This window comes from Anguilla anguilla, chromosome 1 (genome assembly GCF_013347855.1).
Source record: "Anguilla anguilla isolate fAngAng1 chromosome 1, fAngAng1.pri, whole genome shotgun sequence".
In the NCBI taxonomy this organism is placed as follows: Eukaryota; Metazoa; Chordata; class Actinopteri; order Anguilliformes; family Anguillidae; genus Anguilla; species Anguilla anguilla.
Genome location: NC_049201.1, coordinates 13,886,578 through 14,029,386, shown reverse-complemented (window position 1 = coordinate 14,029,386; position 142,809 = coordinate 13,886,578). Strand labels below are relative to the sequence as shown.

The window sequence follows — 142,809 nt, the reverse complement described above, 5'->3', positions numbered from 1 at the left end:
ATTTTTTTGGTTTGCCTCTGTACTCCAGCACAATGGATTTGAAATAAAACAATGAATATGAGGTTAGTGCAGACTGTCTGTTTTAATTTGAGGGTATTTTCATATTGGGCGATCCATGTAGGAATTACAACCCTTTGTATACATTGCCGTGTCCCCCCCCCCCATTTTAGGGGAGCAAAAGCAATTGGACAAATTAGCATAATCTCATATAGTCATTGTATTTAGTATTTGGTTGGAAATCCTCTCCATTCAATGACTGTCTCAAGTCTGTGACCAATAGACATCACCAGACGCTGGGGATCTTCCCTGGTGATCCTCTGCTAGGCCTGTACTGCAGCCACCTCCAGTCCCTGTTTGATTCTGCGGCATTTAGCCTTCAGTCCTGTCTTCAGCAAGTCAAATGCATGTTCAATTGGTTCAATTCAGGACAGGTGATTGACTTGGCCAGTCAAGAACATTTCACTATTTTGCCTGGAAAAACTCTTTGATTGCTTTAGCAGTACGTTCAAGGACAAGGTGCTACAAGGTCAAGCACTATCCAATGAGTTTTGAGGCATTTGTTTGCATCTGAGCAGATGCTTCTCTACGCTTAACGACTCATCTTCCAGCTGCAATCAGCAGTCACATCATCAATAAAAACAAGTGAGCCAGTTCCAGTGGCAGCCATACATGCCCAAGCCATAACTGTACCTCTACTATGTTTCAGAGATGAGGCAGAGTGCTTTGGATCATGAGCAGTTCCTTTCTTTCTCCACACATTCCCCATTCCATCACTTTGGTAGAAATTAATATTAGTCTCATCTGTCCATAAGACTTTGTTCCAAAACTCTAGTTTTTTCAATATACTTTCTAGGAATCTCTGACCTGGCCCTTACCAGTGGTTGGCATCATGTGGCGAACTCACTACGGTTATGCTGGAGTAGTTTCTTTATGGTAGTCTTTGCCACATCTAGTCCTACATCCTGAAGAGTGTTCATGCTCTGACAGTTGAAAACGTGTTTTTCTTTAAAACTGAAAGTATTCTTTGGTCATCCACTATAGCGGTCCTTCATGGTGTCAGGTCGTTTACTGTTGCTGAGCTCACCAATGTGTTCTTGCTTCTGAACAATATAATCTGTGTATAAAAACGGCAGTAATTCCTACATGGAACACCCAATATGGACGTAAATACCCTCAAATGAAAAGCTGAGGGTCTGCCTCAGATTTATTTTTATTTCAGATCCAATGTGCTGGAGCGCAGAACCAAAACAACAAAAATTGTTTCACTGTCCCAGTACTTTTGCATTTAACTGTACGTTTTGCATTTTGCATTTAACTGTACGTTTTGCATTTAACTGTACATTTCCTGTGCAAGCTATTGATCAAGTTAATTGCTTGGATTGGATTTTGAAAACACAGCTGTATGCAAGGCTTTAAGAGTTAGTTACATGGGAAATCATTATTCTGAATTCTGTCATTTTACGTTGCTGACCCTGTACTCTGAAATGCAAACATTTTTCCACACCTTCCTACCACAAGATTAGATGAGATATGGTACCTGTATATGCACCTCGAAACACATCATCAATTTTGTCCAGTAGTCTTCAAAACTATGCTTCAAAACCCAAACACTGCAATATTGTAACCTCCATTTTCAAGTCTGCAATTCATATGGCAGAAAATACTGAATTTTTTTGAAGGAGCATAAAAATAAAAATAATTAAATTGCTGACAATTCTGCACTTTATCTAGTTCTTTTGAATTAAAATGTTATTACCCCTAAATAAATTTCACATTGTGAGCATTCAGCACAGCATCACTTGATTAGTAAATTGACCAGGAATTTTAACATTATAAAATCAAGATGGAAGATATAATTGAGAAATATTGCAAGACTGCGGCAAATATGCGGATCCTGCTATAACACACTCAAGGCCAGCATTTCAAGTCACACAGGTCTTTAAGCTGAACATAAAGTTGCCATTTTTCCTTGCATGATTAACATATTTTTCTACAGCGCTGCTCTGCTGAACCATATATAAAATAAATGAAAACTTCCCTTGAGTGGCTTACCTCTTCACAAGCAACAATGGTTTAATGGAGGAAAACCTATATGTTTAAACAGTTTCAATCAATGCCTTGCTCATATACAAGTCACAAAAGGCTTTGTGTTGACAGCTTTGTAATGTTGCAAGTTGTAATGAGTTTCCACCTCATTGTTCAGGGCCTATTTCACGTGCTTTAAGCAAGCAATGAGTGTAATTGCTGTCTCCAGATGTTTTCAAAATCTCTTTCAAAATCAAGACTCCAAGCCGAGACCAATTAAAGAGATTATGTCTCGAGCCCAGAGGAAAACTAAAGTGTTGTATATGAATGCAGTGATTGCATTTGACAAGGTCACCAGACACCATACAACAGTGCACGACCTTAACAGAAAATCTCTTTTAGTGCTCAAATGCCTATTAGACTAATATTGCTTTCTTACTATCCTTACCTTACTTCATACTTACTTACTTTTTGAACATTTTCTATAGTTTATCCTGCCATGCCACGCGCAACGCGTTGCTTGCCTTTTTGAAAATACAAAATTCAGGGCGGGGTCATGTTGAAATACAAGTTTGAATAAAACTGTGTTCATACCAGGCACATCGACCTTCCTCTTCTGGTGCGAACTAGAGTTCACGTTTTTTGATCAACGAGTAGTTGTATATTTTCCAGTTCAATAGTGAACGTATAAACTGGTATTTACAACAAAAACAAACAAACAAACAAACAAACAAACAAATAAATAAATAAATAATAAATAAATAAATAAATAAATAATAAAAAAGAACACATCTTAACTGTTATTGTGCCGTCATCAAAGCCAAAGTTATTAAGCACCTGCTCCGGGAATGGTAATTATATTATTAGCGTTGCTTTAGGGAAGCAACAAAGTATCAAGGTTGGGCGATGCAAAGCGTTCAATCCATCCGGTGGTGTGATGTTATGAACTTTGAAGTCGTGAACTTTTATGTCTTAAACATTTTCTGTTATTTAAAGTTTAAGTGCAAAACGTTCCAAAACTAACATTAAAGCTAACATAAAATAATTAACCCGTCTCTTTCAGAGAGCACGGCCAGGCTATTTTGCTCATAAGCGTGTGCGACGTAGGCTAGGCTACGCGACGTAGCCTATTCTGACGAGCTTTTTTGTGCAAACAGAACGTGACATGAGGCAGGTAGCCTGTGAAAACAACTGGATAGCCCAGATTTAAGTGTCGTGAACAAAGCGGTGTTTTAATAAGCACAGTTTCCAAGAAATTCTCCGTGAGAGACAAGTGGTTGTTTTCGGTCTGCACTGCATATTTACTTTGCCTCATTTTTTTTTTGCTAGGCCTACAGAAAAATTTAATTGCCAATTTGCATAAAAATAATTAGCATTAATATTCTGTCTTTTTCACCACTGGTAAACACACAGAGAAGTCGTGGCTGACTTCAACCCTGACAGGATTTGCTGGGTCACAGGCCTACAGCAGTCGCTCATGCCTTACCGCTTAAGGTAGGGTAACGTGCAGTTCAAGTCCATCGAAGGTGTCCAATGAAACCAAGTCACTCAATGCTATTATCTTTCAATGGGTCTGGGTGACGTTGTGAAAACATGCTCAAACCAAAGATGGAAACCCCCCGGTTAACGGACTGTTTTTGTGGCCAGGCGTTTGGAAAAATCAAACCTGAAAGCTATTTCCGTATCTGTGCCCAGGTCAGACTTTGCCACAATTACCGCAACACCTGTGAGTTAGCGGGAAGGCCGAAAGGCCTGCACTACTGTGGACAATAATTTGTAGCCTATTTCTGTAGCCTACGCAGTTGTATTAACGCCAGACCCACTGTGGACAATTTATTGTCCTGTCATATGTGCGTTCATAAAGCCTGGATTGGCAAAGGTGTAGGCTACTTGTGAAATATTCTCATGTTGTAGCCTACCATAAATATATAGCCTGCTAGTAACGTTTCTTTAAACATACAAAATCAGTGGGGTGTTGTCTGTGCGTAACCTACAAATTCAGTATAGCGCATAATTAAAATATATATAGCTAGCCTACATTTCGATTGTCCAAATGGACTCACAGAATCGGGATAAAACGGGATAAATAGTCCACAAAGTGTGCCAGAATTTTATGTCTGTTCTGGAAATCCCGTGTAGCCTACGTCTCATTCAGAGGAACTTTAAATATTCCGGTAAATCATTATACCTACAAGGAGCGTATTGCTTTATAAAATAGATTATGACTTACGGGCGAGGAGTAGGCCTAACCATAAATAGGTTTTCGCTTGGCTGCATAATTACATTTTAGCCAGAGCAATATAAAGAAATATCTTTTTTTAATAGTAGGCTTCATTGTTTTAACTATCACAGATATGTAGCCTAGTCGATAGATTTGCCAAATTCAGAGGGTTTATTCCATTGCAATTTGCGTGGCTGTCGGATGAGCATTACTACGGTTTTAATCAGCTAACAGGATAGTAAAATGATCGTGTAGTTTTCAATATAGACTGTACATCGACAAAACAAATTTAGGATTCGATTAAGCTATTAAAATGTGTTACGCAATGCGTATTTTTCAGCTAATTAGGCTGCTATTATTATACCGACGACTGTTTGCATGTTCGTTTTTTAATTAATCGCTTATTTTAAAAATGGTTTTCAAATAATAGGATATACACCGTCATTCCAAATATTTTTCGTCGCCATTATGTAACAGAATCAGCAATTAGTCCATGCGCATGTGCCATAATGGCATGTGAAAGTTGTTTGCGAGAGATTTGCTACGAACTTTTTGTAGCCAAATAGGCAACATTTAAACGACACTGATTTCTTCTTTAACAATTCTGTTTGCTACGCGAAAGTCGCCTAATCCTAGTTTTAAATCGTAACCCTAGAAGGGATCGCTTTTTTATCGGGCTAAGCGCACTAATGCTGCGGTTTTGGGGAGTTTTTGAATTAATCAACACGTTTCTTAAGTACTGAATCCAATAAAATATATCTAAGTCTCCAATAGTGAAACAGAATAGCTTTCTCAAAGTAGAAAATTACTATGACATTTTCAAAAACTTAATTTAAAATTGTTTTTACTGAAAATGTTAAAGAATATTAATGATTTACTTACCTCAGTCGCCTTATAGTATTCATTATACAGTATCGCATAAAATATGGGAAAGGAAACGTGCTTGCTTCCATCGAAGCAACCTTTTTTGTCCGTTTTAACGTTAATTGCAAGCGGTTGAACTGAGAGTCGTAAATCAAGCACTATCGAGTAGAGAAATGTCTATATAACTCATAATTAAGGGACCTTGTATTGTTGGCAACAGAGGCGGGTTAGACCACCCAAGTAACTATTTCCTCCGAGGTTTCTTGAAACAGACAATGAGGGACAACTTGAGGCTTGCCACGCTCTGAAGAACATGAATGAAAACTTTTAGAGGAACTCCCCCCCCAGAAAACTTGTCAAGAAAGAGAATGTGTACTAGGCATACCATCAACCTTTCTTAAGTTGTATTTTCCAGTAATGGTTCCAGGAAACATTATGTTCAATGTCCTTTAAATTTGTAAAAATGTACAGATAGAAAAACCTCCGTTAAAGATGACTTCAGAAAGCTACGCTCATAAACGTTTTTTAAAAACACGCACTTGAATATAGTCCGCACATAAAAGAAAGTTCTACAAGAAATGAAATTTTCACCTGTTTTTTAAATAGTTAAGCAGTCATTCAAATCAACAGACATGCAAGACTTCGGCCAGACTGACTACCACATTTGTTTAGGTAAATGGTGTTTAAGCTATATAATTAAGCTATTGGGGGGTTTCCTATTTACAAATAGGACAGTTCATGGAGTGTTTAATATCCATGTTTCTAAATGCTGCTGCTGTTATTTGTATTACTTTTTTATTAATTATTTGTATTACTTTTTTATTATTTGGTGAACATTAGATTTTGCTTAGTATGAATAGTATAGCCTGATAAGTCATGCCTGTCCTAATGTATGCACAGGTGCATTGACCTAGTATTAGAGTGTCCCTTCTGAAAATCTTTACCAAAAATAGGTATAATAGCCAGAGCACATGAATAACACAGCTACGGGGTGATATAATGCATGCAGCAAAAGCAGGCTGTGAAGGCATTTTTGATTCACTTAATTTTTCTCAATGGCATCCTGCCATTGTTAATTCCAGAAGATCAACCTGGTGGAATGTGAATGATAAAGAATCTGTAAGTTGCCAAAAGTCATTACACAGGGAAAGCTCTCTGAATTCTGTTGCAAGCGATGAATAGTTATTTAGGCACAATGCAAAACATAGTAACCTGTCCCATGCAAAGCATGCCTTAGGTGCAAAAGCATACACTTCAGAAGAAAAATATTGTATAAAATCTACTTCTACAACCCTCCCATAGTACAGTAAGTTTATTTGTAAACATACAACACAGGCAGGATGAAGATCCTTGTGAATGATATCCACTTGTGCAAAAACAAGTTTTATCATGGGCTCACGATAATTCATTATAGTAGCATGCTGACATTTTTTGTCCATTTAGGCAAAACATAATTTTTCTTGCTAGAGGACAACAAACTGTCTATTTGATTAATATCTATTACCTGTTACTGTTAGTACTGACTACAGTAAGAATCTCTATATTAGTGAGCTATAGATATTTGTATTTATCTAAAATGATCGAATACAGACTGCAGGCATAGCCTTGTTCTGTAACTACATTTAGCCAGCCAGCTATCTTGCGCATAGATGTTGCACACAGTTACATTAACTGGGTGCCTTGATAATAAGGATCCCAACATGATTCTATTTAAGGTTAAGGTTGTACGTAAAATGAATTTGAAATCGAATCAAAGGCCCACAAGGACGCGAAGGCTCTTTATGACACTTAAAGCAGCAGTCTGTTATTAATTTCTTTGTTGGGTCAACTTATATTTTTTCTTCAGTATCCGATATTCTATATTGCTAGTCTTCATGGCAACAAAAATAGAATGGATTTTAAAACCTGTTGTTTGTTCGAGAGGGACTGTTTCTGTCAATAAACCAACCTTTAAAAGATATTGTGTTGTTTATTTTGAATAAAAGATTTTTTGGGCAAATAAGCTACAATCTCTTTTCCCACTTTGTAAAGGTTACTGTAGATATTGTACATGGGTGGTAACTAATGCAAATATCTGATATTTGGTGGATAACAGAAATAGGACCTTAGTTACCATAATAACAGCCTCTACAAACTCTGAATGCTGTTGTCTAAAATGTACAGTAGTGTCAGGTATATCAGACCTGCATTGAACACAGTATACATGGCAGATTGTAAAAAATAAAATAAAGTAGTTGAGATTAAAATCCCCTTTGTTAAAGTCCTTACAAAACCAAAAAAAAGTTTACATGTAAAATTCAACAATACAATTAGAGTACCAACAATAGACTCATCTTAAGTATTACACAATGACATGAATCAGTCATTGACAGGTTAATATCTAACAAAAAAAGCAGGCATTACATTTATTTTTCTTGCTTTGAAATGATTATTAAAGGAAATCTACAGTTTCTTTGAAGCCAAAATATGCATCTAAAAAGTATACTTGACTTAAAAAAAAAGTATATTTGTGAAAGGATACTGTGAGGTGCTGCTGTTGTGAATATCAATATGATATATATTATATGAATAAAGATTAGGCTACAGTTCTTCTTTCAGAGTGCAATAGCAGTGTCCAACAAAAGAGGGTCTCACCTGTGTTTGGAATGAATTTCACTAAGAAAGAAAGATGTGGCATTCAAAATAAAAGGCAACCCTAAATTCAAGTTTAGAATAAGGCATCAAGGGCTTTCAGCAAAAAGCCATGTTTGGTGGAAAATCCTTTTGAAAACAGAGAAGCTATTTATATAATACGACATACTATATTACAAAATATGAATTGTGAAGTAATAAGGAGAATCTTCTAAGTCAATGGAAAATATCAGTTTTACATGAGAGTCACTTAAAGGTCATGTGCACTTCTTAATTATAATTCACACTTATATTATTATAAATGCTCTATTTTGAATGACAAAAAGGCATTTGATTATAAAGTGGAAAGTATGCAACATATCAATATCAAAGAGCTCCAGCCCAGAAATCTTTCACAATTATTTCCATGGTAACACGTTGACACAAATCCTTCTTAACCATATTTCACATGAAAACATGCATGCTGTGTATTTATTCAGGTTAGTGGAGAAGTAAATGTCACATTTGTCATTGGTTGTTCTGTCAAAGTTCCTCAGTCTGAAATTGTTGCATTGTTCACATTTCATCAGAGCAGTTTTGGATTCTGAAGTGATGGAATCATTGATCAACAATCTTACCAATGTTACGACTGCATTAATTTTATTTCCTTTGCCAGTTGAGAATTTCAGTGAAGACGAAGAATAACACATTCTGAGTACATATACAGACAAGTGTTTTCCTGTCTTTAACAAGTGACCCACTCCTCACTTCAAATTTAAAACGGAAATGTTCCTGTTGAGTCACTGAATGTCCCATTGAACAGGCCTTTGTTCTCAGTTCCTATGGCTTTTTAACCCACATCCTGGTGCTGGAAGGTGTTCTTTATTTGTCTCCTAGGCCTGGGTTTGTTCTGTAACTGGTTATGTCAAAGTTGAGAAAATGCACAATCAGTAGACCAAGTAGCCTTCCTCAAATTTGGGAGCTGGGGCTTTTCAGCAGTTTCTTCAGTCTATACATTATGGTATTTACACATCTTCAGCAAAAATGTTTGGCTGAATTATGACAAACACTTTTCCGTTAAATTATGATATTTGCATTTTATATGAATACGTCAAGCAGTTTCTGAAAAGTCTCTGACCACCCCCCACCCCTTCACATACATACACAAACACACAAACACACACACACACATACGCACGCACGCAAACACACACACAGCTTAACAGATAAAAAGTGGGATGTGTCCCCAAACAAGCATTTCTGCAATAACAGGTTACATAAGTTCTATGGGTGATTATCATCATCACTCTCAGTCAGTGCAAATCTCAAACTGATGTGGTCTAGCCTGACTCCAGGTAAGTTGGGCTGTTTTGTGACCCATACTTAATCAATTCAGTTTTGTCAGGAAGCTCCTTTTTTCATATGATTGGCAGTGTGCACAATTCCAAGTTAAATAATTAAGTAAGAACTGACAGACAACTTGGCCTCAAGTTGAATAAAAGTAGTAAACAGTTGAACCAAAATAAGCTATGTTGACTGGGTACTATACCAATACATTGTGGTTTTGTGCTTGGCTGTCATTCACCGATGAAGTCCACATTGGTGAGGCTGTTGGATTTGTAAATGGAAATGGACTGCATTTATATAGCACTTTTATCCAAAGCGCTTTACAACTGATGCCTCTCATTCACCAGAGCAGTTAGGGGTTAGGTGTTTTGCTCAGGGACACTTCAACACGCCCAGGTCGGGGATCGAACCGGCAACCCTCCGACTGCCAGACAACCGCTCTTACCTCCTGACCTATGTTGCCCCACCTGGGGTTGAGTGGATTTAAACCGGCCCAGGTTAGGTCAAAAAGGAAAATTGACATCTTTTTTAATTTGCCATTCAACCCAGGGCTGAGCATCTCCAATTCCCCCCAGAATTCGGAATAGCCAGTTGTCTGCAACCACAGCCACGTTCATGCTGTGAACCACACTGCCGATTTGGGAGATAACTGTCCACGGTTATCCTCCAAAATCACATGATGTCACCGACTGCTTATTTTCACACTGCAGACTACAGCTAAGCTCACACAGAGTGGAGTCAGAGGAAGACCTTCCATCTGCAGCTTTCGCATGCAGTCACAGGCACCCAGTCAGCTTAGATATTTAGCTATCAATGCGGAGCCCGAAACGACAGAACCCTCCTGTACTCAGGGTGAGGTAATCACCAGTTTTGTGTTACCCTATGGAGCTACTGGCCGCAGTCAGCACTGACATGGTCCAGATTTGAGGCTGTGAGGCTAATCACAGTGTGGTGCTTTAACTGAGTGGAAACTTGTCATCTTTGGGTGTCAGCAGAGCAGGTAAATACTGTATCTGTAGTATTTGCCTGAAAAGCAGACAGTGCATACAAATGTGTTCAAAGTTCACTAACTTATCCACTGATAATAAAATATGTGCCATTTGAGAGAAACTGCAAGAGACAGAGAATGTGTAACAGAAAGCAATTAAGAAAAGTAGCACATCTTTTCATTTGGATTTTATTTGAATAGTGACCGCATGTGTTGAGAAGACTGCAACATCACACAGAAAATGAATCTTTTGTTTATGGTTCTTAAAAGATGCTTTTCTGAGGACATCGCTGGACATCTTTGACAAAAATTCCCTCAGCTAATACACTACATTAAAATGAATTCTTAGAGCAACAGCACTTTTATTAAAGATTACATTAAAGTACTGTTCTGAGCAGTAATCAAATGCCTAACTTAGATTTCACAAATATGCAAAACAGTACAGGGACTGAGAAAAGGGCTGGCCTGGGGCACTTTGTGAACACTGGATTTTACCCCCATAGTATTCGATGCAATGTAAATACATGCCCCGAATATGTCCCAAGAGAACACTTAGATACAGTACATTTTAATACAGGAACCTGTTAGACCTTTAGGTGCTCCCCGTGGACTGTGGTAATGTCATACGACAGTAAGGTGTAGTTTGAGTCCCTATTTGTAGTCTGAGATTGCTGAGAGGGATGTTTTAATGTCACAACAGTAATGCACATCTCTCATTAGCACCATGAATTCATTTGGAATCCTTTTTAGAAGAAAGGTTGTTGTACTGAAGCTGTCCCGCCAGTTCATTTTGCTCTCCGCTGGATGAAAGTTAAGCTCTGTAGGTATTCTTCAGTCTGTTCCCCACCTCTACCAAAATTCATAATAGCTTTCATTTATTTAGCCATTTTTAAATGTCACATACTTTTTCCTTCATCCTGAAAAGGCACAACCCAAGTGGTGCAGTATACTATACCTGTCCTACAACGGCTCATTGTCAAACTGAGCAGAGGGCCGCCTGGCTCCTCTGTACCCTATAGTCTGGAACCTACAGTTACTTTCAAGTTTTTAAAAATTTTTATTTCCTTTTTGCACAAAATACACTAATTGTTTTGTATGTATATGGATACAGCTATGGATATATGCTGGATCATGGACCATTGGAAGTTGGGTTAGAGAAAAATTAGTCTGTGGGCAGTTCTGAAGTCCTAACTTTGGGATTAGGTACACAATTTATTTACAGCTGCCAACATGAGGAAAATGGTTGAGAATATGTTTACAGTGTATCTAATTCAACTGGAGTAGAATGGAAATTCCCTGCTTTAAATGCCAAAACCGCAGTAACAGCATGGGCAACTGTGGGCAGGCAGACCGGTGGGAAGTGAGGGGCCAGAGTAGAGTACCTGTGGTACAAAACGGAAAAGTGGTGCCCTCCAGGGTGCCCTCTGTAGGTACTTCACCACATAATGAGAACAGCAATACGCTGCAAAATTCAAATATTACACAAATTATGAATCATGTCACGTTCCATTGTGTTATTTTGCCATATTTTCCATACGAACACAATGCAGCGTTTTTAATTTCGCTTAATATCAGCCCAGCCCTAGCAAGTGTGTTTCCATAGTTTCCATAGTTACAGCTGATTGGAGCAATGGCTGTTATAGGGGGATAGTTTTGAATGAAAATTATATTAAATGTAATTTTTGAAGAATAGTCAGGTAATAAGCACATGTGCAACCTCTGGAGCCCTAATTTTGCTTTACAAGCTGCTATGGAGATATGTGAAGTGTATTTTCATTATTTAAACCACAAACTCCTGAATGTCCCTATACCAGCCATTTTAAATCCGGCACATTCTAAGTAACTAAAATATCCATCATTGCAAACAGAAACTGCCTGGGTCAATTTTTAACACACGCCAATACTGAAATAATTTTTTTTTTTCTAAAAACCCAGAAATTGACCTGTACATTTAAGTAGACTATTCATTAAATAGAATATTTCCATTAATCAAAATAAATAAAATACAATTAGTAAAGCTGAGAACGAAGCTGACTAACTACTTAAATAAAACTGAATGTCTAAAAAAAATTCACTATTTTCTTAGCCTTTTGTGATTTTGATGCTGCTAGTTCCCAAAATTGCCAGACCCCTGACACCTGCAGTAATAATGCTTAAGACTGCATTTAACAGCACCAGAATCATACAGATGCCAGCAGTATTAATTGGGGCTATCATCATTTGCCACCATTGTGTAGCGTACTGCTCAAACCCATTCTAGAGATGCATTTATACCTGAGATGCGGCAGTTATATTTATTTAGTGAAGAAGTGCTTAATGGTCTGAATTGGGGAGAGGGGAATCTGAATTGGAACAGAGAGGTGATAGGATCAGTCAGGAAAAAGATACTTTATGTACTTATCAGGGAATGTTGGTCTTGGATCATAAATGCCTTTCTTGTGTTCATAAACATTACAACCTACTTTACTCTAAAATTATGTTTGTTGTATCTGTTAGAGTACATCCATAGTATATCCAAAAATATCTTTACCCTCATAAGATGTCTTGGGAAAATAGGCTAGGCTATGGATATATGTGTGTGTCTGCGCCTGTGTGTGTGTGTGTGTGTGTGTGAAGAACTCAAATGACTGATGGCCATTTCCAAGTATCTACCTCATTGTCTACCATACAATACATTTAGCCTTTCGTCTCCTTAAATGCCATAATTCCCATGTGTGGTATTAACAACATAGCTAATTAAACTGCTCCCTCTTGCAACGAGCAAATCACTGTCCATCAGCGTGGGCTTCTGCATTAAGTGAACGATTACAACCAGCTCCACTGCTTTGTGTACTTCACATCAGATCAAAACAACGTGAATGGTCCAGTGTATCTGGTTTGTTTTTCGGTGTGTTTTGGTTAATTGTGTTGCCTCTCTAAAGTAAGCATGCAAACAATGACTCAGTGGAAAATAATCTGTACCTACTTGTGTGGATGATCACATTGTGGTCACACTTATGCACTCTTCGTACCAGCAGGGTCCATTGGGTTCATTATGGGTCAATGAGTTCCCTCCTAACTGTGTGCTTACGTCAACATAGGACCACTCATAGCACCACATTACTGACAACGAAAAACAAAGGAAAAGTAACGGCTGTGGATTTGTGGACGTCATCCCATTTGTTCCCATTTAGTTGAAACCACGGAAGAAGAGGATGATAGGGTCCTGGGGAAGAAAGCATCATTTCAGTGAAGACACGGAAGGATGACTGCATGCCGAGGGAGCCAAACCATTCCACTGCATCACACAGCATGAAGCCAGCAGGAAGACACCCATGGACGCTAGACAAAGAGTGACCAGCAACACTTGAGTTACCAGTGGGACACTCAATCTTACGTTGGGACCTCAGAGGAGACCCCACTGTGGTCCTGCAGCAAACACCAACAGCAAACCTCATCTGCCTCAGGCCTTGTCTCATGCAAGCAGCCACCAAATTCAAATGGGTTGGATATAGGCGTGTCCTGCGGTGGATAGGCGACCTGTCCAGGGTGCATTCCTGCCACTCACCCAATGCATGCTGGGATAGGCTCCAGCCCTCCCCGTGACCCTGATCGCTTATTCCTGGGTTAGATAATGGATGGATGAATGGACAGTAGTGTTATTTGCATTACGCGAGCACACGAAAAGTCGTTCACTGAAAGGAGCAGACTGAGCAACAACGAGGAAGCTACTGACTTCCTCATATAACCTTGCACCAGAGAAGGATAAATTGCTCAAAGCTACACATGGCGTGTTAAGTGCCCCTGAAATTAAGTCCAAAAAAACCATGCACAAACATGTAATGTTAGTTACAAGCAGCAAGACACAGGGTTACTAACCTAATCACATTAACCTGTTGAGGGCTTTTAAATGAATTGCTTTAGGTTGCTAACTGTTAAATAATGAGGCATTTCTGTATTATAAGTAAATACACACAGAGTATATGTGTGACAAAGGCTGCCAGTTTCCACAGGCTGGGCACCCTATGCCCTTGCTGACTGTCAACAATTAATGGCATAGTAGATCCTCCTTATTTAAGAGTGCTGTTTTCATTTAATCTTTTTTAGTATTTTTGTTTTGACAGCTCGCTTACTACCTAAAAAAGTATACACTTGCATGTGTTTTCACCTGCCATACGTTCTGCTGTATCGTGTGACCCTGCAAGCCTGTGGATAATGGGGAAAAAATGATTGCAATTTCAGATGGGTAAATCATCCAATCAGCACGGGTATTGGGTGCCTAACCACAGCCTTCATGAGAGAGAGAGTGAGAGAGAAGGAGGGAGGGAGAGAGAGGGAGAGAGAGAGAGAGAGAGAGAGAGACAGAACATGAAATATTCACCCGTACATAAACGGGCCAGGCTCACACCTGGATAAACAGCTATCATGACCCTTAAGTGAAAGCTTAACCCTGAAGCCTGAGATATTTAAATCAGTGAATAACACTGACCTGGACCCTGTGAGGAGAGGATGCCAGCACAAGGGCTAATGAGGAAAGGTGCTGACACTAATGAGCATTTCCCTCCGATTCGGCGCCTTCGTTTGCTGCGAGACGCTTCTCAGGGGTGCAGGATAATGAGCCGGGTGGGCTGCGGTGCCGGGGATTGTGTAACGCACACAGGGCACAGGCAGAAATGTGTCACACTCCCCTGAGAGGGAGGGGGGAGAGAGCATAGCTGGATGTCATCTCTGCCTGCTATGCCTCAGTTCTGTTGGCTCAATCCCATCATTGTGTCATTGTGAACGAGTGTGAAAAGCAGTGACAAACTAACCTCGGGCCACAAGAGAGGGGGAGGGAGGGAGCGAGGGAGGGAGGGATGGAAAAGGAGAATAGGGAATAAAAAAAAGCTTGTCCCTCAAAAGGTCGTATTTTCATACAACATGATATTTTCACAGAGAGAAAGCAATAGTTAGGGCTGACCTTGGTAAAAAAAAACAGCATCTTGGGCTTGTCGGCGGCGCATTTTGCATGAAAGAGCAGTCAGCTTTGGCTTCGCTGGACCGGGAGCGCTCACTGTGTTTGATAGCCGGCAGATTTGCCATGCCTTGCAGGACCCCCGGTAAAAATGATTTAATGCATCTGAAACTGTAAGTAAATTGGGAGAGAGCCCACTGACATCAGATACGGGGCCCCAGGGTGGTTCGCGGCTAACCGCTGCGTGGCCGCATTAGCCGGACATAATGGTTTCACCGAGAGAAACAGAGCATGACATGGACTCAACAATGCAGGCGGAAAGGGCGGCCGCGCCGCCGGCGCTGCTACCGCTCGCGGCGCGGAAGACAAAAAGACGTGTGTGTTGTGTTCCGCTGCGATCCAGCCGACTCGGGTGAGATTTTACCCAATATGCTCCTCTGGCCACATGAAGTTTCATTCTTTCGGACAAAACAGGCTTGTGGTGTTATTTGTGTAGCAGCATTGCAGTTCTGCATGGTTTTGCTTTCGTTTCATTTCACTGACTCACAACAAGGCCATGCATGAACAGTAATAAAGCAGAATGAACTGGAAGATAAGAGTTGTTCAAAAATGGTGAATTTTAGCAATCGGAACTATGTCCAGTCATATTAAACCATATTTATTGGGGGTCCAAGCACGCATATGCATGTGTTAGTGTTCTATTGGATTTATTTTTGAAAAATGACTATAAAACCCAGATGGCATATTAAAAACAAGATTATAAATATTTGATACTTCTTTTGAGTGTGTGTGTCCCCGAATCAACAATAACGATAATAATTAAAGGCACAGGTCATATGATTTATCAGCTATCTTTCTGACAAGTGCTTACATGAAACACCTCTAACTATTTGTGACTATGCCAATTGGAAACGAGAAATTGGTACGTCAGAAAACATTGCCACAAATCAGCTCTGTATATTCACTATTAATAACAAATTATCTGTCTCAATTACTAAGATGCAAAATGACATACAGATTTCAATATAAAAAATAAAGTCATGTGGTACATTTAGTATGTGATTTCTTATATTTGTTATATTTATGTTTTCTTTTCCCAAATCAATGTATCTTGCATAGCTAAAATCCACTCTTATTTTTTTGTGGACCCAAATTAAATATACTGATGTACAACAACCTGGATAAAACAATGCCTTTAAACCATTCATCTCCTTTACAATTTGTCTCCTTTATAATTGCCTGCAGTTGAATGTTTCAAACCATTAGCTATGCAGTGAGCGAAGTTATCATCATGTCCGATGTAATTTTCAGTTTTAGCAGGCAAGTTTTTTAGGCCTCATAACTGTAGCCAGCTATTTTTAAATTTCTCACCACTTGTCCCAGCAAACTTAACGGTGCCCTTAACTACACTGTCAGTGTCACATGGTACATTGTAAACTATGTGTGAATTATTATTTTTTGGTAACCCAAACTACATGCAATTCTTGCTTTGCTGAAAGACATGCATGTCATAGAAGGCATCATCTCCTCAGCTGGAACAGGGAGTTTTCTGTAGCCTTCAAAAAAAAAAAAAAAAAAAAAAAAAAAAAAACATAAATGTCCACATGTTAATGTGGATAATGGGCTGACTGAATCCCCGCACTGATGTTGCTTCTACTCAGAATTGAGGCATCAGTAATAATGCTGTTTGCAGCCAGCTTTCTGTGATGTGCACCACGGCGAAGACTACGGAAGCTAATATGCACAACACATTAACCAGCGGAACAAATGCATGGCATAATTAAAACACCACTTTACAGTGTTTGCTTCTGTGCGCCTCAAAAAAGATTATTAATTTAAATGTCCATTACGAGAAAAACCTGTAAAAAAACCTGGAAAGTTATCTAATTTGCTGAGAACATTTCCCCCTATTTGACATAAAGACAGAAAGGGAAAAATCCAATTAAATCGCACATGCAAATGGCCTTAGCCACCTCTCTTTCAAACATACAGAAACTCCAATTCCCCAACAGCTAAGACAAATTTTAGGGGGTTTTAACCAGTAAAATTCATACTTGCTTAAAGATTTGGATGGTCTAAAGATTGCTAGTTACAGGTATAGTATAGTTTTTGTTCTGTTGATACATTCATGCACCAGTAATATCCTAACAAATTCATTCTGACCATTCATGAGGCAAAACAAAAAGGCTATCAATTTAAAAATAATATATATATATATATAATTTTTATATATTCTTATAGTTTTGGGTATAGTGTTGCTGGGTTGGTTACAGAATGCAATGGGAGGAAAACTGAACCCTTTTAACAAGAGTGGTCCAAAAGCAGGCCAGTCTGTGGTAAAGATGAGCAGCCTTCATTTAGCCTGTATGGTGGGTGTAGGGAACCTCAGGCAAATCTGACCTAAATTCACATTGAGCTGTCTTCTCAAAAATGGCTCTCAAATTTCCTCACAGTTGATGGTAGTACTTAGACATATTTGGCTGAAAACATAAGATGGATGGTGCGGCACCACCGTATTGATAAAACAAGATAAAAGCGATAAGATGTGATCAGGAGAGGAGCATCACTCCTAGTTAACAGCTCTGGGCAAAATGGTACATTGGGCATAAGCGACATTCTGTAAAGCAATCACTCTGGCGCCCTCTAGCATAGCCCATGGCTACATTTGACATTCATGTGTTAGGTGTGTACCCAACGCTACTCTACTGTGGGGATTAGAGCACAATTTAGCCTACATCATGAGTCAGATCCTCCGGGATGTTAAGCAGCATTATTATATCCAAAATAAGAGGCTGTCCCAAAATGAAAACTAGCAGCACAACAATTGTTTTTACCTTAGAAAAGGCTGAACATTGATGTACTAATTTAGTAGACATATTGAAAAAAAGTGCTGTATTTCCTATCTGTACAATAGTAGTTTCAATGACTGAACTGTAATGAATGCAGCACTGGAGTTAATAGACTTTTAATTCACGCATAGAGATCATAACTTAACTAGTACTAAGGATGTTCAACGACAGCACTACCAAATACTGTGTAGTGCTGAGTAACACATTGCTACCTTGAACTTTGCGGATTTCACAGTATTTTATTTCCAGTATGACACTCAAAATACAGAGATCATTCTGGATTATTTTCAGCTTCTAAGCAGCACTTAATAGTGGCTTCAATCTTATGCTTTTTATACATATAATCTTTTATAGTGAAGCACGAGCAACATACTTCATCAAAGGATAGAAAAACCCCTCAGCCAGTACCATATATTTCAGTTTCCTTTGAGATTTGTTCTATCAAGGTTCAAGTTTGATAGAAATGGGAAAAAAAAAAAAATGAAAACCCTTGCATTGCAATCTAGGTTTTTAAAACACCTTGAAAGACAAAGCCCTCTCCCGGACTAGGTTATGCTAGCCTAGGCTATCTGAGGTGACCAGAACATTTGATAGCATCTCTTCAATACAGGCAATATAAACTGAGCACTGCTTTTTCACAAAAATGGCTTTCTGTTCAGCCTCATCCAGCAGGCCCAGCTTGTTTCGCGTCTCACAGCGCGATTCACAGGCTTTTGAAAAGCCGCTTCCGGACGACACTTCCGTGTCTCTCAGTTAGCGGAGCGCAACAGCGGAAATCATACCTGATTCATCAGCCGCCTGGCACCGCGCATCATTTGAACTTTCGACCTTCTCGCACAGCGCATGACATTATGCTGACATTTAAAGTAATCCCACCCACAGCCGATCATCGTCCCCGCGGTCGGCCAGCTGTGGGAGCGCCGGCGTAATTAATTTCTTAACGTCAGCCTCTCTGACATTCACGCCTCGGCCCGGAGCGGGCGGGGCTCCGCGTTCGCCATTACGGCTCTAACTCTCTCCCCCTCCCCCCCGGAACGCGCGTGTGTGTGTGTGTGTGTGTGTGTGTGTGTCAGACTGCGTACCCACAGAAACCCCTGGAAACGTCTTCCCAGGCTGTCTGCATGGCGCGCTCTGAAGAGCCCGGCGCTGCCTTCCCCTTCCCAGCCTGCACCGCGGGGCAGAACGTCCCAGGCCTCATGGCACTGCGTCAGGGACCATATGGCGGCAACATCCACTTCACAATTTGACATGCATGAGCGAGCGATACACTGCCCATGCACATGAGTATTACTGTAGTGAGTAATGCGGTTATTAAGGAGTCAAAGGTCAGCTGATCCGGTTACAACACCACTTCAGTACTGCGATGATCCAACAAATCATGTTATATGCTGTGCAGGTCTACACAATGCATTATATAAAACGAGCGTTTAGAATCTTTTTAGGTTTTTTCTTTTTCTTTAGTGGATGCTACACTATACCTGAACTGTGTCCAAACAGGCACACTTACTTAATGGCTCTTGTAATTTTCCAATAAATCAAGGATTGCAATTCAGCCAGATGACTTCTTCACGTGTCAGTGCCATTCTGTCAATTCCTTGCCCTTTTAAAATAATGTGTACCCATAATGACCTCTGTTCAAACAATGGGGGTCGTTTCAATGTTCACTATGGCCAGTCAGTGCATATAAATCCCTAAATCTATTGTCCACAGACAAATTTAACCAGGGGCAAATGCAGATTATTCTATATCATAACAAAATTATTGTATAAATCCAGATTTAAGTTTTTTTAATGCACTTAAAAACACAGGAAATATCTGCTTCATAGCAGAAATTACATTTTGAGAAGATATATTAAATGGTTCAGCAGGATTCTGTGTTTACGTGAAATGCAACAGAGAAGATACTAGTTGTCGCATAATTCTTAATGGAAAGACAGAACCTTTCAAAAGAACCTTGGCCAAAAGCATGCTTTTGGCTACAACACACAAGGCCAATCTCCTGTTTTAAAAAATTGCTGCAATTATATATAATAGCGGAAATATTTAGATGTTCAGTTGAATGTACACCGAATATTTTCATATAACAGCTTAGGTCTGCTTGTACTGCCTTTCCATCACACTTCTTGGAATCAATTAGTAAAAACTGAGGAGGAAGGCTATGGAGACTCATTTAGCAGCGAACTAAAATCACTTCTTGCAACTAAAAACCATCAAACCTAAACGAAAAACAGACAAATATCACAAAATAGAGCATGAGTGCATAAGCAAGGAATATATTCCCTTTACTTTGGAATTACAACAACACAAAAAATGTCATTTTTATATGCAATTATAATCGACTTTGTTTTGCCAACTGCAGAGATGAGTAGCAACAACAAATACAAACTCTACTTAACTATATCAATCAGAAAACAGGAAAGTCTTCCTCGTTATTGTGCTAATCTGATGGAGAATTAATCAACACGAGGGCCCTTTGAAATCTTTTAATTCATTTTGGCTGCCAGCCAAAGTCACGACTTCCACAAAGGTGTCGAGTGGCAGCAAAACTGGAATAAAGGATTTTGAAAGGATGTGTGTGCCGTCTTATTTTACTCATTTGCATATGCATGAATCAAGGCTATCCTCGCAATCTTAAACTGGCTGAATAATTTGAAAGGCACTACACCCTCTGAGGAGAAAGCAATAAACAGGAGTTCAGGCCTTAAGGAAGAGATTTAACCACAAACTTACAACGCTCCATTTTTTTCTCATTGAACATATACACACGTAAAAAAAGCATCCATATGGCTTGGGCAACTACTAACACCATGACCAACTTAGAGACTTCATACCATACATTAGATACATTCATACCATACACCCAGTTGTCCTGGTGTTGGAAGAGAAAAAGAAGAAAAATTAATTGTGTGTCAGTGAGCTAAAATTTAGCCTAAAGGGTTCTGGTCCTAAGCCATGTTACAGGCAGGTTCCCTGGTCGTTATTTCTCCTTGTAAGAGGTAAACAAGCTTGATCTCATGAATTTCTCAAGAATCCTGTTTCAATTTAAGGCAAAGGACCGTTTCTTTACGTTGCACAGTGCCAGTTACAATTCAAGCCAAGAGCTGCTTAGAATATATATTTTCCATTTTCTAGAAACATCGCCATATGAATTAATCCAGCAGAAAGAATATGGGACCGTTTCTTGGTAAAGGAAAACGTGGACAGAGTACTGTGAATTTGTGCACATGGTGTACCCGTAACAGCTCCCTATGGTTACACCCCAGCTGCAGCCTGTGATGGCCACCCATCCACTTTATTTCAGATCTTTGATTCACCATTTTTCATGTGTGCAGGGCTAACAATTTCTCCCAAATAAATGTGCATATACAGTCATGCCAGTTATTGTGCCCCTCTGTTCAACTTGAACAAGCACACTCCCCCTAAATAACAACTTCGATTTGCATGCAATTACTGAAGGGCACCAAGACAAAGGGTGCGCTGTCCTTCATACCTAGTCATCGAAAGGACAGCCAAGCAACACACAACCGATAAAAGTGCATAATTAGTTTTGTAGTTAATGGTCACGGGGACAACAAAGCTGAGTCACTGCCAGGAGAACGTATAAACTTGAGAACTGTACTCCCGTTTTTTTTATGGTCCTGTTTGATTACAATTTCTCTTTATAAAAACATACGCATCCAGCAATTTCACTTCACAAGGGTAGAGTGCTTTGGAGTTCAAATCCTATTAAAAACCAGATAAAGGTTTAAAGTGGCACTTTCGCCCACCAATGCTAGCGTAATAAAAGTACACAGAGCATGGGCACCACAACGCAACACTGGGTAAAGGGGGGGGGGGATTACAGAACAATGCTTCCTGGTTATTTCTTCATCCACATTGTAATGATACCGATATAAACATTTTGAAGGAAGATAAGACTTCCTGAAACATTCTTATATTTCATGTGAAAACATTTAATAACTCTAATATTAAACTACCAGCCTGTGATGTTTGTCAATTTAAATATTGTTGTTGGCAAGCTTGTGTAAATATTGAAACATTAATACAAATTTAACATGAATTATTTCACAGAAATACGTTTAGCTGCTGAGGAAGGCATACCCATGAAATAGTTTTTTTTTTTTGTTTTTTTTAAATCTTAATTCAATCTTTAAACAGAAGGTGGTCATCAAGTTCAAAATCAAAATTTTGATGCGTAGTGTAGTTAATGTAATATTGGTTCCCTTCACACAAAAAAGAATGATAGGGGAGAAACAGCAACATTTATTGTGATAAAATGCTGAAAAATACAAATTTTTCTCCATTTGATCAGATGGTTGACATCATGTTACTGAATTAAGGCTACATTAACTGCATGGTATGTACACACAAGGCAGGTCAAAGTCACAGTCATGGAAAAATGTCAGCACATCCTTAAAAGTCAAACTGAAAAATGTGGAGCACACAAGTCTGAGTTTACAAAGACATTGCGATGACAAAGAAACAATGAAAGTGATACAAGAAGAAAAAAGTAGGCTTTTATTAAACTGAATTGCATCTATTCTGGAAACAATTTATACACCAATTTATCTACCAATTGTAGGGGATTTTTCGGACCTTTATCTCCAACAGTACAAGTAAAAAAATATTAACAAGGAATTTACTCGATTCTTTGACAAGTTATTAAAGAAATGCTACTGGGCTTAAGTGTGTTTCTGGGTTAAATTTTGGAATTTATCTTTAATCTTCCATTAAACCTACCATGAACTCTTTAGTGTACCCACAATGCATTTTGTGCTGAACTTTGCAGAACCAATTCATGCAAGTGTTAGAACCTCATTTATTAAATACATTAGAAGCTTGATGGTCATAGAAATAAATGAAGAATTTGTACAAAAAAGCAACATGTTTTGAAGCAGACTCCAAAGGTTTAGAACAAAACACATTGTGGCTGGACTTGAATCTGGGCCTATTTTTTAAATTATTATTTTTAAAGCTCAGTTAAGAAGCAAAGAAATTTTGTGGCTTAGGGTTACATTATTAGATTGTCAGTTTTCAAAAAATTTCAAAACCCAGTACATTACCCTGTACGGATAATAACAAACAGGACTCTGGTCCAGAGGCGAACAAAACCCAAGCATATTCATCCAGGGTGCCTTTCCCTCTTCAGTGTTCCATTAACGTCCATTAAATACCCAAAAAAAATATGTAAAAGTAGTTTTGATCATCAGTGTCTTTATCTTTAGTAATATTATTTATTCTTTAAAAGTTTAGGTCAAAATCTTACATAGCATTTTCTTTTTTTTTTCCCCACAAAGCATTCTGAAAACATTAATGGCAGAAAATTAAAAAAAAAAAAAAAACCTCTCAAAAATATATCAAAGTGTTAAATATAGCTTTAGTCAGTGAACAAATAAAAAAAGAAAAAAGAAGACAGGGCAAAACTCAGCAAAGAGCAGTCATACAGTATAGCAGCAACTGCAGCCAGCCCCGGCTCCTGAGGCAGTGGGAAGTCTGCATTACAGTGTGTTGCACCACCGCAGGTGCTCTGGGTCAGCTCCTCACTGGTAGATTTGTTCTTAGTTATGGTTAAATGTTTTTATTTTTTTAAATTTTTGAAATCACCTTTAAGAAGCAGGCAAAACATGTGTCCAAAGGATTGGGTTGAGGAGGAGGAGGAGGAGGAGGAGGGTGGCTTTAAACACTTTGTTTTACGCCAGATGAATGACAGACTGCAGCAGCTAACGCAACCCGTTACTTGGGCGGGGAGGATTTGGATTCTAGCTTCCAATTCCGGCCTCTGATTGACGCTGCTGTATTTTGTGCTCGAGTCTTGCCCCCCCCCCCCCCCTTGAGTTACTCAGACCTCCTTTAAGAGGACCAATGAGGAACTGACAAGGTTCTTTGAGTATTGTACATGCACTCTCAATTCTCCTTGTATGAGACCAAAAACAGCAACCACAAAATAAAGTGAGAAAGAAGAAGTTAGTGTTGTCCTGGTAATGGCAGGATATGTTGATGAGGTGTGGGAGAGTGATGGTCAGTGTGCCTGCCCTCCCCCCCCCCCTCCTGTGACAGGCTCGTCCTTTGTACCACCACCCTGAAAATACTGACTCTGCTATACAAGAGTCCACATACGCACACACACAGACACGCACACACGTACGTGCACACACACACGCACACACACACACACAGACACACATGCATGCGTGCACACACACACAGACACACGCGCACACACACATACACACACGTACGCGTAAACACACACACACACACACACACAGGCACGCACATACGTATGTGCGCACACACACACACAAACACGCACACACACGCACAGCCAGGCCCAGTATACTGGGGAGAAAAACAGAAGATCTACAGTATTTCCCAGGTTTCCGGAGACGGAAACCAAAGCGGGAGGGCTGTGTCACACACGCTTAATCAACAGTGGGCGCACAAAAGAATGCAAAAAAATAAAAAATAAAAAACGCACAAACGACAGCAAAGAAAAATGCATATCATGATTTTGTTTGATTTACAAAGCTTACTCTGCTGTGAGCTTATAATTTACCCGTTTCTTTAAAGAGCACAAACTAAAAGGACAATACCAGGAGAGAAATCACTCAGAGGACTAACAGCAACATTCTCTGAACAGATGTGTGTTGCAGTCCAGAAGATCAGGAAAAAGGCAGATAGTGCATACAGGGTTATCTTTTTTTCTTTTCTTTTTTTTGTTTTTCTTTTTTTTTGCTTCAACTAAAGCTGCATTAAATACAGGCTTTTTTTTGTTTGTTTTTTGTTTTTTACAAAGACAATTGCACTTCACAAAAACAAAAATATACAAAAACACAAAGGGGGTGGGGAAAAAAAAATAAACTGGGTATCAAATTAATTACAGTCGTGAAGAATTTCAATGGATTAAAAAAAAAAAAAAAAAAAAAGGAAATAAAATGGTTTTAACCTGGCGGCAGGGGGCTGCGGCTTTGAGAAGAGGAAGCGGAGGAAGGGGGGGGGGGGGGCAAAGGGGGGAAAACAGCGAAAGGGGGAAAAAAGGACAGGAGCACTGGAAGCTTCCTGGGCAGATGGGTGCAGTACTGCAGGGTCGGGTCTCCAGCTCCCCTCCTCTCTTATTCCCTTCTTTAAAACCGAAGCGGAGGGACTGACGGCGTAAAGGGGGGGGGGGGGGCTGCTGAGCTCGGGGTCTTGGGCGGGCCGTTTGTAAACGCTGCGCTACGCAGGCTGTGTTACCACATGTCGTCGGCCGACGCAGAGTCCTTCACAGAGAAAGAGGAGGAAGAGGTCCTTTAGAGTCGTGGCGGCCCACAAACACAGCAAGCTCTACGCTACACAGCCCGGGCCGGCCGGTTTGCGTTCGCGTGACTGTGGTGAGAGCGCCCGCGCCGCAGGCTAGGTGTCCGGAAGCAAACTCACGCAGGCCCTCTGGGATGCATCGTTTTCCACAAACACTCCCTGGCTGCAACGCCATTTTTATCAGCCAGGGAGAATGCCTGACTATCAACTACTTGATTATTACTACAATATTTTCCACAGAACACCTATTGGATACTATATGTGAAATATTCATATAGTAAATAGTTTAGCCAGGTAATTCAGTGAAGGGGGATTGAGTGTCTAGTAAAAACAGGAGTTTGTATTTGCAGCCACATTTAAGTATTTTGTTGCAGTTGACGGATACCTTGCAATATGAATTACTATAAATTACTTGTACAAAATTTATATTACTTTTTTGACTTAGGAACAATAAAGAAAACAAACTTCTTCAGAAAAGCAGTCAACCCTTTCAAGTAAACACTTATGTACTTTCCACACAGTAACACTACCTCAGCAGACAATTTCATTAATATTAATTTTTGTAATAAAAGAAGAAGTCAGTTAACACATGAAGGCCACATTTTTCTTTCTTGGTGATACTATATTGCCGTTCACCCCAATTACTTAATCAAAGCAATAAGCACTGTATACAGTTACTGTACTTAAAACACTACTATACAACTACTCTGCATTGCTAGGGTCAGTTAAAGTTCATTTCGATTATTCATTCATCTTTTTCTTTTCCTTTTTTTTTTGTTGCAAATACCCTGCATTGTTTAATCACTCCGCAACATCGTAATTGCAATGGCAGAGTGATTAAACAATATGTTCAGCTCCTGGACATATCAGCAGTTATGTAAACCGATCGCTACGCTAAAAGGGCCTGTTTCGGTCCTGTGCCAAGCCATTCCGAATGCTTTCAGTTCATCTACCACTCACCCCCCAGGCCCGCTGATGCACACCAGGGGCCTTCTGTGAGCATGCTTCCCGGACAGCTAGTCTGCAGGACAGGACTACAGTCGACATTTCACTATGAGCTGAGCTTAAGCACACTGACTACGCACTGGGTTTAACCACACTGAGCACAGGGTGATGACTCAGATGGATGGGGAATGAGTGGGTGTGGGGTAGAGATGGTAATTTGATTAACACAGACTCAGAAAGGACGAGAAACGACGACGGAGACGTGAGCTTCATTAACACGGCGGCTGATACACACATTTTATCCATTGCCCACATCTGGGACAGAGAGGATACCCAATGTTGGATTTTGAAAGAAAGAATATTGTTTGTTTGATTTGCCAATGAAGGAAGATGCTGAAATACGAGCCCCAAAACACACGCATATACTCAAAGCCACCAACTGAAATTCCCACAGAAATCCTGACAGACGCATTGAACAAGTCCTGCTCAGAAAACTAAGACTTGCATAGCCCAAAAGCTGTGGGCTATGCAAGCAATGGACCCATGCGACACCTTCAGCACACTGATTTATGAGGTTTAAACCGCTGGTGTAACCATGCTGGTCGTGACTCGGCTGAGAGCAGATAAACGCCATTTGCTTGGGTTCAGTTTGCCCGGGTGAAAAGAACCGGCTGGGCCTTGCACGTAACCGTGACAACATTTAATTCCCCTCCCTCAGCGCCGGGCCGGTTTTTGCAGTCAGAACCCCGCCCCGGTCTGCAGCGGCCGCCCGTGGACCCGTGGCCCCCGGCCCAGCATGCCCGGCGCTCTGAAAATAGCCCCTGCCGCGCGAGCGCAGCTCCGCGCTCCGCCGCCGCGTTTGATGACTGATTCATGGGAGGTTATTTTCATCCGCGGCGCTGGACGCGGCCGCGGCGGGGGGGGGGCGCCCGGGGAGACCGCGGCAGACGCTTCGGCCCGAAAGGAAACGCCAACGACTCGTCTGAACGTCGATACTTCCCCTCGACGCCGATGGAACGACGGCTCGCCAATGTCATGGCAGTCGGGTGAAATTCAAATGAAAGGACGGGACCCCGTGAAATTAAAGGCGTTCTACTTAACCCTGACTTCAAAGGGAGTCCACCCCCCCCCCCCACCCCCCAACGCCCCCAACGCCCCCTACCCCATTAGTCATGAAGGGGAAATGAGATGTGTGTTATCACAGACACGTTCCACACATTTACCCACGGACGCAAGCACATCTCTCACCAAGTTCAGTTAATACCAATTAGTTAAATAAAGCTCGAAACCGTGTTCCTCCACTAGCATGCACACACAAGCGCTTAGATGGCAGGAGACTGAAATTAGATACTTACTGTGTCATCGCCCCTATACGGGTTGAGTCTGTTGTATACTGCTTCGACTACGCTCCGTCTAGAGTGGGCAGAAGACAAAGGTCAGTTTAATTCAAATTCTCGGTTTTGAGGAGTGTGCTGTTAACAATACACGTACACTTAAACAAGTAAAAGTGCTGGCGTAGCCTCACGTTCACGACTGTGTGACAGAGCTCATTCTATTGGACGTTTCCTTCCCAGAAAGGAATCGCTTTAAAACGAAGGGCTATGATTGTCCTTTTCTGTTCAAAGGCAGCCACCCAGCACAGCAAGGCTATAAGCCTGCACCTGCAGTACATTTCCTGCACTGTTTGGCCCTGGGAGCCAGCCTGAAAGAAAGAATAAACACTGCTTCTCTTTTCAGGAAGTCACACTGTTGGCTCTGTGTGCACATCGCTCCATGAGCAATACCGGTCCCCCACTGCAGGATCTAAAGCACGTTATAGCCGTGTAAAACTGCAAAAGTCTGCTAACAAGCAACGCAGGCCAATTCATGTGTTTGTTAATCACTAATGACCCTTCCATACGTCCAGGGCCTGATAGGAAAAAAAAATGTGGCTTGGGGATGCGGTGTACTTTTAAAACATTGATAAAGCATGGCAGAGAATGAGACAGCGGGTCATTTCCATTTAAAACATCCTCATCCTCAGTCATTCAGCAGCTTCAGGACAAGGTGTCCATAAAAGAAGAGCTGGGGCTGAAGCGGCTCCACACTAACTTATCATTTCTATTTTTTAAGCCATCAGCAAGCCTATGAACTGTGACTGTTGGCCACCACGCATATGCGAATATGCTGACCCAGGTCTCAACGCTAACGTTCTGCCAAACGCGCTAGTGCACGGTGGATACGAGCAGAGGCTTGGTTTCAGTGAGCATGTTCTCGTAGCTTTAGCAGCAGTGTATCTGTGTGTGTTTTAGCAGGACGCTCATGGGGTCACTCACTTGCTGGCCAGTTCTCCACCGGGCGGGAGATTTGGGATGCTCTCCGTTGCTAATGTACGCATCACATGGACTAAGTCGGGCACTCCTTCGTCTCCCTGCTTCTTAATGATCTCTGGGAATCACAAGGACTTCTTGGTAAGTGGGTTGTCTGGCAGAAGCATCAAATATTCATATCACTTCCTACGAGACTATCAGCAATAGAAATGTTCATACGGTTTGATATAACAAGGCTGTCTCGGTAACATGGGTCAGCACCTGATTGCTGGAAACATAACTTCTGGGTTTGCCTCTCTGACTCTCTGACAATTAAGAGGGTTCTTTGGCTTAAACACTGCATTGGTTGTCTGAAAAGTACTTTATCATATGTGTTACACAATTTGATGATATACACCATCGGGTATTGGTGTAATTTTTTATATGAAGATATGTCAGCATGCCAAGGCTGAGACTAAGTATTTTGTTAGTTGGTTGTACGTTTACACTATATTGAGAAACATGGTACTTTGTGCAACTATGCCTAAATACAGTCCTTGAATAAAAAAAGCCAAAGATCTCAGAATTGGTTCAGTAAATATCTTTATTAGAATCATTGTTAACATCTAAAATAACATCACAGTTACTCTCTACATATCTCATACTGAAGTTCTAACGTACAAAAATAAAAAAGTCTACCGATAACTTACCCCTATATATATATATATATATATAAGGCTAGAAAACACATTTTTTTTCAATCTTTGAAAATTCGAGCTTCAATACAGTTCAAACAAACCTGTCAATTGAACACAGACAACCTGCAGGTACAGGCTAGGGAACAGAATGCCCCTTCACTGGCTCCATTTCTCCTGCTAAATGACCTGTGTGAACACTGCTACTTGGGTCCATTTAGGTTTAAGCCAGTTTATATTTAGTGCTTCGGTGCGAATTATACTTCTTTGGACAAAATGACCGAAATGGTGGAACTCATCAGTTCTCAACATTTCTTGTTAAATTTGAATTTAATCATTTTAAATGTTAGAAATATTCCATTTAAAATAATTTAGTATCTTAATATTGCGGGGAATGGGTTGCCTGAATAACAGACAACTCTAGTGTTTTTACGAGTGCAAAAATGTTTAGTGCCAGTGAGGAGGTTAGTAATAATTTAATTTTTAATCAATGCAACAGAGAATCCAGCAGGTAACAAAAACATCCATGTACCAATTGAGTACAACTTCTAAATAAATAAAATAAATAACACAAACCTCTCAACTTTCTACAGAGTAAGCAAATCCCTCTCTGTAAAGACATTATAAACTCAGTTTACCATGTTCACACCCTAGCCTAACCATCGGCTCTTATTGGCTTATTGGATTCAGACAGGTCGCTTTTTGAGAATCTACGCTACACTGAACTGACAAATGGCTGTTACTAGCCTGAAGGGACCAGCCTGCTCCACTGCCACAGTACCCCATTCCCCCTTTCATTCCATCTGGGCACTTCCGTTTAAAGGCCAACAACAGGTAGAGGTAGAAGAGAATCAGTGAGAAGCTGGCACTGGTGGGGCACTGGCTCACACCCGCTCTTCTCGAACCTCCAGCCCGACTAGGCTACCACGTCCAAGGACAACTTTGGTGACACCAAAAATGGCACAAAAAAATACGATTTCTGGCACGGACCACCCTGACCTTTCTCTGAGGCTATTTCGAGGCTGACAGATTATGGCAACTCGGATTCAAACCAAAACCAAACCGCGAGCTTACGACTGCACACTTGAACATAGTTCAAACCGAAGTCGCAATTTTAACTCCGCAAACGACCCATCAATATCTGCAAACTGCAGAGAACGACACAACATAAAACATCAAACTACAATAAAAATGTAGGCTACCGCTTTTCAAATAGCAGAGTCAGTTTCATAACCAGCTAATACTGTGTGCTGCTAATAACTGAAAATGTACATCCATGGTAAATACCAAGAAACTCTAAAATTATCTGCTGCATCTAAAACAGCAGAACAGTCATGTTTTACGAAACTCATGATTTTAAAAATGGCCCAATTTTCTTTGTTAATAGTGTTCATATTTTCATTCCATGCAGCTAAAAAGTACAGGCAGGCACATAGTAGATACTGAAATGGTTTGAATGAATGTTTTTTTTTTTTTTTTTTTTTAAGCAAATCTCCACTACTACCTTGAGACATGGTGCTACTTCATTTAATAAAAGATTTAATCTGCATTTCATGCAGAAATAAATTACAGGCATGCGCATACTGTATGATATTGAAAAAGTGTCAATTCCTTCCCGCCAAAAAAAATGTCTCTGCTTTAGTTTTTTGGGTCTAAAATGTAGTCTAGATTTACCCGACTGTCGCTGTTGCTTTTGAAGACACATTCATCAAAACAAGAAGAAGCAGAGGCACATATTTGCTTCCCTCAAAAAAATTAGGACTTAACCTCTGGACCCGACACCACACATGACTTGGGCATTCGAGTAATATCAGGATTTGCTGTCTGGCGAGTGACTTCTTTCTCCATATCAATCTAGTGTGCTAAAATTTTCCGGACAAAAAGTGGTTAAAACGTGTGCAAACAAAGATCATTTGAAATGCATGCTTATGCTGGCAGATACAAATACAAGTGGTGCACTAAGGCAATGAGTTGACACTGAAATGGAAAGAAACAGTGCACTAGTGCACGACATACCTTCCTTGTATATAAAATGGCCCATCTGTTTTCATCCCTTAACTGTACAACAACAGTTACAAGTAGCAGCTTTCATGATAGACAGACATGTTGCGTTTGACAATTCAGTCTGGTGTGTTTCACACCACACGTATTCAAGAGTGGAAAAACCTAAAAACGTTCACAGAGGATCACACAACAGTTGGACAGCTAACGTTAGCCTGTTTAGAGGGAAGGCGTGTTTTTGTCATCGAGCAAGAATCTGTGCAACTGCAACGAGCTCTGTTTGTACAGAATTGTTTCAAGACGGAATGATCAATGCATTCCACCAGGGAATTAATTTCTAAATCAACATGGGTTTAATTTGTCTTCAAAACTACGACCCAGAAAAGTTCAGGACTACTACACCTGCAGCAAGTGATCTGTAAAGCCTTAACATTAAATGCTGGGATCCTAGAACACAATTAATTATGCTCAGCTGGTAACTGTACGTGTCATAAGCGTCATTCAGCATGAGGCTTTGTGCAACATAGCTATTTATTAGCCTTTTTAGATGCTCCACCTTCTACTCTGCTCTCCAGGTACTTATCCAGCTCCGCCTCTCTCTTCACAGCTTCTGGAGATACCTTGGGCGCTCCAGGAAAGCAGATCAACACCACGCTCATGTTGTCCCGGCTTCCCTATTCCAGAAGAAAGGGGATTTGGGGAGGGGGGGGGGACAACAACTGGGTCATTACTCAGTTCAAATGAAACAGGATTTTCCAACTGCCCACGCAAAACACCACAAAACACAGCAGGCAAAAAGTCTGCATTTCATGAAATGAAATCAATTAATATAAAACAGCCAAGAGGGCGCACACACAATTTTTCAGAACCACAACAAACACATGTTTGTGTGGTGATGCATATAATGCTATATATAACTGCTTCAGAATGTTTAAGAACAGGTCAATGATAAACACTTGCATTATCAATGTTGGACAGTCAATTCCATAGTGAATGTTATTGTGACTAACTTCTGGGTGTAATAATAGCCAATGTTGTCCGTTGAAAAAGAAAAAAAGTTAAATATTTAATTGACCTTACCTTGTACAAACAAGTGTCGACAATCTCATTGCAGACCTTCTCAAGATCATCCGTCACCTCTAGCCTGGACCTGACAAAGTCACAGAGTTCCTCGTTGGCCATTACATCCCAGATGCCATCGCAGGCCAGGACGATGAACTCGTCATCGGACTCTGACCTCTCGATCTCATACACCTCGGGCTCGGGCGAGACCAGCTGCTCCGTGGGGCCTTTCCCGTGCACGCATTTGTAATCAAAGTCGCCCAGGGCCCGGGACACGGCCAGCGAGCCGTTTACGCGCTGGATCATGACGGAGCCCCCGGCGTTCTGGATGCGCTCCTTCTCCAGCGGGTTGCTGGGCTTGTGGTCCTGCGTGAAGAAGTGCACCTTGCCGCCGCGGCTCAGCAGGCCGCGGGAGTCCCCGCAGTTGATGAAGTAGACGTGCTTGGGCGAGATCATCACCCCGACGGCCGTGGAGCCGCTCCGGTCCACGCCGTGCTTCTTCTCGGAGATGGCCCGCATGTGCTCGTCGATCTGCAGGAAGCCCGTGCGGATGCCGCTCTTCACGCTCTCCACCGACGGCTCCTGGTCGCCGCCCTTGAAGTCGGGGTTGTTGGTGATGTGCTCCAGCAGGTGCTCGCAGCAGTACTTGGCCACCTGCGAGCCGGCGTGCCCGTCGTACACGGCGAAGAAGGACCAGGGGTCGAGTCCGTTGGGGAGGCCGATGACGGCCGTGTGCGCGTCCTCCATCTCCACCCTCCAGCCCTGCATGCTGCTCAGGCCGTAGCGCAGGTCGTTTCCGTCCCCGTGCGCGTTATGCTTCTCCATCTTTGGCTTGTCCAAAAACGCACCCATTTTTACCTTCCGCTAGTCTAGGCAGGGAAAACAGTATTTACATTCATTAGTAACAATTCAGAATTTGTTCTAAGATCCAACAGGACAAAAACAGTTTGGCTTTAGAGAAACTTCACAACATAGGCATGCATGAGTACAGATACATTTTTATTTGTGTCTCTGAAGTGCCAAATTCACATAAAACTGGGGTTGTACACAACAGAATATTGCATCATGATATAATAAAAACACAGCAACCTTTACTGACAGATGTCATCATCTAAAATAACAGTAATATTTAAGGCCAAAAAATTTATAAAATGTATATGAGAAATCAAACTGACATGCACAAATCATATTAACGTTTTCTTAAGAAATAATTTGAATACCTTGTGACAAAAAAGGCACCTAGCCACAAGACAGAACATGCTTTCCTATTACAAAACATGAAAGACGGGCTAATATCGTGAAGCCAGCTAGCTGACTTTACCAACTGTTATGAACAAATATAGTCCGGGTTGCTAGCAGCCCCTATTTATGGCTATTTACAAGCGCTTAACTTCGTTACCCGTTCAGCTGAATTCACAGATAAGGTAGCTAGCGAACGGTACTCGGGTTTCAAGTGTCGTAAATGTCTAGAAAGCAACGTTCAATCGAAAAATTGCAACCCACGTATTAACTGTTCATAAGTTAACCGATAAGTTAACCAACTGACTAGTCTCGCTCGCTACTGTCACATCGGTCACACAGGGCAGCATTCAACATCGAGGCCCAATTCATCTGACTTAATTACATGTAATAAGACAGCTAAGCATAAAAAAACAATTTAACTTATCTGGCTCACTTAACTGTATGCAAGTTTTTAAATAATCACAACAAAATGGATCCCTAATCGAAACAGACAGCGATACACTACCGTTAACGCTACTGTAAATATTACCCTATAACGTTAGCCAACTAGCTTTAACGTCGATCACTAATGCTAGCGAGCTAGCAAAGAACAAGCTAGCGACTGGGTAAGCTTCCTCGCATCTCAGCAAGTAGGCAAGTTAGCGAATTAAAATGTATTATGGCTCAAACAATTCTCTATCGATCTAGTTAGCAGGCCAAGCTACAATACAGTGATACACAAACACTGCCTCGCCGAAGGCCTCGGTTTCGGACCTCCCGTCACCAAGGCCTAAGCGCCCCCTTATTTACACGGCCTAGCTAACCCCTTACATTACCAACTTTCCCTCCCAGTGCGACACCGCTCTTTATAAATGTGGATTGGGCAGAGCCCTTCGCAACTTACCAATATCCGTAATGAGCTGTGAGGTATGAAAAACACAAAGGCGGTCGGTAGCAGGAATAGCTAGCTAGCTACCGGGAACAGAAACACCGAAGAAGAGATGGCTAGCTAGCTCTAGCTAGCTAGAGGGATAGAGAAAGCGATAGTGAGGGGGGGAGAAACTGCTCTTCATTGCATTCAGACTGAAAAAGAGAGCAACTCCCCGTTCTGAGTGAACCAGGGATGCATTACTTCCATCTGTAAGACGAAGAAAAATATCTTTTTAAAGAACATTAATGTATCGTTGTTGTTAAACCAGCGTGTTTGGAGGAAAAGTCTCTAACGTCAGCGCTCCACCACAACCTCCCCGTGAGAGAGCCTGCACCTAACAACCTAATAACGACAGCTCAGGGACCCGGATGTACATACAGGTTGCCTACTTAAAAGAATTACATCATCACAACTGAATAGAAATGGTAGGTAGCTGCGCGGTCCGAAGAGCAACCCGTTGCGCACTGTCAGCAGAAGTGAAACATTAGCTAAAATGTAATATGCCAATGTGCAGTGCGCTTGTTGAAACTATGCGAAATGTAAAATGTAACCAATTGGCTCAAGAGTAAATGCAGGAAACTATGATTTTGTTCAATGGTATATTCAAACTTGTATTGCACAGTAGGCTAACCAATTAAAAGGTATTTCTTCCCAATAAAAAAAACTAATCAACACCAAGTAAACACGTCAATACGGCAACTGTAAGAGCACAAATTAGTATTTATACGTTGAAAAGCTACTTGTGCAGGATATAGCCGTTCCTATCATAATGTTGAGAGAGCGTTCAATGTTGTTGTAATGCCTACTGGAATGCATTTTAATAAACATTGTTCCTAGTTAAATGGTATCATTAATGTTATTTATTATCCCTCCAGTAGAGATGTTTTATTTGGTTTTTTGTTAGAAGGTTGTTTGTATATGGAATTATGGAAAGATACCAATTCTATGCTGAACAAGCAAATATTTAGTTTAGAACGCAAGACTCTGGATTTTTGAATGTGGACTCTCCAAAATAACCATAGGCCTTTTAGAGCATAATCAATTAGCGGTAAGCCAGAATTTCAATCAAGAAACAAAACCATGCATTCTCTAATATTAAGTAATTTGTTAAAAGCATCATAAACGAGTAAAGCAACATCCAACCAAAATTTTGAAGAGTGAGAACGCTTAAAAAAAACATGCAAAATCGTTTCCTCTTCTAAGCCACAAAACATATACTTTGTAGTAATGTCTTTCTAAAACTAAAGTGTGTTCTGTAATATCAGTGATAATATTTCTGAAGCACCTTTATATGACTTTTATTGACTTTACGGGGTATTAAAATTTTGTAAGATTCAGACCATATTTTTATTATTTGACAGACAATGTGAAGAGCAATCTCCATTTGAAAAAAGGCTTTATGAACACACCTCTTGGCTATTCCAAATTAGCCTAATTATATTCCTGATGTGCATTGCACTTGCGTTCAAGAGGCCTATGCCTCCAATTGCAAGTTTGGGGATTTTCCAGTTATTATGTAAAGATGCTTTCATTAGGTGAATTAACTTGTAAGATATACTTTAAAACACATTTTAAATTCTATCTTCATCAGGTCTGTACCAGTATTTGTAAAATCGTCATAACTGTCAAGTTCACTCCGCGTGTATAGCCTATTCATCAAATCTAAAATAAATATAATACCCTTGTCCATCCACTATTTCCAAATACATAGTCTTGCATCTAAGGAATATAGAACCACTGAACTGCATAAGAACCAATGGAAATAATTTTGAAAGCGTCATTGCAGGAAACACTTCTTGCGTGAATGTGGGTGTTGGCGGAAATGTAAGAAGTTGTTGACAAGTTCCGGGTCGTGTTCTCTGTGGCTTTACTCCTTTAAAATATTCGTGTGTGTCGTTTTAAGGTACTGTGCACCGGCAGATGCAGTAGTAAACTTTGTTGTGACACCAGCAATGCGAATTATTTATTGACAATCGATTTTCTAGATAGCCTTAACATTATCTTCAGGTTGCTGTTAAGCAGACTTTGCTTACATGAATCACTTTTCCATATACTTCCCGATGGTTTGCTGGCTAGCTATGTAGAATGGCTGTTGTCTGAAATATAGAACCAGTAAGCTGGCTAGTCATGTTATTTCTTTCCGTCTAAATCTGCAGTTAATTAATCTAAATTATCCCACTCGATAAGTCTGTAGTTTGAATTATTACTGTTTCTGGTCGGGATGGCGCGCAGATTCTACGATTGTATAATGTCTTATTATGATAAGTCCTTTCCATTTACATTTTTGTACATTCTGGGCAGGTGTGACTGCAAACGAATCTATCGCTGTTACCATCGCAGCATTTCCGACACAAGCAATGCCAGAGGCGCTGTCCTAAAAAATTTCTTACCGAAATAACAATTGATAGGGGAATAACATCATATATGGATGGCTCAGTAGGGAAGGTTGGAATTGCACAAGTGAAACCAGTACACGTTCTTATTTTTTGAAAATATGCTATTGTAGTGTGCTTATTATGCTTTGTAGAGTCCACCATGTCAAAGTTCCCTTCAGCCTAAAACTGGTTATTAGTATCATATATCATGAAAGACACCCCTGAAACAACCCATAATAAAATTCAGGGGAGAATCCACAGTGAGGACAAAGGAAAACTGAAGTGAGCCTCAGTAATGTTTTTGGCTTAATAAGACTGACTGCACAGGCAAACATGTTGATCAGTACCAATTGCCAATATAAATTTCAACTGATTAATGTTTACAACACAGGACAGACCCGCCATTCAATGGATTTAAGTGTGACGTCCTTGCTGTGCTTCGGCGCTTTGCTTTACGTCGTTGTGCAGCTGGTTCGTTTTGTCCGCGCGGATGCTGATTTCACCTTGCTATGGGCTGTCGCCTTTGGAAACAAACCGGGTAATGTCTCTTGCTCATGCATCAACTATGTACTGTCTTGCAGAAGCCATATGGACGCTGGAGATAGCGCAATACAATTATACATGTTAGAAACTATAAGCCTGTTGGTTAATGGCTTCCCCCAAGTTAGTACATGTTTAATCATATCCCTCCGATATAAGTAGAATATGTCTCTGTCAGACAGTGACACCGCTGACATGGAGCACCATTGCTTATTTTTACTCTAGAACACTTGGTGTCCTCAGTTGGTCCAAACACAGACTGGCTGGCTCAGGGAGGAAGAGCCCAGTGGGGAGTGGAAAACACATACTCTTAATCACACCAGGAAGCATCATGTTTACAATCAAACTAAGCTCAGGACTCAACTCGATGACAGCATCAAATCTAGACATTTTTGAAATCGTGCAAGGTTTTCAAGACTAGAACTATGTGTTTTGAATCAGCTTTAAGATTGTGTGCTCGAGTAGAACCACAGGCAACGTGTGTAAGCTAGTTAACTTATGAGGTTGCTCTTTACATTGTAATAAATGTGCACTACGAAGATAATGTAGCCTATGTTATATCCACATTAATGTCAACATGTGCAGCTTTAAAAAGTGTTGATTCAGGTGGAGGACATGGAGCAACCTGTATGTCAGTGCATTATGCTTCAGTTATATATCAGATTATTGGTCATGTGGTAACTATGAATACAGTGTCTGAAAAGTGAAGAACAGTTCATAGGCAATATTTACCAGCTGAGTCAAGCTGGTTGCCCAAATCCAGCAGTTTCTAAATGCGGTGGTTCCTCCGTGTTCTGTCTACTGTCTTGTGTGTTTACCAGAGACTAAACTACGAGGGAAGGTGGTGTGGATCACTGGGGCCTCCAGTGGTATTGGGGAGGAGCTGGCCTATCAACTGGCCAGACTGGGGGCTCGCCTGATCTTGTCAGCCCGCCGAGAGAAGGAGCTGGACAGGGTGAAGCACTGCTGTTTGTGTGGGTAGAAATTCACTCTTAAGAAAAAAAGCATAGAATAGTGCTTTAACTTGGCAAGATCTGAAAATGTCTATACTTTACATACTAAGCCAGGGGTGCACAACTCCGGTCTTGGAGGGCTGGTCTGCATTAACTTAAAAGAAAGGAAATGGGTTTTCTTTCCAGGTACGTTTTAGTTTTCTGACAACTATATAAACTATGCTGGTTCACTCCTGTGCTTGAGCACAGTAAAATCCTAAGGATACACTAGCAGTCTGGTTGAAGCTGGCGCTTATTCAAATGTCAGAGCAAGATAATTAAATCATTAAGAGTTCGCACAAAATCCTGGAATGGATCGGCCGTTTGTTGTGCACCCCTGTACTGGCCGGTCACTAGGCATTACTTCATTACCACCATTACCTGCTGTGCACCTCACACTTTACAACTTTTCTGTATGCTCTAAATTCTCTGTGTAAAGGCACCAGCTGTCTTTGTGCCTCCCCAGCTCACTGGGTTCATACAAATATACGGTTTACTCTCAGTGAATAAGCGCTTACTGTCAGCTCATAGTAAGTGCCGTGCGTCGGCTTCTCCAGTGTCTCATAGGGGAATGAGCAAAACACATTCTGCATCATTTTTGTAATTTAAAATGGGTTTCCCCACCTCTTCTTCATTGAGCTAAAAACAAAATTCTTCTTTTTGCTTCTAGCATGCAGCACCTTGCTAGAAGAGGATATACTTGTTCTTCCTCTTGATTTACTGGAAAGAGATTCCCATGAAGCGAAAATGAAAACCGCCATAGAGCACTTTGGCAACGTAAGGTTCAGGCTTTTGAAAATTAATGATCAGTCTCTACAAGGATTTAAGGAATTCATTTCATGTTTTTTTAAGACAAAGTATTTTACACTAATTTCCATTAGATTAGCTGTGCAATTAAAGTTGTGTTAATTGGAGAGAGTAATGCCAAACAGTGATAGGCTGTTACTGCCATTAGTTTTACCTGATATATCTGACTGATCCCCTTCTTCAGGAGAAATACCAAAGTTAAATATATTAATTTAAATATATTTACTTGAAATATAATTACATGCTTATAACATTCATTAAATAATCATTTTATTGGGAGATTTCACTGTCTGTCATCTATATACCTGTCAGCCATAAACACAAGAAAACAAACTAAAAGCAGAATGATGTTCATTTGTCATCTTTCTTCTTCTTGCCCGAGTCTTTATGCCTTAAGGCTATAGGCTACATATTTCTGTGGCCTCTGTTGAAGTCGGCAGTTGACTGACTTAATTGCAATGAATCAAAGAGTCGTGACTCTAATCAGGCTGTTTATGCGTAGATTGATGTCCTGATCAACAATGGAGGGCGCAGCCAGCGTTCCCTGTTCCTGGAAACCCGTTTGGAGGTTTACCAGGCGCTGATGGATCTCAACTACCTGGGCACAGTCTCACTCACCAAGCAGGTCCTGCCACACATGACGCAGCGCGGGACTGGTGCCGTGGTGACGGTCAGCAGCGTGGTGGGTCTGGCGGGGGCGCCACTGGCCACTGGATATTCTGCTAGTAAACATGCTTTGCAGGTGAGGCACGTGGACCAACAGCCAACTGAGATACTGACACACAAACACAGTGTGCTCTGCCGTACAAACGTTCAGTTCTGTAGAAGAACCAACAGCCACATCCAATGACACCTTGAGGAGCACATTTTTGTTTGAAGCCATTCACACATACAATAAGTGCTTACCATGTTTATGAGAGCCACATTTCCACGACCATGCCAGTACTACAGTTAAGGGTGCAGTTATAACAGATAGCTTGTCAAAATGAAGATGTATTGATGCTGATGGATATGATGTTGACATCACCACGGTCCAGTGGTGGACAGAAAAGCAGCTCAAGGCTTTCGGAGCCAAACTGCGCAAGCTCTTGGCTTGACTGTGGAAATGTGGCCATTGGTTGGATGTTTTATAACACTCATTAAAATGTAAACCAAGCTTTCAGGCACTGAACATGAGATGGGCCTCTGCGCTAAGAAGCTGGGGGCTGACGCATGTTAATGTCTCCTCTGCAGGGTTTCTTCAACTCCCTGCGCACAGAGCTGACCGACTACCCTGGGATCACCATCAGCACAGTGTGTCCAGGGCCAGTGCAGTCTCAAATCGTCCATAATGCATTCACAGAGCAAGTAGACAAGGTGCGACCTGCTCTTCATTTATAACACTTGGCTGCATTCAAAATATCACTTGCTAGCATCAAATCTGGACCATACTAGAGCATGGCTTGGGGACTGTGGCCAAGAGCCCCAGAGAGCAACATGCGGTGAAGCGGTGGCTGACATCACAAGCTTTGGAGGAGAGTGCATGCTAATTTTCACGCTCCAAAATTGACAGTGGAGGTTGCACTGATTAGTGCAATTGGACATTCCAGAATTGGGGAGTAAAAAAAGCAAGGGGGGTATCACTGGCTACGAGCTTTGGGACTCGGTGGCAATATTTCAGGGCAATGTAGCTCAAGCACCAGGGAAGATACACAAGAACAGTGGTGTGCTAGTGCACGTGTGTGTGTGAACCATCTTTTCTTGTTCTGTTCAGCCCGTGCCTGCAGCCGGGGACCAGATGCACAAGATGCCGACCGCTCGATGTGCCCATCTCATCTTGGTGGGCATCGCCAATCGGATCAAAGAAATGTGGATCGCCAATCAGCCCTTTCTTGCATTTTACTACGCGTGGCAGTATGCACCCACCTTGGCTTGGTACTTAACAGACCTTCTGGGCAGAAAGAGAGTGCAAAACTTCAAGGCAGGACTGGTGCGTACAAAATTTGTTGATTCATACGTTATCTTATTAGCGATTTTAATCGTAACACAAGCAGGAAAAATGTATTCAGTCCTGAAGAGAGTGGGGGGAAAAACAGTAACAAACGTCAGCAGCGACATGTCCATCTTACTGTTCTATATATATATGTGTGTACTACTGAGTTGTCTTTGTAATTCAGAGAATGTACTGTTAGAGGAGTGAGGGAGAACAGGCAGCTGCTCCCTTTAGAGAGACTGGTCATCATAAAGACCCTGTCCAAATGACCACGATCCAGCAGCTGGTCGCTTTTCTGGGGGCTACAGCGTCCCAAGTCCAAAATGACAGCTGTGAGGCACGTAGCTCACACAGTAGCCCCTGCAGTTCTTCTGCATAGCAGGCAGACAGAATTTACTTAACTTCAGTCTCCTACCCAAATTAAAGTCCACAGGACGACATTCCCAGTCGAGGGGCAACAATAGCCTGATACTCCTTGTGTGCCTTTCACACCAAAAACACCAGCACTACAATACAGAACAGTTTTGTGCCATTGGCCATAATTGATGCCAATGACCAATGCCACAGTATTCTATGAAACTTGTTGGTGTTGGCCATTCACAAAACAGTTTTTTCAGTTGAATATTCAAATTTTGATAAAAGGCAGAAACAGATGCTGCAGAGCATATAAAACACCTCACGTTTTTGTCAGATCCATTAATCTAACCAGCTCAAAATGCAGAATTGCCACTATACTAGTGCCGTTCACACCACAAGATGTTTGGTTTTCGATTAAAATTCATATCAAACTAATGCCAGGAAATTTGAGGAGAAAAGCCAGCATTTTGCCCTCAGCCAACGCAACCTGAAAAGGATGTCGGTCTGGTGGCCTAATTTGAAGCCCAGAGAGGTGGGTAGCATGAGCAGCCAGTCACATGAAACACTTGAGAAGGACACGTCAGCGCGTCAGACACTATTTAGGGCGGCTTCACAGCAGCTGGGCTTTCAGCTGTTCCTGACCTTGCACAGTCCTCAGAAAGGGGGAACCAGGACATGGCAGTGAGCGTGGCTGCTCCCTGGTGGCACTGTCCGCCATGTCTGGTCAGTGCTGGGTGGTGACAACTGAAACCATACGGACTAGCCATGTGCATTGTGGCCAGAAGGATGGAGTAAAGAGAATATCACAGTGCCACTCCCATGTAGATAGTGTATCAAGAACGCCTATAGAAGAGGATTTCTGGTATGGCTAACCAGAGAATACAGACACATCCTGTTTGTAAAAACCTCAAGTTGCCTTTAGTTGCCTTCAAGAATATATTAATGTTTCACTCAATGTTTCTTGAACCAAAAACTTACGCAAAACTTAATTTTCTTTTTTTGCAGGATGCAGACTCTGCTTACTTTTCAAAGCCAAAGACCTCCTGAAGTGTATTTTCTGAAAAATAAATGAAAAAGACTAATTTTTGCCCAATCTGTTCCATAAATGTACAATTCCCACCAGATCTGTAATACTTTCCTTTTCCTTGAAGTAATGGTAAATGGACTGCATTTATATAGCGCTTTTATCCAAAGCACTTTACAATTGATGCCTCTCATTCACCAGAGCAGTTAGGGGTTAGGTGTCTTGTGCAAGGACACTTCAACACGCCCAGGGCGGGGATCGAACTGGCAACCCTCCAACTGCCAGACAACTGCTCTTACCTCCTGAGCTATGTCGCCCCATTACCACTATTACCTCCTGAGTTAAGTCAGGGTAAAATAACAACCAACTTTCAAGGCTGATTCCATGTCACAGTTAATGGAACGAGTGAAACAGCAGCTCTGCAAGTGTAATGGAAGTGACTTTTTGTTCCCCCCTGCCTTCTCTCCGATGAACATTCAGCACTGGGCGCACACGGGGAAAAAGGAGAGGGATCAACATGCTGGGGATAATGCAGCGCCTGACGTTGGCTCATATGGTCCCTCATGCGGAGTTGGGATGGGTTTAAGGGAAGGGAGAGCACTAAGAGGTTCTGAGTGGGCACAACCACATTCTGTGGTATTAGTGCCTGAGTGTTCGTTTCTAGGACCTCTCCATTTCAGTGCAGCTGGGGTTTGTTTTACGGATCTGCACCCGGGCAGCCGGGCTTTCAGCAATTGCCCTACTGAATGATTCTGCTTGTCAAAACCGAAATTAAAAGCATTCTTCATTAAAGATGAATTGTGACCATGCAGTGAATTGAGCGTCTCCAACATTATGTTGTCTGCACTTGGCTTGTTCCTCTCTGCACTCCAGGACAGGTTCTGAAGTAAGAGGAATCTTGAGCCCATAGCTACGCTGTTGTGACAATATGCTATCTATCAGCACCACCATAGCAAAAGGATTTAGGCCACAGGGCACAAAAAGCATTTTGGCTTCCACTCCAGTTTCTTTTTTTTTTTTTCCTCAGCCAGTTTCTGAAAACCCTGAGTTCAGACCTGCGGTTATTACACTAGTAGACTCGTGGGCATTTTACTCATAAGGCCAGTCAAGAGGCAAGAGATTCAATGCACACATGACAGAAGCAGTATTTTGTGCAGCTGTTGGTGTGAAACTCGTTTCAACGAATAGTTCATTACCAGAGACATGATATTTCTGTTACTGTGCTGTACTTCATTATAGATTCAATCACAAATCAGAAAGAAAATTTGTATTTGGAAGAACCTGCTGCTCATTTGCAATTCTGCACAAATAAACAGAAAATTCTTGGTTATCGCTGTAAAATTATATAATTACATTTATGTACAAATACATACTGTACAATAACCACAGCTTAAAAATAAACATTTAAAACACATTTTTACAGGAAATCCACATCTGCAAACTGCACAGATCTGCAGTCATTTTTCTTGTCGAAGGAAGAATATTGTAAACTGGTCTACAAAATGATTACCGACCATATTACTGATTCCAGTAACAAAAAACAAGGCACATCCTTAATATAAGCGGTTTATAAAAAGTGATGCCTTTTTCCCTTTTGGTTTGAGAACACAAACTTCAATGGTCCAAGGGATCAAACATAAGTGCAGTAGAAAAAACAAGGAACTGGAAGCACTGTGCGGACTGTGTTGATATGAGATGGCCCCACGGCATATCATTTAGTGCGTCGTACGCTGAGATTTCACCATCATCATCAGCCCGGCTATACCAGGGCCAGAACTAATGGGCAGATCTGTGGAGCAGTCCCCCCTCAAAATATTTATGTGCACATTCATTTATATTGGCTAATATGCCGAGAGGCATGGGCCCGGGGTCCTGTGAACAAAATGGACTAAAATCGGAAACCAGATTGATGACCAGGCAGTTCATGCTTTCAGGCGTACGTGCGAGTATATCCTTCAGCTATCTTCACCGATGACAAAGCGAGAACCTGCTTGCAGTGCATTCTAGGAAGGCAGGTAGTATTCCGTCTGACCGCTGCGGTGCTTTGTAAAAATGCAGAGCAGTTTAAGCGCATTATTACATGAGCTGCATTTTTTCCTTACATAACATTCAATTGTGAGTTGCCACCAAACACATTCCAGAATAAAAATGTACATTCTTGAACTCAGCTAGCCAACTGACCTTGTGAATAACAACTGCCCCTAAAATTATTTTTCACTTCAAGGACACACATTTTCCAGACTTACTGTAAATTGTTGTGTATTATTAAAGTGCTGCCCTATGCTTTACAACATCAGGTATTTTTTGTGTTTCGTAGCAGGTATAAGCTTTGTAATGTATGAGGAATGAATACATTTCATTTGACCTTTCATTAGTGACTGTCATTCCTTCAAGTATATCACCGGGTCTGCCACAATTAACAAAGCAATGCTTTATATTGCCATGTGAAGACAAACGTGATCTGCACTTTCATAATAGATGGAAATGTAAAGTGATCGATTTGGAACAAAAACTGAATCCACAGCATATTAAGTTTTTGATGCTGTTCCCATCCAGCTGTGAAACGTGCAATACCAAAAACTTTACCATTAAATGATGAAGCAATGCAAACCAAACGCGTGTTTGTCGTCAGATAGTTCTGTGAAACTTTGAGTACACCCATTTCCTGAAATGGTGTGGAGAGAGGGCAGACATATTTTGTTATGACTCAAGCTGTGGAGGTTTTATGTTGAATAAGAGGGCAAAAAAACAGTACTCAGGGTGCATCCTTTACAGATATGAACGTGTGCTCTCCCCAGCTGCTCCAAGGCCTCCAAACTGATGATGAGCACTGTAGAGTGCCCACGAGGTGACCGCACTTCTTCAAAACAGAGACGTCGGCTACCTCTCCACATTTTCGGACTACACCTCAGTATGGGCGATAGGTCTAACAGACCAGGTGCTCCGCCGCCACCACCGCCGCCAGTCAATGCAGCGGGGGAACCTCAGTGGCTGGTCTGGCGGATAGCGGGTCTAGCTGTGCGTGGGCGTGGGGGGGGGGGTCAGAGGCAGGGCAGGTGCAGCGGGGCGGACGAGTAGATGGGGTAGCCCAGCGGGGGATCGGCGGCTTGCACGGTCAGGTTGCGCAGCAGGACGGGGTGCGCCTGGATGCTGTAGCGCTCCTCGTCGTCGTTGGTGGCGTACAGCAGCTCCCAGGACAGGTTGGCCCACTGGCCGCGCACCCCCTCCCGATTGAGGTGGCCCACCTGCACCAGCATCTCCTGCAGGGTCAGCATGCGGCCCGTGTAGGTGCCCTGCGGACATACAGACACCCTCTTTACTCTGGCCTTCTCGCTCATCCATGCCTTTCTGGAAGGCTCTTTCAGAGAAAATGGGCGAATGTGCTGACCTTTCACACGCCTAGCCAACTTCAAACAAACAAACAGCAAATACAAATATCAGTCCTGAAATACATTCAACATATTGAGGACTATTTACCATCCTTACTAAGATTTGGTTTCCACAACACAACATCAAGCTATTATTTATGGTATTGGATTACTCAACGGATGCCTCCAGACGTAAATAATGAGATACACTTTTAGCGTTACTTCATTTTCTATCAGTAACAATAGCTTTAGATAGTGGTTCTGCCATTATTCCCCCATTAACAATGCTGCCACAAAGCAGTTCAACAAGCATCTTAAACTGAACACCATCACAGAAACCAGGACATCATAATGGGGGCAAAGTTCACATGGCTGTCACCCATCACAGCCTGGTTAAGAATAGCTGGAAACACAAATCATTACCCAACAGGTGGAAAAGCTCTTTCTGCTTGTGCATTCACCAGGGTCAGTCAGTAACTTGTGCCTGGTCTTGTACCTCAAGACGGTGCCTGTATCAGTATTCTTATTCCTATTATTACCTGCACTACCCAAAAGGTACCATTTGCAAACCAAATCCAAACCACTACCCAAGCTGGCCTGTGACCCAGTGGCAGTTGTTAGTTGGCGGCGAGGTGTTGACGAGGTTACCATGGTGAGATCGTGTCCCAGGGAGAAGAGGTAAGGCTTCTCCTGCAGGACGGCCTCCTGCCAGCCCCTTTCAGACACCAGACCGATGTACCAGTCCCGCTCGTAGTCCTCCAGGGTGCTTAGCAGCTCCTCCGGGCTCTCCACCGGCCCCAGGCTGGCCTGGTCAAACAGCAGCTTAAAACTGTACCTGCACGCGCCAGGGGAACAGAGCATCCGAGTGAGGGATTACCTCTGTAGTCTGGATTATAATCTGCACTCTCATACTTGTAGTCTGCAAATGAGTAGAACCGACATATGGTTGCTGTGAATCAATATCCTTTCAGGGTCTGAGTGTAGCATAATGATTAGGGAACTGGGCTTGTAACTCTGAGCTTGTAAATTTGACTTGATTTTGCTCAATTGCAGCACTGTACAAGGTTCTGAATTGATTCAGTAAATATCCAGTTGTACAAATTCATGTATGTGCAGAACCTGCTAAATGCCTGAAACGTAAATGTAATAAGCTTATCTGCACATCACAGCAGATATGCAGAGGCTAATATAAGGATGCCCTGGAGAGGCCAATCCTCCCCAGTCCTGCTTCAGGTCAGGGAGCCATAAAGACAGGGGCCAGCTGCTGGATTTTGTTTTCAATTATGAGTCGTGTGTTTCAAAACAAAAATGTGACATGGAACTGTTATTTGCTGCACGAAGGAATTTTTTGTCATTAAATATTTACTGTTAATGAATCTGTGATTTTCGCTTTGGTTTGGAACATGGCTTCTTTTAAAAGGTCAGGTTGTGGGAGGAGTCAAGCAGAGGGTTAGAGTGTGGGGCTGGTGTTATTACGACGAGCGGAGCACGGTCGTGGGTCGTGAAAGACAGACCTGTGCAGGACCCAGCTCCCCCCTGCTCCCCCACAGCTGCTTTACCTGAAAGCCTTGAGCGTGAGCTGGAAGAGCTCAGCGTTGGAGGTGAGCCAATCCAAGCCCTCGGTCCAGGGCACGTCACCGCAGTACACCCTGTACACGTAGCTGGGGCTGGTGACGCTGGACTCCGCCCCCATGGCGATGAAGCAGCTGAGGGCCACCTGGGCGTGCAGGTCCCTCAGCGCCTGGTCCCCCTGCAAGGCCTCCGCCACCTCCAGGGGGCTCTCGCCCGGCCCGGCCAGCTCCAGCCGCCCCAGCGCGAAACGGAACCACTCCTCCGGGAAGAAGTGCCTGGCCTGGCGCAGGCGCGGCGCGGGCAAGGGGGCGCTGCGCCACCCCGAGGGCAGGCCCAGCAGCTCCGAGTGGCGCGAGCTGAAGTCCGGGCGGGGCAGGGCGGCCCCGGGGAAACCGGGGCCCTCGGGCCCCCGGCCCCTGTCCGCTGCCGGGAGCCCCAGGCCCAGGGGCTGCAGGGGCCTGAGGGCCGACAGGGCCACATCCCCGAACAGGCTGTCCATCTCCACCGAGCCGGGCAGGGAGGGCCCCGTGTGCGGCGCCGTCCCAGGGGCTGGGGGCCCCGCGTTCACCTGGGCCGCCGTCCGCCGGGCGGGCCGGGGGCCGAACAGGTCGTCCTCGTCCGACCAGTCGCTGAAGGAGTTCAGGCTGGGGCTCTCCCGCCGGGGCTTCAGCGAGGGGGGCCTGGAGGCCGCCGCGTTGGGCTGCGTCCGCGCGCTGCGCGACCTCCTGCCCTCGTCCCCCGCGCTTCCCGCGAAGGCCCGGCGGCGCCCGACGCAGTGCCGCAGCAGGACCCACACCAGCACCTTCGGGAAGTCGTCGCGGAGCTGGCGCAGGTTGTCGTGCGAGTCGATGATGCCCGTCAGCACGCTGCGGGCGTCCGAGTACACGCGCACGGGCAGGGCCGCGCACGGCGTCAGGACGTTGCCCCAGTGCAGGTTGACGCCCGTCCCGCGGCCCAGCCCCTCGGGGGACTCGAACGCCCCCTCGAACACCTCGTCAACGCGCCGCGCCTCCGCAGTGTGGCACGAGGTCTCCTGCAGCTCCAGCCCCTGGAACACAGCGCAGGAAGTGGCAGGAAGCTACGCACGTTAGCGCCATCATGCATTACTAATGCACTCAGATGACATCATAAATGTTACATGCACACTCTCTGACACTTTGCAGGAAGCCTTTAACTAATCCCCCGCCGCAGGGCCTGTATAATTAACACACATTGGAGAGGAAAAGGGATTCGAACCTTGATGTTCAGACAGTAGTAGCCGAAGCCTCTCTCCAGGACCAGGATCCACACAACCCGGTCCTGGATGCGGCCAAGGAAGTGTGATCCCGGCTTGGGGGAGCCTTGGAGGGAGAATAAGCCACAGTTAGCCAAAGCAAGGCTTTTAGGGACTCAAAACTTCTGGGGGAATGCTATCAGCGTTTAATGTGGCCAGTGATTCAAACTGCTATTCTGCTACCTACGCAACTATGCATTTCTGTATAAATGCCTATAAGATGTTCAGTGTAACATGCATCATTTTGTCACACACAAAAAATATGCAAAACACTTTAGCCTGGCCGATTGAACAAGTCTGAAATGCTTCAATTCCTGAAGACCCGCAATCCAATTGAAGTAAACAGCTGTTCCTTGGGTGAAAACAGGCTCAGCCATTTTCCAAAGTGGCCTGCGGTGAAGGGTCGGGGCGGAGACGCAACCACAAAGGAATCTGGCGAGAGGGAAGGGCTCAAGTGGCTTGTCGAAGCCGGACTCGCGTTTCATGGCCCAGGGACAGATGTCAGATCCCATCCCTGCATCTGGCAGGAGCCGCTGTGTCTCCTGATGGAAAGTGACGTGTTTCGCGTTCTGCTGCCTCTCATTGCTCGTCGATGCAAAGCATGAGATGAGGAAAAAAAAAAAAAAAAAAAAGATCCCCGTTTTCAGCATCGGAAGCTCCACTGGAATTACGCATCTAGGCGAAGACCTTGTTGCTCGTCATGAATATAATTAAACTGATGGATGATATCACCACGTTTCCTTCCTCCCCTCCCTTTTTTAAATTTTAAACGCCGGCCCATCTTAAATAATTAAACCGAATCGCTTCTTTCTTTCCCGACAGCGAGTTAGCACCGGGCAATCAGATTCGCGAGCGGCCGCAGACAGGACTAAGAACATTACGGGGCAAACGGTGTGGAAATATTCGGGATGTAACGAATACAGATCAGACGGATTCGATTTGGGTCGCTCGCTTCACGAGGGGAGGGGCCCTGGATCTGGGGGGCGCAGCGTCAGAGCCGGGCACGAGCCGCACGCGTCACGCGGCAGACGCACGTCCCCCTTTCAGGCCCGCGCGGGGCGGCGTCCCCGCTGCGCGCTCTACAAACACGCCTCGCCGCTTTTAAAGTTCACCGCACCGCTGCAGTCATATCCCAGCGTCCCGCCCCCCCACCCGACATTAAGACCGGAACATTTACACAGGAGATGCAGCTCACCGCATGACATCGCATTTGTTGATCCTTTCTGGTAATTAAATGATTTTTTTTTCTTTCCATACTGTGTACTACCGAGCTGGTCAGTGCACATTCAAATGTCAATCTTCAAACAGGCCATTTTATTTAAAGGAAATGTAATCATTTATAACCAGGGGAGGATTCTGGACGCTGAAGCTCTGGACTGATGACCAGTTTTGGGTTGGAATCCTGGACAAGACAATGATGTCATTCCCTCAAGCGAATACTTCATTTCAACTGACCCAGATTTTTCAATGGCTTTGAATTTGTATAAAGAAACTGTCATGTCAACAGTGTCAACAGAGACAATGACGTAACAATTAAGCAGGTAGCATGTACCTTAGCAAAATACATACCATTTTTGAGAGCAAATTCTCAAAATCTTTAAAAAGTCTTGAAAAGACATTTGCCGTTTTCGACCTGGAGTGCCTTAAGAGGAAAACGTTTTTCTTTGTTTAAAACTTGAAAGCTCATGAAATTTGTTTTTGACACTTCAGGTTCATACCCGACAACAAACTCACTTCCATTTGGCACAAGGAGGTCAAGACTGGTTGTTATTTTTGTTTGTTTAAGCCCCATCTGCACCCCATGCTTTACTGCAACATACTGGAGCCCCTTCTCACATACACAAGCATCTACAGCTTTCCGTTTCAAGCCAAAACAAACGCATCAAAATTTCTCATGCCACCTCCAAACAGGTCTCTGCACACCAAGGCTTCCTGAACTAAAGACCAAGCCATTCAAAGAAAAGCTGGGACAATTACTGATGATACAATTACCAGCCACTACGCTACCTTTTATAAATTAGGATGGAAGTATAGTACCTGGAAAAGAAGTAAAGTTTGTTTCAGTTTAATTCATGCAATGATGGACCTTCTGTACGATCAGCCCACTCTTTCCTGCTCGTCTGCTCTCATTGGACGCTTATTTCAAAGATTTATTAATGTACGAGTACAAAATAGATATTTTCTCAGACTATGATGTTCCTGGAATTTCCTCAATCGAGAACAGCAACAAATTAAAATTAAATGCATATGACAATGACTATTAAATGAGCATTAAAATTACCGTTGCGGTATTACGACACATACACCTGACGAGAGGCCAAGAACCCTCCAGCCAACGCTAACAGTATCTCACGCTTTTAGCATACGGCTAAGTGAGGTAAATATATAAACAGGGTCGTGAGAGAGGCCCACTTACCCAGCGCTCCCCTGGCGAGGGCGGTGCTGAGGGCACAGGCCAGGCTGCCGCTCATCTGCTGGTAGTACACCGAGTCCGGGCAGGAGCAGGCGGTGCCCACGGGGCCGGGCCAGCTGCGCTCGGGCCTGGGGAAGCCCACCAGGAAGACGGGCAGCGTGAAGAGGGGCAGCAGGGGGGCCGACAGCACGGCCGACAGCACCAGCACGGCCAGCAGCAGGGGGAAGAGGGCGCCGTTGAGCGCCAGGAGCCGCCCCGCCGACTGCCGCCGCTGCTTCTTCTCCGTCCAGGAGGTCACCAGCACCGTCAGGGCAAACTTCAGCTTGGTGGCAAACTGCTCCAGCCGGTCGCTTATCAGGCTCACCTGCGGCAGGTCGGCAGAGGTCTGGGTTAAGGGGCCTGGCTCCACCACCCACTGAGAGGGCTCAAGCTTTTCTGACAAAGGAAACTCCTACCCATGAGTCACTCTTCATGTGGTTCTTGAACTTTTTAATACTGAGACCCAAATTAGAAATACTTTTTAATGCCGAGATCCAAATTGAGTACCTTTAGAATTACAAATTGACTACCTTTCAGGGACCCTTCCAATACACATACTAGCATAGCCTAGTGGACTACAGACTCATTCCGGGACCCACCTCATACAGCCCCATGAACCATTTTGGGTCCCGACCCATAGTTTAAGAAACACTGATGTAAAGCATTGATTTATGCTAGCGCTGAGGGAAGCTTGGGTCGCATTTTCAATCACAAGCACAGGCAATGAAGCCCAAGGTAACTGACAAGTGCTCAGAATTGTGATACTGATTGGAGTACCATGTTACACTGACATCGGGGCTTGGCAAATCACAGACTGAGGTTGATAGGGACATTCACAAACACAGTTGTGCAGCTGCTATGGGTCCGGGATTGCAATAATCTAAATAAGCTTTATTTAATTTACTTTTAAATCCTTTTACCGTCACATACCGTTTCTATATAGGCCATTTTGCAATGGCAGGGTTCATTATTCATAGTTGAACTTTTCATTATTCAATATTTGTGTTGGGACTGAAGACAAATATTATATGAAGCTAAATATTTGGTGTTGTTTTAATATTGGCACTGGTGTGTAGTGGAAAAATAATGCTATTTTTTGAAGCAACAGACAGCTTGGATTACGCATCACTTGGCTTTGAATCATGTGTCTGTATGTAAGCACTTCTCACTACATCTCTGTCTTTTCCCCCATTTCCCCCGTTTTTCCTTACCCTCACAGGAATCATCTATGGTGTCTCTGGGGCCTACATGGAGTACATGGAGCACTGCAGAGGAAGTATGTGCACTCACCAATGCGCTCACCCATAAGTGAGTGATTCTAACATACTGGCCACACAGTGTTACAGGACAGCTAGTGCCGGTCAAAGGACAGGTGCAACTGTGGCTGAGCAGGACTAATCTATGGTTTACAGGCATGTCACAATGAGTAAGCTAGTGAGAAGCGATCCAAAGAACCCTGATAAACCTAAACTAACTCCACTACCGAGAAGAAGCCAACTGGGTCCCAACAATGCAGTCTCTTCCTCATAGCCAGCGAATGACACAAACCGGGGAAGATAAACTTACTATTTCTTTACTGGCCAATTCATAGCAAAACAGAGCACCAACAGCTGAAAGCATAGCAGAGAGGAGGATGACATTCAGGCCGTAAGGGTGGATGTCTTACCAGCAGGAGCTGGACCCCCGTGCCCAGGCTGTCCCACCACAGCAGCTGCACGCCCCGGGCCGCCAGCCGCACCACCGCCACCACCGCCATCTGCAGCAGCGAGTCCTCCGTGCTCTGCCACACCTGAGAGAGGAGACAGGCGCCCTGGTTTCAGCCTCTTCAGCGGGAAAAGCCTCTTTTGTATCCCTGCATCGCCTCTCTCCCAATCACAATCAAGCCTCCCTGAGCCCCCAATTCAGGCCTTAACAGGCGTAGCAATAGCACTTCAGACAAAAAATAGCTCCTGCACTCTGTGTTGTATTTTAAGAACGTCTGTGACCACCATCCAAACTACAATGAGCTGAATGCAATAAATGGGACACAGTGGGCAGGAGCCTCTTCTACAACAGATCTAGGATCCCGAATTGGCCTTGTACTAGGCCTAATGCTTTCGAGTTCTGGGAAGCTGAGGACCAAGCTGACACAAACGAATGTCAGTAATGGTGACTTCTGGGTCAAACTGCACTCATGGATAGCTTTTAAGAGATGTGAAAGGTGCTAACTGAGCGCGCTGTCCTTTTCTAAAGAACCTGTCATTTATTAGTTAGGATTCAGCTCCTGTATTTTTTGCCCCCCCCCGACAGGAACAGGAAAGACGCTCACCGTTCTGAAAGCCCGGGTGAAGCCCATGCAGAGAGAAGCAGTGTGCAGCCTCTGAAGAGAGTCGTCCACAGCCAGGAAGGCAATCATGGCGAACGGCGAAACTGCAAGGCCCACAATCAAGATGAGTGAAACGATCGTCTCCCCAGATGACACAACGCAGGCTCCTGACTTTCACGAGCAATGCCAAATGAGAGGAACGACCAACGGAGCAGAGCTCCGCCTGGAACCTCACCCAGATTGACCAGCACTCTTCTGACCATCCCCGCCACCTGGAGACCCCGGCTCTGCTGCTTGAACACCCTCACGCTGGTCGTCTCCTTGGGGTACAGCGGGTTGTGGAAGACTCCCCCGAGAAGGTAGACGCCTTGCATCTCCCTGAGGGCCCAGCTGAGAGCGAAGAGGGCGATGAGGAGGTAGCTGAGCACGGCCTGGGCGCCCGTGGTCCAGTTTCGGGTAGGGGGGAGGAAGTGGTGGAGGAGGCCCGCCTCGGCCATGGCCGCCAGCAGCAGGCTGAGGTAGAGCAGCAGCTCCTTCCCGCCCAGCCTCCAGCCCAGCGCGCGGGAAGGCTCCGAGTGGCTGCCCGGCGCCCCGCACGACCTCAGCAGCGCCCCCACCTGGCTGAGGTCAAGGCTGAGCAGGAAGCCCATGGCGACGGTAAAGAGCACCACGCCCAAGGTGGACGGGATGAAGAAGACGGAAACGGCCGCGCACACGGATACCGAAAACATCCCCAACAGCCTGAAGAACAAGAAAGCAAACAGTGAGGGAGACCCACACAAGCCTGGGAGGAGAACTGCAGGTCATGATGGGAATGGCTACACTTTACACTTTAAACAGTCACAGGACTGGCTGAGGGAAATGCAAAAGCCCTGTAAAGTATATCTGGAGTGTGCACTGTGTTCAGGTCCAGTAGCTGGGAAGGAACAGTCACCTGACATTAGTTGACATGGGGGAGCCCCCGAGTCCAAACACCAGCACCTGCTCCATGCCCCAGAGGAGGAGGGCATCCAGGGGAGAGAGCATGCCCAGTGCCCACAGCAGGGGCAGGAACAGGAACAGCACATGAAGCACCTGGTTCGTCTGCTGCAGCTCAGGCACCGGCCCTGCAAATCTGCCAGCGGACAGAGAGGCACAACCAGCAAGTCAGCACAAGCCTGTTCATCAGTTCACACGACACCACACTCAACAGGGTAAGAAACAGAATGGTTAAGTTTGGGTTTTCTCAGCGGTCACCTCTGTGCGAGGTCCACGGCGATAAAGGCGAAGATGTAGAGCGGGCGGGTGAGCGGCGTGATCTCGTAGGTGTCCTGCGCCTGGAAGGTGGCCGTCTCGGTCGCTGTGTTGACGATGAGTGAGTACTCCCCGATGCAGAGCGTCACCCAGCTCAGGACGAAGATCAGCACGGCCACTCCCGTGTTGCCGTAGAGGGCGGTGAGCCGATTGAGGAGCAGGTACCAGGTCCCCAGCCCGCACAGGGTCCCGGCCAGCACCGAGTGGAGCACCGTGTTCAAGACAAACTTCTTGCCGGGGATGATGAACTTGATGGTCTCGGAGCTGGTGCAGCTGGCGAACTCCACCTCCTCCTCGTCGGCCAGGATGTTGGGGGTGTGGAGGCGCTGCACCGTGGCGGTCTTCCGCACGGCGCACGCGGCCAGGGCCTGGAGCACCACGCCGGCCCCCAGCATGAGCCCCCCGGACAGCGCGGCCGCATAGTAATCCTCCAGCAGCTGCAGCTGGTACAGCAGCGTGCCCACCCCGCCAAACACCCATGGAGTCAAGAACAGGATGATCTGGTTGACGTAGATGTACGGTGGGGCGCAGTAGCCCAGCTTGAAGCGGGGCCCCCCCAGCACTGTCTGAGGGAAACGTTTCCAGAAGAACTCCTGCTTGTACTCATTTAGCAGGGGGACATCGGGCCCCATCCTAATCACACCCTGGGGGGAGGCCTGGTCATCCCCAAGGGTTGGTTATAAGCTGCTGGGACATCTCAGACCGCTGGAAAACAATTTTTAAAAGCATAAGAGAATGTTATCTAACGTTAGGTAACGTTAGCTAGTCAGCTGTAATGTAATATTATGTATAATGTATTGTATTAACCATTTAGTTTACAAGAATAGCTCACATTTTAGACACACATTGCTAAGTACCACCAAATAACCGGTTTTGACTACTAGAAGTTTTGAGAAGCTAACCTTTATCCAACTTGCTAGCTAGGGGAATCATATTTAGCTACAGCTAGCCAAATACCACACAAATATCCCTTTATTACATTGGGCACATAGATATATGATCCCTGGTGGGTAAAAACTTGTGTCAGCACTGCCAGCTGTGTGGTTAGCCTGGCGCTTGATGGTTTCTATGTGGCGAATGTAAACAAACAGTTTGGCCACAAAACTCAACAAGTTAACGTCAGCTACCTAGCTAACTAGCGTGCTTAGTTTACTCACATTTTAACTCCAGTTTCAGATAATATTAGACCTAGCTAGCTAGACAACTAACGAACAATGCTGCTGCTAACAAACCAGCTAACGTTTATTATCTTAGTAAAACACAGGTACATTTTACACAAACATATGTACACATTGGCTAGTGCTAGCACGATGGCAAGATAAATTATATGCATAATATGTTTTTAGTAGCTGCTTAGCAAGTGAGTCCAATAAGCAGCTTCATGATGGAACATGTTAGCTAACGTTAGCTAGCATTTTTTTTCAGCTTTCTACCGCGGGGTAACTGTGCCTTTGGGAAATGTTAGGTAGCTAGCTAAGTTACCGTTACATCATTGATTTTATATTTAAGACTCGGTATGATATCACTGTATAGCCAGCTAGCTACGTTAGCTACCTAGCTATAAAACTAAAGTCACGTTACAGTAATATTCAACCAGCTAGCAAGCAAATGTTAACTATACATAGTTAGCTAGGTGATTACATAGCAGGCAAGCGGACGCTAGAATGCTTTATCGATAATTAATAATAAACATATTTCCGTTAGCTAAACAAATGAGCGCTTACAATGGCAAATCAGAGATGCTACAAAACTAGTTAGCTGATACATTCTCACAGCACAGCTAATACATGGATTATCTGAACGACAAGAACAAATACTTACTAATTTTCACATTTGAATTGTTGACTTGTAGTGATCTGCAAGCGTGTTACATTTGAAAACGCGGTCTATTTTCGGATTTGGAAGCGCTGGCCCATAGTCCCTTTTTTCCGTTGTAATTAAAATCCGTTGTTTCTCCACACTCCCTCCCTGAACGAGCTGCGTGCGCGTTCCTGTCCTCTTCAATGTAGCTGCTGGTACGCGCTCACGTTACCTTTCCCTTTGACTCAAGCAAATGCGGACTGGCAAACAAGCAAAGCTTGGTTCCATAACTATGTCAAAAATGCATTATGTCCACGCAGGTTGCTTTGTGTCTAGCAAAATCAGCATTGCCTAAATAAGTTGAAAGTCATGGTTAAATGTGACATTGTGAAACCCGTTACTGTGGTTTCTGAGAGACCACCACTTGTCTGTAAATCCAGCATCCAATCAACTAATCAGCCTGCATCAACTGAAACGTCTGTTAGTGGTTTGCATTTTGTTGAACTACTGGGGGAAGCATTACATAATGGTGAAAAGGGACTTCTTCACTATCTGCATGGGCATGAGGACACAAAATAATGTATCGTAAAGAGCATGAGTACATTGTTCAGACACAGGCAGTGAGGGCTAGGTAGTGAATGGTCTTTGCAGGCATCTATTATAGATACATATGCTTTAAAGAGATATTTCACTTTCTGTTTAGAAATATATATATTTAAGTTTTAATGTATGTTATCGGTCAGTTTCTGATGACCAGCCAGCATTATATCTGTTGATAGAGAGTTTCTGGACTAAAGTATGAAAATACACTTCAAGTAACTCCAAGGCAGCTTGTTCAGTAATGGTATTTAAAAGACTTGTGCCATTCACTTCTGTAAAATATTAATTGCACGTGATTTCAGTGATGTAGACTTAACTACAATTAGAATGTTATGAGTGTTATCATCATTAAGCAATTTGATGATAAATGATGTAGGGGGCAAATGCAGAATTATTTCATTTTCTTCAGTTTACATGTTTTGTGGTTTTTGAAATACCGTTCATATATGCTCAAGTAGACATGACTTCTTAGAACATCATATTATGTACAGGCATGCACGTGAGAACAGCTCCCATGTCATTCTGTTACCATGGGTCATTGACATTTGACACTGCTGGAAACAATATGGGGCCAGATATACAGTAGCAGTAAAAATTCAAAAACTCATGCAGAAAGATGCCTGCTACCATTCTGAACCACCAAGAGCCAGAAGAATACAATCCCCTTCACTTGAATGTGGGCCCATGACATACTTCTAAAACCACTTTCTTTCTGTCCAGTCAAAGGCACTACTGATTTGATGGTAAACGAGGCCTCAACATTGAGAGGGCTTTGGGGTTAAAAGGGCCCTTGACGCAAGTATACATTGTCTAAGTTTAATGGTGACTCCTAATTTGTACCATACTAAAACATTCTGAAACAAAAGGCATGAAGCTCACAGTTTGTTTTGTTTCAACACATTTGCAGTACAATACATTTAAATGTTGGTAAAATACATTAACGTTAACATATTGTTCTTACAGAAATCTTCGGGTTCAGATATATTGCACTTCCCCAGTTTGATAACCAGCTTTACTGGGATTCTGCTACACAGTTTCTGTCTTAGCCTAGAACTGTGCACCCTGCAGGAGACTAGGGAGCAACAGCTGGGGCTGTTTTCTAAACTGCTCCCTTGCTCTCCACACACTTCAGCGTTCATCCTTGCTTCCTCCAATCGCTCCTAATTAAGCCTCTTTGCAGGGTACAAGCTGAACAGCAGGCCCCATGATTGTCGACAAGAATACCCTGCACAACAGGGGCCCAATTTAAACACCAACGGATTGCAAATGTGAGCGCAATTACCATGTCATCTGTCAGTAAACGAGGCACTTGTGCTGATTGCTGTTTGCGAATTTCCACATTTTTTGAACGTAGCTCCTCAAGGGCATGGAGTCTCCTTGCATGCCAGTCTATAATCAAACCGCAGTGGTAGGCGACGACTCTATTTGTCACCAGCAAAATATCCTCTTCCTATAAGAATAAACCTAGCACTTTGATCACCTTTTGGCATGAAGATGTCCAGCAACAGGCAATATGAGCTCCGAAGTCCAATGTGAGCTGTATTCACACCTTCTCCTTGAACAGGCAAAAAAGGCTGTTGTGTCATACCGAAACACGTAAAATAGTCTTGTCTGTAATACCCACCAAACAGGAAGACACAGGTAGTGAAAGTTTCAATCAATGCTCAAGTATTATACATTCAGAATATTCTCCCCTTGCCTCACAGATGGTTGAAAAATATGTTTCCTTTTCTAACTGACATATGTTTAAATCATTTCATGATTGGTTGTTGGTAAAAACTGGTGTTTTCAGATAATTTAGAATGGCAGCTGGGAGCTACTGCTCACTGGCTACTATAGTAGCAAAGCTATACATCAATGCTAATAGCAAATGCTATTTATGAAAGACCAACTTTTGGACATTATATCAGCAGCAATACTGATATATTCAATTATCCACTGTCATTTTATTGACTGAAATAGTTAGTTTTCTAGTTAACTGAGAAAGCTACATTTGTGAGGTAGGCTTAATGATTTTATTCTTGAAATATTTAATCGTAGATAGTTGTTGAGAGAGAGAGGAAGAGATTAAGTCCTTCAAATTTTGTAGCATCTGAAACAGTCAATACGTAGCAACTAATTTCAGAGGTAGATCTGAGATTGCACTGCTGGAAGTAAATGTAGTGAAAAAGGTTGATTTTACTGATGGATGATCCACAATATTGAACTTTTCCACAATACTCCAGATGACAGAGAGAGAAGCATGTGGTTATCTTCAGCTTCCAGATTGCATTTTTAGGTCATACGTCAAGGACAGTTAAATGCTCTATAGAAGAAATTATAAGAATCAATGCAGATCAACCTTTTACACCAGACAATGCATTTTCACACACAGTGGATGCACATCGCTGTCTCACTGAATCAATGCTTTAAAACGGGAGCAAACAAGAGGTCTTGGAGCTCACATGGCTTCATAATTAGAAACGTCTTCGTCTTGCTGCTAATTACATTACATTACATTACAGGCATTTAGCAGACGCTCTTATCCAGAGCGACTTACACAACTTTTTACATAGCACTTTACATTGTATCCATTTATACAGCTGGATATATACTGAAGCTATGCAGGCTAAGTACCTTGCTCAAGGGTACAACGGCAGTGTCCTTACCCGGGAATCGAACCTGCGACCTTTCGGTTACAAGCGAAGTTCCTTACCCACTGTGCCACACTCCGTCCTGATATTAATTGCGCTGATACTTTTAAATTATCAACATAGATTCAGGACCTCTTGCTTGCCGCCTGCTTATGAATATTTTTTTTTAATATATTCACCTACATTTAAATGACAGCCATGTTATTCATTATCATATTCCTGCTAAACTTTATAAAGAGCAGTGCAATGATCAGTTCCATTTCACCTGGTGGAACTGACATGGTGTTGAGTCTCACCTTTGTTCCAGATGCTGGGCTTGAGTCTCTGTCCTGCTGTTTCCTGTGCTAATGTTGGCTCAGCGTGAACCAGTTACTGTCTATCAGTTCTACACCATCATCCAACAGGCAGGTAACTTGCACCAGTGTGTAGTGCCCATTCATAAGGGCATGACCTTCCACTTTGCACAACTCTTCTGTGTTCCTGCACCTCTGATCCTTATTTAACAGATTAGAGCGATGCCCTTCTTTGGATACAGACAGGAACACGCTTTGAAAGGAAATTCAGTTGTCAAAAAGACTTATTTTAAACTACTTATGTTACCGTTATGGTTAATATGACAGATTGCAGTAGAACTCAAACGTCTGGATGTGTATGGTCTTTAACAGGTAGAGAATGGATGTGCGTACTCAGTTTATAAATTGGAACTAAATAGATGTCTATCAGGTTTTGCATCACAATCAATTGTATGCACACACCCCTGATTTAAATCCAACATCTGGCCGCATCAGTTCTAAAGGAGATATTCTCAGATGGAGAGCTGGGCAGCTCATTTGACTCAACAGCCGAACAGAATTGTCTGCTCTTGTGCAGGCAGCCCCTGCACACACAGAGCACTGCTCTTCCTAGATTTTGACCGCAGCGGCGTCAGGACGGCCCAGCGGGGATATCGCATGCCTGTGACCCCGGCAATCCCAGCCCATCTCGCTGATTACGGAATCCAGCGGAGGTTAAGCCCTCGAACGTAATCCGCATGTTTGCATGTGATTGCTCTTTCTCCCCCTGGCCCTGTGGGGAGGTCTGCCACTGAAAACAGATTACCCTGAAACCCAAAGACTTAACTCGCGCATTTCCTTGTGGGGCGAAATCAGAGAACATAGGCTGTGAGACGTCGCGTATCGCGGAAGTGTGAACGAGGGCCCGGAGATGGGCAGCCATCAGGGAGACGTGTGTTATTGTTAGGTGTTCTCTGATTGTGATGATGGCTCTGTGGTGGCCAGTGTCAGCAGGGGGGGAATCATAGCCCAGCAGGGGAGGGTATAACTCCATCCACTTAGCCACAGCCTCTACACACTGGACTAATAATGGCTGTCTCCATGCTAAATCCTAATCCTGAGGCTAGGGATGGGCTTAAGTCAAAACTTTGAACCACTTTCTAATTGACAACCCTGCAGCAAGACCTAATCTGGTCGAAAATACACATTATTAAAGTGATTTGCATTATTTCTGAGAATCCTGGAGAGGTTATCATCATATACTGGATATTTATAGGCAAGTGTGTTCAGGCACTACTTTTGGCCAAAGGGTCACTGACTTTTAATCCTAAATGGGCCACTGCAATAGAATGCTTGTAGGAGATGATTCATTCTTTATCCAGTTTGTAGACATGAATAGGAGTATAATCTGTGTGAGTAGATGCCTTTTAGGGGAAATCATTTTCATCATTTTTATCCAGGGAGATATTTCACAAACAAAAATAGTAAGATTGTACATCCATAATCTTTTTCAATTTGTTATATATGCTTATGTCCTGAATATTGTAGGTATGGAGACAGTATTTGTATTGTCACTTCATGTCAGCAGGATAAATGCTTTGCTTTTCCCCACATCCCTGTGATTAAAACAACACTTGTTTTTAAAAGAAAAGGTATTTTTTCATCAAAAGTATACAAATAACCAAAATTATGATTTTTATAAGTTCAAAAACATTATTTCAACATTATTTAATTGCAGTTGTGGCCTGTTAATAAACAATGTACCATACACATGCATTAAAGCATTTTTATAAACGTCTGCAGCATGACAGCTAACATGGGCTAATATAAAAAAATATATATATAAAAGTTTGTTGCTCTAAAATGAAATAGTTTAAGATGTAAAATACCACCCCTGGTTGATGAAATAGGGCCAGATTAATATGCTGTTGCTGATCTGTACAAATCCACCCTGTGTAATACACAGCATACATGCTGAAGACAAAAGAAGACACTGGAGCCTATTGTTGTCTCAGCAGAACAATGAAATGCACATCGTACTTTAGTATCATAATTACATCAAATATACACAACACAGGGACATTGTTAATTCTCCATCTTATCCTGAGCAATTTTCCCAAGCACTTTTCCGTGTCTGTAATTCCTTTGGCTTATGTTGTCCAAGACACTGAGGATTACCAATATTAATACTACACATTCTTAACTCGGTGAAATTATTTTTAATATCAAATGTGACATGCAAATCTGCTGCACTATTATTATTTTAATATTTTGCCGTTGAAAGTGATTTCACCCCTCTGGTCCTCCAGATGTTCCCTTTGCCGTACTATAAAGACATGGAGTATCATTAGACGATAAAGAAGAAGGCCAAAATATTAATGTGAAGATGATAAGGATCTAGAGCAAAGAAGATTACAGCCTAGGGCTTTATTTTCCCTGGTAAACTTAGGGAAGCAATCTCTTCTTGTATGAGACACTATAAAAATGCCCAGCAAACAAATCAAGTCATATTATATCTTGTAATCCTTCCAAAAATCAAATCTACTCCTGAGCAGTTTGTGTTCACGTCATCTGTGCAAATCCCCTTTATGAATTAAGAAAAAAGGTTTTTCAAATTCCCTGGGAAATGAACAGTTGTCAGGCCCCTATGGCAGCCTGCTGCAGAGATATCCGGGATGAATACACTGTTGTGCTCTTGTCTGTGAGCCAGTAAGCAGGGACAGCAGGATTAAGTCAATGTAGGTTCTTCTAATCTTCCTTCTTTTTCATTTCCAAAAGCACTTTTAGAAATGATGTCTGGAAAAGCGCACGATCGTAGTGTTGTGCAGTTTAGCGTCTGTTTGCCTGTTCAGGACAATGACTTCTCAGCATGAGCCTATGGGCTTTCTCAGTATCTCACCATGTGTCTGTCTCTCTCTGAATGTACAAGGTATCAGTGCGCCTCGCCACCTGTTCTGTGTTCCTGTATAATGCACTCATGCACACAGGCAGCCAGAGTAAAAATATATGTTCATCAAGGGATCATCTTCCTCCTATCACTTGTATAATCCCTTCACCATCCTCTTGTAACTGCAGTAATGTCATCCTTGCAAGTTTGATGCATACACCACTGAGGTATAGAAGCATCCAGAAGGATGCTGTTAATTTTAAATGCATTAAAAGAGTTTCGTTAAAAAAGAAAATACTAAATTTGCATCACAAAATCAACATTCAACAGCCTTACTTTAAGATGCATACAGTACAGGCAACAATTGATGTTGGCTTCAATTTCCCAAGCAAGTTATTATATAATTTTAAATGGGACCCATTTGTGGGTGGAATTTTCATCTTTGTATTCTCTGTGAACAGGGCATTTTCTATTCAGTTGTCTTTGCTGCAGAAAGTAGGCCTGAATTGTAATGGAAATGTACAAATTCTATTTTGCCGCTGTTTTATATTGTTGCTGGTTTCATTTAGTCGTCCTGCTGACAATGTTTACCATTGCCCTCACAACAAACCAACATCTCTGTCCTGGCAGCTGTGATGTCTGACTCCATCTCCTTGGAATACAAATGCTGAGAGGAAAAAAAAAAAAACTCATTTGATTTGTGTCTTTTCAACAGTCCCCAGGTTAAGTGGCCTCTTACCAAGCAAAACGTCGGTACAGAATCAGTCTTGGGTTTGCATGTACAAGAGTACTTTTCCCCCTCTTGGCCTCCCTCTATTTCCTGGGAGACAGATAGGAGGAGAATTACAGTGAAAATGACAAATTCCAACAATACCACAATGACAGGTTTTTAGAAGAAGCCATTATTATCATTTCTATGTCTTTATGTTCCCTGAATTGAGTTTGTGCTGGAAGGTTGTAATACTTCTTTAGAAAATAAATGCATAAGAAGTTTTTTTTTAATTGTTCACATTTGAAAAACTGCACATTGTCCCCAAGGTAAAGGATCATTCTGCCTCAGGAAGAGCATTGAGCACAAACAGAATCATTATAGCAGTGAATTGCAGCATTTTTCACACACCTGATATAGTCCTACAAAAGGCAGACAGTTACTTGGAACATCATTTGAGACCCGGGCTTTGCACTGTGTTATCGTCACTCAGTTTCATTATACATATATAATACATGTAAACAAATCAAATTAACTGGCTGTTGAGCAGGTAGTTAATTAAATTTGTTTTACATACATTCTATATGCAAATTTGTGTTATACAAATTAGTTGTTTTCATGCTTCATCAGTAGAAAGGCACAGATTGAAGATATTAAACTACAGCATTGCTCGATCACAGTAGGCATCTACACTGGGACTGACATTGGATTGGTCACATGCACTTTGGTTCTTGGGGGCATGTTCTGAGTTTCCTCTTACTGCCATTCATATTTGGTATTTCATAACATTTTTTTGTCTGTTAAACACTTTGATGGTCCTCCTGTCATTCATTCATCTTCATTTTGTTCAGCAGCTAACTTCGTTTTAATTTCCATTCAACCAGCAGCACCCCCCCTCCTCCCCTCACGGTCCCACAGCCCCAGTCCCACAGTCCCAATCCCCCCTCCACATTTTGCAACCTGAGTAGATGGCAAAGAATACATGGTCCACTCAGCAATTATTTACAGTGCTTTGGGCTAATGGCAATCTCAGTCTACTGACAGGGCAGAATGTGTCATCAGTAGGCCAGCAGTAATGGCCTGAGAGAGAGAGAAAGAGAGCAAGAGAGGGAGAGAAAGAGAGAAAGAGAGGGTGAGAGAGAGAGAATCATCTTCAAAGGAGAATCGTCTCCAACAGACATACAACAAGGACAAACACAGCTACTGATAAAGCTAGACCAGCTGACAACCTCCCCCTCCTCTCATCCCCCTCTCTCCCTCTCTCTCCCTCCCAGGCCAGGCTCCATGTCAGGCTGAAGAAAACATAACCTGTCACATTCCATCCCATTAAAGCAGCTCAGAAGCATGTGCTCCGCTCACAGGGAGAGAGAGCGGGGCCAGCCCAGTGTGTTCGTGTGTGCTCACATGGACGCATGAATTATTCATGCTCTTTATGCAAATGAAACTTAAACCGGGGCCAAGAAATGGCCAGCAATACACAGTCAAATCTATTAACGCGTTCGTTTCGGATGCATGTATACACACGCTGCATAAATACGTCCGTTCACATTTTCTGTCCCCCAGATTGTCCATCACGCCGCATCGCCTGCCATACACTATTAATATGCATTAGAGTGCTCTCATCAAGCCCCAATCTCACCATCCCTCTTTTTAGTGGGGCTCATCAGTGGCTATTTGCAGTAATGCAATGAAATGAATGTGCACTCAGTCATTAGGCTTGGTTAGTGCAGGGATTTAGCACAAATTAAGTGAAGTATATGCATAAAAGGCTCTTTCACAAAAGCCCATGGTGAAACAGATGCTTTCCCAGGTTTAAACACTATCATTATTGGTGTGCGTAGGAACTGTATTTATATCCTTGACCTTGAGACACCTGCCCAAGGAGAAAGCTGGGCTGCGGGGGGTAAGACGTGGCAGACGGGCGGACATGTTGTGTGGATCTGCCGATTCTTGCTCTGTGTGTGTGGGCTTCTGTGGAGAAACAGGGGCCGTGCGTCCCCCAGGTCCTCCCAGATCACAGCTGCGAGGATCAGCGTCGCTCCGATGCCACGGTCCCTCTGCACTGTGACCTCTTTATTCTCCTGCAGCTCACTGCTCGCTGCCCCAATCAAACACAGGGTTCCCGACCTTCTTTAACATCTAATCCATGGTGCTTTTCAATGGCTTTCAAGGTCAAGTTCCCTCAAATTCAAGAACTCAACACAACTTTTTGTGCAAAATGAATTAGGGTTAAGAATTTGGATGTTGGAAACACTAAAAAAACAAACAATAACTGAGCCTTGATGTTACAGGTTGATCTTCAGTTCATGTCAAGCGAGCTGATGTGTGAATTTCAGAGATGATTACCCCCCCATAAAAAAAGCAACTTCTCAAGTAGCCTATGACAGTCAGTGAGCTTGAAGGAGCAGAAACTTCTCCTTGAACTGATTATTTTTCTTTCAATCAAGTAAAGTATTAATTGCATTATACACAATGCCATCAGATATAGCCAGTTCTCCGTAATTAGGCTATTAGGTGAGTAATCTTATTTGCATTGAAAAATTTAGCACATTTTATACACATTATTTAAGAAAAACTGTGGATACACGTTACATGTACTCTTTATTCTCTGCACTCACACTTGGACAAAGTTCATAGAATATGAAAGTGCAGGTTAGATAGGCTAGCCTTTATTACAGGCTGTGCTGAGAGCTAACATGGTATTTAACAGAGTGGTGTATCTTTTTTATGTGTACTTAGTTATTAAACAGATTTTTCTAAATTGAATTTAGGTTTATTGCTTAATCTCCCTAACATGATGTGAAGAAACAAGCTGTATGGTCATTTTCCAAATGATAATTCAGATCCTTGGCACACTTGCTAATTAAGGAAAATTTGCCTAATGAAAATGGGTTAAATAATACTGGTATTGACAGTGTTTAAGAGGAAAGTAAGACCGATGTCAAATAGTAACACTGTGACAAGCCTAGTTACTAGCTTGAATACTGCTGCATTTGTGTGGCCATATCAACTAATGTTGTGCTGACTTACCTCCAAAGATCAATGTGTAACACAAATTAAGTTAATTCTTGGCTCAGAGATGACCTTGTTCAAGCAGCTGGTTTATAATGAGACTTTTCACATTCATTTAGATTGGTGGAAAAAAAATACATAATATATAACGTTATCTCATTATGAGTGGTTGTGCAGTGTATGAATAAACAAGTAAAAACCTCACTGTGAACTAAACAATGGCCCAAAGAAATAAGACATACTGGTTGCTATGTTTTCATACAGGACCGAGCATGCATTTGAGACCTTGGGTGCTCTCACAGAACAAGCTATGCAATTGAACCACAAGACATATTCAGCTGTGGATTCAAGCACTTTCAAGGACCGTAACCATTTTCAAAAAATATCAAGGTCTCATATTCTTTTCTCAAATTAAAACTTTGAGGATTCTGGGACTATGAGAGCCCTGCAAACAGTAGTATTGTGCCCAAAAATGCTTGCGGCCAAAATGGTGGCTTGTAGGGTTCGCTGTGCTAGCTCTGAACAAGACCTAGATTATTATTCTGCAATGGTTGGATTTGTGGTTCTTTGAGTAATTCAAAGAATGGAGAAAGGTTTCAAAAAGGATGCTGACAACAGACTAGAGCCTGTGGTGGATGTGACGCTTCTGGAGGGTCGAGTGAGTGATAGTACACTGCAGACACCTAGTGGTCACAGTCCACAATTACAGACAAAGGTGACCACTGCCCTGCACTTACAGGGTTTCGAGCAAACAAGACAATGCATTTGCTATTTGGTAGGCAACTGCTGCATTATGTGTTGACTGATTAATAAACATTTTTATGACATCACTCCAGGCACACTTCATGTTGAAGACAAAAAGAGAAACTGAAGTCTGATAATGTCAGGAACCCACATTATTAGGATATATGTGTATGGGTTCAGGTTTGAGTCCAGAGGGCAAGACAGCACATCTGTTTCTCTCAATTCCATCCTCAATACCCGCTCAGCTGGACAAGGCCATAGAAAAAAATGATTGGATTGACTGCAAGTTACACTTAATTGCCCATACGCAGGGATAATCTATGGGCCTTTTAGAGTAACTATGTACTGTATCTTAGTTGCTGACAAATCGCTGCATTACAATTCATTCAAGATTACAGCTGACTGTAGGTCGCCATTTTAGTGATAAGAGATTATCACCCGTAGAGAGGTGTGCTAAAGCAGGATTATCCACTTGTCAGGCATCCATTTGACCCAATGAGACAACCTACTTGCATGCCCAGCATCTGTGGCATTTTTAATGGGGAGTTCATTTCAACCGCAATATGAATTTCTCATATTGAGAACCGAGTGAGTGAATCACAGAGCCTATGAAGTCTCAGCTCATATTAACAACATCCAGAGAGAGATGGTCACTTATATAGTCAGATATGTTATGCAAGTCAGAGATTTTTCAACACAGGGACTCCGGTGCAACTATAATTTATGATTACACTAGTGTAACCTATTAGCCTTGAGCTAAAGGCTCAATCAAGAAAGACTGTAAAAAACTGGAATTTTCACTTAAAATTTTCTTTATAGCACTTCCACTTCCACATAGGTTTCATGTATCAAATAAACATTAATAAATAAGTAAAATTCAAAAAGTGTAACAATGAACATGACTGGCCTAGGACTCCTCATTCTCCTTTATGTAACAGCCCATAGTGGGGCCCCACAGCCTGAAAGAGACAGAGCGGGGGCTCCAGGCATCGCACTAACTCCAGCCTCTCCCATCGGACTTGCGCTTTGGTACTAGCCCTGTGGTTACCGTGCTACATCGATGGTGGTTTGGAAGCACTCTGGCACCTGTAATGACAAAAGAAGTGAAAAGAGCGCCCCCTGCTGTTACACCTCCACACACTACATGTGTGCAGTGCGAGAAACACTGACACGGTCTGCTTCAAATATGTGCCTTGCTCATGACTTAACGAAAACCAAATGCAACTGTATTGTTAATCAAGAATTAAGAAGCCAAGGTAGACAGTGTGCGTGACTGTTACGTTTCACTCCCACAGTATTCCTTGTATGTATTATATTTAACAGGTGAAATTAAAGAAAAAACATACATTTTATTTCTACTCAGATAACGGTCATAGTCCCTGTTCACCTTGCCCTAAAACTGAGGAATAGCTGTGAAACACCCAGAACACGACCGTGTTGTTTACGGTCCATTGTAGCGTGACCCACCTGCCGTCCTGCTCTTGCTGGTGGGGGTACGGGATGACGACCCTGTGGCCGTTGGGAAGGAGGCATGTGGTGGGGAGGGCCACCACCCCTCGGAGCTGTCGGAAGGCCATTTCTGGCGGGCCACTGCGGCACTGCGGGGGGATGAACCCGCCATTTTGCTTCTGCCTCCCGTTTGCTTTGTCTTTGAGGGAGAAAATGAACTTTGGGTTACAGTTGTGAGTTTGAGCTAGCAGGGTACGCAACGGTGATGTTTACACTGTCCGTTTTTATCAGTGCTTTCTGGGTCTAAGATGATGAAACAGCATAAATATAACCTGAAATGTAAACATGAGTTTTCCCCAAAAAATATATATGACATCACACAGAATATTTAATCTCATTTTCACTCGAGAGGATTTTGACGCATTGAGGAGATTTCAGGAGAGGTATGATCAGAAGAGGTATGATCAGAAGAATGCCATTCCCTTTCTAAGCAATAAACAACCCACCTGCACAGGACTGCATGTTTTACACAGAGGGCACAGGTAGAGTACAGGAGCCTCATCCTCTAGGGAGGCCACCATTTCCCAGCGAGGTCGGCAATGCTGTGCTGGCTACACCCGCCCTCTCTGGGAAACGCTAGCTTCACCATTGGACTCCAAGCTCAACTCAAACTCAAACCACAATTTTTCACTGAGGGCAGAATAACCGCCAGTTTAGTACAGTTTAGCGGAGGGGACGTGGGACTGACGTCTGGGCGGGTCGCTCAGCGGCGCCTCCTCCAGGCCGAAGGGCAGCTGTCCGTCCTGCCCCAGCAGGTGAGGGAGCGCGATGGTGGTGCTGCGCAGCGGGACGCCTCGCGGCATGAAGGGCAGCAGGCAGGGCACGTTGGCCTCCGGGGCGGCGCTAGTGGGCAGAGAGCACTGCGCCACAGACGCAGGGGAGAGAGCGTCAGCATCAGCGCCGCAAAGACTCACATTACACCAAATCCTCTACACCCGCGCGGATGAAGGGCTACACTCGACGGATTTCAGTTCTAAACACATCTGCTTTCACTGAAGAGGCACATAAGAAGCCGCATGCGTATTTTTATGTCTGGTCCAAGGACAAAAATAGGCTGCATTTTCTTCATAATTTGCCAAGCGTAGAAATTTATTTATTTATTTCGCGACAATGGAGTCAATAGACTTCCTGGCAATAACGGGAGCGGAAGAAAGACCTTGACATTTTGAATTTATGAAGCGGGCAGCCAGTCGCACAAAGGAAAACACCCTTCTGCGATGCAGTAACTGAAGCTCCCACTGACCTCTGCCACGGCGGATTTCAAACTGGAGAAGGACGCGACTTTGAAGGGGGGTCAGGGAGACTGCACATTCCTGCTGAAGGAAACGGTCGACCGGCCTCACGAGGAGGCCGGCTGCCAGCGCCACGCGTCGCCGCGGCGGCACAAAGCAGCCGCGCCGAACCCGCGGCGCCGTTAATCAGCCTGCCGGATCGCATCGCCGCGAAACAGCTCTCAGACCTCTGCCTCACGCGCGCGCGTGCGGGCTAGAGCCCACGGCCCGCCGGAGCTCTCCGCCGCTGCGCCAGAACCAATCATGGATTAACGGCGACACTTTAGCGCTGACATGATGACAGAAGCGGAGCCGGGGGGCGTGCTGGGCGAGAGAGCCAGGGCGAGGGCGAGGGTGTAGCAGAGCGGGCCTTAATGAGCAGATCTGCCTTACCCTCCGCGGGCCCATATCCACTTACCGAGCGCAGGGCCCGGCTGACCCCGGCTAATAGGGCTAAAGCCACGGGTGCATTATCGGCAGGGCGGATTTCATATCGTCACGGCGATGAATTACTGTTCTTAATTCACTGCAGGAGCAGCATTAAGGCTGGCCCATCTCCTGTTAGCAGGAGCTCAATTTATAGAGGCGGGGCTTTTTTGGTGGTTGTCATTTATCGATGTGGAATGATACTGTATGTCCTTATTAAGGTTTTCTAAATAAGACTTTTTTGAGGACAGTCTTGTCAGGAAGAACGATTTCCAAGAAAATACAGAAATAATATTTGCTGGTAATATCAGTGTGCATTTATACAGTACGTGTTTATATTACACTTGTGTATGATAGAAAAATGATAAACAGAACTCTGGTTGGAGACAGCATGGCACACACAATCACTCCTACTGGAATGACAATTCATAACAACTGAGTACAATATATACACTGCAAAGATGCAAGGTTTCAGTGCTCCTGATGTTGAAGCGAACAAAAATATTTCAGTAGAATTACACTCAATCTGGCATGCTTAATAATCTCTCAACACCCTTATTCAATGCAGTTACAACTATGGTAAATGGTAATGGACTGCATTTATATAGCGCTTTTATCCAAAGCGCTTTACAATTGATGCCTCTCATTCGCCAGAGCAGTTAGGGGTTAGGTGTCTTGCTCAAGGACACTTCGACACGCCCAGGGCGGGGTTTGAACCGGCAACCCTCCGACTGCCAGACAATCGGTCTTACCTCCTGAGCTATGTCGCCCTGTATAATAACTATATTATACAACCAATGACATATAACTTAAAATCATAAGAGTGTAAAATATTAATTTACTTATGGATCATAGGTGATGTGAATGCTCAGTCCTATAAACAGGTTAACAGGTTAATGCTTTTGCTACAAAGATCACCTTCACCATATTTCTGACACGTTCAGTTGTGAATAAGCAGTGGCCAGCTTTCTCACGGTTAGTAAATACACTTGGTAGAGTGTAAGTGCTGCTGCTGTCCTGTCGCACCTGAGTCTCAGCGTAGGCCAGCTCTGCGCGGGTCCTCTCCTCCAGCGTCACGGCCGTGCCATCCAGCACCTGCAGCCGGGAGAGCCGCAGCACCACCGAGGACCGGTGCTGGGAGCGGCGGGCCACCTAGGGGACAGCGGCCGTCAGTACGCCCCCCGCGGCACATATTTTGAAAATATACAGCCTTTTTAAAAAATATAACCTTTTTGGCTGGACCGCAACAGAGGGGCCAGCACTACAAACGCGAATGTCTGCCCTACAAGCTGAGTGAGTAACTGAGTGAGTGAGTGATGAAGTTACACCATTGGTCGGCCGGATCACGTGTGTTAGGTCCAGCCATATAATAGGTTTTAACCTGGTCTCGTCAACTTATGATGTGGGTTCTGTGGATGTCTTTGCTGGGTGGGGTCCCTGGCTCAGAAAAGATTGAAAGCCCCTGCTTTAGTGCGTGAGCTTCATCACAGAGTGGAAGCTGAGGGGGACCTCAGGTGTATGAGATGACAGTACAGGGAGTTCCCGCTCAACAAACTGCCATACACTGCAGCAGCTTCACTCTTGAAGGGCTCCCATGTCCTACAATGTTACAGTGGGTCTCCACTGACCACAGTTCTGTATAGCAGCGGTGCTGTTCCAAACCTTATTTTGCTGTTCAGAACTTAAGATGCTAGAGAGGGATCACAAAAGCAGGCCTGAACACTGCAAGCAAGCCTGCAGGGTGGAATCCAGGCTTGGTGTAGCTGAACAGAATACTCACAGGGTTCCCCACCACAGACAGCTCGGTGAGAGAGGGGAGGGCCTCCAGCTTGTCAATCTCAGAGAGATCCTACGGAAAGACAGACAGACGCAAAGACGGAGTCAATCCCCTTCCATGCTGCAAAACGGAAATTTCACTCTTATCAGGCACAGAATCTGCTGTAATCTTCGCGTACATCCATTAAAACCCCCAGAATTCCCTGTGGTTAGTGAAATGGGTGGCATAGATTTGTGCGCGACCTCTGGATAATCTGACAGGAGGTGCACACAAAGGCCGCTGCCGTTCTCTCTCCTGTCATGGCTGTCGCTCCTCACTCGTTCTCTAACGAGCGACGTGCCCCGAAGATTACTGGCTTTTGCCTTTCAATTAAAAGCGAAGAAAAATAACTGCGGTCTGATTGTGTTTCCTTTGGTTTTCACACCATCTCCTCACCTTGCACTCTGAACTTCAATCAATGTTGAAATTAGATTCATAGAATGATAGAACATTAAACCAAGGTAACTACACATACTGTAGGCTTATTAATTCACTGCATTGTGTCGAGTCCAACACAATAAAAAATAAGACGCCTGCAGGTGAAAATGTGTTTTTAGTAGCCAAAACTCCTACTAGATCAGGGCTGCCCAACCCTGTTCCTGGAGCTCTACCGTCCTGTAGGTTTTCATTTCAACCCTAATTTGGCTCACCTGAGTCTACTAATCAGCAGCTCAATAAGATCTGTAGCTGTTGAAGCTTGATCTCCAGAAACAGCCCTGTACTGGGCGGGAGCGCAGTCACAGGTCCACAGCGGTGTGCGCAGCCGTACCTGCAGCTTGTTCACGCCCAGGAAGAGCCTGCGCAGCTGGCCGAGCGGGTGCAGGTTGCTGAGCTCCCGCAGGCGGTTCTCGGTCAGGTGGAGCTCCAGCAGGACGCCCTGGCCGCTGAACGAGGTCTCCCCCAGGGCCTTGATGCGGTTGCGGTCCAGGGCCAGCTCTCGCAGCTGCAGCAGCCCCTCCAGCCCCTCCACCTGGGTGATCTCATTGGCTGTGAGGAGAGGACCGGGGGCCAATCAGCTCCGGGGCTGACAGACAGCTGTACGTCACTCTGCAAACCCTGTTCTCTCCTGCAGTAGCTTCTGCTGGGCCCACCGACAGTAAATATTCAGGGGCTGGTTTCCTGTTTATTCCTGTTTATCGCTCACGTAATACGCTTCCAGGGTTTCAAGGGAACAATGCTGTCATTTTATATTTTGTATTTCCGAATTTTTATCGTTTTACATTTTATTTTAGTATTAGCTATTTATTAGTGTGACTGTTCAGTTTCAAAACGTTTGAGCCTTTGCAGTTGAATCAAATTTACAGAGAAGCTAGAATGTGGACCAAGTGACTATAGTCAGCCCGACCTGTGGCTTATTGCTTCCCTGCTCTGGAGCACAATACACACAACAGCATACGGAGAGGAAATGATTAATATATAATTCCTACATACGGCCTGCCAGTGTGACTCATTCATTCGGCTCTTTGTTCGCCTTCTTTCTGTGCCAGTTCTTCAATACCGGTATTTATACGCGTAAGCGCCCTTACCTTGGAGGAAGAGCGCCTTGAGATTGGTCAGCCTGCTGAGCTGCAGATTGGCCAGGTTGGAGATGCCATTGTGGCTCAAATGCAACACCTCCAGGTTTGTCATTAGTGGCTCCAGGCTGTCTCCAGGGCCCGCATCCCTAAGGAGGAGGACAACGAGCGACCGGCGCATTAACGGCTGGCCTCTTCACCTGCCCATTCAGCTACACTCGCAGGTGCACCCAAGCAATCAAGGGCTGACTCACAAAAGAGGCAACCTCGGGGACCTCGGCCTGTTCTGCGTGAGTCAACAGTGGCACGCGCACACACGGAGTCACTCTGCCCCTCGGTGGAGGACAGCAAGAACGACTCTCACGACCGACACATCGCACGCGTGACCCAGTATCTAAATGTTTCGACCCGTCCATTCAATGTTTAGACAATGTTTCAACCTTGATTTTTTTTTTCTCACATTCAAAACAACTGACTACATGCGACGCAAATTTCATTATTCGGCTGCAAAATGAAACCATTACAGCTATTATACATTGTAATGTGAAGCCTGCTTCAATGTCTATAGAAGTGATTAGCTATTCAGTTGAGGGAAAAAAACTGAATTTTATGTCTTTAAAGCCAATAATGATAGACGTTTTTGGCTTCAGTATGGAAATATTGGCAATAAATGTTGTAAAGGCCGCTGTACTGCAGTAATGATCTATTCAGTTAAGAGTACAGAACCGTACTGCTGCATTTGTTGCGATTGTTGAAACATCCTCTGGCAGTTCACAATGGCCGCACACGCATATAGACCCACTGAGGTGCGCACAGCCAGGCGCCTGCTCCCTGTCACTCTGCAGTCCACCAGCTGAGCCGCACAGACTGCGGACTCGGGCCAGACGCAGGCCTCGGATTAACTAGAGGAGTCCCTGGCGGCTGAATCCACTTTATGAACTTCAGAGGCTGACCTCATCCTGCTTCTCAAGGCAGAAGATGGTGATGAATACCTCCCTGGCCTTTGAAGTGCTGTAACTAATTACACAGCGCAGACTTAATCACCACATCCAGCCTAGAGGGATGGAACCCTACAGAAGATAAAAATACAGATAAAAGGTGACGTGTTCTGCTTCGCTTTTTGCGTTCGCTTCTTCGTTTGATCGGTACCTGCTGCCCTTGGACATGGCCTGCTGCCCGTAGCCGCTGGAAATGACCTTATGGTACAGAATCTGCCTGTTGGTCAGGTGGGCCTGGGCCTGGGCCTTCTGTCTGGGCAGGATGGACTCAATGTGGTTGTAATTCAAATGCAGCGCCTGCACAAAAAAGCACGGAGAATGTCTGTTCATTAATTGTGTCACTGTCCAAATACTTATGCACTGCACTGAATAAAAGAGATTCTGAAGGCACCAAACCATTACCGGTGAACGCAATTTATATGATTCATGGTGGGATTTGATCCAGAGAGGAACCGAGAGAACAGACAGGGGGGACTGGATTTAGGGGACTTTAACCTCTGGAGTGTGGCCAGGGCTGTGAAAGGTGACCCAGTACACACCTTGATTTTGGGTAAGTAGACGAGGCCGCTGAAGGAGGTGAGATTGTTTCGCTCCAGGTTGACATGCTGTAGATTGCTGAACAGATCTCCAGGGGTCAGGTCCACGGTCCTGCAGGGATACATGATGCAGCAGACATCTAATTTCAGCTGCGTTCATAACACGTATTCCCCCTTATTTCCTTTAGGTTTGCAGGTGAGCTGTGCACCCATTGAGCTAGAGGACTGGACTTTGGGAGTTTTCATAGGCACACTGCAGGGGCACCAATCAACTGCTAGACAACCGAAACCCCGCCTCCCCAGGCTGCACTGGGGTTAATTACATGTGTGGATACCACCACCAGCATTTTATTATCTCCCATTTCCTACAGGATCAAATACTTTCATCTTCTGCTCCAGTTCTCCATTTTTCTATCCTTGATGGAACTGGATGTTCTTTATGTCATGAAAAGACGGAGTGGTCTATTAAGCACCTGATAGAGGAGGACTGCACGTCCAGCTGGGAGATGTCTGAGTAGTTGGAGTGACCCAGCTTCTCTGTCACCATGTCAAGAGTCAGCCGCCCTCCAAACACGTCCTTGGCGTTCTCGCACTCCGACGTCTCCTTTCAAAAAAGCACAGGGCACCTCAGTGTGCAGCTGTCTGTTAACCCTTTGAATAGCAGGTTTTTCGGAATTTTTTCTTTTTTTTCCAAATTTGAATTCAGTGTTCTAGAACTCAGCAACGATAGTTACATCAGCATTAGAATACTCAGTTAAGAACATTCTAATGACATATTTGTTATCCTACACTATAAAGGGTTAACAGCCAGACCACGTCCACCACTGGACAAAGGAGAGGAGCTGATCCAGTTTCTCTCCTTCTATTTGATGATCAGCACCAGCAATCCTTTATGGCAGTTCATTTAATATTGATACATCTGTAATATGAGAGAAGAGACACTCACCACTGCAACCCCATCCAAAGCCTTGAGAGAGGGCAGGTGGAACACCACGTATATTCTGTAGTTTTCCTGTTTTTCCACCAGAGGATTCCCATATAGATCCAGGATGATGAGGTTTGTCAGGCTCTGTAGAAAAAATGTTGTTTTGACTTCCATATACCACGTCACAAATACGTTTCTCCTAACAACTTCAGCAATCTGAAGTTTTCATTACAAATCCCATATCCCACAAAAAGGGGCCACTTTCCTAAATCTTACACAGAATCTTCATATTTAACATTTGCAATTTTCTAGTCTTGAGTTTGTTTGGATTTGAACACAAGTTGCTCTCTGCTCCATATTGCTCACTGCACAGCTGTACAGGCAAACAGAAGGAAAGCAGTGGAGAATGGCACGTTGACCTGGCTCTGAGGGGAGACGGTGTGGGGCCTGACCTTCAGGTGATAGACGTCCCTGGTGGTGGAGATGCGGTTGTTGCCGATGTAGAACTCGAAGAGGGAGCGGGCGCGCTGGACGCCCTGCAGGGAGCTGATGCCGTTGTTCTCCAAAGACAGGAAGTGGAGGTTGGGAAGCCGGTCCAGGACGCCCCCGTCCAGACTGGTCAGCTGGTTCCCGTTCATGCTCAGGCGGGTGAGGCGGTGCAGTTTGGACACACCTGGAAACAGAGAGGCCGGCTCTGCCAGTCACCCACTGTGGCTTCATTCTGCTCCTTTCATAGAGAACTACACGTGCCTCAGCTCTAATGAACAAATCTAACAAGTCATATACACGCCATTGGGCACGTATCACTTTGATACTGAGCTCGCTCTTGAGGCCAGTTCAGACCAAAGATTCACGGCGAAACAAGCTGCAACTGGTGACTTCGCAAAAGAGTCTCAAAACTCATGGTATGCACCATTCTAAAACTGAACCGTTCCCACCAAAGCGACCAGATGAGACTTGTTTATGGTTACCATAGCAGCGATTCTCTCCATTTCCTTGTTTACAGTTCCTTCCTTGTTGGCTGCAATACCCATCTGGCAAATATGTAGGTCAATATAGCAAAACCAGACAGTAGTAGCGATAGTGAAATGCTTGTGGTAGCAGCAGTACTGCTAATAAAAGCAAGGCTTCGTAAACACGGGAGCCAAACATCCGTTCCTTTGGTCTGAAGTGGCCTTCAGAGGCGCTGTGTCTGACCGTCCATTCTGGAGATGTAGTTGTCGTTGAGGGACAGCTCCTCCAGATGCTGGCAGCTGTCCAGCCCCTCTGCCTTGGTGATGTCATTGTTATTGAACGACGCCCAGCGCAGGTTGACCAGTTTGTCCAGGTTGGTGAGCCGAGAGAGCCTCTGACCATCCAGGTTGAGGGCAGTGATCTAATCCAAAGAAACACACAGTCATTTCTCAAACCAAACACAGTGTACAGACCAGTAGCAGAGCCTATGCTTAATTGGTCACTAAATTATTAGCCTGTTATAATGATGTAAATGGCTGAACACTGCAAAGGCAGTTTTCCACACAGACAAACCAGGCGGGGAATGAGGCTCACCTTGGAGGTCCAGCCCGGTTCCAGTAGGCCGCTAAGGTCCCAGGGGTTTGGGCTGAGCTGGGTCAAGAGCTGGGCCGCAGAGAGGAGGCTGAGGCTGCGGGGCCGGTCCGGGTCGGTCCGGGAGTGGGCCAACAGGGCAGCCTGGGGGGCGGTTAGCAGATGACCTCATAAGCACTTCATTACATCTTCCTTCACAAGACAGCTGAACAAACTCCTCAACCTGTCTGAAGGAAACACGATCATATGTTTGAGTAGCTATGGGGTGTGCTGGGTCTTATCCGGTAATGTAATCTTCGGTTAAACCTCAAGGACTCTCCTTGATTATTGCTCATATTTTTCCTGATGCAGTAATGCTGTCCTTACGCACAGTGCTCACGCTCAGCCCAGCAGCAGGGAGGCTGCTCTCTGACCTGGTTAATTCTGGAGTCAGCAGCAATCTGCACTGCAGCAGCAGCCTCCTCCTCAGTCACCAGCTGGTCGTCCAGGTGCGTGAGCGTCTTCAGGCGGCCCAGCACCGTGGTCCGCACCGTCCCAGGCTGAAAGGCATCAGCAAGGGAGAGCTTGTGCGTGTGCCCTTGTGTGTGTCTGTATCTGTTTTTCTGTGTGTGTGTGTGTGCGCGTGTATGTGTGTGTGCGTGTATGTATGTGTGTGTGTGTTGTGTGTTTGCTCTGTGGTAGAATTTATTCTGTCTTGTTGAAGTAGAGAAAGAGAAAGCGAAGCACCATCTTGTCCGAGGTGTCACAAATTAAGTGTTGTGAAATGCGGCCCATTGTCAGATGATCTGTAGGTGTGGCCTCTTACTTTGTGCCTATGAATATATTTTTAAGTGAACTGTGCCAGGGATTGTGGGGGAAACTGAGGGGCTGTAGTGTGATGATGTATTTTGGCGTGACCTCTGACCTTGTGTCAGGGATTGTGGGGGATACTGAGGCACCGTAGTTTGGGGACATATTTGGGTGTGACCTCTGACCTTGTGCCAGGGATTGTGGGGAATACTGAGGCACCGTAGTTTGGGGACATATTTGGATGTGACCTCTGACCTTGTGCCAGGGATTGTGGGGGATACTGAGGCACCGTAGTTTGGGGACATATTTGGGTGTGACCTCTGACCTTGAGCCAGGGATTGTGGCGGATGTGGAGGCGCAGCAGGGCGGGCGCATGCTTTCGCAGCACGCTGGTCTCCTCCCTGGTCCGGCTGAGCTGGTTCCAGCGCAGGTCCAGCTGCTTGAGCCGGCCCAGCCCCCGGAGGCCCTCCAGGGTCACCAGGCGATTGTGGCTCGCATCCACAAACTCCAGGTTGGGCTGCACACCACACACCCAGGAATACCACAGACTTCACTGACAGTCAACTGGCAATACTTCATAAAGAGAAACATCTCAAATCTTCTGCAAGGGAGTTGACAGTTAATACGCTTCAATAAAGAATATATGATTTCTACATTTCAAATAAACAAATAAATAAATAAATAAATAAAATTTAATCTGTTGGTATGTACATCTTGGCATTTCCTTATCGAGATAGAGAAGAAGCAGAAGCAGCTCTATCAGCACAATGTGTGTGAACAGCAGCTGTTTAACGTAAAACAATTCAGCACTGCCTGAGGCCAGATTTTATACACAATCTGTGTGTCTGCAGATGTGCTGCAGTAGGCGAAGCAGCCTAGTTCCAGTTTTCACCATAAACGGGCTGGAAGGAGACACCTGAGAGTGCGTGTCTGTAACGAGGGGGGAGGGGCGATGGGGAGAAGCGCGCAGATGAAGATGGAGGACGGAGGTCACCGCTCCTCACCATATGCGAGATGTCGTCCAGATGTGTGAGCTCGTTGAAGCTGACGGTCAGCCGCCGCAGGGCTGTGAGGCGCGAGATCTCCTTCAGCCTGCTCAGGCTGTTGCCATGGAGATTAAGGACCTGAGACCAAGAGGAACGAAGGCCCACGTCCGTGACTAACATGCTATGAGAGAACCAGCTCACGCAAATTAAAGCACAGTGGCATTCCACTGGCTAATTGTAAAACACATGCCTAGGGTGACTTAGTTATTATAGTTCTTACTATTTACACCTTCTATACACACGGAAAAAACCTGTTTCTATATTTTTCTGCTTCCAACAATGAACGTCAAAAGAACTGCAGTGTTCCTTCAAGATATGAATCTACAGGTACGCACTGGAGACCAAAGATCTACGGACCACAACTTCATACTGCAGGCCATGCACACACCCATTCACTCTAAAGACCTGGTAACACAGATACACCGTCTCGGATTTGGGCTGAATGGACATTCATTTTCAATAAAGCAGTAAACGTGCGCATGTGCCAACAGAGAGAGGCTTAAGCGGTGAGAGATTTAGGGAGATCTTACGGTGATCTGGCTCAGCACGTTGGCCCGGGCCACTGCCAGCAGGGCCTTCTCATCCAGGCTCGGCATCTTGGGCCTGGGCTGGAGGACGGGCTCCATGCCGAGGGCCTCCTCGTCCAGGCTGGCGTCCGGGGAGCACTGGGCGGATACCTCTGTGTTGCTGGAGGGCTTTTGCTCCAGGAACCCGCACTGGTTTCTGTCCTGCTCATGTTACAACAACAGGAGCAGAAAAAAGTCACACCTACATCAAGCAAGATGACTTTCCTGAGGCACAAGAGACCATGGGCTTGATTCACCAAGACGTTCCACACACGCAAAACCTTTTAGCATACACAAAACCTGTAACATGACCAATGATTGGTCAAGGTATTTGTTTAGCACCAATCATTGGCTGTGTTATTAGTTTTGCATGTGCTCAAAGGTTTTTTCCCTGGTAAAAATCCAAATGCACAGTCTCACTTTTTACCAGAGAGACGGGGCGCACCTGAGTGACGTAGTCAAAGTCGATGAGGTACTCTGGGAGGACCAGCTCGTGGTCGAAGACGTACCACTGGCACTGGCGAAGGCTGCACTCACAGCTGTTGTGGTGTTTAGCGGAGCAGAGCTTTTCTACACGCCAGGCAGTGGGCAAAGACAGAGGAGAGAGACGATTGTTTCACCGTAGTCAACAACTGGTGTCTGGGACACACTTTAAACCCCCCCTCCCCCACACCTGAGTCCTTTCTGGCGCTGCGGAAGACAGAGTGCACTTTGGAGTACTTTTCGGGGTCCACTTCCACCCCTTCCCGAGCTGACGTGCTGCGTCCCAGGAACACCTTGGCCACCAGGATCTGGCCTGGAGAACACAGGGACAGGTCTCTCCTAATCCACAGGCTCCCAAACCAGCCCATCTCAAGATACCCAAATGATTACCACACTATAGCTAAGGACCCCCATGTAAAAGGATCAACTTGGGATGTGTAATATACATTGTATATATGTATATATTCATGTAATATAGAGATTTATTTTCAAAAAGGTTCTTGTACAATTTCCATTTTTAATACATTACAGTGAGATTAAGCACAAATCTAATGCATGACAATGTTATGCAATAATTACAAGCGTGTGCAATCCAGACCTATTTTATCCGAAAGTGTAATACATAATTCATTAAATATGTAAATATAAGCCAAGTGTTTTGGAAGCCATGGCACCTCTAAGAGTGTTGATTATTTAAAGAGGAGCGGTGTGGGGTGGAGCACAGACCGTGTCTGAAAGGGAGGGAGTCACCACAGCGCCTCCCCCTGGCCCGCGCCTGTTTGAGCGCGTACTCCATCCTGAGCTTCTCACACACGCTCAGGCTGTTGGACAACGGTACGGCCCTCTCTCTCCCCAGAGCCTGCAGACACACACACACACACACACACACACACACAATCACACAGGGTCCAGACGCTGCGCCCAAATGCCCCCAGTGCGACACGCCCTCACATCCCCCCCCCCCCCCCGGCAGCGGCACCTTGTACCCGTCCGCCGTTCTGAAGCCTTCCTCGGGGATGTGCAGGAACTCGTTCCCGTCGGTGCGCTCCGGGTCGTACACGTAGAACAGGTACTCCAGCCAGCGCTTGTAGTTTCTGCGCGGGAAAGAGGAGGGAAGGGGAAGGTCGGAGGAGCGCTCGAGCGCAGAGGCGTCCTTCACAGCGTCTGCTGAAACCACCACACGGGTCCTGACACAGAATTTAAAAAATGCGGCTTGTTTTCTCCAGAACTGAAAACATTTTGTTCTCAGGCCATTCATTGGCTTGGAAACTGTTTGAGATCCACAGGGAATGGATTGCTGACATGATGGCCGCGTGCTGAGAGATTTTCATAATGGACAGAGAGCAGCTGGACAATTTCATAAATGCTGGAATATTATATAATTCTGATGCTGCTAGAGCTGGCAGAACCCATCGATCACTACTTGACTGACATGTGATCTGACCCCTTGATTTTACCGGAGGCCTTTCTGCCTGCGTTTACGGAACAGTTACTGACAGTATAATGTTGTACATAATCATTTCTGTGCTTTGATGACATTTCAAGAAGTGAACTCCAAAATCCCTTATTTTACAGCTAATTTTATTCTAATGGCTTGTCACCTTTTAGGATTACCATAAGATGATATTGATAGTATTACATACATAAATGCATTCATTTATGATTAAACTGAGACTGAGTCATTCATTGTCTGTGTATCACATTCGAAATATAAAATGCATTTATTCAGATTTACAAGAAGCTTTGCCCACGTCGAAATCAAGGAAGTAAACCAGCGTCGAATTAAACATCTGAGAAGAACTCTGACTCAGAGAAAAATAAAGTGTTAATGCTTGTAGCTCTCTGGTGATATAGCAGGCTATGAAAGAATAATGTTAGGCCTGAAGCTTTTTACACATTCTATAATTCATGACTGACTACAGTTCCTGCAGCAAGCCACTCGGTCAGAAAAAATATAGATAATATTTCCATTAGTTTGTTTGACACACAGAGATTGCAAGATGGTTCACTTAACCTTCCACTCAAATTATTCACATACTGTCTCTCCGTGCCTGTTGGTTTTTTAATGGAACCGGTCCCTCTAATGCTTATTTTCACCTCCTGTGCTCAGCCTCATTGGACTTGCTAATTTCAAACATAAAATGATGAATGCTATGCTGTCTTTACGCATTTCACTTGTTTGATTCAAAATGTATAAACAGTACCCCTAGACCTAGAACATCTTAACCTAAAAATTTGACCAGGGGCAACTGATAAATCATTCCAAATCATTTCCAGTACAATTTTTTGAATCTATCCAGAGATCTATTACAAGCCTCCTATAATGATATAATAATGTTAGCCAATTATGCCCAAGCTGCTGTAGTTATGTAAGCCTGAAGTAGGAATATGGATAAGCAGTTCTCCCTAATGAGGGCTCCAATTCTGAAATATATTCCAGAACTCCATGTGCTGTGAAGCCTCAGTTCAGAGGCAGCAGGGGAGGGGCCAACGGCTCATTCTGTAGCTGCAGAATGGTGACACTGGGGTCTGCACAGCTTCTCAGAAAGAGACAGCATTAGCTCACGGTGCGCAGCTGTCATTAAAAACAGTGTACACGGAGCTCTGGCACACTCTAACCACCTCACCACCACTGTGAAGGTCTCCAGTATCTACGTCTAACATAAATGATTTTGCCAGTGTGGTTTGAGCAGGGATTTGTAACTGTCAAAACAAGAGAGAACTAGCTTTCCTGTGAAAAGGACCAGGCCTTCTAGCACAGGGCACTAACTCCAGCTCTAATCCTGGCCCCAGGGGAAGGGACGCTAAGCGGTGTTAGCGGTGTTAGCGGCGCTCGAGCCCTCACTGCGAGAAAATGGTGGACTCATCGCTGGCCAGCAGGACGTGCAGCTTGTCCTCGAAGCGCAGCCGCAGCGCGCGGTTGTGGATGCGGATGATGCCGTTGATCTTGATCCCGGTGATGCCGTGGCCGCTGAAGTCCCAGACGCAGAAGCGCGACAGGACGAGGTCGTAGCAGGAGCTGAACCTGCAGGGGGCCGAGGGCGAACGGCGAGAGAGTCAGGAACCGTTCCCCGCACAGTGAGGTCAGACTGGCTAAATTACGCTGAGCTCTATTGACTGAGTGGCGGTTGTGGGCGTCGTGTCGGTCAGGATGGGTACCAGGGGTCAGAGGGGCTGCCCTCCTCGAAGCGGATGTTCCCCACCGTCTCCAGCTCCATTAACAGGAAGTGCACCATCAGCTCCTTCCTCTCTGTGGCCAGGGTTAGGCTCTGCTGGTGATGGGTCTCAATACTGCAAGACAGAAGCACTCACACAGCTCCACAACAGCCTCAGTTCAACCCAAAAGTACAGGGGAAACTAGTCCAAAGCAGGCATCAGCATCAAAACCTCATTTCACCAATTAACTATTAAAATACCGCCCTTTAAAATGTCCTGGTACAGTAGCTTTACAATTTAAAAAAACTTTTGGAACATAAACCAGTGACAAAGAAGGGAGTCGCTCTCATACTGTAGATGAATTGTGGTAGATGAAATAAGGACTCAGGGTCTGGCCTCGGTTATCTAGTCCCAGTCCTCATTATGTTTAGTTCTTTTATCTCTTCTCTAGTTTCTGCACAAACCAACCATCTGTTATTTCATGTCCACAAAAGGCTCTGACAGTAGGCTGGAAAGGAGCTCGCAGACAAAAACAGAAATGCTTTCAGTGTCCTTGCTGAGAAGGTGAAGCACAAATTCAAATAAAAGGCACTTTTGTTGACGGACCGTCTGCAAAGGCAATCCAGATCTCTGGACTGCTTTGACAGAATGTCTAAGAGCATTCTTCAGACTAGTGGCAGAAATATTAATGCTGCGCTATACACCGACACATTCATTGAGTTATTTCCAAAATGTTTTCTTTTCTTGTTTCTGTCTGTTATTTTAGAGATTGGTCGCCGTGCTTTGGATCCAAAAACAAAGCTAAGTATTCCAAAGGCTCAGGCATTCAACATCTCTGGGCCTAGCATGCATATGAATGTTTAATAAGACGGTGTGACTGTTGTCTCGGGGTTTGTCTCTACGCTGTCTCTGCAGCCCTGACTGATGGGCTCTCACTCACTCCTCCAGTCTCTGCATCCATACTCTCAGCCTCTCTTTCACCGCGCCCAGTTTGCAGTGGAGTTTGTACTCCAGCCTGGGGTCCCTGGTGATGTCATCGGGCGCGGCGTCGGACTCGCTGGCTTCCTCGGCCTGAGAGGAAGGGCCGGTCTCCCAGGTGCGCGCAGACTTCCTGTGCATCTGCACCTCTGCCAGCTCGCCTTCCAGCTGCTCGTTAAACAGAGTAAGCAGTGCGCTCAAAAGGGACAGTGCAAAGAATATTATTAACATATGTGATTTCAGCTGAATAAGTTCTTAGTTGAAAACACATATACTTAATAATATTGCATACAATCATAGTTGATAATTTTATTGAGTTAATCCAAGGAATCTTTTTTTGCGTGGGTTAGGAGGCTGACACTCACAAAGCAGCCTCTTTTTCAGTTAAAGCTACACTCCAGAACACCTGAATCTGCTAGCATGATCACTGATTTCACTTTTTTTATTTTAGATTTACACAACCCACATTAATATGAATATTTTTCCCCAGGGGAAAAGTTGCACATTTGGAATATTAGTTGTGAGAAGCACAGCAGGAACAAGCAGGAAGAAACCAGAAGTACAAAGTCCAGCGGTCAGAAAGTAAAAGTCTTGCCATGTGTTTCTTCCTCCCATCAACTCAGCCAGCAGATTACACTAATCAGTTCCGCCTTCTGCCTGAGAATTGTGCTAACTAGCAAATCCAAGTGATCAGAACAAAATACTGGGGAGGACTTTTACTTTCTTTTCCACCCCTGGAAGGACCTGCAGTGACGGTGACGTGACTGTGCTACACCCACCTGTTTGAGGGCGTAGCTGAAAGCCCTGATTCGCTCCTCTGGCAGCTTCATGAGTTTCTTCTTGTGCTCCAGCAGTTTGGCCTGTGTCTTAGCCAGCTGTCTCTGTGCAGACTTCACCCGCATATTGTAATACATCATCTTCTTCATCACAGTGGACTGGAAAAGAGAAACCACATCACACGCCACTCATCTGGAATAAAGCAAGTCTCTACAGGGGACCGGACTGTGGACCGTGGATACAGGATTACTAATACAGGCTAACCCATCAAGCAAAAAATAAATTCCAGAAATCTGAGTTAAAAAGTGGCTTCTGGGACTGGAAGAGCGGCCTCAGAGTTTTTTTGCCTCAGAGTGGAACTGCACACCCCTGGTGTTCCCATTAAAATAAGACTTTACGGGAACGCTAATCTCCGTCAGCCGAGCTGCCCGCACGGCGCTGAGTCCTCACCTCCGCCGTGTCCTTTATCTGCCTGTTGGAAACGTAGTAGGTGTCCAGCCTCTGCAGGCCGGGCATGTGGTAGAGCACGTGCGTGGCGTAGTTACACAGCAGACACACGGGGTTGGGGACGGACTGCGGGTCCTTCAGCCCCAGTGACGTCAGGCTGGGAAGACGTGCCAGGTGCGTGAGCTCCTGCAGCACACAGGTTATGCACTTTCAAAGCAGATGCTCCATTTAAAGACTTGCACCTGCATTCCTTTGACTGCACATTTATTCTTGTCAGAGCACCTTGACGCTACAGTACTGGGCTGCTTTATACTTTAAAAAGAGAGGATTCAACATACTTATCATTTCACAATAAACACAGCATGCCTCTATTCATCTATTGTACTGTGCTTGGGGACATCGATTTATAAGATGCACAATATAGCCTACAGTGTGCTCCTAAACATACACAAAACCCCTCCTAAGTCTGTTATTTGTCTGCTGAGGAAAAGGCATGTGAATTTGACTGAAATGTATTATGCGTACTCCACAATGTGCAAATTGCTTTTGTATTGTTTGAAAAGAATTACAGTTTTTTTTCTTAAAGAAGATGACAGACGTGTTACATTGTGGTGATGGCATTGATTGAAAAGCAGCGCCTTGCTGGAATTTAATGCCACCAAAATTAGCAGATGTTTTCAAAATGGCCTCAGATAATCACCCTCCCGCAAGGGCAGATTGATTGCTGTAATAAGATCCTTTAAAATAAAAAGCCTGGAAAACATTGGCATTCTTTGTATGACAACCAATCAAAAAAATATGTAACATGCTGTATGGCATTTGGTTTTCATATTGGTTTTCAGATCAAAGAAAAAAATTGATAATCAAAAGGAAATAACAGCTTCTGGGAAAACAAACCAAATGCACATATTTGTCGGGGAAACAGCTCGTTTAGGCCATTTCAGCCAAGCACAGATGGTCTGAAATTAGATCAATCATACATACCTTAAAGGAGCTGATTTTATTTCCTGATAAATTTAGATTTTCAAGCCCAGAGTTACAATCAAGACCGTGTCCTGAAAAAATAATTTGAAAAATGTGATTCTTCGGGTTACGTAAAAGAGACAACATGAACAATCAGCCCGTGGCTTCATTTAATGCAGCCAATACATCCATCAAAAAGATTTGCTTGCAGAAATATTGACAGCCACTCCTATTTATTCTGTACATCCTGCTGGTAATTAAATCGACATCATGGTACACAGACAGCATAAAATGAATTCATTTAATTGCAAACCGTTTATTTGCCTTTATTTATACAGGGAAGGTTGACTGAGTATGCAACCTCTTTTAAAGCAATGCCCTGTTAATGGTCCCCTGAATACCCTAACCTACATGTCTTTAGATTATAGGAGGGAACACACACGGACACAGGAAGAAAATGCAAACTCCACACAGAAAGGCCAAGGAACCAAGCACCATCTTGCTGTGAGGTGACAGTGCTATCCACTGCACAACTGTACGACCCTACAGTGCACAAATAAACTGTACCACAAAATTATGAACCTACCAATTCTTTCAATAGCGTTGTCAGCAAGGTTCAGTTCTCTCAGATTTAGGAGAGTATCCAGCCCCTATGCATGGCAAAGAAAAAAAAATCACTGGAACATGTACTGCATTCATTTCTATAGTTGTGTATGAGAAGCAGAAAACTGTTCTCAAAGCACCTCTTTTGCATTAAGAACATTTATCACAATGGTACTTCACATGTGATCAGATGTATGCACTATGGTTATTATATAAATGAAAATACTGATGAAAGTGGCTGGAACATAAGCTCACCTCAATGAGAGTAATGCAGTTGCTGTTGATCCATAAGACCTCCAGGCTGTCCAGCATTTCCAAGTTTTCAATCTTACTGATCTTATTGTCATAAATGTACAGCTTCTGTAACTGACGGCAAGTTTGGAGTCCAGAGACGTTCTGCAACAGCAACACATAGCTGGTTTAAAAATGGGCCTACTTCGGGAAATAGAGCTTTGCCACATTCTTACAATCAATGTACCTGTGAAAAGAACCACTCCTGCATACTGAACACAGTAACAGTGTCCAGATACAAATGGCTGAGGTGAGGTAGGAGAACACTTTCATTAAGGTCTGTCGTTATCAGTTGAGAAGTGGTTACCAGGTGCAATGAACAAAACACATCACAACTTAGACATTGAATATTACAATAATACTGTCCCTACTTGACATATTTAGATTAATCCTCTGACACAACAGCTGTGATCTGGGAGTATTATACATCAAACTCGCTCTGGTATGTGCTGCACAAATAAACCAGAAGGCCACACTCACCGTCAGCTGGCATTCCACTACCCAGAGCTCCTGAAGCAGAGGGCAAAATTCCAGGCCCTCTATGTGGCTCACACTCTGGCCCACCACTATCAGCTGGCTTAGCCTGGGGAACAGGGACAGTCCCACCATGCGCGGATACCCTGAGAAAAACATCTCCAGAGACCTGATGTTGCTTCCATCTTGGGACACCTTCTCATAGGATATGCCGTTGCTAATGCACTGTTCGGGAGTACAGTAATTCTATATTGAGCATCACACGCATATTTTGTCAGAAATCACTGGCCGGGTAAACATCACAACTCAAAAGTTTTGACGTCGTACCAATTCCTTGATGACTTCTTCATCACTGGTGGGTTTTTGCTTTTCACTCTGGGTCATGATTTCCTTTCAGGTGACATGTATTGATGACACGGAGTTCCTGTACATCAGACTCAACATTTTCAGAGGGAAAGGATGTGAAGTGCAACTAGTTATATTGTTAGGACATGTTTTGACAGGCTGAGGTGAAAGTTGGATACGCCTCCGTACCACCTTACCATTTTTAGTGTTCCACACCTAAGTTAGCTATAATATCCTTAAATTACTTTAATAAGCTTAATTGTCAACATAATTTACCTCGCTAATTATCTATGCAACAATAGTTATTTCATTTTAAAAAACAAGAACTTAGTTATCAAAATTAGCATGAACTCGTCTAGCAAGTAAATAAAATAGCTAGGTGTAATTGGCAGACAAAGTTAGCAAACGTTAAGTTGCTATCCACCCAATTAGCTCTAGTTAAGCTAGCTTATATATGTCTTGCAATAAATGTATTACTTTGAAAGCTGTAAATAGTTTATTACTTGGTATAAGAACGCGTAATGTTATCTACTTACCGTTTAATAATGAAAGTCATTTAATTTTCATAAGTGATAGTAGCTAACATAGCTAGCTATCAGGCTAGCTTACGAGCTACAACATTTCTTATGCAGTGTTTATGTAGTTAACTACCCGTTTCTAGGGAAGTCTGCGTCCCGTTGCTCGGGAGCCATCTTGGTTTTTCTTCGGATTCGTCGATTTGTCTATACTGTAAACAGCCACAAGAGGACGCTACGGAACTTTCCTACAAGTGGTGTACGCATAAATATGCGGTTAACGGGCAACACCCCCAAGTATTATCTAAAGTCCATGAAGTACATATTTCATGTCAAATGTAGTGCTGCATCTCTTAATCTCAATAGTTCAACAATAATAAATGCACTTTAACTAAAATATTTCATACTTTCGATACAAAAACTAAATAAATTCTGTGAAATGTAATGCCAGTACATTACTCATCTGCAAAACTATGCAAATACACGGTGTATTACTGTATGGTAAGTTATCGGTATATTTGCATTCTGTTGTTTCAAAATAAATAGACAACCGACATTTCGGCGCTTTGTCTTATAAATTAACGTTAGCTGCCTAAACTGAATTTTGTTCAATTTACTTTAAAATATTTAAATTAATTAATTGATATAGACTAGGTGTCAGTAAATATGTTGTTGCACTTGCTTGCATATGTGCAAATTGACTGCGATAAGCGATATGTATGGAGTTGGAGCTACTATATGGGAGTCCTCTTGATGATCCGCACAACACTACTGCAAACGGTTAACAGAATGTTACTTTCCGTCCCAAATCCTCGCCTGCCATAAGCCACACAGATAGGGTGACGTCAGCATCGAAACATTGAACTAAACTGGCCATTTTCACATGCGTATTGCTCCACCAACAGGAGTGCATAGTCTTGCTGAGACGTTTCATAACAGTAGCTTCGAATCAGATTCGTTGGGACAACAGTTTTGCGTAATCTTTTTTTATTCCTTTAACCAATCCCTTTGTTCACGGTCTTTTCAAGATTGATAGCTACTGATAGCTAGCTATCACCGCGCAACAGAACCCTGAACTAGCATGTCCGTGAAACCCAGCGAGGAGCAAGGTTCGGAGGGGAGGTGGTTTGGAGAGGATTTTGAGAAGCTAGACCGCTTTGGGAGTACCGTGCCACGGTTCGACGAGCGAGGCGATGAATTCCAGCCAGAAAACTGGGAGGATGAGAGCCCTGAACAGAAACAATGCCTCTATGAGCCGGAGAGCAATCGGCAACGGCCCTCCGTTGCCATGGAAACTGCATCTACAGGTAAAGCAGACTAGCTAACTGAACTCGGTCAAATAAAATGCGATGGCCAATGAATATGTGTAAATGTAAAGGTAACTAACATTAAAGTGTACGATCAATCCAGCAAGCTATCTCGTAGATGTGTGCGCTTCTACAAATTGAACAAAGTTTACTAGCTGACGCTAGTCTAGCTAACTCAGGTAACTTAGCTTGGGTAGCTTGCTGTCCGACTTTGGTGTCTCATACATAGTTATAACATTTGATGAATGTCAGCTAGGTAGCTGTTCATTAAGGCTTTATTTGTTTAACAACACTTTATGTAGACGACAAGAAAGAGCGCCCCATTGTGTGACACGCTTGACTTGATTGTGTTCGAGTTAGTTAATCTTAATTTACTGTTAGCTAACGAATAACCTAGGACTCTAGTTGAACTCAAGTACATCGTTAACGTGTGGCTGGTTAAATCATGTTCCGATCACATGGGGTACCAAGTTCAAGGAGTTAAGTATTTCCAGTAAATTACATTGAACATATAACGTACCGTTTACTAGCTGTCAAAGTTAAATTAAGCAACCCATAAATAACGTTAACACAACGTTCTACTGTGACTACAGTAACGTTGTAGGATATCATGGGTTTGTATTGATAAATGTCTGCTTTGCAGGCATCGTCGAGGGACGCTGGTTTTAAGAGTGCATTAGCTAGTTTCATTATTTATCTGACTAAATATTCAGTCGAACCCCTGTAAAAAGAAGGAAGAGCCGTAAATCCGTTTTGCCTCAGTCTTTATTTCTTGTCATCGTGATGTATTTAACTTTAACTTGGCCTTATCGTCCTTACCATATGATTAAAGCAAACCTAGGAATGTGCCTTTGCCTCACTCACAAGTTACCACTGTACGTATACACAACTGAAAAATCCAAACACAAATGTTGAAGTTTACATAAGTGCCGGGTCTCAGTTAGCAATCACCGGTCTTTTGAGCGAGGGGACAGAGTGCAGAGGGGGATGGGGCTTCGGGGTGTTCAGTGGGTGGAAGGACAAAGGGCATATGGCAGATCCTCCGCAGTTGAGACGGATCACGTCCTTTATGTTAAAATGGTATGGGGTCATTTACTTCAACATTTCTTAGTGCATTAGTTACACTTTTAACTAATAATTCTCACAAAACTGTACTCAAAACCTGCGTCAGTCCTGTTTGTGTAAGTATATGCTACTGGCATACAGCATAGCGCGTGTACAGCCACTGGGGTTGACCCAGGGGTAGTAATGCCCCACAGGCCTAATGAAGAACAAGCATTTGGTAGAAAAATGAGCCTTTTCCTTCACAATGCAAGGGATCACAACTATTGTTGACCATATCCTGCAACATCTTGTGCTCAATATTCAACAGGGAGTAAAGAAACAAAATTAAAACACATTCTTGAAATATTTGTATTCATACTTAGAAGAGGGAATAATGAATGGACATGCATGCACAGCAAAACCTAGGCTTAGACCATTTATTTATAGCGGGGCATGCACAGAAGTTCAGCATAAGCAGAAGTTTCAAAGATAGAATCGAAACTTCCATTGAACAAAAATGGCAAATACTTTTATTATGTCTAAAAATAAACACTAGGGAAAGCAGAATGAACTCAGTTGTGGATGTGCTCATTTGAATAAAAATCTGGGGATATCACACCAAAGTAGGTTTATGCATAAGTACATGGATTTTCTCAAGGAGTTTTTTTTTGTTGCAACTATCTTATATTTCTGTGTGTAAAGAATAAAGTAAAAAATCCAGTATCACTGGTCAGTATCTGACATTCTCAGTAATAGCACTAATAGTATGGACTATGGAGAAATTATGTACTTATGCCATGCATGTACAATCTGCATGTTTTTTACTTGTCAGGTTTTTTATTTATTTATTTACTGTAAACTCTCTAGATGCACCATCTGGCAAGTAAATCGCTTTTTCATGTCACAGATTTGAGCGTGGATGTTGTTTACAGTAAGCCTTTAAACAAGCAAACTAATATTTTTGAACATTGATTTTTATGACCTCATCATTTGAAAACTGCTGAGTGAAGCCACCAGTACAGTGAAAGCCCAGGGAACCTCTGAGAATAGGTTTAATATAGGTTTCGCTACTCTGCTGATGCTCTAAATTAAGCTCGCTGTTCATTTCTCGGAACAGAAGGGAGGCTTGGCAAAGGCAATTATAAAGGTTAATTATCCAGACAGTTCCGTTAAGTATGTGTCCCTATGTGTGGATGCAAGTGTTCCCTACAGTTCAGATCTATAAATTGCTGCGAGGCAATTAGTAAGCTGTAGCTCTGAAAGTTTTCAGAAGTGCTTGTTGCAGTGTTATCAGTGGCCAGCCTGCTGTGAAGGTAATACAAGATTTTTGCGTGTTTTATGTCTAATCCAGAACTGCCTGCAAAACAGAGATTTTCCATGCGTGCCTTTCACCGTTTACGGTGTGTCACAAATCCTCTAAATGTGCATTTGTGTTGCATTACCGGATCAATCTGTCGTTGGGCTGCTGTGTTTGGAGGCTGTGTTTGCTGCCCAGTCTGTTTTGGCCTCTTGCCTCTTGCCTGACTGTCCAGCCAGGTGTTCGTCAGCCCCTGCCAGTGCTGCTGTGTGTCCAGTCCGTGACTGGCTTCTCAGGGAAAACCTTCATTTGAACTGGTCATGCCTGTGGTGTGGAGCAAGGGTTTGACTAAACTTTCAGCCGATGCCTATGTGTTTCATGGTAGGCGGTAGCAGATTCAGGGCTTGTTTCTAATGCGATGTCATTGTTTTTGAGTGAAATTTAGAAATAATTAAAAAAATATCAATTAGGTTTATCACTCAGGGGGGAAATGTGCTGTGCAGGTTCATCACACCCAAAATAGTTCCATGTGAAAAACACAATGCATTAATAGAAATGTGAGCATTCAGAAAGTAGCGTGCAGAGCAGTGTGAGAACTGGAACACTGCTAGTGTCAAGGACTAATTGCTAATGCGCCAGCCCATTAGCAACAAATCAAGATTGATAAACGAGTTAAGTAACAACAGCAAAACTACAAGGGCGTGTTCAGAACATAATCTGGTCATTCATTTCTTGATGCTGTTGATTGAGCAAGATTAATAGGAGTTGGGATGAATGCATTTTTAGGCTGGGTATACAAAAACAGCGTCTTGAAAGAAGCCTCCAATTGTCTATGCAGTACCTGGCCTTCATGAAGCGATATGCTGGGGGCTTTCTGAAGGACACTGTTTACTTGACAGTGTTTGATGGCCGTTCCTGACCAGGTTTATTTACTGTGGCTGTCCTGCAGTGTCAGCACTGAGAGGGGTCTAAATGGCCTCCATGTCAGGCATAGAAACCAGGCAAATCCATATCGCTGTAGCACGCACATTTCACCCTGCCTGCCTCATAGAACTCTCTCAGTAAGTAACTTCAGCCATATAGAATGAGGCACAGGTTTCATGACTGAATTTTGGAGCAGGCCTAAAGCACGCTGTAGGCATGTTATGACAAACAGTCTGAATGCTGTTAGCATACTTTTTTGTTGGAATATTATTGCGGTAATGACCTTCCTCTGCTAAGTAACTGCATTAGAATATTGGCTTTTTTGTTAGGACGTATATTATTTGCTCGCTAATCGAATTTTTAATGGGTTATTTCTGAAACTTTTGTCAATATTGTAAGATCCTGTCCATTAACTGGATGCATGAAAGGGTCATTAAATACATTTTATTCAGACTTATTGTACATTTTCTTATGTTTTCCTATGCCGAATATCCGTTTGGTTGCAATTGTGCACAATTCTGAATATGTATTGTATTTCCTAATTAGGAACGGCAGTGTGGATCGGATGGCCGTATGGACTGTGAAGAGGCATTTTATTGCAGTGGGAGTGCGTATCCAGATTAGGGCCCAATGTACACAGAACACGCCACATTAAAAACCTTCCGTTAAAAACACTGTCAACACTGTCAGTCTCACACCCACGTTTGCTCTGCCGTGTTAACAGCAGGAGTTTTTCAGATCCGGAGGGAGAGCACACGCTCAGCACCGGGTCTGAAGACAAGCAAGGAGAGGTTCAGGGGGAAAAGTATGAGCATGAGCTCCCTGGCTGTGGGCTGGGTGGTTGCGTGCACAGGGCTGTGCTGGGATTTACCTGTGAGATCTTGCCCACACTGCTCATCATGTAGGGCGATGTTACGCAACAGCCCAGCACTAAATATGCATAAGCTGTCTGCACACATGGATCACCTGATTCAGAAGCTAAAAATGCAGATGTTTAAAATGGGGGGGGGGGGGGGAAAGGCAATTAATAACCAAGCACAACGTTGCACTGTGCGGTCGTGTGCGGTCGTAATGAGTGCATAGAGGATGGGTTAGGCAGAGCTCAACCAGAAATGAGTGAACTGTTGGCATATTTGAAGGAGGAATGGAAGAATACAAGTGTGTAAACTAAAGGCAGGTTTATCTATCATGGAAAATTCCACTTGTGCTCCTGCTGTCCTTGTGCTGTTGCCCGTCTCTTGGCACGGTCATCATCGCCTGTGCCTACATCTTGGAAATGAAGTGTGGCTGTATGATGAATGATGGCGTATGATGGTGGGTAAAACAGATGAGTCTCCTTGAAATTCAGTTGCAACACGTTTTGTGCCTGACTGCCAGCTGCTGCTCAGCAAGGCTGCGAGCGGAACTGCCGGAGAACTTGCTGAAACGTACACGCTCTTTGGGAAATGCGCTGTATCTGTTGCTCATTAAATAAACATCGACGTGCTGTGTACTGTAACACGCAGTGCAAGCGGATGCTGTTTTCTGCAGTCGTCCTTCGGAAGGAAAGTGTAAAGCTCCGGAGCGATGCGGTTGCCTGCGGGGTGCCGTCGATAGCTCCCCTGTAGTACTGCGTGCCTGGCGTGGCCTCTCTCAGTTCGAGCCCCCCCCCCCCCCCCCCCTGTTTTTTCCCCACTGCGGCTGTAAGACTGGTTGCCGTGCTCGTGCTGTACGCGGCACGCACCGCAGGTAATCCCACGCGCACCTGTCCCTGCAGATAACCGCGCGATCGCCGATGCGCCACGGCACCCTCCCGCGCTCCGCCCGCGAGTCCCATTACCCAGCAAGCCCCGCCGGGCTATTTTTAGCGCGGGGAGACGGGGTTTGCCGCTCACCTGGAACGCAGCGGAAAGCCTGCTCGCTCACGACTCGTTCACATTCCTTCTGAAATATTCATGAGCTCGCGTTTGAAATTCCTCCGCTAGCTTTTTTTTTTTTTTTTTCCCTCTTCCGTAAGCCATTTCATCCCTGTCGTTTCCATCCTCCAGCTGGCAAGCAGAGCATCCTTGTACATTAGAAGGGGAAATCTATTTTAAGGTTTGATTATTGATTATACTGTATTTATTGCTCAATAATTTTATTTAACCTTATTTATCATGTCTGAGTATTCACTTGAAAATTGTAGACATTTAAATGGTAACAGATGAGAAGTTTCCCTACTGGAGAAAACACGGATTTCCAAAGTGAAACCAAACAGTACTACCGACTGCAGTGCCTGCTTGACTTTTAAGGTCTTCATATCTGCTCCAAAACAGACAGAACCTGTTTTCGGTGACAAGGGCTCTCCACTGCTCTCTTACCATCCTGTAACGTGTCTGAATTGTCTGAACTTGCGCCCTGGATCTCCCTGGATGGTCCTCTCTGGGCCTGAGCTGTGGTCCTTGCGGTATTTGTGTGCTCTTCACGCAGTGGAGGCTGAGGGCTGCTCACTGCCTGCGATTCAGTGCTCTTCTCTGCAGCCTTCTTCCACTCATCCACTCTTCCATTCATCCGTTTGCCTGTTGGTCTTTCACGAGTGCTGGCTATTGAGCTCCTCTCAGTGAGACGCTGAGAAACAATGGGACTGGGGCTCTTAGGATGGACCCGGGTCAAGGTAGTCAATCCACGCTTACCCCACCTCTCTCTCCGAATGGCTCGGTGTCCAAACACCGCGGGCAGGGAAATGTCTGGGGATATACTTAACACCAATAGGGTAGCGGAGAATAGCCTGTCCGTTCTTATTATGAAATGTGAAAAGGGTAGGTTTCATAGAGTCTGTGTCAGACCTACTACAGTCAGTCTGAATGCAAGCCAGTCATCTTTGAAAAATGGGGTTGTTTGGTAATGTCTGGCCTTTGAATCTCTTGCCAGTAATAATGATATTACTCCATTTGAATATAGACTGAAAAATGCACAGTTGTCCCACAGACTTCCAGGGACACTGAAGACTGTACCAGTCTATATTAAAGCTTTAAGAAGGATTTATATGTTGTTGAGCAGTCATGTATTTAGTTCATTGAAAGGCATTATGTTTACTGTAGTACAAATAAATTTCATTGTCATTTAATATTTGGCCTTCGTTGTTGTTATAAGCAACATTAGTCTAATTTTCTTTTGTGAACAGAGTGTACATAACAAAGGCTTTCCCCACACAGCTTGTGCAGCAATGTGGACAATTAAAATTAACTTTAAATTTTAATTTCTTTGCACTGGGAATTATGATAATTTGCTTAGTTGTCTTTGATCGGAGTACCTAGGGATATAGACATTTTCAGTTGAAATAAAGTGCTTTATGAATTTCCTTTTAGGCTTCAAAACTTTGAAGTATAATCTCATAATAATGAGAATATTTGCATGTATTTGTTCTGCATGCAGGTTTACAGTGTTTCGCGCTGTTTAGTTTTTGACGTGTGTATTTTTGAGCTGACTAATTCAGTCGGTGTAGCTGTGTGAAATATAAGAAAACACAAATGAGTTTAAAAGGATTTAACAGGATCCTACATAGGAAAAAAGGAGGAAGTTTAATCAAGGGGAAGGAAAAATCTCATTTATTTAATTTAACTGAACATAGTCAAAATGCTGCACTCTTCAAGGGATTTTCCCTAAAAATGACAACTCCCCACGAGTAGTAGCATTAATAATGTTCACACTTGGATCTTATCAAAGGATAACGTTTTCAGAACTGTTTTGGGAATTCTCTGTAAATAATGTGTGTACACGTTTGAACTCAGTGGAGAGATTTAATACCCACGTCTCCATAAAGCTGTTTCTGTCACTGGGTGTTTGTTCTGTCGAGTACATGTAGGCTGATCGCTGTAACATGGAGCATTCCTTTGCCTGTTTTTCCAGCCCATGCTGTGCTAGGCTGACCTTGTAGAGGCTGCTCTGGAGCGTGCTGCATGGAGGGGCCTCTGATGTTATTGATGACTGAAAGCCATGTGTGCTGCATGAATATAAATCCATGCCATTGCAGTTAGGAGCTGAACTGCACTGAAGAGCCATTTCCCAGGTAACGGAATGGGGAACTGGCAGTGTATGTATCGCTTCTGTGTGACACTGCCATGTTTCCCAGTCTAAACTGGAAAAAAAGCACAAGGATGTTAAGTATTCAGTGCACACACATCACCTTTTATTTTAACGGCGAGCTAGTTTATCTTATTAGCCATATTGTTTTCTTTTTTCTGTTTGATTATTTCAGTAGCTCAAAATCCTTAATTATTCAGTTTTCCAGCAATGTAAGTTTTCAGTCATGGCTTCTATAAGTATAGTGAAAGAGTGTAATGGGGTTACATTATCAATTCATAAGTTTGTATGTGCAAATTATTTATTTTGCTTTGCATTCACATTTTTTCCAGCAAATTACTGTAGGGGGGTTGATTGACGTGTGGAAATGTGGATGATAGAATAGAAACACTCAAGGGTTGCTATTAGCCTATATAATAACAAATGTACATGTGAACACAGTTTGATTAAAAATAGAGGAAAACAAATGTTAATGTGCCCTCTTCCCCAGTTGTTCAGTGAATGGCTGGTGTGATGGAGCTGCCTGTCATTGCTCACAACAGAATTAATGCTCTGACACATTTTGTTCTGTAAAAAAAAAAAGCTGGTTTTGCTTTCACAATAGGAGAGAAATGTGTGAAAATACAAGAATACATTTAGCTGAGATTGTACACACAGACGCAGGCCGAATGCAGCCAGAAATGGCCTCGGTCGTTTTGTCGAACTGAAGTTGAAGAAAAATGTTACGGAATAGCTGGTCTTTTCTGTGTCCTGCCTAAATCGTAAATGGTAAATGGACTGCATTTATATAGCACTTTTATCCAAAGCGCTTTACAATTGATGCCTCTCATTCGCCAGAGCAGTTAGGGCTTAGGTGTCTTGCTCAGGGACACTTCGACATGCCCAGGGCGGGGATCGAACCGGCAACCCTCTGACTGCCAGACAACCGCTCTTACCTCCTGAGCTATGTCGCCCCAAAATCAAAGGGCCATGATTTTCAGTGGTCTTGGTGGGCAAGACAGCTAGAGAATGAAAAACATACAAGACTGGAGGGATTTTACTGAATGGGAGAGAGGGTCCTTCTGAGTCAGGCACCTCTGGTACACAGTGGAGGGTGCATCCGCGGTACCTGGATACGATCGGTTCCATTAAAGATCAGCGGAGAATCACGAGTCACATGGCTGTGGGCGTGTTATTTAGCAGCTTTATTTAAAGTCCAACTCATCCGGGCGCCTCGGCTCTCCTTCACACGGAAAGAATGTTCTCTCGAGTCTTCAGCCGTAGATGTCGCGTGGTGTTGCAGAACAACCCGTGCTCAATGCGCTTTCGGGAGTATAAATGTCCGTCTCGACACACACTACCCACAACATCTCTAACTCGAGCGGGAGCGCACAATATGCGATGTTATATTAAGGACACGGTAGTAATTAATTATGTTGAGTAATGTTTGCATGTTGGCCCGCTTGAATGAATTCTGTGCATGTAAAAAAAAAAAGGGGGTTCTATAAAAAACATGTCATTTTACAGTGATCTTCCTTCTGAAAAGCGCCTCAGTTGAGGGTTTAGTTAAATCAGCACTTGGAGACATGGGATGCTCTATTTCATTTTCTCTTGAGTTTATTTGCTGAGAGGGCAAACTGTGGGCCCGGGGTCGCGCCGTTCTCTGCCCCTGCTTTGTCCGGCCGTGCAGGAATGCGCGAGCGCTGGTGCTGAATGGCGAGTCTGGCTGTCCACAGCAGCGCGCGGATCTTTCTTTATCGCGCTCTTCAGCTCGCCACCTTTCGGCTGCCGCTTCTCCAAAAAATGAGCTCTGCGGAGATTTGCTTGATGGTGACCGTTTGAGACGCACGGGACGCTGAACAGAGGGCCCACTTTAAGGCCTCCCATCATCCTGAGGGACCGGCTTTCTCTTCCTCAGAGCCGCTGACCTCAGCACCTCGTATCGAATTGCAGCAGCGGTGTTAAAAAAAGAACTGTCCTCGTATCATTTCCTCAGAGCAAAAGCTTATCGATCCTTCCCGCATCCAGACAGCTCGCGCCGTTATGAAGCGAAGTATCAGCTTTAATGCTCTAGCAGTGTAATGCGCTTCTGTGATGTCGGGCGACCTGCTGAGAAATGAAGTTGAGTGCAGTTCAGCCGTTCTTAAGCGAGAGCCAAGTCACCTCAAGTTTTCTTTGGCTCCGATTCCCAAACAAAGTTTGTAGTTTCATTAAATCATTTGGTTGTAGAACGCTGTAATTTCACTGCATACACAAGGGACTTCAAGCCTTAGCAAGCTATTCTGTTTGATGTTCCTGATTGAGATTCGTCTGGAGATGTTCCCCAGCCAAGGAGGAAAATTGTCCTGGTCTTTGTTAGACACAGCCACTGGATTATGGGATCAGTAGTTCATCATATGGGCCAGTGAAGGTGGCATCCAGTGAGGTCTCTGCATGCATAAAGTTAACAGTGGGCTGTATATAAGGAGTGTGTTTAAAAAGCCTTTCACATACTCAAGCCATTCGAGCACATTCCCTGTGTGTGATTTGAGCAGTTCAGCAGTACTCGTGCCTGTGTGCGTTACGGTAGCCGGCCCAAGCAGGCCAGGCGTGAGAGCCGTTCAGCGGGGAGGGAGGAGGAGGCCCCAGGGCCAGGCTGGTCACGGACACTGCGGCTGGGCCACAGCCCTCCTCGCTCTCCTGGGGCCCCACGCTCATTACGACGGAGGAAGCCCAAGCCATTGAACAATGGCCGTTTATGAATGAGGAGAGGCGCGGACACACAACTCCCCCATTACAGGAGCGGCTACCGTTTCTTCAGCCATGTGGAAACAGGAAGTCCCTCGACCAGCAGAGCGAGGGGGAAAGAGAGGGTGGGCGAAAGAGAGGGGGGAAGAGAGAGAGAGGCAGAGGGAGATGGTTTAGAAAAGGGTGAGAGTGTCACTGTGACAGCCTGTCCGCAAGTCTACTCATGGTTCTGATCTTCACAGAAGTCTTCTGAAGACTGTCAGCTTCTGGTCTTGTATTCCACAGTCCAGGGATCGTGCTCTAGCCTTTGACCACAAACACTAGTAGCCGTGAACTGGACTCTCTCCAGTGCTTGCTTTGTACAGTGCGTCAGTTTAATTTGTGTAGGAAGGCATTAAAAAATTCTTCAGCATGGCATAGTGGAAAAAAGTAAAACCAGACACTACCTTATTTCTGCTGAACTTGTATAATTTACTGCAAAGGACAGCTGAGTTGATAAGATGACACGTAGATTTGCATTTATGTGTATCTTGGCCCTGGCATGTCTGGCCTTGTGACTTTTGCTTGAGATTGAACACGTCTGAAAAATCATCAGTTTGAACTATGGATGTGCTGTAGAATAAAAGGTCAATGGTGGATATAGAGAGTTCTCTGCAGCCTGCCAGCACATCAGTGATGACCAGTGATCTCCTGTTTCCTTATGTGGTGATCGCAGAAATTACTAGAACTTTATGAATAATGTTCTGCTCACGTTTATTTTGCTCAGATGTGTTGCAACAGTAACTGAAGGGTAGACATGCTTACAAAAATGATTTCTTCAATGGTTCTGGGTTGTAATAAGTATTAGAGGGAGGCTATTGTGACTATGATTTTTTGGCATATTCTAAAATGATGTTGAATTTGACCTGATGTTACTGCACTGTGGAAAGCAGACAGAGATGTGGGTGTCCTCCTTCATTATATTCCAGCAGATGGTACATCTAAAGGATTCTCCAACCGTTGGCTCAGACAGAAAAATGAGACTAATAGGCTGCGTTTATAAAAGGGCAGTGATACTTGTATTCTTCTCTCTGTGTTTCTCATCTCCTGCCAAAGTCAGCAGATTAAACGAGTTTGCTGATTTTAAGCTTGCGTTTCGTTCTCTTGCAGGGGGAAACGCATCGCTGTTTGACTCGCTGAGTTCTAAAGGTAAGTACAGCTTTTGGTGTGTAAATCCGCTTTATATTCGTACAGGCTAAATGGGGAAAGCAGTTACAGTGCTATTGCATAATGCAGTAAACCTGAACCCATTCACCATAGAGCTACTCTTCAGTAGCAGTTTGGAATATGGTGGAATTGGTTTGTCAGTGAGGGTTGGGCTCTTGAATGGCTTTGTGGGGGGCAGCTGACCAGCACACCATGGCACCATGTAACCTATGCATCCTGCCCTCTCTGCTTGAAAGTCTTCTGCTGGACCCTGTGAACAGATCACGGGAAACACATCCCTGTGGATGAGTAAAGCCCCCTGTGCTCTGGTAGTCCTCCCTGACCCCACGTCTGCACCGTCACTAATCAGGCACCCTGCACAGCAGCCCCTCACGTTGTCCCTGGAGGAGACTGACACACTGCCATTGGCCCCTGCCTGTCTGACCCTGAGCGGGGTGCGTCGTCCTCACAGCGCGTCCCGCGTCCGCCGGGCCACGCCCGTCGCGGCCCATCTGACGCGCTGCGACAGGGCGGCCGCCTGTGGGCGCGTGAGCATGCACGCTGACGCGCTCCCGTGTGAAATCCACAGCCAGATGGCCTGCATCTGCACTGAAGTCCTCTCCACCCGCCCTCCCCCACGCCCTCCACTGAAAACCATTCAAAAACATGCAGCCGAAAACTGCAATAACACAAGCATCACACTTCAGTGTCTGTGTCCATGTATGTGTTTATACGTATGGTTGAAGTCCAATTTCTACATTTTTACGAAACCTTTACCACAAACTGTCAACTGTAACATTTTATTGAGGGTGGCGTTTAGTTATGGTGCGGTCCTGAGATATAATTTTGAGAAATATTTTGCACAGTGCTGTATGTGGGTATTCAGTTGTTGAAAAAATGGTTCAGGTCTGCAGATCCCTTAGGCTCCAAAAAATTTATTGAACTGAAAAGACACTGATGGGTTTTGGATGTCTTCCTTTGTCAGAGCTGATGTGCATCGACATTTTTTAGTTCAATAAACCTTTTTTAATACCGAATTTTGCTCAATACTTTTGCGTCTTCCATGCATATTGCACACCTGTTTGCAAATCTAGATAAACGCGATTTGCTGCTGTCGTGCTGAACACAAGTGCGGTGCTGTGTCCTGCGTTTCTGCGTCTAACTGCTCCCAGCCTATTGTGAGAGGGCAGGGAAAGCCTTGCTCTGCACCTCCTCCAACACTTCCTGTAAAGAGAGACATGATGCCGAGGAACGTTCCAGAAATAACCCGGCGGAGCGAGGAAGCACTTACGCGCTCCTGTCAGGCGGAAAGAGCTTTCTCTATTCCCAGCGCCCCAGCGGGCCTCCGGGTCTTACCGCTCGGAGAAATAGGCAGCCCCGCACGCTGCCTGACTGCGCCGGTCCACGCGCATGCCGCTGCAGCCGCCGCACGCCTGGCCTCAGCTGTTACACGTCTTCCCCTACTCCAGGGCCAGTTAGCCAATGGAGAAAAAGGGGGGCGCGTACGAAAAGAATGAAATGTAGAGTCGTGCTGCATCTGCAGATGCTTAACTAGAGGATGCAGTGCATTCTGGAACGTTCCACAGTCACTGACGTGGAGTCGCCTGCAGTTCCAATAATTGGGTAATAACTGTGTTTTTGTAAATGAAATGGAAAAGTGTCGTTTGAACTTTATGAAATCTTCGAGCGGTGTGAATACATTATTACTTCCACCTCAGCAACACATCTGTGTCTCATGCTCTTGATCTGGCACATTGTCAGCTGTTGTAATTCAGTGGATCTCACTGTCATCAAAAAGCCATCGGTACCTTTGAAGCTCACGAGTCAAAGCTGCCGGAAGAGCACAGCCAGTAAATGAGCAAATGATCGATGCATTTTCCTTTTAGCTTCCGCCACGATTCTGCTTATCATCCTGGATTACCTCGAGCATGTATTAGTTCATGTATGTGCATGTGTGTATGTGCGTGTGTGTGTCTGCGTGCGTTTGTGTGTTTGTGTGTGTGTGCGTGTGCCCATGTGCCCGTGTGTGTGCGCGTGTGCGTGCGTGCGTGCATGTGTGTGTGACAGCGTGTGTGTGCGTGTGTGTGTGACAGTGAATGTGTGTGCGCGCGCGTGTGTGAGAGTGAGAGAGAGTGTGTTGGTGAAGGTGTCTGAGAAGAGCATGCTGATCTGGCAGCTGAAGTTGTCCCCCAGAGCAGACAGCCTGCAGACACATTGTGTGGAGAATCAGCCCTGATCTTCACATTCTCACAGGGACTCAGGGGGCTTGATCAGAGGATCGCACTGACAGGTGACCACAGTTGACAGCTAAAGGCTTTCTTTGATTAAAAACCTCAGATATGTGCATCAGACGTTTTATTTTTGCGCTTAACAGCAAATTTTAACTCCGGTCTTCACATCAACTTTATCTTCTCACCTTCCCTAGACCTCTCTCTGTTTACTTCTTACCGCTGGGGTTTCTTATCCTTTGCTTTAATCTCCCTCCTTCCATTTCTCTCTCTCTCCCTGCTGGTTTTACTTGAAAACTAACTTTGAACAGATTCTGTTAATTTCTCACGAATACACCCGAGTGCGCAATCCAGAAATTAACTGTAATATTACATAACATTATTGGAATAATCACTATCAAAGTTCCAAGCTTGGACTCTTTCCCAGGGTTAAAACTGTGACTCAGGCTTAAAAACACTATTAAATTGGCTTTGAGTCCACTTCTGAGATAAATGGCTCTACAAACTCACTCAGACACAAAAATGTGTGTACACCGAAACACACACACACAAGCACAGGAGTTACTTTTTACTTAAATAATGGACTCGACTACCACCTTGGAGCGAGCAACATAAACACTTGTTAATTCGCAACGTTTTGTCTGGCGCGTGTGTACGTACGGCAGTCTGACTGTACTCCGCAGTACACCCAACGGCACATGAGCGTTGGCTGCATGACAACCCTCCATTCCTCATGCTTCGCCATCCCTTGCGTAAACACAGCCTCGATGCACCAGAGAGCAGCGTTACTGCCTCCTTCGGCTCTGCCAAAGGCTGCTGCTTTCACAAGAGCAAACTTTGTTGCAATTCTCGGTTCTGTCTCAGCTCATGAGCAGTTGTTTATGTTGCCAGTCATTATGTCTTTGTAAAATGCTGGAATGTGAACTTTTAAAAAACTGAATAAAGTTTTAGATTACTGTGTACTCCAGCTGAAGTGAAGTTGTACTGAGAAGAGTAGTGTCCTTCCTCCTGCGGTAAAGAGCGTGCAGTTGGACATTGCAGTTAAAGTTGCAGTGAGTTTGAACACGCCCTTATAAACCCCCTCTGTGTGGAGGTGTGCTGTGAAAGTTTAGCAGTGCAGGGGGAGAGCTTGGGGAGGGATCCCTGTGATGCTCTTTCACTCAGAGATGCGGGTGCAGGGTTGGCCCAGTGGAGCTCGTCCATCACACTGCGCTCATTGTTCAGTGCAGTATATGAAATGGCCGCTCCATAACGCTGACACTACTGAGCAGGGCTGCGGGTCAGACTGCTCTCTGTTCATTACTGGACCATTGTACTGGCACGTAAACAAGTTACACATGCATGTGCACGCACATACAAACACGCACACACATACAGACACACGCTATACACACACACACACACACAAACACAGACACACGCACGCACACACACACACACACACACACACACACAGACACGCACGCACACACACACACACTATACACAAACACAGACACACGCACACAAACACACATACTGTATACACACACAGACACACACACACACAAACAACGCAGTACACAACAGAAGTCTTCCAATCTAATCTCTGATGGGCCACTTTTTGAGGAACGGTGCTGAAGGAAGTGGGTGCGAGAGCAGGAGACAATTGTGCGCCCTCCCCTGTCATAACAGCCCAGCGGATGGATTGACGGCGGGGCTGTGGCTGTGTGCTGCTGGAGAGAGGACAGCTCTTCCCCCTTTCCCTCGGCCCTGTGACCAGCGCGCTGTCAGAACAGCCATTGCTTCTTCCGGAAACTTCCACACAGCTGCAAATGTGTAGATTGCAGCACCGGGCTGCAAGTTTGAGTGAGCAATTTTCATAAGCACACTGCTCCATACACTAATAAAAACAACCTGCCGGGTCAAGTCTCATAGTGAAATTCAGGCTGGGTTTTAATGCGCTGGCAGAGGGCCCGCTCGTTATGGAGATGTGGGGAGAAAATATACTCCTGTTTTTAAAAAAAGAGCAGGGGTTTTGTCTTAGCAAAATTCAGTCATGTCAACAGACATTCTAACCGGCTCTGTGTATTTACTGGTCTGCTTTTAGGGGTATGACCAGGTTTTGAGGAGCAGTCTCCTATCCTATCTCTTATCCCTCAGCAGGTGCTTGATAGATGTGAAAATATTCTGGAGAACCTGCTGCTTTCTTATCAGAGACACTAAACAGCTTGAATATTCATTTAACCTTTTACCAAGCTCTTGCGCTGTATCGCTTAAGGTGAATGAAGTAACATTTTAAACTCATTACCGCCCTTTTATCGCACAGACAATTTGCTGTAGCTAAACAGAAGGCTGCGGGGTGCAGGAACAGCAGCATTAGCTGGGAAGGAGAGGTAGGAGTCGTGAAGATGTTGAATTGGTCAGTGCTTATCTCTCTCAGCCAGGACAGCTGAACATCGAGGAAGGAGTTTGAACGTAATTTAGATTTTTGAGCCTCGGGACTAACCCGGGGAGGGGGGGGGGGGACCCACTGCCCCCCTCCCTCCCTCCCTCGAGCGCTGAGCCACCTTTTCTCCCACGCCTGCATGTAGGAGTGCGGTATAGCTGCCTACGCCTGCGTGTAGGAGTGCGGTATAGCTGCCTACGCCTGCGTGTAGGAGTGCGGTATAGCTGCCTACGCCTGCGTGTAGGAGTGCGGTATAGCTGCCCACGCCTGCGTGTAGGAGTGCGGTATAGCTGCCTACGCCTGCGTGTAGGAGTGCGGTATAGCTGCCTACGCCTGCGTGTAGGAGTGCGGTATAGCTGCCTACGCCTGCGTGTAGGAGTGCGGTATAGCTGCCTACGCCTGCGTGTAGGAGTGCGGTATAGCTGCCCACGCCTGCGTGTAGGAGTGCGGTATAGCTGCCCACGCCTGCGTGTAGGAGTGCGGTATAGCTGCCCACGCCTGCGTGTAGGAGTGCGGTGTAGCTGCCCACGCCTGCGTGTAGGAGTGCGGTGTAGCTGCCTACGCCTGCGTGTAGGAGTGCGGTGTAGCTGCCCACGCCTGCGTGTAGGAGTGCGGTGTAGCTGCCCACGCCTGCGTGTAGGAGTGCGGTGTAGCTGCCCACGCCTGCGTGTAGGAGTGCGGTATAGCTGCCCACGCCTGCGTGTAGGAGTGCGGTATAGCTGCCCACGCCTGCGTGTAGGAGTGCGGTATAGCTGCCCACGCCTGCGTGTAGGAGTGCGGTATAGCTGCCCACGCCTGCGTGTAGGAGTGCGGTATAGCTGCCCACGCCTGCGTGTAGGAGTGCGGTATAGCTGCCCACGCCTGCGTGTAGGAGTGCGGTATAGCTGCCCAAGCCTGCGTGTAGGAGTGCGGTATAGCTGCCCACGCCTGCGTGTAGGAGTGCGGTATAGCTGCCCACGCCTGCGTGTAGGAGTGCGGTATAGCTGCCTACGCCTGCGTGTAGGAGTGCGGTATAGCTGCCCACGCCTGCGTGTAGGAGTGCGGTATAGCTGCCCACGCCTGCGTGTAGGAGTGCGGTATAGCTGCCCACGCCTGCGTGTAGGAGTGCGGTATAGCTGCCCACGCCTGCGTGTAGGAGTGCGGTATAGCTGCCCACGCCTGCGTGTAGGAGTGCGGTGTAGCTGCCTACGCCTGCGTGGGCCGTGCTTAATGCAAAGGAGCCACCGCTGGGTTATTAGGCAGTTACAGAGCTCATTACCCCGCTGATTACCGCCTCTGAATGCCCTGGGCTTTCAGGAGAGAGGGAGGTGGGAGGATCGAGCTGAGAGAGAATAGGTCACAGTACCAGAATACCTGAGATGGGGATGTTTGCTAAAGCCAGATAGGGGTACCCGAGTATGACAGAATCTTAAAAGCTAGGCCAGATTGCTCATTCTGTTTATTTTTCTCAGTAATGGTGGATCTGTAATGATGGAGTGGGTGAGCTGTAGAGCAATCCTCTGTTTACCGGGAGTGTTGGCACGCTTGCTTTAGAGTCAGGCTGGGCTTTAGCCGAGCGCGGGACAGAGCGCTCGGGAATGCGAGCCCGGTGTTTGCCCAGCGGGGTGACCGTGGCGAGCAGGTGGAGGGCGTTCGGAGGAGGAGAGGGGGAGGGGGAAGAGGAGAGGGAGGAGGAGAGCGGGGGGCGTTTAGGGGTCAGTGCTGAGCACACAGCTCAGAGCTCTGCTGATGTGGCGATGAGGTAAACACGACCCCCCCCCCCCCCCCCCTCCCCCGGGGGTCCCAGCTGAACACCCGCTCAGTTATGCAGAGCGGCAGACCAGACCCGATCCAAGGTAAACCGTCAGCCCAGCGCACCATTCCTGCTTCCCGGAGCATTCCAGAAAGTTTTGGTAAACATTCCCAACGTGCCAGTTCCATCTGGTTTCCTGAATGTCCCTTGTGAGGTATGTTTACGTTTCGAGGAACATGGCAGGAATGTTCGTAGAATGTTATTCAATTTTGTTTTTCCAGCTAGAAAACATTTTATAAAATCCTCCATGGTGTTCCTTCATGACTGAACGATAACCATCAGGGTTTGTTGCCAGTGAGCTTGTGAGCAACATGTCCAGAATGTGACTTGGGACAGAATGTCTGTGGAGCAATGAGTACATTCTAAAACTATTTTTCAGAATGTTCTCATGATAGCGCTAGCTCCTGACCAAGCGGGTATCTCACCAGGATGTTTCCCAGCACTCTTGAGACATTTCTCTTCAGCTGGGGAAGGCATCACTCATGCCACTGCCTGACGGTAAACAGTGCAGCAGCAGTGCACTGAGTCGCCTGAGAGCTGCATCATTAGGGACGGAGGCAGAGGAAGCAGGTGTGCTGTAGGCAGGCAGAGCGGAGAATGCAGGGAGCAGACAGGCTGCTGACGCAGACACGGCTAACTGACAGCTTAGCATTGAATCAGCAGCACGGGTGCAGATCACGCCACGCTTAGCGAAGACTTTGAAGAGAAGTTTTTCAGTGTCTCATCAAACAGCATAATAAAGATTTGCTCAATGTGATCCTTCAGTGTGGATTTGTTTCCCTAAAGGAAATACTGCTGATGGTAAAAAAAAACACTCATCGGTTAAGTTTTTGTAAGAACTTTGGCTCTGTATCCGTGCACTTCTTCAAATTTATTCAAATGTATTATCGATCAAACAAGGAGGTACATGTCTTAACACAGCCGGTGGACACGATACCGTCTTCTAGTCAATGGATTCTGAAGGAGAATTCTTTTTTCTTAAATTCAGATTGCTAACAGTTTCCACAGGATAATAGACAAATTTCTCCTTCTTTTCTTATATTGCCTCAGTGAATGAAGGCAGCAGGTATGGGAGGTGAGCCGTCATGGTCTCATTGCAGTACTCAAAGTTCAGATTCTGACATGGAGAGAGGGCTAGGAGATTGTTGGGTTTAATTAAATGACCAGACTCTCTTCATCTACTGCTGTTTCAAAGGAGAGTTTTTTATGTGGCGATATAGCTCAGGAGGTAAGACCGATTGTCTGGCAGTCGGAGGGTTGCCGGTTCAAACCGGTTTTTTATGTGGCGATATAGCTCAGGAGGTAAGACCGATTGTCTGGCAGTCGGAGGGTTGCCGGTTCAAACCCCGCCCTGGGCATGTCGAAGTGTCCTTGAGCAAGACACCTAACCCCTAACCTCTAACTGCTCTGGCGAATGAGAGGCATCAATTGTAAAGCGCTTTGGATAAAAGCGCTATATAAATGCAGTCCATTTATGTAGAGTTGCATTTTACATTACAATACGTTACATTTTATTTGGCAGACACTTTTATGCAAAGCGACATGCAGTCAGTGTATACTGAGGGTCATTGAAACGAATGCAAGCACAAGTCTGATAAAAGTACAATTTTCATGAAGTAGCATCTGTCCATAGCCATGAACAACAAGTGTAGTTCAAGCAGTAAAGCTCTGGCTTTAGCTAAATGTGAGACATTATTACAAGAGATATGATAAAAGAACTACAACATCAGGATGAAGATACTAGTGCAACATGAATGAATGAATGAATGAATGAATGAATGAATGAATAAAACATTTCATTTATATAGCACTTTTCCAGATGCTCAAAGTGCTTTACAGTGCTGAGGGGGAACTCACCTTACCCACCACCAACGTGTAGCACCCAGCTGGATGATGCACAGCAGCCATTTTGCGCCAGAACGCTCACTACGTTTGCTGAGGTGGAGGGGGAAAGAACAAGTTTTAGCTAATTAAATCGGGATAATTAGGTGGAAAGTTTGAGAGAGCCAGATTTAGAATTTAGCCAGGACCCCCAGGGAACCCCCTGCTCTTTGCAATGAGTGTCATGGGGTCCTTAATGACCACGGTGAGTCAGGACCTCGGTTTAACGGTTCATCTAAAAGTCGACATCTCTTACAACACAGTGTCCCCATCACTGCACTAGGGCCTTGGGGTTTATTCGACCAGAGGGAAGATTGCCCCCTGCTGGCCCGCCAATACCACTTCCAGCAGCAAATACGCTTTCCCAGGAGGTATCTCATCCAAGTACTAACCAAGCCCAGACTTGCTTAGCTTCAGCCTATTCGGTAGGAGCAGGGTGCATGGTGGTATGACTGCTGCAATTGGAATGTGAAAGTGCTAGAAGATCAAGATACAAGATACAGGAGTTACATAAAAGATCAGAGATTGGAGATTGCCCTGCAGAGGAGTGCAGTGTTAAAGTTAGTCTTAAAGGTAGAGTCTGAAGAGAGGAGCATTGTGGCTGCTCTTAATCCCTGCTGTGAGGTGCGCTGGTGGAGCAGAGGAGGCAGAGTGGGACCATGAAGATGCTTGGTACCCTGCAGCAGGCCCTGGTTTTATTTCCCTGACTCTGCCGAACGAGTCGCTGACATCCCCGCCGGACCCGCTGCTGTTTGGGGGACAGCTGATGGACAGCAGCCTGGGGAACAGGCCTCCCTGCCCCGGTCTTCTGACCCAGCCTGCCCTCTCTCTCCTCTCTTCACACAGCTTACGCAGCCTGGCCTCTCTCTCCTCTCTTCACACAGCGTACCCAGCCTGGCCTCTCTTCCCTCTCTTCACACAGCTTACGCAGCCTGGCCTCTCTCTCCTCTCTTCACACAGCTTACGCAGCCTGGCCTCTCTTCCCTCTCTTCACACACTGTACCCAGCCTGCCCTCTTTTCCCTCTCTCTCCTCTCTTCACACAGCGTACCCAGCCTGGCCTCTCTTCCGTCTCTTCCCTCAGTGTACCCAGCCTGGCCTCTCTTCCCTCTCATCACACAGCGTACCCAGCCTGCCCTCTCTTCCCTCTCTTCACACAGCGTACCCAGCCTGGCCTCTCTTCCCTCTCTTCACACAATGTACCCAGCCTGGCCTCTCTTCCGTCTCTTCCCTCAGTGTACCCAGCCTGGCCTCTCTTCCCTCTCTTCACAGTGTACCCAGCCTGGCCTCTCTTCACACAGTGTACCCAGCCTGCCCTCTCTTCCCTCTCTTCACACAGTGTACCCAGCCTGGCCTCTCTTCCCTCTCTTCACACACTGTACCCAGCCTGCCCTCTCTTCCCTCTCTTCACACACTGTACCCAGCCTGCCCTCTCTTCCCTCTCTTCACACAGTGTACCCAGCCTGGCCTCTCTTCGCTCTCTTCACACAGTGTACCCAGCCTGGCCTCTCTTCCCTCTCTTCACACAGTGTACCCAGCCTGGCCTCTCTTCCCTCTCTTCACACAGCTTACCCAGCCTGGCCTCTCTTCCCTCTCTTCCCTCTCTTCACACAGTGTACCCAGCCTGGCCTCTCTCTCCTCTCTTCACACAGTGTACCCAGCCTGGCCTCTCTTCCCTCTCTTCACACAGCTTACCCAGCCTGGCCTCTCTCTCCTCTCTTCACACAGTGTACCCAGCCTGGCCTCTCTCTCCTCTCCACACAGCTTACGCAGTCTGCCGGTCCTCCGCCCTCACCGGCGGCGGGCGGTCAAGCCGAGCGTCATCTCCCTCCCCGCTCGCGCTCCTTCACGCCCCCTCTCTGTCGGCGGTGGCAGAATCCAGGCGTGACTCACGTTTGCGTGGCGGGGCTGTGGGCTGACGGTGTGAGAGTGTGTTGGTGGTGGTGGGGGGGTGTGGGGGGCGTGTGGCGGTCCCTGTGCCCTCTGACCCCGATGTGTCACAGCCACGGTGGAAGGGGTGTGGGAGTTAAGGCTGATGATTAGCCAGGGTGACTGTTACAGTCCACGTAGACTCTGAGATACCACTCTGCTTTGGAAGATCCTCCAATCAGCGCACAGGTTGCTGCGTGTGACTCTTGCCGTGATTGCATTAGTCATAAGTGGCACAGGCGGAACCGGCTGTGGGTCACAGTCAATGCTTCTTCTCCAGGGAGTCAGGGAGACAGCGTCAGCCTTACATATATATATATAGAGAGAGAATAAGGACGCCAGCGCACATCTGCGGAGTCGCACACAGCTGGGCCGTCTGAGTTTCCCGCTGACACTCCGTGTGCACTCGCAGTCGAGCACGACTTAGAAGAGAAAGCAATATTCAGAAACCAGAAAGAGCATCTTGCTGCATAGGCATGCACCTTTCGAGGTATGAAGAACCGGATTATCTCTGCAGCCTTCTCTGATGCACTTGCAGGAGGTTAAAAATAGAATTCCCAAGATACCCACTTAATAAGATATGTAGGACATGAGAGAGAGAGAGAGAGAGAGAGAGCAAGAGAGGTAGAGAGAGAGAGAGAGGGGGGGGAGGCTAGGTTAGATCTGGTGCCGTGTGAAGATGGATGCAGTGGCTGTGCACAGAAAGCAGTGTAATGTAATTCTTGCAGTCGTATTGGGTTACAGGTTGCAGTATTCACAGTGGAGCTGAGAGATACAATGGCTGCAGTCCTCCAGGGGCAGAACGCGTGTGTTCCTACATTACCTCACCTTCGGCATGCTCGCGGACCGCCAACCCAAGCAAGGTGCCCTGGAGTTGTGACCTAGATTGCTACTGCAGCATCTGGGGAAAAAAAACAAAACAAAAACAAAAAAAAAAACATTTCACTTTCAAGTTCACACCCTCTTTTGACATCTCTTTCTGTCTCCTTTAGTCTGACGACACCCCGCTGTGGAGGCTGAGAGAGGGTGCTCGGCTGTTATTTTGGGAGCGAGGAGGTCACTGAGGATGTCTGTTTATGATAAGGCTGGGAGATGAGCTCTCGGTGTTCTTCCTGTACTGGCTGTGTACCCTTCAGTAGGATTGGTCACACCTTAGCTTGCTTTTAATAGCACACAGAGGGCTCAGAATGGTTTGTAAATCAGCCAACCTTTATTTCCTTTTAACGCACATATTTTTTCCGACCTCAAATTTAGTAGATGTCTTAATCATATTAAATCATAAAACTGTGAAGCGTAGTTTTATATTGATTAATTATTTGTTTTTTTTTACCAATGGTTGTAGAGAGTTTGTGTTTTTATGGGTTGTTATAATAAGCCTTTGATTTGAACATATCAGAAGTCAGTACCATGCTTTTCACAAGAAAACTGAGGAGCGCTTATGCAGGGCTCTATGTTAACAGTTTTTCAAAGGAGCACATCCTCCTAAATTGTGAAATTTAGGAGCGCACTAATGTATCCTAATTAGTAGATGCGCTTCCAAATTATTTAGCCAATTACTACACATCAATTTTCAGGAGCAAATGCTCCTAAAATGGAGCACTGTAGAGCTCTGCTCTAGGCTGTGTTTTAACTGCGAAATGGGTAGCCATGTTAATTTGTGATCGTTATGTATTCAGATATTAAAGAGAAGACAACCTATTTTGGGGCTTTTGAATATTTATTGTGTATTAGCCATGCAAATTATTCATTGCATTTGAAAAAATGCGAAATGTTACCAAGAAAGCATCAGATTTATCACTCTGCAAACTTGTTAGTTCTGGTGTTATAAATACACTGTCATAATAAACAACATTGTTGTCACCACTCTTAAAGGGTGCACGAGCTTGCATAACGTGAATGCTAGCAGTATCAGTTACCATCGCTGTTCTTACTGGTTTTCTGGTTCCCAATTCACAATTAATTTTCTCAGCCTTGCCAAAGTTAAGTTTTAAAGCACAAACTAACTATGGAGCATAATAGATTGATAAAAAGAGATTACTTAAGGCAAGAGGTCCAAGTTTTTGTAGCTGATATAAGCAGTTTCCAGGTTTAGATTAGTGATAGATAAACTATTTTCAGAAATAGAGAAATGCAGCAAGCCATAGTTTGTTTTTTGTTATGCACACACCCATGTAAATATGTTGTCATGCTCAAGTGTACATCGTAGGCTGCTGAATTACATCTATTGTCCTTCATAGTTTATTTGTGCTTTAAAACTGTTAATTTCAGCAAGGTCGTGAAAATGAATGGGAGTGAATTGAGAACCGGAAAACCTAGGAAGACCGGCAATGCTGTTAACGGTCAGCAGGGACAGCTGATGATGCTAGTATTCACGCTAAGCAAATACAATGGGGTAAGCACCACACACACACACATTACTTGTGTTATACCAAAGTGAAATATCCCTTTAAGAGGAACCCCTAAACAAGGGTATGGACCCATTATTCCTCTACTTGCCTGCAGTCAAATGTGCCGCAAAAAAAACAACAAAAAAAAACCCAACACCTGAAAGGTGTGTCTGAAGGAGCCGTCAGAGTCTGCTGTGAACTGTCTCCGCCAAGCGCTGCCCAAGTGGCCTCAAGGACCCTTCAGAAGACCACTGGGGTCTATTTACACACTTCCAGCGCGCTGCATTCAAACTGAGGTCTTCCTTTCAGGCGTCCGTACTGTGGGACACCACAGACGCCTTCGCTGCCGCAGTACACAATCAACTGTGGAGCGCTTCAGTGGCTGTCATACTTAAAGATTGACCCCTTAAACTCCACTTTAAACCCAGGGAGTTTGGTAAGAATCCCCCCTTTCTTAAATAAACCCCGTTGTCTCCAAGACTATATACAGTACAGACAAGGTTCAAAGCTTGAAATAAAGAGCATATTTGTACCAAACCGACCAAATTCCCTGATCCTACTGGGTTAGCAGTTGTTTGAGTTGTTGCTGACAGTTACTGGATTATAAAATACCGTCATCATCAACCTGGGGTGTCAGTTGCAGCCTTCCTTTGGGGAAGAGGACTGGGTTAATATTTATTTTGTTATCTCTAGTGGTTTTACTGAGATGGGTTTTTTTTCAACGAAGTGCGAAGTCTAAGCTTTAAAGTGGTATATGCGTTACCGCACTGCACCTTGTATCGATGACAGATAAAGGCAATAATTTAAGACAATGTTATTGTTAGACACAGGCGTCTAATTTCACAGCCATTGTACTAAATACAGGATAGAAGTGCAGGTTTGGCTCTCAGTAGGGTAATGGAAGGGCGTCCAGCTTTGCTAACGTGACTGTCATCAGATATAGATATGAATTGCATTCGCTTTTTTTGGAAAAGGACCTTTATAATTCCACGTCTTGTCTGAATTGTTTAAAGACCTAGTCAGAACGGAAGCTTGAAGGTACCGTTTAATTAGCCCAGTTCAAATAGAAGAATCCAACAATGCTACTTTTCAGCCCGTTAGGAAAGACAGCCTAGCTCATTAGTCCTTTTTTCCCCATTGTATTTTTCGGGCTTAGGGCTACAGATGAGATTGACTGGACTTTAATCCTTGCTCATAAACCTACACCACTGTGCCTGCGAGCAAGAGAGATCAGCGGGGCTAATTGCTCATTTGCCCACATAATTATGTTACTTTTGAATGGGTTCAAAAAGCTGCTATTTATATTGGGCTAGCTCACTGGCATGTTGTTGTGGGGTTTCACATACCACAAAATGTAAAAAATAAATAAAAAATCTGACAAAACATGCAGCTAAATAGGCAGGTCCACTTGAGGAACCTGAATGCAAGGAGGATCTCCACATCTCTAAACGCCATGCTGTTTCCCACTAAAGATGTTATCAGCTTGGTCATGGAGTCGTTACTGCAGGCTTCTGCATTCAGCTTCTTCTTGGGTGGGTCTGATGTGATGTTTGGGATGCCAAGGAACAGGCAGGACTGTCTGAAGTCAGAATCTGACTGTCTCCGCTGAATCCATTTGAAGGAGAGCTCCTATCCACGATAGCCTTGGGCAAGTATCACACACAAAGTCAACCAGATGGCAGTAATTTGAGAGTGTGATACCGACCGTGTTGCCAAGGGAATGTCCAAATGGCTTTAAGTGAAGGCTCGTGTCTTGGAGGATGCAGGAGGATTATTATATATCGCGAGGCTCTTCTTTACCGGCTGTCCTGTGAGATGATAAACATTTCTCCAGCTGCCTTATGACACACTCAATGTTTATGTTCCCTATAATCTGCCCTGCACTTATGCAATTTTGTACTGTAGTAAATTGAGGTGTGGAAAATGAACAAATTCATGTCTATTGATGCTTTGGCTCAACTTGCATCTTGTCACGGTCCATTTTGCCAGTATCACAGATTCATGATTCATTCATTCTTTTCTGCCTGCGATTGTAGATTCATTCTTTTCTGCCTGTGATTGTAGATTTCACTCCCTCCCAAGTTAGGCCTGGATTGTGTTCATCCACAAGAGATATATATATATATAAATATGTATAAACAAGAGATTATTCTTTCATCCAGGGGAGTTGCGGGTGGGGTTAAGCAGTTTGTGGCCGATGAGGTAACACGACCTTGATTTGCGTGTGACTGTCCTCTGTTGTCGTGTACATTGCCAGTGATGCGGGGTGAGTGGCCGCAAAGTTGGCGTGTTTTTCAAAAATAACGTATGCAAACCTGGCACGGTGCGGGGTGCATGCTGGGGTGATGTCAGAAGAGATCACAGGAGATCCTGGAGATACGAGGGGAATAACACCACCCATTCGTCCCTTGCCCCCCCCCCCCCCCCCCCCAAAGATGATTTGAGGCTGCCAGGATGGGTTTGTGTTGAACAGTCTTTGTTTGTCTAACCCAGGCCCAAGCCACAAGTGGGCTCTGTGCAGCCCCCTCCCCTTCCCCCGAAATTCCTCTCTTTTCTTAGTATTCACACAGTTCACACAGTCCCCTGTCCCGGTGTTACACAGTAATGTTACTGCTTACATGCTGCCCCAGTCCTCACGCCCGGTGTTACACAGTAATGTTACTGCTTACATGCTGCCCCAGTCCTCACGCCTGGTGTTGCACAGTAATGTTACTGCTTACATGCTGCCCCAGTCCTCACGCCTGGTGTTACACAGTAATGTTACTGCTTACATGCTGCCCCAGTCCTCACGCCTGGTGTTACACAGTAATGTTACTGCTTACATGCTGCCCCAGTCCTCACGCCTGGTGTTACACAGTAATGTTACTGTTTACATGCTGCCCCAGTCCTCACGCCTGGTGTTACACAGTAATGTTACTGCTTACATGCTGCCCCAGTCCTCACGCCTGGTGTTACACAGTAATGTTACTGCTTACATGCTGCCCCAGTCCTCACGCCTGGTGTTACACAGTAATGTTACTGCTTACATGCTGCCCCAGTCCTCACGCCCGGTGTTACACAGTAATGTTACTGTTTACATGCTGCCCCAGTCCTCACGCCTGGTGTTACACAGTAATGTTACTGCTTACATGCTGCCCCAGTCCTCACGCCTGGTGTTACACAGTAATGTTACTGCTTACATGCTGCCCCAGTCCTCACGCCTGGTGTTACACAGTAATGTTACTGCTTACATGCTGCCCCAGTCCTCACGCCTGGTGTTACACAGTAATGTTACTGCTTACATGCTGCCCCAGTCCTCACGCCTGGTGTTACACAGTAATGTTACTGTTTACATGCTGCCCCAGTCCTCACGCCTGGTGTTACACAGTAATGTTACTGCTTACATGCTGCCCCAGTCCTCACGCCTGGTGTTACACAGTAATGTTACTGCTTACATGCTGCCCCAGTCCTCACGCCTGGTGTTACACAGTAATGTTACTGCTTACATGCTGCCCCAGTCCTCACGCCCGGTGTTACACAGTAATGTTACTGTTTACATGCTGCCCCAGTCCTCACGCCCGGTGTTACACAGTAATGTTACTGCTTACATGCTGCCCCAGTCCTCACGCCTGGTGTTACACAGTAATGTTACTGCTTACATGCTGCCCCAGTCCTCACGCCCGGTGTTACACAGTAATGTTACTGCTTACATGCTGCCCCAGTCCTCACGCCTGGTGTTACACAGTAATGTTACTGCTTACATGCTGCCCCAGTCCTCACGCCTGGTGTTACACAGTAATGTTACTGCTTACATGCTGCCCCAGTCCTCACGCCTGGTGTTACACAGTAATGTTACTGCTTACATGCTGCCCCAGTCCTCACGCCTGGTGTTACACAGTAATGTTACTGTTTACATGCTGCCCCAGTCCTCACGCCTGGTGTTACACAGTAATGTTACTGCTTACATGCTGCCCCAGTCCTCACGCCTGGTGTTACACAGTAATGTTACTGCTTACATGCTGCCCCAGTCCTCACGCCTGGTGTTACACAGTAATGTTACTGCTTACATGCTGCCCCAGTCCTCACGCCTGGTGTTACACAGTAATGTTACTGCTTACATGCTGCCCCAGTCCTCACGCCTGGTGTTACACAGTAATGTTACTGCTTACATGCTGCCCCAGTCCTCACGCCTGGTGTTACACAGTAATGTTACTGCTTACATGCTGCCCCAGTCCTCACGCCTGGTGTTACACAGTAATGTTACTGCTTACATGCTGCCCCAGTCCTCACGCCTGGTGTTACACAGTAATGTTACTGCTTACATGCTGCCCCAGTCCTCACGCCTGGTGTTGCACAGTAATCTTGCAGACCCACTCCCCACTCCCCACTCCCAGTGTTACACAGTAGTGTTACAGACTGCTGGGTGGCTCATTCGGTTAAGGCACCACGCTGTGGTGCATAGATGAGCGTCATGGCCTCAGATCAAATTGGCACTGTGGCCGGTAGCTCCACAGGGTGATGCGTAAGTGGCGATCGCATCTCCCTGGGTGTGGGAGGGTTTTGCGGTTCAGGGTTCCTCATTCATTGCTATTTAGCGATGACTGCATTTGATATTATGACGGACACCTCAGCACCATTCTGTCATAAAATCTTGAGGAGGCCCTGGTGTTTTAACCTTGTTCTCTTAAAGGGAGCTGTATGCATGCTGACTCAGTGTGTCTCTTCCCCCTCAGGTGACTCAGACCTGGATTTGCTAATGAAGTCCACAGACAATGACGGGGACCTCTACACTTCCCTGCTCTCCAGCCAGAACTACTCCTTTCAGCAGGACACCTCCTACTTCTCGGGGGACATGGGGGGGGAGGCGCAGAAATTCCCGCCCCCCCCGGCCCGGGACCGCGTCCCCAGCCCGGAGTCGCACGGCGCGTTCAACTCCGACTCGGGCATCGAGATGACCCCCGGCGAGTCCATCGACGTGGCCAAGAACCTGCTGGAGTCGGAGAAGATGGAGGCCTACAACTACATGGACATGAGCCGCGGCGAGGAGGCGCGGCCCCGGCAGCCGGAGACGGGCCCCGCCGGCCCGGGGCCCTACCTGGAGAAGAGCCCCCCGGTGGAGACCCTGGGGCCCGCGCTGGACTCGCACGCCTTCCCCTACGTGGAGGACCCGTCGGACGAGGAGCCGTCGGACTACCAGTCCTACCGCGCGCTGGGCACCCCGCAGACGGCCAGCCCCATCAAGATCACCCTGACGGAGACCCCCGCCGCCCCCGCCTCCGAGGCCCGCCCGCAGGTCTCCGAGCGGGAGAGCATCCTGAGCCTGGGCCTGGAGGGGGTCCCCACCGTCACGCTGTCCGAGCCCGAGGACGACAGCCCCGGCTCCGTCACGCCCCCGCTCGGTAACCACGCCCCCTCCCTCGCTTTCAGAGCACGACCGGCCGCTATGCGCTATCGCAGTGTTCACCTGAGCTAAAGGGGGGGGGGGGGTTTCCTGGCAGCCGAACAGGCAGGTGCGCTACATGCTAAGGGCTCAGTGGGGTTCAGTAGTAGCAGGCTGAAAGGGAGGAGTCACTGCAGGTGGGCATGTGTGTTCTCACAGCAGGCTCCTTGTGTCTCTGCACGTGGAATCTGTCAGGCTGCTGGTGCCCAGCGAGAGATCTGCAGGGGAGGTCTCTGATAGGTCTGCAAACAACTCTTTTCTCATTGACTTCTTTCCTTTTTGTCCCTCTCTCTTCTTCTCTCTCTCTTTCTCTCTGTCTTCACAGAAGAGGATTTCCCGGATCCTCTGTTCCAGGCCCGTGAAGTAAAGCTGGTGGGTTCGGCCAGCGATAGGGCTTTCAGCTCAGCACTGCCCTCTTCTGGCTCCCTGAGGCAGCCCGGCCCCCAGGGAAAAGCCAAGAGGGCGTCCAAACCTCGCCCGTCCCAGGAGGACGGCAGCAGCGCCGAATCGGGCGACTCGGAGATCGAGCTGGTGTCCGAGGAGCCGCCGTCCCGCCCGCCGCCCCCTGGCGCCGGGTACGCAAGCTTCGGCCCCGCCCCGGCCCCTCCCCCCGCCCCCTCCGTCCAGTACAGCATCCTGCGCGAGGAGAGGGAGGCGGAGCTGGACAGCGAGCTCATCATCGAGTCCTGCGACGCCTCCTCGGCCTCCGAGGAGAGCCCCAAGAGGGAGCAGGACTCCCCCGCCCCCAAAGGCCGAGGAGCCGACGCCCCCCTGGCCTACTCCTTCACCGCCGCCCCCGCCCCCGCCCCCAGCCCCGCCCCAATCCCCGCCTCCGTCCCCGCCCCCGTGGTGCCCCCGGCCAGCGCCGCCAGGGAGACTCAGGCCAGCGACAGGAGCCAGAGCTCCGTCGGCACGGGCGACGCCCCGGCCGCCAAGCCCAAGCCCCCCGCGGCGGTGGTGCCCCCGGAGGTGCGGGTGGAGCAGCCCCCGCCGGAGGAGGAGCCAGGCTGGAGGACGAGGCGAGCCAGCGAGGGGAAGAGGGAGCTGGAGGGAGGGGCCGCGGCTCCAGCCTTCCTACAGGGCTTCAGCAAGCAGAAAGGTCAGATCCTGCTGTCTCCTAGTGAACCCGTCCGTGTAACTCTGGTCTTTTTCATGTTGGCTTACACATGCTAAACATGGACCTTTGATGTTTACTGCTGAGGTGGATGTATTTTTTCTTGTCTGGAACACATGAGTAGGGGGAAGTTGTGCAGTCTTTCGCCTGTGATACACAGCTGAGTACTGTGGCCCTGAGGAAGTTTGTTAAACAGAGACCAGAGGATTGAGATTATTCCTTATACAACATGTCTGTCTTTTGTGCTGTTCACATGGTAATGTTTTCACATTATCTGTATTTCATCTTACTACAGTCCCCCAGGGTTGCCCATACATGCACTGTACTGTTCCTCTTAGTCTGCATTTCTCTGTGAAGCTACAGGCCTGTAACAGACTGAGCATGACTGGCTGTCACATGATGTTGCTAACGTTGCAGTGCCCGTTTAGCCAGCGTCATGGTGTAGCGTTCATTTCAGCGATGAAGCCAAACTTGACTTGACTTGCCGTTTTCCTGCGGATACTGCGTTTCCTCTCATATCCCATAGCGGGCCTCAGGGACAGGATGGTCACTCAGCGTACAGACATGCTCTGTGGAGTCTATAGGGCTGCCTGCTGAAGACCTGCCAGCCCTGCTTCAGCTCTTCATATACTCAGTAAGCTCTGATAGGTCAGGACATACGCAGCCCTGCTTCAGCTCCTGCTTCAGCTCCTCATATACTCAGTAAGCTCTGATAGGTCAGGACATATGCAGCTCTGCTTCAGCTCCTCATACTCAATATGCTCTGATAGGTCAGCACATATGCCGTAGTCAAGGCTATTCTCATGTGCTTCTACCCAAGCTTGTGATTCTAATGCCCAGTGAGCCTCTCTTGGAGTCTGTCCTCTAGCTGGAACGCCCTGAGGTGAGGTCATCTGTCAATAAAGCCAGCGCAGACAGAGGCATCTGGGAGAATGAGGAAATGTTAAGAGTGGACAGGACGGTCCCATCCTTCAGGCAGGCCCGCAGGGTCTGGACTGGGTCTGCCCAAAGTTGGGCTGGGCTGGGCTGAGGAGGCCTGGATGCCCTGCTGTAATTACTGGGCTCTTGTGACTCAGAGGCTGGGCTGAGGACGTGGCTTTGCCTGAGGTGGAGTGCCTTTGCACTGACAGGCCGGCCAGCACTGAGGAGAGCTCAGCAGGAAACCTTCGCTCTGAACGGAGAAGCGTGGCGTTTCATTGGCTGTGTACCCAGAGCAGATCCGCAGAGGGAGCCTCCTGTCTCCTGCGTCTGTTCCATGTGCTGCCTGTTGTTGCTGCTGCTGTGTGACCAGTCTCCAGAAGTGGAGTTAAAACCTCCAGGGTGCCTTTTTCCACCGCACATCTTTCTCTCTCTGTCTGACTTCATCTCATCCACCTTAAATGGCTTCGCCGTGTCACGTGACCGTGTCAGGTGGTCCCTTCGTTATCAGAGGATCAGGGCACGCAGAATATGGTGCAGGGTTTCAAGGGGCTAAGGAGAATAGCGTGAATGTGGCATCCACCTCAGTATACAACACAAAATGCGGTCTCACTGACCTCTGCCACGCTGAGCTCTCTTGAGTTTCCACTCCTGCCTGCGTGTCAAACCGAGGAGCTCCAACAGGCACATCACAGTTGCCCATTCAATTAACACTGTATGACAGTGTGAACAACATCTTCTGTTTTTACAGCCTTCTTTGTTGGAGTTCCATCCAGTGCTGACTTCCACACTTTGCCCTGAGTGTGTGCTCAAAGCACAGATCAGGTCTCCCAATCATTCTATCAATAATGTTCTAGACCCAGTGCTGCTCAGTCCAGTTCTTGGAGATCTACTGTCCTGTAGGTTTTCATTTCAACCCAAATTGTCCGCACCTGATTCCACTGCTTAGCAGCTCAATGAGATCTCTAGCTGTTGAATGAGGTGTGCTTTGTTAGGGTAGGAGTGAGCTACCTGTAGGATGGTAGAGCTCCAGGAACAGGGTTGGGCAGCCCTGCCCTAGACCACAGAAGTTCCCTGTGGGTAACGTTCGGTCACTGATCACCGTCAACAGTTCAGCCCAGAAGCCAGGAAGCCGGTTAAATAAAGCTGCTGCTTCCTGGCTGTTGCTTCTCGCCCTTGCGTTCAGAGATAATGGAGAACCCCGGCCACAGCATTCAGGGAGGCTTTAATGGCGGTTTCCTTTATCGCGGTATTCAAGCCTCACCCTAATGAGAGGAAATAACACGGGTGGCGTAATGGAACCGCTAAGTGTTCGGAGCGAGCGCTAGCTGCGCGTGAACGGCCGAGAGCGCGTGTGGCGATCCGGGCCTCCTGTTTGCTCTGCGGAAGCCCTGTTGGGCTATCGCACAGGTAGCGGATTTATTGGCCGCCGTTCTCCTGTCCTGGATACACAATGGTGCGCTCAAGCCTATCTGTTTATCAAGTGCTCAATTGCCTCCAGAGAGGAGGTTACTGAAGGCACATTCACGTGTTGTTATCTTCACTGCGTGTGAAAGGGTGACTAAATAATAAGGTTGCACAGGAACGGGCGATGCAGCCATATAATGGCAAGCATCTGCATTCACATTTAGAGATCAGTATGAGGCATTAAAAGTGACTGCGCATTGAGTGCACATTGTATGTGAACGTGACTGAAGTCCTCATAAGTATGTAACACAGGGAAAGTGCTTTGCAGTCTTCATGTTGTTTTGATGTAAACATGGATTACTTGAAGGCTCTGTATGCAACACAAATATGTAAGTCATTTCGCGGAATGCCGTGATTCATTGTGGGTTTTGGGGCCACAGATCTGGTCTCTATTAATAACTTGCAAGAAGGTGTTGTCTCAGACGTGCCTTTTAATTATTCATAAAGGAAAAATGATATTTTCCATTTGAGACTTTACTATTGATTGGGAAGTTGATGTTCAAAACTGCTTAGTTTGCAATTTCTAGAGCCTTTGTTTGTCCCACCGTGTAACCCGATATGCTTTATTTGTGTGAAAGGAAGAGAAGAGCAGGTCTTATCAGTGCTTCAGCCTTTTTCCCACAATACTTAATCACAAACCCGCCTATGTCCCCTTAATCCTGCGGGAACACACCACCTCTGTACGTCACTTTGTTTCATATCTAACAGATCTAACAGCCCTAACAGCAATGTCCCTCTTCCCCTGCATGTGCAATTGCAGACTTAGACTGTTCTGGGTTCGTGCATTATTTCATTTGTCTGTAAGTTAACTTTTTTTGTCATTAATTGCATGTAAAGCATTTAATTTAAGAAGGAAATAGTCAGAAAATGCATTTTGTTATCGATCCCGTTTTTTCATTTTTGTGTTTATCGTCAGCTGAACAGATCACATGCAGTGTGTGGGTGTGGCTTCCTGCTGTTTGCACATTGCCTTGTGGTTTTTAAAAATGATTTTGTTATGTGTTATATCGACTGGATGAGGTAGGCACATGTAGTCTGATAGATGCAGGTACGTTTGTTAAAATTTGAATGAGATGTATTCATTGAGTTAGCAGCTTGTGTGTTTCTTGGTATATGCATTTTCAAGGCATTCCAGCCATTCGCTATCCGGACAATTCCATAGGAAGTAGGACGTTTGTACATAGGAGCTGCACATTCTTGTTATTTGCTTCCCCCTAGTGTCGCGTTTTGGAATTACAGTCCAAATGGCGCTGTGCCTCTGTGAAAGGATTTAAAAGCTCAGGGGAGATGAAAGCTTAACGGCCTTGAAAACACATCTCATCAGCTCTCTTCATCAGTGCGCCGCCGTCCCCCAGCTTGGTGGGTGATTGACCGTTGTCTCAGTGACAGCGGTTGTATTTGTCTCTGTCTCCTTGTTTGTATTGATGATTTCAGTGTCGAGACCGGGCTGCTAAATGTGCCTCTGTATTGTTATTCATCTGGGAGAAGCAGTCGCACCGTTCCCTCTGGCTGTTATTTATACTCTCACAAGCAGGGCCAATGGGCTTTCCTGTTGCCCTCTGTCCTAGATAATGCCTCCAGCTGTTACTAATGTGGGAAGTCACTAAGTATTCAACGTACAAAGCCTGGAATTCCCATTTATGACGATCTTTTATGTGTCTGTAGGTTTTAATATTAAATGCAATGAAAGTTTTCAAATTTGATCATGCAACTGTGATACATTACTTGAAGATAGGTATTTAAGCCATGGGTACATATTGTTCTAGTTCATTTATCTAGTGTGTACAGATTTTTGAATTATGATTGATAAGTGTAATATTCTTTGCACTTGAAAACAATTGCAATATTAGAGTGGTAATGTTCTTTTATAATTTATTATTTATTCATTTACGAATTTTCACATTCTAATACAAGTGAAAACGCCTTATTTTTAAATATTATTCAGTTATAGGGCGATCCAACTGCAGTGTTTGTATATGGCTGGTACAGGATTAAATTAAATTTATTGCACATTTTGTTCATTTCTCATTCAAATGTTTACTGTCATATTCAGTAAGACCTGTGAATCTATTTGCTTGGCTTAATCAAATTATTAAATTATTAATGATCAAACGAATGTTTCTTTGTTCAGATAATTTAGTTTGATTAGTTACAGATATTCCAGGCTAGAAGTGAGGAACATTTTTCTATTGCAGTACTTACATAAGTCAATAAATATGTATGAAGGGTAACTGAATATTAAGTAAGTATGAAGGAGAAATATTCATAACATGCTTCACATCTGTTCTGGATCATTTTGAGAACAGAATCTTGTTATCAATTAACCATCTGTGAATCCCACAGGGAACGTGCAGACTGGAGGTGTGTTAGGCCTAGCCAAACCTGTTGTTTTGTGCTGTAGAGATTGAAGGTTCCGGAAAGCGGGAAAAACGGATTGTGTCTATTTGATGTTGTACTTCATACCAGTAGAGGGCACACAGCACCACGGTGTTGAACCGGAGAGTCCATTTATGTGCATTTGAACCAGCCTCTTGCACATCATCTCACTCGTCACAGCGACTGCAAAGTACACCCAACATAAACTGTCTATCATTCATACTGAATCGTAATTATGTCTTTATCTTTATCAGAAGAAGGAACGTAATTCAATTAATCATAAGCTATTCCATATGCATTTCATAAACTCGGCACCATGTTATTTGAATATTGTCTCGTTGTACTTTCATACGAGTGTGCTGAGTACGTGGAGATTTTGAGTCCTAAACGCTTGCTTTTGAAAGTGTGAAATAGATTATTGCAGAAGGAAAGTAAACCTGATGCCGTTTTGATGGACTAACACTGAGTATCAAACGCTGGGCAGCATTCAGGATTTGCGGTCTGTAACCTCTACGTGAATTTCAAATAAAAACACCTAAAACCTGCCGGACGTGTTAAAAGTTGCTGCGTGACGAAAATCGGTTTTGAACACTTTGAATCTGGAAGTTTAAAGGCGAGGCTTGCGTATCTAAGGATGAAAATCAAAGCGGAGTGAAGAGTGTTTTGGTCTCTGTGTGAAAGTCAAGACATCGATGAAACACCGCTTACGTGCGTACGCGCGAGGGGCGCGTAGGCGCAGAGAGTTCTGAGCGCGTCTGTTCTTGTGTTCACAGAAACGCGGGAGGGACTTGAAACGGCTCTTTTTTCGAAGCCCGTAGCGCCGCGCAAGTTGTCAACGTAAGATTAATTATTAAAGGAGCAGACCTTAGGTCATTATTCTGATATGTATCTTTGCCCTTTAAAGCTCTCTTCCATATTCCTGGTTGGGAGTTTTAACAGCAATATACCCATTTTCTTTCTTTGCCTTTGAATTTATCCTTATGTCCAATATTCCACACTTTTTTTGTTATCTCAACCAGTCTTAAGAGTGATGCCGGTCTTGAATGTGATTTTAAAATGTCCCAAATGCTGAAAGGACAACAAAGCAAAGGACCCGTGTATGATGTCATGTTTTTAAGTTTTAAAGAAACATGAATAAAACCGAAGTTTTTGAATGCAGAGAATATCTGTGTAGTGTGTGCATTGTGCAGTCTGCTCATCTTCCCTGACTGCCTTTCATAGGGCCGTTTGCCTGATTTCTGCTGGCACCTAGCAGCATTCAGAATGCTCCAGCAGGGGGCAGTGATCAATGAGCCACATAGGTCATTGATTATGTTGCTATTGCTGTGCTCCACTGCTTTTTAGGAAGACATACACGCTCATACACAATCACTCAGTGCTGCAGCATGCTGGAAAACCCACAGACTGTCCCATAGTTTCAGATCACACTCATTTCAACTCCTAGTTTTATCTAGAAGCAGCAGCTACTTCAGTGAGTCGTCTTTGTATGTTTTGGTTTTTTCTTGGCCAATTTGCTGTAATGGCGGCCTTTTGTGCTGAACAGACAGTTTTTAATCTGCAGTGAATCCCATCATAAATGAGCAGTCAAATTATTTAATGCAGTTATGCCACTGCTGGGACAGGACTGCGTATTTGTGTATGCAGGAGTGCAGCCCAAGAGGTGTGTGTGTGTGTGAGAGAGAGAGAGACAGAGAGAGAGAGAGGGACTGAACAGATCGGGCAGGAGCCCTAGCGCTCGCCTCCTCCGTGCAGCTCCTGCCACGGCCGTCGCCATGGAGACGGGGAGCGGGAGAGCAGGGGCTGACGTCTTGTGGCCTATTTGCCGTTGCCTTGGGAGAGCTCCCCCCAGGGCACAGCACGGGAGTGGGGGGGATGGGGGGGGGGATTCCGACACAGAGACGACACCGCTGTCACTTCGCTGCCATCCCATAAACACCATAGTGCTGCACGGCTACACACAATCACACACATTACCTCACTCAAATACTCCATGTGACTCATCACATAAATACAATATAAAGCCATGCCCACTGTACTTGCCGAATGAATGTTTATCTGCTCCTGTCACACTTCTCATGCTTTCATATACTGGGAGGATCCTGTATATGCAAACCTGGCGTTAACTGATTTCAGAGAGGGTTATGATTGAATGCAGTACTGTTGATTAAACGGACTGCTCCTTTAGGTGGGCCTCAGTATGTAGCCTGTCGTTAAAAGCTAAATGAATCGCTAGAGAGCAAAGTCACTTTTTCCCCAAATGCTGATGTGTGATTAGCCTACCTTCCCGAGACAGAGTGCAAGTGAACCTGCTTGGAGCCCCCTCTGAGCAACCTCATCCGTTGCTATGGAAACCTCGCAGACAGCCGAGGCGTTTGCAGGGATCTGCTGCTGGACCGAGCCTCTGCACGTCTGTTTCCCCCTAACCGCCTCAGAGCACGTTCACTATATATAGCACAGCCATACAGCGCTCAGCACCCTGCTCACAGGACCTTTCAGGCTGCTTTGCATCTCATTTGCATAATATGCTAATACGCCCTCAGCGAATAGATCAAGGAGCTGTTGTGAGATCAGGTTTTAAGCAGGAAGCTGTGGCGGGGCAGGGAAATGGGAGCTGTATGTGGGATACATGAGCTCTGTTCATTTCCCCAGCCTGTGGTTAGCACGGTAGCGTACCGCGTTGCTGCCGGAACACCTTTGTGGTCACAGCTTACGGTGTTAAATCTGCTGTGGGCCAAAGGAGCCCTCATAAATCCCTCATGCATCATTATCTTTTGGCTGGTTATTCTCAGGGTGTAGTGTGGCTCATAAATATTCATGAGATATTTGAATTTTTGTTGAGGACGGGTGCAGAGTCAGCCCAGCTCAGGATAAATTAAGAGTGTCTGGCGTTTCTGCCAGGAAATGTTTCGTGACGAAGCACAATTAAAAATCAAACAGACTGCTTTGAAACGTTTTCAAACGGCGCTTTATGCTTTACGTGTGTTCGAGGAATTACATGGCAGTTATCGACTAGCATTGAGCAAGAAAGGTTATCAGCCGGTGGAAATGGATCGGGCCTTTCTGTACAGTTTGTGCTATACGTATGTACCCCAGGCAGGTTATGTCACATGAAGTTTTTGCATAGTTTATGACCTTGCCTATGGGACGCACTGTACGTTCCCACAGAAAGCCTCCATTTATGTAATGCTGCTACAGCAGCAGCAAAGACCTCCGATGTAGCTTTTGTCATGGGGGGAGCTTCCGCAGTCTGGAAGCCCTTCTGTTGGCAGGCAGAGCCAGTTCATACTGATTCAGCATTACTATTAATTGGGTCTGGGTTCAGCGGTGTGTGGTTCATTGTGTGTGAAATACCTGTATGTAAAAGGCGTGCAGTGTGTTTGCTTTGAACAAAGGGATTTTGAGGGCCTGTGTTGTGTGAACCCTGCCACTGGGGTGTGAGAGAGAGAGGGAGAGAGGGGGGAGGGTGGTGAGGTGTGTGTATAGAGAACTTTCAAATATTGAATATGTGAAGAGCTAACCTCCCTCACACGTATTCCCTCTCCAGCTCCACACCCTTTCATCCAGTCCCCCTGCCTAGCTAAGCTCCCCCTCCCCCCTCATCAAGTAACAGCTGATTGTTGATTAGGAGTGACCCCCACACTGAGTCAATACAGACTTATTGAGGTTAGTTATGGGTCTCCTGATGGGGACATCGACGATGTCACTGTGGATGTTCCTCTCTGGTGGAGAAAATGTTTTTGACTTCGTATTTTGACTGTATTGTTACCATTGAAATGGGTGGCTGGAGACACCTATGCTGGAGCCAATCGCACTAGCGCTAGTGAGCAGCGTCTGTCAACAAGACAAGGAAGTGAGCTTCAAAAACGCAGCCCGGTTTTGGCCGCATGGGTGGAGCTATCTCACTGTGATGTCATAGTCAGTCACTGTTGTGACTCCTCCATGTGTTCCCCAGTCAGGCTGGAGGGCCCATACGTTCACATGGTCCTGGGGCTGTCTGTACCTCTAAAACAGAAACGGTGTAGGTCATGTGGGAATGTACTGTACCTGTACTAAGGAACTGTGTACCATATCTGATACACAGATGGCCAGCAGTTACTATACCAAGCTGTATTCAGGATGATTCATCACTTTGTTGTCATATTTTGGATACTGACTTTAAAGCTGTGATTGATTTCTTAAAATGATGCGGTGTTGCTAGGGCAGAATTTCCTTTGGCAAGTATATTCTGTCAGAACTGTTGAAATCGAACGTTATTTGATAACAGAAGGCCTGTGGACAGTTTCACTAAAACAGACAATGGAGATGATTGCATTTGCTGCAAGCTTTAAGTAGCCCTTCGAGGTTAGAAGTAATATCAGGGCTAAAAAATAAAAAAAGGAGGCGAGACCAGTATAAACAGAAAGATGTGACTGTGCATCTCTCTGTCTGTACCGGAGAGGGGGCTGGTTAACCCTTTCACTGCCGCCCTCCTCCCAGCGCTCTGCTCAGACGCGTGGGCGGGGCCAGGACTCTTAGTGTGAAACCGCCGCCCGCGTCTCCTTTCAAGAAAGAAGCTCTCCCCCCCGCGAGCCCCCTCCCCTCACCCACCCGCCGCAGCGGAGACCGCAGTATTTACGGTGCGCTCTGCCCCCCCCCCCCCCCGTCCGCGCTCCTCTCTCTCTCTCGCTCCCTCCCATCCTCTCTCGCTCCCTCTCTCCCTCCCTCCCTCCCTCCCTCTCTCTCTCTCTCCCTCCCTCCCTCTCGGCGGCGGTGCGTTTATAGCGTCAGTGCGCTGGGCGATTCGGCAGCGGCGGCCCCCCTCTCTGCCCCTTCCTGTCGGGATGCCCGTGTGAGCGAAGCGGTCGCTCAGCAGACGATTCGGCGATTCCCTCCTCTCTCCTCTCCTCTCGCACCCCAGCATGCAGCCCGCCGCCGAGCCCGCCAAGATGGAGTGCTTCTGGAGCAGCTGGAAAGGCCAGGGTACTCTGCGTGCGTGCGTGTGCGTGTGCGTGTGCGTGTGCATGTGTGTGTATGTGCGTGCGTGTGTGTGTGTGTGTGTGTGTGTGTGGGGGGGGGGGATTAACAGTGGTGAGGGGCGGCCGCGATCCATTCCCACACTCGAGAGACGCGCGCAGTGTGTGTCTGTGAGATATGGAGCGATGCGCGTTGTTGTTATTGTCAGTGCCCCCCTCCCCCCCCCCCCCCTCCTGCTAGCTCTCTGCTGGCGGACTGGAAGCTGGGATGCTCGTTGCCATGGCGTCAGGGCTTAGCTGCGCTACGTTTGCCAGAGAGACGGAGGACCGGGACACGCCCATCCTGCTATACGCACACCGTGTGAGCAGCATCAGGCTCACAGGGCAGAGAACACATTCACAGCTGAATTAGTGAGGGGTCAGCGGTGGTGAAATACCAAACCCCTGCACGCAGCGGGGTGTGGCTGGCTTCTCACAGGCACCTGGAGCGCTGGCTCAATGGCCAGGGTGTGTGTGTGTGCGTGTGTGTGCGCGCGTGTGTGTGCGTGTGTGCATGTGTGTGTGTGTGTGTGTGCATGTGCATGTGTGCTGCGCTACATCATTCAGTGCACAGGCAGCAGGGTAGGCTACGACTCTGTTTACCTCTCGTCTGCGCAGACAGCCAGGAGCTGCGCAGCCACGAGTGCGCTAGAACGTTCCAGAGATTGCAACATGCGCAGGTCTCTTCATTCTTCGCATAGCAACATCATCATCGTTTCTGTGTGTTTGTGTGTGTGTGTATGTGTGCATCTGTGCAACCTCTTGAAAAAAATAGATTTGTTAATAAACCTCTCTTGTTGTCAGTGATTTTTTGGGCTGTTGGATCTTGGCTCGTCCTGTATGCGCTGTTAAATTGCAGGGATTTGTAAAGCTTTGTCTGTCAGCTGTCAGTCGCATTGTTTGTGCTTATCTGCGTCCCTCATTCTCACTGCTGTCTGTCTCGTTAGCTGTAGGCTAGCAGGTGGGCTAATGTTTCCCTCCATGCTGAGCTCTAAGTGGGTCACAGTGATTTCTGTTCTGTTTTGTCTCTCTCAGTATGATACAGAGCAGTGTATTTCACACAGTCTGCTCTTAAAGCATTCATTAGGAGCCTCTGTGGTTCTGTATGTTTTCAGGGGTAATGTTTGGGTCCGGGGTGGCTGTGTTTAGAGGGGCTGCGTGTTTCTGTGTTTTTCATCATCCTCGCATGTGGGAAAAGGCTTGATTGGCCGTAACTATGGCAACACGGCGCCCGTGTTTGGGTCTCTGAGGGCGGGGTCTGCGTTCGGCGGAATACGCGATATTCCGCACCTCTCGGGCTTGCGGGTGTGTCGCTGCGTGTGGCGCATGCAGCGTTGTGTGTGTGTGATTTTACGGGTCATTGCGTCTCTTGAGTGCAGGGTGTGGGGGCGCAGTATCAGTGTGTGGCGAGTGCTGAGCTGCTTGTGACGTTTTGTGTCTCGGTTTGTGTGTGGCGCTGCGTCTGTCAGTCTTGTGTGTGTAGTGCTGTGTGTGTAGCGTTTGTGTAGGCTAGCATTGAGAAGATGACATGTCGATATTCACAGGTGTTGCACATGTAAAATCTGAAGAGGCACAGAAGACTTGAGTAGAGCTTGCTCATTTGTCTAAATGATTTGGGAAGAGGGATCCATCTTAAGGCAGTGGGAAAATATTCCCAACTACTGTAGATTTCTTATTTAACACTTACAGGGTATTCTGCGTTTCTTATATAACAGTATTCCTATGTTTCACAGATGGTAATAAAAACATTGAAGAGTAAACAGATACACATTTAGACTCATTTCCAATTCTTTTTACATCTAATTCAAAGCTATTTTCACCCATTCAATGGTATTTGTGAGTCGTGTTCACTGCTAAATGCTCAAACACTTTGCCCACTGTGGCCTACAGTTTGGTTTGGGGTTATGATAATTATTGTTGCGTAACAGTCATGATGAAAAGGCCAGTTTATGTAATTAATACTGGCCTCACTGCTGGCCTGGTTTGTAATCACAAGTACACTTAGAGTGTTGAACTATCACTAATTAACATTCTGCTGTGGTGGCAGCTTCCTGTGTGTGCCAATTCAATTTCCTGTTGGGGCTTGCTGTGTGAGAGTAATCAGACAGACTCGTGCCACCTGTTAGCGGCAGTCTGACAGCAACCTTGTACTTAATTAGGTACGAGACAGACATATTGTAGGAAACCTTGTAAGGCCAATTCCTATAGAGCTGACACAGCGTCTGAAACTGGCTGTCTACCCATCACTGAATATTGAATTTGACTGAAAAACCAATAGCCATCAGACTGAAAATCGACATTATATGATTCCTATTCCTACATTGTTAAAATGAAGTGTTATTCTGAAATATACAGAGTATGACTGCATAAATTTTAAGCAGATCAAGAAACAAACTACCAAACATTCAAAAACCAGATTAGTCCGGTTTTCTTGTGATAGGCTGAATTTGATAAGTCTACAGGGATTTTTTAGTTTTAGTTCATAGTTCTGGTTCATAGTTTTTATTTACCCAGACGGTCTTTTTGTGTGGTGAAGGATATTTGTGAAAGCATTGAATAAAACTGAAATAATATTAAAAAACTAAAAACAAAAAGTGAACACCTTGCACCTTGACCACCTTTTAGCGTTTCAGCTGCGTTTGCCTGAATCACGGTCTCTGGCTCTCCGCTCTGGCCTGCGGTCGTCTTGCTGATGACCGCAGTGAAGGGACCACTCTGTGTGGTATTAATCAGCCTCCTGCTCCTGCTCACTCAGCAGGGTGGTGACACATACCCCCCCCCCCCCCCCCCCCCGCCAGCCCAGTAACAGCCCCACGGTACAGGCTGCCTCTAGAGAATCCATCCATCGGAATCCATCTTACAAAACATATTCAGCCTGCACTGTAATGACTTCACTTGAGGGAAGTGGGATGGGATCTTTGGATCACACAGGTGTCGATGGCGACACAGGTTGCCATGGTGAATGGTCTCAGTGGTATTAACGTTGTTATGATTAAATGAATTTACTGGCCACACGTCTGAGCGCATTATTTCTCTATTCATTTGCATTGCTCATGACACAATGGGGCTCTTTCCCGGAGGAGTGATGCTATGCTGATTAAGAGCTGACACGGTAGCCATTTTGATTACAGACTGACGCGTGAATAAAAGGCATTACTATCACTGTCACGAGAACCCAGTCATCACTGTTAGCCTCTCCTGGCAGGCTGAAGCTCTGCAGTCCTCCAGCAGCGCTCGGTGCCCTCTTCCTCAGTGATGAGCACGCTCTGACCTCACTGTGATGTCATACCCCCGATAGTCCCTTAGCGTCCGCAGTGCGCTTGAGCCGAACCTGCTCTGCTCCTGATTCTCCGAGGAGCCGAGGGCATTTCCCACAGTGTTTGCAGACGACCCCTCCTTCCCAAGTTACCGAGCGCCCGGGAGGCCTGTGACCCAAGTGGAGGGCCCTGCCGCAGTCTGTGTGAATGTAACTGACGAGACTGACCGAGCGGAGGGCCCTGCCGCAGTCTGTGGGAATGTAACTGACGAGACTGACTGACGGGAGTGCGATGTCACTCGTCTGGCGCCTGGCTGCGCTGTGCTGAACATGGGGTGAAATGGCACGGCTGATATCCTTGAAACACCCTCACGAAACCACTGCTTTTACATCTTCCCTCAGTTTGATGAGTTGACTTCGGATATGTTTTTATGTTAGTCCTACTTCTCACTTTTGTATAATGGAAATTCAGTTTCTGTTCCAGGGGACGAGAAATGCTTTTTTATTGAAAGTGTGAAGCCATTGCTTTTATGAGGTGAATGGAGACTTCCTTACAGTCTGCTTTCTTTTTAGGCCCTTTAGTTTCTCCCTGTATGTTGCCGACACTGAAATGAATGGCTTTGTATACAATCGCCATTCAATGTGCTACAGCCCAAGGGCTTTTCGTCACTGCTGTGTTTTGAATAAATTAACGGAGGAGCGCTGATAGAGTGTCATGTTCAAGCCGTGTTCAGGGGGATGCGTTTCCTCTGTTTACAGTAAGCCGTGACTCGGCCAGCTGTGTTTGTGCTGAATCGACGCTTTGTCCCTCGTTTGAAAGTGAAAAAGGGCGGTTGTGCTCCTCCATCCCCCTGATCGAGCGGACGGCTGAATCTGCCTCTTTGAGGAAGGTAGAGCTGTCTGCCATGTCGTGAGTGGAGAGAGTGAGAGCGCCGTATCTATGGTAACCGCATTAGGCTCTCTTGGCTGTGCTGTAGACTCTGGTTCTATAGAGCGGCTGCAGACTTCTGCCCGCACTCATGTCTGGCTCTTAGTTTGGCTCATAATATGAGCTCCCAGCTGTGATGTAATGAAGATGTTTTGATCTAATTTGTTGTACGGTTTGGCTATTTTTTACTGGTGACAGTGCTTTGCACAGATGTTCAGAGGTTTTGCAGGCTGTGGGAGAAAGCGTCAAGTTAAAAATGTGTGTCTCCGTTCAGGGTGTGTGAAGGCAGCCTGTGCTCTGTGTGAAGAGCGCCTTCCCAATCGCAGCTGCGCGCGGTGGCGCCTGCGTCTTTAAACCCCAGATAAAGGAGCGCACTGAGCATGTGCGAGCGGGCGAGCGAGCGAGAGCCGGGTCTCTCTCCAACTTTCTGGCAGCCGTCCCCCAGCACGGCGCTGATTAGCCAATGCCTGCTTGACGGCGGCCCCTCCCACCCCAGCCCACAGACGAGGGGGGGGGGACTCCCCCTCCGGCGCTTTCCTTTGTGTGAAGCGCAGCAGCCGCGTCTATCAGCCATGGGAGCCGCAGGTCAGTACGCTCTCCTCCCCGCTCCGCGCTCTCTCCGCCTTCGCCGGGCTAGCGCCCCACACGCTAGCGCCGTCCCCGCCGCGAGACGCGTAGCTCTTCGGCAGATGAAGGTAGGCTCAGGGAGAGGCTGGCTAGCGGGCGATTTTCGCCGCCGTGTCGCTGAACGGGATGGTCGATCGTGAGCAGGGCAACGTGCGGCACCTGCCGCGGTTCGGGTTTTTTTCCGCCCGCTTGCCGTGGGGGGAGCGGGCGCCGGGCGCTGCCCTGCGGGCTCTTGGCATCCCGTCGGAGGAGGGTGAATGAGAAGAGGGCCGCTATCGGCCCCTGCGCGCAGCTCCGCGACTAAAATTAGAGCGGGCTGGGGGACACAGGGGAAGGCAGCTAGTGACCCGTTTGTGTTCTCACTCAGCCGGCTGGAACTGTCTTCAGCATGCGCTCCACGCGCGCTTAGGGCTGTGGAGTAAGGCTGTGCTCATCCGTTACTCCTCGTTGCCGTAGCAAGGTGGGTCAGTCTTTTTTTTTTTCCTGCGCACAGCTGGTTCACATGGCAACGCGCCTGCATCTCTCGCCGGTTCCTTCCCGCTGACACAAAGAGCAGGTGGGTGGGTGTAGAGCTCGGATCAGGTGGAGCAGAGAGACTCAGGTGCTACAGTGAGTTCTGTTTCCCGTCATCATTCATTCCAGAATCTCTCAGTGTCCTGATTCTTTCAGCAGTTAGCTTGGGTTTTTACCTTTGGTAGATGTTCGTTATACAGCAATATCAGTGCCTGGAACATGTATTGATTTCTTTGTTGAGTCGCTGTGTATTAGATTTTTTTTTTTTTTCAGCGAGCGTGAGCGTAGGCACCTGCAGAGGAACGTGTAGAGGGTCGAGAGTTTCGTCTCTTCTCAGCGTGTCAGGCGTGAGAAGAGCCCACCCGTGTTGCGTGTTCTTCCTCAGATTTGCGTAAAAGCGGGCGGTCTCTGAATAATTCAGCGTGTGATGCGTAAAGAGCGTGTTTCGGGCAGAGGGCTCGGCTCAGACGCAGAACAGAGCAGAACTCAGAAGAGCTGCTTCGCTGTGAAGACGCAGAGCACGGAATATTCGTGAGGTGCTTGGCAAAGGTGACTCTCAATTCTGTGTTTGGACACATACAGTTAGACTCGAATGGTCAGTAATAGCAAACGCACTGCTTCTTGACCAGGCTATAAGAATAGAGAAAACTGGCACTTGCTGAGTTGCTAAATAAATGCTTCCCTGAATGGGTGTTGATGGGATAGCTGCTGGAGGGTTCAGCAGAATAAGGGTATTGTTTTGAGTTCGTTTTTTAGGAATTAGCTCATTGTCTTTCTGTAATGGTGCTAAGAGGAATCGCTGTACACTGTCTTGGATTCTCTGACCAGCCACCAGTCAAATTAACTTGTCTCACAGCCTGCTTGTGGTCACAGTGGAACGCTGTTACCTGCCGCAGGTAAACCCCAGGCCTCTCTGCGCTGTAATCTGGGCCTGCTGATAGCGAGTCTATTTCTGTTGTCCTTTCCAGCGGGCCAGTCGGCTCAATGATTAATCCAGCGCCGCGACCGTGTGGTGCAGTACAGGTATGTACACGTACGCGTACGCTACTGGACCAGGACGCCGCGGTCTCCAGCGTGTGACCGCACCATGTGCTGCCTCCGCCGCCGCCGCCGCCGCCGCGGACAGATAAACTCTTCACAAAGGTTTCGGCGACGGCTTCGTCGCGCCAGCCAGCGCGTCCGGGCCCGACGCTCAAAATAGCTTCTGACAGACTTGAAACGACTCGCCGTCGATGCAAATGTCATTCACGCTGAGCTGGCTCTGAAACGGGGGCCCGGCTGGCTGCGGCTCCCTCGGCCTATCCAGCGCTTTAGGGAGAAGTGACGGGCGCTTGCCGTGAGGAATGTGCGCTAAGCCAGGTTTTTGGCACGGTTCTCCCCACTAAAGAGGATTCACTGAATGCGAGGTTCAGACAAAATGGTGCGAGCGCTTTAGAGCGAGCGGATTATATAAAAAGGACGGGTTAGCCGGGTACCCACTTTAAAAACGTCGAGACTCGTTGAAATAGTGCCTGTGAGTAATCTGTTCTCAGTAAGGGCGGAAACTGAACGATTCAGACATTGAACCGCAGCCTCCGCGGTCAGTATTCGCGGTCTGTGTTGGGTCATGGATTGGCACAGGTATATTTGACTGCCTTTAAAGCTGCTGAATCACCTGCCTTTAGACTGGTCTCAGCACCGGTGTCTTGCCAAATGCTCCTGAAGGCAGGAGCCTGAAATAGTTCAGCGTGCAGCTCGAACCCGCAGCCCTGTGCGTTGGCCCAGCCGCAGTGTAGCCCTGGCCCTGACGCCCCGCTCCCTCCCCCTGTGTCCCGCAGCCATGGACCTGCTGTACTGGAGGGACGTGAAGCAGACGGGCGTGCTGTTCGGCAGCGTGCTGCTGCTCCTCTTCTCGCTCACGCAGTTCAGCGTGGTCAGCGTGGCGGCCTACCTGGCCCTGGCCGCGCTCTCCGCCACCATCAGCTTCCGCATCTACAAGTCTGTCCTGCAGGCCGTGCAGAAGACCGACGAGGGACACCCCTTCAAGTGAGCGCCGGGGGGGCGGGGCCAGTGGGGAGGGGGCGTGGCTGCTTGGGATGGGGCGGGGCCAGTGGGGAGGGGGCGGGGTCATGGGCGGAGCTTGGTGTAACCTCCCCTGTGCTCCTGTGCAGGTCCTACCTGGATATGGAGATTTCTCTGTCTCATGACCAGATCCAGAAGTACGCAGACAGCGCCCAGCTCTATGCCAACACCACCCTGAAGGAGCTCCGCAGGCTCTTCCTGGTGCAGGACCTGGTGGACTCACTAAAGGTGAACCTCACGGGCAGCAGACGCTTTACACTGCCCTCTGCACATTTATACAGTATACACTAACATCCACACAGTCGCTAAACACACAGATGAGTCCCTTTAAATACATCAGTATACATACCTCTATACACAATGATCAAACACTGCCAAACACCCTCTATCCAATCAATACATAGCATTTATAAACCCTACACATCAGTATAAAAGTTTCCATGCACCCAATATACATAATGACTGTATGGCTATCCAAGCAAAGTGTCATGCTGGCAGACTAGTATTAAACTTGAGTGGTGGTGATGTGACATTCACGGAATGCGACCATTTGCTGTAGTTTAAATATAGAAACTTGTTAGCAATTTACTTTATTAAAGCACATAACAGCTTCAAAATTCACATTTGAGATATTAGTAGTCGTAAAACACATTAGTTAACTTACATTTGCAGTTCTTAAAATATATCTATATCACTTAAAATAATCCTCGTTATCTGTGTGCCAGCAATTCAAGGGCAGTGTTTATTTGAAGGATGTGTTGACCACTTCATATCCACAGTTAATGTCACTGTGACAACAGCCTCTAAAAATAACATGTCTAGGGTGTCAGCTTCTTCCACAAAGAGATGTGGTTTTTTTGTCCGTGTTTGAATCATGAGAAAGATACAATGCATTTTATCATTTAAACATAAACAACCACATCCGGAACATTGTGTGGTACAGGCCAACAATCCACTTGGATTTGGTTATTGGTCTTAAGACTCTGTTCATATCTGGAAATTGCATATCTGGTCTTCAGATGCTCAAGTTAATGCGACATTGAAAACTCTTATCTTGTTTATGTGTACTGATCAAAAGTGATGTGGCTCCAGCGTGGTACACACTACTGTTCTCTTACAGGTCACTGTGGTATTGTTTCTGCAGGAGCCTAATACTCCCACCAGAATTCTCTTTTCGTTTTGCTTGGCCTATTCCTTGCCTATATTTTCATAGGCTATGTTTTCTGACAAACAAACACAATGGTAGGCATATAACCAACATGTGATACACTAGTAGCAGACTGCTCAGCACCCACTCTAAGCCTGTGTCCATGGGAAGGCTGGTGGACTCTGGTCCAGAGAGTCAAATTAGAGCTTTACTGAGTTTACACATACAAATAAGCACTTCCTACCAGGCTTGGAGAGCCATACTACATCAAACTGTGCACTGACATTCATGTATGCCATGCATTTAACTGCAGGGAAACGATTTAAAGAACATTGATATTCTCACAATATGCTATCGTTGCACATCTGCTGTAAGACGTTCCTCCCGTTAGCTGTGGTACAGTATCTCTGTAGTCAGTGGTGTGACCTTCTGAGCGTGCTGTCCTGTGTTTCAGTTTGCAGTGCTGATGTGGCTGCTGACGTATGTGGGGGCTCTCTTCAACGGCCTGACGCTGCTCATTCTGGGTGAGGAACCTCCGTCTCAGTGACAAAATGCGTGCGTCCTGTCTCTTCTCCTCGCACCAAAGCACATTGTATCTATTTAGGTTTAGATTATTTACTGAACACAATCTTTTCCTGGGTGATTTCACTGAGTACCAAAGATACATTGGTAGGCCTCCATCTAGGAACTGAACCTTGAACTGAGTCTTCACTCTGCACTCTCAGTCTCTTAATCTGCACACCACATTACACACCTGCGCTACTGTCCAGATTGCAGTTTCAGATATGCCACGTGTCAGAGTCTGAACACCCCTCTCCTGCTCGTGTCACAAGCAGAGCTGCGGCTCAGATTCCACGCAGCACTCTCTGTCCCGTCCACTTCACACTCCAGTCCCGCCATCGCTCGGCCCGACTGCGCGAGCCCTCCTCCTGATTAGCGCCGAGCGCTATCTTAAGTACACAGCCTGAGGTTCCACTGCGGGAGCTGTGGGGCCAATGATTAACCCTCAAACCCAGACAGGGCTCAGCACCCAGTGTCCCAGCCACAGCGCCCTTCAAGCCATGTGGCCAGCCACCTCCCCCCTCACAACGAGCGTGATCAGCATTAAGGGTTCGGAAACATGGTCCAGTCGGCATGTGAAGGGTTAACACTCAGAACGCAGTAATGTGTGCTCTCTCCCCAGCTGTGGTGTCCATGTTCACGATGCCCGTCGTCTACGAGAAATACCAGGTATGGATTCGCTGATGTACAGTACTCTTGTCTGCCCCTGGTTCTCCATTGCAGCTGTGCAGCTTTAAAAATAACGCACTGATATTGACGCCAGACCCTTACCTGTCACTGCAGGCGCAGATTGACCAGTACCTGGGACTAATAAGGACCCACGTCAATTCCGTGGTGGGAAAGTAAGTTCTGCCTGCAGCTTTTCATAAAACTACAGCAGTGCCGTACAGCTGAGACATTACGCAAGTGGAGGTTACACTGATTCACTGCACTGATTGAAGCTTCACTAATTAAGCCCTTTTACATAATGACTTAAACTCAGGCAATCTCAGTGTAATTAGTAGCTGTAGATCACTACAGTTTTTATTATACCAAGCTTAAGTCTACTCATTTCCCTGAACAAGACATTTGTTTTCAATTGTGAGTTTCCTGCTTATTCATTTTCTTTTGGGATCTGTGGCAACAGCGTAAGGTGCAATTCCACACTGTTTTCAAAGCTGGTTTTTTAAAAAGACTTTAATCTCAGCAGTTAACCGTTGCATGTGTGGTCTGACAGGATCCAGGCGAAGATCCCTGGAGCCAAGCGGAAGGCGGAATAGGTCAGGCCCAGCGGAGGGGCCTACGGGCCCCGGGCCCCGCACTGGGACAGAGGGACGAGGGCCGGAGGGCCCGCAGCATTACCGGAGCGTAGCACTATCTGTCAGCACCGTGGTGTTCCAAACTAAAAGCCGCTCAAGCACTGGAGAAGCCCCCACCCAAGCTGTCTAACTGTAGAGTAACCTCGCTTGTCACACACATCAGGCACTAACGTCTAGTGAAAAGATTTAATAACAAAAAAAAACAAAAAAAGAACAAGATAACTAGATGTGTTTTTTGTGTTGCTTCTTAAATGCATGAAGTAAAGACTCTTGAGTAATATTTGATAAATTTTAAGTGTTTTTTTTCCCGCTACTTTTTCCAGCCATGCCGATGACTGTAAACGTCGCATAGCAGCTTCTCCAGCTTTAGTGCTCCGCTTCCATAGTTACGACTGCTTCATGTCACTGGGTGGCGGGTGGGGCTTCTCTTTTCTGTGTCTGTATGTGCGTGTGTGTGTGTGTATATATATATACATACACACATACATATATCAGATAGACTTGTGGACTAATGTTTTTGGTGTTTTCCAGCACAAATAATTAAACAATGTACTTAATAGGTATGATTACTGTAGCATTTGGTTTTGTATAACTATAAGGAACTACACAAACTCTTGTTTATAGGTACTGTTGTTGAACTACTAAAAAAAAAAAAAAAAAAAACAAAGAAAAAAAGAGGGGAAAAAAAATCTCTGGAGGGAGACTGCCAGCTTGTCCAACTTTGTACTGTTCAATGTAGTTCTTAGTCCTGGACTCTATTTGCACTTATGATGTACTCATTAATGAATGCAAAAATAAATGTTCCTAAATGTATGCCCCACCCATTTTTATTTTATTCCCATCAATGGAAGTGAATGAAACTGTAAATAGGGCTTGCTAGACCGCTACACAGTATCCACCAGTCTCCAAGCCGTCAGCAGAGATATGCATCATGGGAAATGCAGGCAGTCTGCAGTGAATGGTCTTGAGTGCCCTCTTCTCAAATTTCAAGCTTTCTGAAAGGTGTTAAATGTTAAGTAAGGATGTGCAATGCTGGGCAGTCTCAGGACACTGGGAATGACAGTCTATTTATAGTCACAGCAATGTCCTCTGGGGTAGGAATCCTTGGTCATCAGTGTCAACAATACTTTAGGGGACTTGGCGTCAGCCTGAAGATGGGTTTACCCCCGTCATGGATCACTGTCAGTTGCCTGCCAAATGAAATTGCACACAAACGGCATGTGACAGGTGGAAGCAATGTGTATGTCAGCTTCATTGTGCAAAGGTTAGAGCAGTCTGATTAGCAATCAATCTAGTCATTTCAGACCAGGGTTTTGTGAAATTGTTTTTATGGAGCATTATGACCGTATATTATGGCCATGAGGGTTGCTATAGCATTCTTATAGCATAAAAACCAAACCAGACTGTGTCATTGAGCAGATGTTAAGTAGTTATTTCAAGTAGGGTTGAGTGATAAACCGTGACAATAACCAAATTGTTTTAGCGCAATAACAATCATTGCCATTGATTGGTGATTGGCTGAATACTGATTAGCTTTCATATCAGCACCCAATAGATGAGAGTGTTAATGGATGCAAGTGTTGATGTTTTTTGTTCTCCACTGGAAGCATTTCAAATATGCAATAACAAAGGAAGTCAGGAAGGGGCCAATTAATTTTTCATGGTACTGTATGAAAAAAAAAGAAAGCACATACGCCATGTGGAGGTCATGATGTCTATTGTGCTGAAAACAATACTTGATTGATACTC

At 45.5% G+C, this 142,809-nt stretch overlaps 5 protein-coding genes across 14 annotated transcripts; 2 read left to right on the top strand and 3 right to left on the bottom strand.

The window, feature by feature from the left end:
* Positions 1-10,228: 10,228 nt before the first annotated feature.
* Positions 10,229-34,388, bottom strand: ppm1aa (protein phosphatase, Mg2+/Mn2+ dependent, 1Aa). Of its 2 annotated transcripts, none has more exons than XM_035386758.1 (6): positions 34,250-34,388; positions 32,143-32,993; positions 31,619-31,736; positions 28,394-28,505; positions 27,434-27,491; positions 10,229-13,260 (listed from the first exon to the last, which is right to left on the bottom strand). In XM_035386758.1, exons 2-6 carry the CDS (start codon positions 32,974-32,976, stop codon positions 13,225-13,227), a joined length of 1,158 nt encoding a protein of 385 aa, XP_035242649.1. In that variant the 5' UTR covers positions 32,977-32,993; positions 34,250-34,388; the 3' UTR covers positions 10,229-13,224. The 2 variants fall into 2 exon arrangements, with proteins under 2 accessions (XP_035242649.1, XP_035242657.1); XM_035386766.1 differs by lacking the exon at positions 10,229-13,260 and adding an exon at positions 24,095-25,096.
* A 183-nt stretch (positions 34,389-34,571) lies between these two features.
* dhrs7 (dehydrogenase/reductase (SDR family) member 7) lies at positions 34,572-43,159 on the top strand. 3 transcript variants are annotated; one of them, XM_035386799.1, is made up of 8 exons: positions 34,572-34,701; positions 37,043-37,189; positions 38,013-38,165; positions 38,854-38,960; positions 39,493-39,732; positions 40,224-40,346; positions 40,744-40,959; positions 42,325-43,159. In XM_035386799.1, the coding sequence occupies exons 2-8, from the start codon at positions 37,060-37,062 to the stop codon at positions 42,364-42,366; spliced, it is 1,011 nt and encodes a 336-aa protein (XP_035242690.1). In that variant the 5' UTR covers positions 34,572-34,701; positions 37,043-37,059; the 3' UTR covers positions 42,367-43,159. The 3 variants fall into 3 exon arrangements, with proteins under 3 accessions (XP_035242690.1, XP_035242672.1, XP_035242681.1); XM_035386781.1 differs by lacking the exon at positions 34,572-34,701 and adding an exon at positions 36,046-36,179; XM_035386790.1 differs by lacking the exon at positions 34,572-34,701 and adding an exon at positions 36,217-36,933.
* Positions 43,160-43,595: 436 nt separating this feature from the next.
* Positions 43,596-56,711, bottom strand: pcnx4 (pecanex 4). The gene is made up of 11 exons (XM_035386744.1): positions 56,428-56,711; positions 54,550-55,311; positions 54,248-54,427; positions 53,549-54,054; positions 53,317-53,417; positions 52,675-52,797; positions 50,973-51,333; positions 48,520-48,623; positions 47,271-48,331; positions 46,360-46,546; positions 43,596-45,636 (listed from the first exon to the last, which is right to left on the bottom strand). Exons 2-11 carry the CDS (start codon positions 55,236-55,238, stop codon positions 45,385-45,387), a joined length of 3,564 nt encoding a protein of 1,187 aa, XP_035242635.1. The 5' UTR covers positions 55,239-55,311; positions 56,428-56,711; the 3' UTR covers positions 43,596-45,384.
* An 11,343-nt stretch (positions 56,712-68,054) lies between these two features.
* Positions 68,055-89,397, bottom strand: lrrc9 (leucine rich repeat containing 9). 4 transcript variants are annotated; one of them, XM_035387448.1, is made up of 33 exons: positions 89,258-89,397; positions 88,704-88,800; positions 88,383-88,601; positions 87,867-88,007; positions 87,595-87,658; positions 87,030-87,100; positions 86,049-86,231; positions 85,601-85,756; positions 84,784-84,989; positions 83,847-83,978; positions 83,533-83,712; positions 81,667-81,874; positions 81,414-81,546; positions 80,878-81,000; positions 80,650-80,774; positions 80,169-80,366; positions 79,597-79,716; positions 78,918-79,109; positions 78,217-78,342; positions 77,807-77,947; positions 77,456-77,633; positions 76,711-76,931; positions 76,280-76,402; positions 75,807-75,937; positions 75,337-75,445; positions 74,949-75,094; positions 73,812-73,948; positions 73,055-73,272; positions 72,250-72,318; positions 71,496-71,621; positions 69,461-69,632; positions 68,731-68,911; positions 68,055-68,349 (listed from the first exon to the last, which is right to left on the bottom strand). In XM_035387448.1, the coding sequence occupies exons 2-33, from the start codon at positions 88,758-88,760 to the stop codon at positions 68,316-68,318; spliced, it is 4,620 nt and encodes a 1,539-aa protein (XP_035243339.1). In that variant the 5' UTR covers positions 88,761-88,800; positions 89,258-89,397; the 3' UTR covers positions 68,055-68,315. The 4 variants fall into 4 exon arrangements, with proteins under 4 accessions (XP_035243339.1, XP_035243517.1, XP_035243616.1 ...); XM_035387626.1 differs by having other exon boundaries at positions 75,807-75,934; XM_035387725.1 differs by having other exon boundaries at positions 81,667-81,781.
* A 660-nt stretch (positions 89,398-90,057) lies between these two features.
* On the top strand, positions 90,058-141,873 carry rtn1a (reticulon 1a). Of its 4 annotated transcripts, XM_035394897.1 has the most exons (10): positions 90,058-90,543; positions 101,705-101,743; positions 119,097-119,762; positions 120,129-120,902; positions 137,811-138,018; positions 138,144-138,282; positions 139,656-139,725; positions 140,385-140,431; positions 140,546-140,604; positions 140,979-141,873. In XM_035394897.1, exons 1-10 carry the CDS (start codon positions 90,318-90,320, stop codon positions 141,019-141,021), a joined length of 2,271 nt encoding a protein of 756 aa, XP_035250788.1. In that variant the 5' UTR covers positions 90,058-90,317; the 3' UTR covers positions 141,022-141,873. The 4 variants fall into 4 exon arrangements, with proteins under 4 accessions (XP_035250788.1, XP_035250805.1, XP_035250796.1 ...); XM_035394914.1 differs by lacking the exons at positions 90,058-90,543; positions 101,705-101,743; positions 119,097-119,762; positions 120,129-120,902 and adding an exon at positions 130,424-130,637 and having other exon boundaries at positions 140,979-141,061; XM_035394905.1 differs by lacking the exons at positions 90,058-90,543; positions 101,705-101,743; positions 119,097-119,762; positions 120,129-120,902 and adding an exon at positions 135,281-135,438 and having other exon boundaries at positions 140,979-141,061.
* Positions 141,874-142,809: the final 936 nt, after the last annotated feature.

Excerpts from the sequence above, each read along its gene's own strand:
- pcnx4 (XM_035386744.1), bottom strand. The coding sequence starts at position 55,238 with ATGGGGCCCGATGTCCCCCTGCTAAATGAGTACAAGCAGGAGTTCTTC. Across the intron at positions 46,547-47,270 it reads CTCACGCTCAAGGCTTTCAG|GTACAGTTTTAAGCTGCTGT; the intron begins GTAAAGCAGCTG and ends TGGCGCGTGCAG. Across the intron at positions 45,637-46,359 it reads TGGGACACGATCTCACCATG|GGCACCTACACGGGCCGCAT; the intron begins GTAACCTCGTCA and ends GTATGTCCGCAG.
- dhrs7 (XM_035386799.1), top strand. The coding sequence starts at position 37,060 with ATGGATTTAAGTGTGACGTCCTTGCTGTGCTTCGGCGCTTTGCTTTAC. Across the intron at positions 37,190-38,012 it reads CGCCTTTGGAAACAAACCGG|AGACTAAACTACGAGGGAAG; the intron begins GTAATGTCTCTT and ends TGTGTTTACCAG. Across the intron at positions 39,733-40,223 it reads CTAGTAAACATGCTTTGCAG|GGTTTCTTCAACTCCCTGCG; the intron begins GTGAGGCACGTG and ends TCTCCTCTGCAG.
- ppm1aa (XM_035386758.1), bottom strand. The coding sequence starts at position 32,976 with ATGGGTGCGTTTTTGGACAAGCCAAAGATGGAGAAGCATAACGCGCAC. Across the intron at positions 28,506-31,618 it reads CCTGGAGAGCAGAGTAGAAG|AGATCATTAAGAAGCAGGGA; the intron begins GTGGAGCATCTA and ends TGTGATTCCCAG. Across the intron at positions 27,492-28,393 it reads GGTGGAGAACTGGCCAGCAA|ACGGAGCGTAGTCGAAGCAG; the intron begins GTGAGTGACCCC and ends TGCCCACTCTAG.
- lrrc9 (XM_035387448.1), bottom strand. The coding sequence starts at position 88,760 with ATGACCCAGAGTGAAAAGCAAAAACCCACCAGTGATGAAGAAGTCATC. Across the intron at positions 87,101-87,594 it reads CAACGCTATTGAAAGAATTG|GACACGGTCTTGATTGTAAC; the intron begins GTAGGTTCATAA and ends TTATTTTTTCAG. Across the intron at positions 68,912-69,460 it reads GCTGAGCGACCCGCCCAGAC|ACAAAGCAAACGGGAGGCAG; the intron begins GTCAGTCCCACG and ends TCTCCCTCAAAG.
- rtn1a (XM_035394897.1), top strand. The coding sequence starts at position 90,318 with ATGTCCGTGAAACCCAGCGAGGAGCAAGGTTCGGAGGGGAGGTGGTTT. Across the intron at positions 120,903-137,810 it reads GGGCTTCAGCAAGCAGAAAG|CCATGGACCTGCTGTACTGG; the intron begins GTCAGATCCTGC and ends TGTGTCCCGCAG. Across the intron at positions 138,283-139,655 it reads ACCTGGTGGACTCACTAAAG|TTTGCAGTGCTGATGTGGCT; the intron begins GTGAACCTCACG and ends CCTGTGTTTCAG.